Source organism: Talaromyces atroroseus, assembly GCF_001907595.1.
Source record: "Talaromyces atroroseus strain IBT 11181 chromosome Unknown scaffold_18, whole genome shotgun sequence".
Classification (NCBI taxonomy): Eukaryota; Fungi; Ascomycota; class Eurotiomycetes; order Eurotiales; family Trichocomaceae; genus Talaromyces; species Talaromyces atroroseus.
In genome coordinates, this window is record NW_017971450.1 from 38505 (window position 1) to 155144 (window position 116640).

General features: G+C 40.4%; 27 protein-coding genes across 27 annotated transcripts, besides 19 other annotated features; 12 read left to right on the forward strand and 15 right to left on the reverse strand.

Annotated features, from left to right (window-relative positions):
* Nucleotides 1-38: part of a repeat region (Identified by RepeatMasker using a combination of RepBase library and repeat library created with RepeatScout) that runs on past the window's edge.
* Nucleotides 37-334: a repeat region (Identified by RepeatMasker using a combination of RepBase library and repeat library created with RepeatScout).
* Nucleotides 335-812: 478 nt separating this feature from the next.
* On the forward strand, nt 813-1190 carry UA08_09129 (hypothetical protein; the record flags this gene model as incomplete). Its single annotated transcript, XM_020264130.1, has 2 exons — nt 813-896; nt 945-1190. The coding sequence occupies 2 exons, from the start codon at nt 813-815 to the stop codon at nt 1188-1190; spliced, it is 330 nt and encodes a 109-aa protein (XP_020115714.1).
* Nucleotides 1191-3049: 1859 nt separating this feature from the next.
* Nucleotides 3050-3352: a repeat region (Identified by RepeatMasker using a combination of RepBase library and repeat library created with RepeatScout).
* Nucleotides 3353-3515: 163 nt separating this feature from the next.
* Nucleotides 3516-4584: a repeat region (Identified by RepeatMasker using a combination of RepBase library and repeat library created with RepeatScout).
* Nucleotides 4584-5729: a repeat region (Identified by RepeatMasker using a combination of RepBase library and repeat library created with RepeatScout).
* Nucleotides 5730-5735: 6 nt separating this feature from the next.
* Nucleotides 5736-10293: a repeat region (Identified by RepeatMasker using a combination of RepBase library and repeat library created with RepeatScout).
* Nucleotides 10255-17594: a repeat region (Identified by RepeatMasker using a combination of RepBase library and repeat library created with RepeatScout).
* Nucleotides 17583-18046: a repeat region (Identified by RepeatMasker using a combination of RepBase library and repeat library created with RepeatScout).
* A 2116-nt stretch (nt 18047-20162) lies between these two features.
* Nucleotides 20163-20582: a repeat region (Identified by RepeatMasker using a combination of RepBase library and repeat library created with RepeatScout).
* Nucleotides 20583-20791: 209 nt separating this feature from the next.
* Nucleotides 20792-21072: a repeat region (Identified by RepeatMasker using a combination of RepBase library and repeat library created with RepeatScout).
* Nucleotides 21073-23697: 2625 nt separating this feature from the next.
* Nucleotides 23698-23911: a repeat region (Identified by RepeatMasker using a combination of RepBase library and repeat library created with RepeatScout).
* A 3357-nt stretch (nt 23912-27268) lies between these two features.
* UA08_09130 (hypothetical protein) lies at nt 27269-29086 on the forward strand (the record flags this gene model as incomplete). Its single annotated transcript, XM_020264141.1, has 4 exons — nt 27269-27379; nt 27607-27808; nt 28149-28945; nt 29075-29086. The coding sequence occupies 4 exons, from the start codon at nt 27269-27271 to the stop codon at nt 29084-29086; spliced, it is 1122 nt and encodes a 373-aa protein (XP_020115715.1).
* A 690-nt stretch (nt 29087-29776) lies between these two features.
* Nucleotides 29777-35793, reverse strand: UA08_09131 (hypothetical protein; the record flags this gene model as incomplete). Its single annotated transcript, XM_020264152.1, has 10 exons — nt 29777-29800; nt 29848-29862; nt 30047-30277; nt 30478-30495; nt 30604-30621; nt 31056-32713; nt 33746-34324; nt 34559-34576; nt 34608-35445; nt 35584-35793. The coding sequence occupies 10 exons, from the start codon at nt 35791-35793 to the stop codon at nt 29777-29779; spliced, it is 3609 nt and encodes a 1202-aa protein (XP_020115712.1).
* Nucleotides 32765-33722: a repeat region (Identified by RepeatMasker using a combination of RepBase library and repeat library created with RepeatScout).
* Nucleotides 35794-36435: 642 nt separating the features above from the next.
* Nucleotides 36436-39715, reverse strand: UA08_09132 (hypothetical protein; the record flags this gene model as incomplete). Its single annotated transcript, XM_020264163.1, has 7 exons — nt 36436-36946; nt 37002-37256; nt 37348-37766; nt 37858-38154; nt 38209-38306; nt 38456-39264; nt 39642-39715. 7 exons carry the CDS (start codon nt 39713-39715, stop codon nt 36436-36438), a joined length of 2463 nt encoding a protein of 820 aa, XP_020115713.1.
* A 545-nt stretch (nt 39716-40260) lies between these two features.
* Nucleotides 40261-40562: a repeat region (Identified by RepeatMasker using a combination of RepBase library and repeat library created with RepeatScout).
* Nucleotides 40563-41402: 840 nt separating this feature from the next.
* Nucleotides 41403-42720, forward strand: UA08_09133 (hypothetical protein; the record flags this gene model as incomplete). Its single annotated transcript, XM_020264168.1, has 3 exons — nt 41403-41835; nt 41894-42088; nt 42137-42720. The coding sequence occupies 3 exons, from the start codon at nt 41403-41405 to the stop codon at nt 42718-42720; spliced, it is 1212 nt and encodes a 403-aa protein (XP_020115718.1).
* Nucleotides 42721-45582: 2862 nt separating this feature from the next.
* Nucleotides 45583-46043, forward strand: UA08_09134 (hypothetical protein; the record flags this gene model as incomplete). The annotated part of the gene is made up of 4 exons (XM_020264169.1): nt 45583-45631; nt 45689-45697; nt 45766-45787; nt 45827-46043. The coding sequence occupies 4 exons, from the start codon at nt 45583-45585 to the stop codon at nt 46041-46043; spliced, it is 297 nt and encodes a 98-aa protein (XP_020115719.1).
* Nucleotides 46044-48884: 2841 nt separating this feature from the next.
* Nucleotides 48885-49814, reverse strand: UA08_09135 (hypothetical protein; the record flags this gene model as incomplete). The annotated part of the gene is made up of 3 exons (XM_020264170.1): nt 48885-49211; nt 49272-49591; nt 49646-49814. 3 exons carry the CDS (start codon nt 49812-49814, stop codon nt 48885-48887), a joined length of 816 nt encoding a protein of 271 aa, XP_020115716.1.
* A 1372-nt stretch (nt 49815-51186) lies between these two features.
* On the forward strand, nt 51187-52293 carry UA08_09136 (Chanoclavine-I aldehyde reductase; the record flags this gene model as incomplete). The annotated part of the gene is made up of 1 exon (XM_020264171.1): nt 51187-52293. One exon carries the CDS (start codon nt 51187-51189, stop codon nt 52291-52293), a length of 1107 nt encoding a protein of 368 aa, XP_020115717.1.
* Nucleotides 52294-53337: 1044 nt separating this feature from the next.
* On the reverse strand, nt 53338-55042 carry UA08_09137 (hypothetical protein; the record flags this gene model as incomplete). Its single annotated transcript, XM_020264172.1, has 7 exons — nt 53338-53586; nt 53645-53713; nt 53774-53812; nt 53863-54084; nt 54115-54433; nt 54511-54935; nt 55022-55042. The coding sequence occupies 7 exons, from the start codon at nt 55040-55042 to the stop codon at nt 53338-53340; spliced, it is 1344 nt and encodes a 447-aa protein (XP_020115720.1).
* A 1241-nt stretch (nt 55043-56283) lies between these two features.
* Nucleotides 56284-56381: a repeat region (Identified by RepeatMasker using a combination of RepBase library and repeat library created with RepeatScout).
* Nucleotides 56382-56436: 55 nt separating this feature from the next.
* Nucleotides 56437-56804: a repeat region (Identified by RepeatMasker using a combination of RepBase library and repeat library created with RepeatScout).
* A 37-nt stretch (nt 56805-56841) lies between these two features.
* Nucleotides 56842-57556, forward strand: UA08_09138 (hypothetical protein; the record flags this gene model as incomplete). The annotated part of the gene is made up of 3 exons (XM_020264120.1): nt 56842-57135; nt 57384; nt 57417-57556. The coding sequence occupies 3 exons, from the start codon at nt 56842-56844 to the stop codon at nt 57554-57556; spliced, it is 435 nt and encodes a 144-aa protein (XP_020115721.1).
* Nucleotides 57557-58190: 634 nt separating this feature from the next.
* UA08_09139 (hypothetical protein) lies at nt 58191-59499 on the reverse strand (the record flags this gene model as incomplete). The annotated part of the gene is made up of 5 exons (XM_020264121.1): nt 58191-58213; nt 58276-58294; nt 58357-58800; nt 58891-59280; nt 59338-59499. The coding sequence occupies 5 exons, from the start codon at nt 59497-59499 to the stop codon at nt 58191-58193; spliced, it is 1038 nt and encodes a 345-aa protein (XP_020115683.1).
* A 616-nt stretch (nt 59500-60115) lies between these two features.
* On the forward strand, nt 60116-60747 carry UA08_09140 (hypothetical protein; the record flags this gene model as incomplete). The annotated part of the gene is made up of 4 exons (XM_020264122.1): nt 60116-60167; nt 60233-60279; nt 60362-60425; nt 60488-60747. 4 exons carry the CDS (start codon nt 60116-60118, stop codon nt 60745-60747), a joined length of 423 nt encoding a protein of 140 aa, XP_020115682.1.
* A 2179-nt stretch (nt 60748-62926) lies between these two features.
* Nucleotides 62927-63016: a repeat region (Identified by RepeatMasker using a combination of RepBase library and repeat library created with RepeatScout).
* Nucleotides 63017-63166: 150 nt separating this feature from the next.
* On the reverse strand, nt 63167-63604 carry UA08_09141 (hypothetical protein; the record flags this gene model as incomplete). The annotated part of the gene is made up of 1 exon (XM_020264123.1): nt 63167-63604. One exon carries the CDS (start codon nt 63602-63604, stop codon nt 63167-63169), a length of 438 nt encoding a protein of 145 aa, XP_020115685.1.
* A 1581-nt stretch (nt 63605-65185) lies between these two features.
* UA08_09142 (hypothetical protein) lies at nt 65186-65461 on the forward strand (the record flags this gene model as incomplete). Its single annotated transcript, XM_020264124.1, has 2 exons — nt 65186-65351; nt 65415-65461. The coding sequence occupies 2 exons, from the start codon at nt 65186-65188 to the stop codon at nt 65459-65461; spliced, it is 213 nt and encodes a 70-aa protein (XP_020115684.1).
* A 1587-nt stretch (nt 65462-67048) lies between these two features.
* Nucleotides 67049-68592: a repeat region (Identified by RepeatMasker using a combination of RepBase library and repeat library created with RepeatScout).
* A 3643-nt stretch (nt 68593-72235) lies between these two features.
* On the forward strand, nt 72236-73060 carry UA08_09143 (hypothetical protein; the record flags this gene model as incomplete). Its single annotated transcript, XM_020264125.1, has 1 exon — nt 72236-73060. The coding sequence occupies one exon, from the start codon at nt 72236-72238 to the stop codon at nt 73058-73060; it is 825 nt and encodes a 274-aa protein (XP_020115687.1).
* A 916-nt stretch (nt 73061-73976) lies between these two features.
* On the reverse strand, nt 73977-74953 carry UA08_09144 (hypothetical protein; the record flags this gene model as incomplete). Its single annotated transcript, XM_020264126.1, has 4 exons — nt 73977-74009; nt 74093-74562; nt 74668-74713; nt 74774-74953. 4 exons carry the CDS (start codon nt 74951-74953, stop codon nt 73977-73979), a joined length of 729 nt encoding a protein of 242 aa, XP_020115686.1.
* A 36-nt stretch (nt 74954-74989) lies between these two features.
* Nucleotides 74990-75700, reverse strand: UA08_09145 (hypothetical protein; the record flags this gene model as incomplete). The annotated part of the gene is made up of 1 exon (XM_020264127.1): nt 74990-75700. One exon carries the CDS (start codon nt 75698-75700, stop codon nt 74990-74992), a length of 711 nt encoding a protein of 236 aa, XP_020115689.1.
* A 930-nt stretch (nt 75701-76630) lies between these two features.
* UA08_09146 (hypothetical protein) lies at nt 76631-77468 on the reverse strand (the record flags this gene model as incomplete). Its single annotated transcript, XM_020264128.1, has 3 exons — nt 76631-76919; nt 77001-77250; nt 77306-77468. The coding sequence occupies 3 exons, from the start codon at nt 77466-77468 to the stop codon at nt 76631-76633; spliced, it is 702 nt and encodes a 233-aa protein (XP_020115688.1).
* A 683-nt stretch (nt 77469-78151) lies between these two features.
* On the reverse strand, nt 78152-80986 carry UA08_09147 (hypothetical protein; the record flags this gene model as incomplete). The annotated part of the gene is made up of 6 exons (XM_020264129.1): nt 78152-79435; nt 79480-80129; nt 80202-80315; nt 80382-80562; nt 80682-80756; nt 80831-80986. The coding sequence occupies 6 exons, from the start codon at nt 80984-80986 to the stop codon at nt 78152-78154; spliced, it is 2460 nt and encodes an 819-aa protein (XP_020115691.1).
* Nucleotides 80987-81228: 242 nt separating this feature from the next.
* Nucleotides 81229-81530: a repeat region (Identified by RepeatMasker using a combination of RepBase library and repeat library created with RepeatScout).
* Nucleotides 81531-82012: 482 nt separating this feature from the next.
* Nucleotides 82013-83456: a repeat region (Identified by RepeatMasker using a combination of RepBase library and repeat library created with RepeatScout).
* Nucleotides 83457-87854: 4398 nt separating this feature from the next.
* On the forward strand, nt 87855-89295 carry UA08_09148 (Acyl-CoA desaturase; the record flags this gene model as incomplete). Its single annotated transcript, XM_020264131.1, has 2 exons — nt 87855-88095; nt 88163-89295. The coding sequence occupies 2 exons, from the start codon at nt 87855-87857 to the stop codon at nt 89293-89295; spliced, it is 1374 nt and encodes a 457-aa protein (XP_020115690.1).
* Nucleotides 89296-89754: 459 nt separating this feature from the next.
* UA08_09149 (hypothetical protein) lies at nt 89755-91598 on the forward strand (the record flags this gene model as incomplete). Its single annotated transcript, XM_020264132.1, has 3 exons — nt 89755-89841; nt 89890-90104; nt 90167-91598. 3 exons carry the CDS (start codon nt 89755-89757, stop codon nt 91596-91598), a joined length of 1734 nt encoding a protein of 577 aa, XP_020115697.1.
* Nucleotides 91599-92387: 789 nt separating this feature from the next.
* On the reverse strand, nt 92388-93682 carry UA08_09150 (Polygalacturonase; the record flags this gene model as incomplete). Its single annotated transcript, XM_020264133.1, has 4 exons — nt 92388-92716; nt 92805-92934; nt 92992-93414; nt 93461-93682. The coding sequence occupies 4 exons, from the start codon at nt 93680-93682 to the stop codon at nt 92388-92390; spliced, it is 1104 nt and encodes a 367-aa protein (XP_020115696.1).
* Nucleotides 93683-95610: 1928 nt separating this feature from the next.
* On the forward strand, nt 95611-96542 carry UA08_09151 (hypothetical protein; the record flags this gene model as incomplete). Its single annotated transcript, XM_020264134.1, has 3 exons — nt 95611-95920; nt 95979-96197; nt 96235-96542. 3 exons carry the CDS (start codon nt 95611-95613, stop codon nt 96540-96542), a joined length of 837 nt encoding a protein of 278 aa, XP_020115699.1.
* Nucleotides 96543-98313: 1771 nt separating this feature from the next.
* UA08_09152 (hypothetical protein) lies at nt 98314-100853 on the reverse strand (the record flags this gene model as incomplete). Its single annotated transcript, XM_020264135.1, has 5 exons — nt 98314-99200; nt 99272-99961; nt 100037-100188; nt 100239-100643; nt 100810-100853. The coding sequence occupies 5 exons, from the start codon at nt 100851-100853 to the stop codon at nt 98314-98316; spliced, it is 2178 nt and encodes a 725-aa protein (XP_020115698.1).
* Nucleotides 100854-103969: 3116 nt separating this feature from the next.
* Nucleotides 103970-104800, reverse strand: UA08_09153 (hypothetical protein; the record flags this gene model as incomplete). The annotated part of the gene is made up of 2 exons (XM_020264136.1): nt 103970-104650; nt 104708-104800. The coding sequence occupies 2 exons, from the start codon at nt 104798-104800 to the stop codon at nt 103970-103972; spliced, it is 774 nt and encodes a 257-aa protein (XP_020115693.1).
* Nucleotides 104801-107537: 2737 nt separating this feature from the next.
* Nucleotides 107538-109659, reverse strand: UA08_09154 (hypothetical protein; the record flags this gene model as incomplete). The annotated part of the gene is made up of 3 exons (XM_020264137.1): nt 107538-108907; nt 108982-109193; nt 109589-109659. The coding sequence occupies 3 exons, from the start codon at nt 109657-109659 to the stop codon at nt 107538-107540; spliced, it is 1653 nt and encodes a 550-aa protein (XP_020115692.1).
* A 2016-nt stretch (nt 109660-111675) lies between these two features.
* On the reverse strand, nt 111676-112193 carry UA08_09155 (hypothetical protein; the record flags this gene model as incomplete). Its single annotated transcript, XM_020264138.1, has 2 exons — nt 111676-111914; nt 112049-112193. 2 exons carry the CDS (start codon nt 112191-112193, stop codon nt 111676-111678), a joined length of 384 nt encoding a protein of 127 aa, XP_020115695.1.
* Nucleotides 112194-116640: the final 4447 nt, after the last annotated feature.

The following is a 116640-nucleotide window of genomic DNA, read 5'->3' on the forward strand; positions in this document are numbered from 1 at the left end:
AACCAGTGACAACTAGGGTGGATCCAGGCGCGTGACAACTATATCTATGAAAATAGAGTAAACAGAGTAATAGCTATATTAGCTATAATGAAGGAAAATTATAAAAGAATATTTATTTATTTTATATTTAGTTTTCTTCTATTATCTTAAATTAACTATATTAAGTATTAACTAAGATAATTTAAGTATATAATTTTTTATTAATCAAAATATTTAGATCTTATTCTTATTTCTTTTATCTACCAAGACCTTTTAACCTTAGAAGCCTATTAACTTCGCCCGTTAATAGCTATCCTAGCTATACTCGACGGTAACCCAACCGAAGTTTCCGACAGCGATAGACTGACTACACCTTTCCAGAAGAGAATATTATGACCCATACTCAATTAGCCCGTATCTATATCTTCATCCAGAAGCGGTGAGGATCATATATTATCAGATCCGACTTGGAGTTGGGCCAACAGGCCAGAGCGGTTCAAAAAAAAAAGGTGGGGGGGGGGTTGAATTCTTGTTGAACGGGTTAATCAAATCAGGTTAGCTTTGGACTGTTTTGAGCAGCTAAGAGCGGTCCAAAAAACTAATGACAAGAGTGGGATTCGAACCCACGCCCGTGAAGACTACCGTAGTTGATCTGTGGATCAGCCTTAAGGTAGCGCCTATGATCTGATTAGTTGTTGTATAAGCTATTATTCGCGTTTCTTTACACACCTTAGACCGCTCGGCCATCTTGCCTTGTTATAAGTTTGACTTATAAGTTTGATTCTATCTTGGTTCATCAGGGAGTAGTAACACCTGATCCTGACAGTAGCGGAATGGCCGAGATCGAAGACCCAGGAATTGCAGTTGATGATATTTTGGACAATCAATCAAAGCTTGAGGAAAAGGCAAAAATTGAGGTACGTTTATTGACAACTCTAATTATATAGTCACTAAAATTGCCATAGACAGGAGAAGATGTTGTGGCAGACACAGACTGGGAAGTTGTGAATCGATTCGAGTCGCTCGATACTGTCCGCGCCGTCCTTTTACAACAACGTACACCAGGTGGCATTGTTAGAGTGAACGGAAATCCTTCCAGACATACCTTGACAAGCAGGGTTACCGGGACAGTTCTAGTCGCTGCTAGATCGGGCGAGAAGATCACACTTGTTGGGAATCCATATGTCCTTCGATTCCGGCGACGTCAGTGAAGCGATTCACGTATTCCACCAAATCATCTGCTAGTCTGTGTGACAGTTGTACGTTTGCACTCCATCCAAGTTTCGAATCTATTTTGATATCGATGGATGGCAAAGCATCGAACCATGGATATATAAGCTGCATATGCTGGCAAACCGACTGATACCCTTGCAACAATGTGATTCCACTACGTCCGGAGTCTTGGAATGATTTCTTCAGCATCAAGTCGCGAAAGCCTCGTAACCGGCCATGTTATCATACTCAATAGTAAAACCTGGGACCGCAATTCTCGATAAATGTCTTTCAAAAGGTTTGATGTTCTCACGAGTTTGTATTGCTGTGACCTTGATAGAGTACTGGGCGGCCCATCCCGAATAAGTTTACAACACTGCCCGATCAGTTCGTGATAACCCTCTGTCAATACGCATGGGCTATCGTCGAATAACTTCTCAGAATCCGATATGGAAATGAGGAAATTATCCGAGCTAGAAGCTTTCGGCATTATGGCGTTGTACAGAAAAACACTTATGAGCAAGGCATAGAGCAGATGAGACGGCATGCGAAGGTGCGAGACTGCATGCGAATGTGTGAGACTGAATGCGAATATGTTCAATTACTGAGGGATATCATTGGTCTAAAGCATCATGCAAATCTTCAGCGTGACAGAATGGAGGGCCGAATTGCTAAATTGAAATTAATTCAGTCTGTGTCAGTATATTAGTTGGCTCAGGGCATAATTTCGTTATTACACGCATGCACTTATGTCAGTGTTGTAGCTCAAGCTTAATAACTACCAATGCTAAAAGAAGCAATCTAAAAGCCCATTATTAAGACGTCTATAAAGATGCCAGCCTTGTCCCAGTTTCACCGCAATTCAAACAGACCACTGGTTTCAGACCATGATCAGTCACAATCTTAATTCTCAGTATATAGACAGAGAAGCATACAATATAATTAACGTTAAGAAGCCTGGTGCGCCGAAGCCACCTTTAAAGTAATAAATTCAGCTTGTATTATTTTAATCTAGATTATTTAGCTTCCTTAGATTTTAATCATGATAGTACATTTCTATATATTTAAGATTCCTAAATAAATATAAACAATCGTTTCTTCTCTAGCCTTATTTAAAGATATATATATACGCGTATTTAGTTAACAGTAGAAGCTAACTAAATAGATAAATTATATAACTATACTGTTTCAATAGTTCTAAAGATTAAGCTTCATATATCCTATCTCTAGAGACTTGACTACTTTTAACCTAAATATAATCAGTAAGGGAAATAATCTCAAGTTTATCTGCATCAATAATCTATGTTTAGAGAATTCAGGCTCTCTTATAGTTAATCTTTTCTATATAAAGTCTATAGACATTGAAATACTTTGAATCAGAGACTGTGAGCCATATATCCCTAAAAATAAGGACAAAGAAATATAGATATACTTTAGCCTTGATTGGCAGAGATTTCACATACCTGTTCCATATAAATTTATAGAGTTGCAGCCTAACTTTATCAAAGTAACAACGCGTGCATAGTTAGATAAAGCTAGTTTTAGAGGGGATACATTAATAGCAGACCTTAACCAAGTTTAATAAACTTTTCTCTTGATTTGTGTAGAAAAGCAAATTAGCTTATATCTAGGCAGCAGCATAAAGTGGTATATTCACTTCGCAATTTTATAACCCCAGTCACTATCCTGGATTTAAAATGTATATAAGGCTACTAACTTAGATTCCATACGCGCGTATTATAGCTAATATTGTGTCTAGAGCTCTTAATGAATACTTTTCATCATTAATACTAGTTATATATTATAAAACCCAGTCAGATTACAAGGGTACCTATAGTGCTACTTACATACTCAAGTCATGATAGTGTTCGAAACTTCGGTTACTTTACCGTCGAGTATAGCTAGAATAGCTATTAATGGGCAAAGTTAATAGATTTCTAAGATTAAAAAATCACAATAGATAAAAAAATAAGAATAAGGTCTAAATATCTTGATTAATAGAAGATTATATATTTAAGCTAATACAATTAATTCAAGATAATAGAAGGAAACTAAATATATAATAAATAAGCATCTTCATATAATTATCCTTTATTATTTTCTTTAATCTCTTACCATAATAGCCTATTTAATCTATTATACCTAAGATATCTTTAGTATAATTCTCATCATATTATTATTTTAAAGATATAACACTAATCTTTTTCCTATAAATATTAGCGCCTACATGTTTCTATAAATCTATAATCTTCATATATATATCTTAATATTCATAGTGGGTTAGTTCTCAAATAATTGTTTATTTCTATATATTAGTGTTCTTTATTTATTAGTTATAACATTCTAATTCTTTAATAATCCTCTTTTTTAAAAACTGACATCTTAACAGCTTAATAAATAGTTTATATTCCGTAGATATGTAAATAATTATCTTAACTCCTAATTTTCTACAATATATAATTTTATAATTTTATATTAATTATATCTCCTAAATAAAATAAAACTACTAAAATTTATAGTTTTATTAATAAAATTAAAAAGTTCAGGGCTATTCTTTTATTTCTATATAAATGCTATTATCAGCTTAATTATATATATATTAAATTAGAAGATTCTTCTTATTATAATAATTATATTTATATAAATAACTATTACTATATTAAAATAATAAATTCTAAGTCTTTCTAAAAGCGCTTAATTACTACTTAAGATAAAATTAAAACAGATAAGAAAAAGACTTAAAAGAAAATTGTAGCCCTTATAACTTAATTTTCTTAATTATAAAAATAAAAGAGACTTCTTCAAAAATATATAAGAGAATTTTTTTAAATAGATATAAAAGACATTAAGAAGCTAGAATAATTAAAATAAATAGAAAAAAGGATAAAAATAAAATAAATAGAATAATAATAAAAAATTAAAAAACTTTTTATTGCTAATTTTATTTTATAAAGTAATAATCTTTTTTTTTAATATTAACTTTAATTCTTTTATCTTTCTTAATTATATCTTTATCTTTATTCCTAAATCTTCTTAGAATAATTTAAATGCCTAATAAGTTATTAGATATTTTTTTTAGATCTATATTCTTTTTATTTTATAAGATAATAAATATATCCTTTTTCTAACTTATAATACAGTATCTTTTTAATTTTATATTTTTTATTATCTATTACTTTATCTTTATTTATTGGATTATTTGTTAATTCAAATAATAAAATATAAAATATTAAGTATATTTATATTTTTACTAATAGTTAAAGTTCATAATTATTATTTATAAATTTTTCTTTAATAACAAACAATTTAAATTTAACTATATTAAATATATCATTTAATTTTATATTTTTAACATTAAAATTCTTTAATCTTAATATTTATCATAATAAATAATGTCACGCGCCTGGATCCACCCTAGTTGTCACTGGCTGTGTCGAGGTACGATACGATAATTGAACCATACAGAGGTTCTTAAGAGTTAACTTGTCAATAAGATCAGACATAGTTTAGACTTATTAATAATAAAGATTGGTTAATTATAACTAAGATAAAAGAAGCACCTTAAAGTATTATAATATTTTAAGTAAATTTTGCCTTACTAATCCTCTTAATATATAACTAAGTAACTGAGATTAAAGAGTTATAAAAGATTCTTAAATATATAAGGAAGGAGTATATTTATATAGATCTATTTTCTTATAATCCTATATATATTCTTAGTATATATCTAGTATATATCTAATAGCTATTCTTTTCTTTATATATAATCTTCCTATAATCTAATTACCACTTAGACTATATACTAATTATATAATTCTATATCCCTTAATTGTACCTTTATAATAGTATATAGTAATAATTAATTATAATATATATTATTTTATTAAAATATCTTTTTATAATAGTCACTAATCTATATTAATATTATATAAATTAATTTTATAATATTATTTTCCTCTCTTAGAACCTTGATCTCTAAAAATATAAATAAAAAGACTTATTCTTATTTTTAGTATAATCCTGCTTTTTATTTAATAAGTATCTTTAAAATATATTAATATATTTTCTAAAAATTATCTTGCTTATTATATTATTTAGTTTAAATATATTTATAAAAATAGTTTCTCTATTAATAGTCTATATAAATACTGCAAAAATAAAAATAAGATTTATATAATGAATTTAAAAAATTATAATTATATTTTATATACTTATTATAATTATAGATATAAAAAATAATTTTATAATAAAAAAGAGTGGTCTAATCTTTAAAAGACTAAAAATAGAATAATTTAAGAGCTTAAAAAAACTCTTAAAAAATAAGCTATCCTATTTATAAAGATTAATTATCTCTTTAAATAATAATAGTTTCTTAAAGAGTAAGATTTTAAAATATTAGATTATAATATGAATATAATAAATATTCTTAATAAGAAAGATCCTAATAATATTTCTTCTTTAATTCTTTTATCTAAGCAGCAATTAAATATTACTTTTAATAGTCTTTTTAGATTATTATATTCTAATTTTAATTATTTTAGTTCTGTGACGGCCTAGTACGATTTGGCTTGGCGGCACACGGTTACTGCGGAAGTACCCGCGGGCCGCCTCCCGTGGACGAATCACATGCAGGGAAGATGTGGGGCTAGATATACCTTATAGGGATTACCCTGTGTTTTGATTCACGCTGCAGATTGCTGGAGGATTTATGTGATATTAAGAAGGGTAAATAGTCTTTGCCAGCTAGTATTCTATATTATTAGAATCTTCTAGAAATCTAGATTACTAGGCACTGGTATATAATAGAGATAGCCTATAGGTATTTAGAATGAAAAGAAGTATAAGTAGGAGGAAAAGGGCTGATAATTATTCTTTTCTTTTCTTTTTTTTAATTTAGTCTCTTTGTATTTAGCAACTAAATAGATTTAATATTATATTATTATATTAGACTAAACTTTTATTTATTTATTAATACTAATCTTTACAAATCTATAAGTAGACTAATATTCTAATCTTAAATAATTTAATATACTTGATTTAGGATCATCTTTTTTTTTATTTTATTATTCTTAAATTAAAATCTAGATTCTAGACTTAGAAATTAAGATAGTTTAATTACTTAAATTAATACTAGAGAAGCTAGATAAATGTTATCTATTATATTTTCTTCTAGGAATAGAAGATAATAAAGAATAAGAATCTTAGAATATTGAATATAAGATATTTAAGAAGTACATAGACAAGAATCTAGCTATATTATTTAGTTAATTGATATAAGAATAGTATAAGAACCTATACTAAATTAATATATTAAAGAAGTAATAAGACTCTTATAAAAAGATTATTACAAATTAATATAAAGTAATAAAAGAATTAATAGAAAAATAAGATCTTTTATAATATTAATTTATTAAACTAAGACTCAAAGAACCCTCTTCTATTATTAAAAGCAGCAGCAAAAAGATTATTAAATTTTCTAATAAATTAGCTCTAACTAATGGAAAAGATCTTTTCTTTAAATCTTAGCTTATTAAAGTTAAAGATAAATTAAAGGCTAATACTAATTACTATCTAGACTTCTTAATCTATATAATATATATATAATACATGTGCTATGGAGAAATAGTAAACTATATTCTTTCTTGATTCTAAGATAATACTACTAAACTATATAAAAATATTAAAAATATTTTTAAATATCTTAAGACTATCTATTATAATATAAATTAAATTATCAATGTAAAGGCTATATTTTATTATCTAGTTATGAAGCTAAATAACTAATTTCAGACCTTCTTATTGATGTTTATATATTATATCTAAGAATTAGAGACTCTATATATATAATAAAAAGATAAGTTATATAACAAGCTAAGCCTTAAGTTAATAAAATCAATAATTAAAGAGATAAATAATAATAATATCTCTTACTCTAAATTTATAACTTAATATACTTAAATAGCCAATCATTTAGAGCAGATTTAAGAAATTAAAAAGTATATTTATTTATATAATAATAAAGGAGGTCAAACTATAGAAATATTATATAATTAATCTAGTACTAATATTAGCAGCAGCTCTAATAATAATAATAAGAAAATATAATATAACTGCTTAAGTAAGAAAAAATATACTAAACTCTTTAAAAAAGGAAGGTACTATTACTATAAGATCTAAAAATATCAAGCTAGTGATTATCCTCTTAAAAATAGCTAATCTAGAAATAATATTACTAGGCAACTCAAGATAATAGATAAAAATAAGCAAGCTATTATCTAGAAAGAAAATTCTAATTCAAAAAATAATAATATTTAGAAAAAATCTTTATCCTAAATAAAATTTATACTAATCTATATAAATTAAATATTAGATAGTTAATAAGATTTAATAAAGAAAATTTTATTATACCTATATAACTTATCTAAGAAATATACTTAATATCTATTAAAGTATTGATTAACACTAAAATAAACAGATTAATATTTATTAATATCTACTTAGCTATATTACTAACAAGATTTTTTGATCTTAAGATAATACTCTTAAAAGAGCTAGTAAGAGTGAAAAGATATAATAGGAAGAGATAAAACAGAATCTCTTATACACTTAAATTAATATTAGTTATTGATAGAAGATATTATATTAAAATACTATTTCTAATCCTTAATATCAGAATATATAATGTGATATTAAATAGGATATAGCTTATTAAGCATAATATCTTAGTAGATTACTAGAACTAATAATTAATTTAGTCTAAAGATATCTCTCTAAAAGATTAGATTATAAAGACTAATTATTATATAATTTCTAAGGCTATTTTGCAACAGTTAAGAGATATTAATCTATAATATTAAAAGAATGTAATACACTATAATTATTTTATAGAAATAGAGGACTAAATAACAGAAAAATTTAATCTAAACTATTCTTAGACCTAGAGTCTAGAAGTAAAGAACCTCATTAATCAATTAGAAGCCTTAAAATTTGACTCTCTATATATAAGAAAATCAGTTAATTAATTAGAAAAGAAAGAAGCTTAATTAGATATTCTTCTATCTTTGCTTAGAAAGGCTATTTTAATTATATAGGGCTATATATATCAGCGAAATTATTAGAAATTATTTAGAAAGATAAGAAAGGCCTTAATTAAAGCTTTAAAAAAAGAAATAGAGGATAAGTTAAAGAAAGAATTCCTAGATATAAAGTAAGAATAGGTGTATTAAGAGAAAATCTAAGAAATATTAAAAAGAATAAATATAATACTTATTAATATAATAAAATTCAATATAAGTACTAGAATAAAAGATTCAGTTTTATCAATAATAAGTCTCTATAAGATTGATAATACTATTAAAGTAAAAAAAGATCTGCTGGAATCTATAGTATTTAATATTAAAAAAATTTAAAAATAATTACTAAAGGTATATAGAGATTATATAGATATATTCTTAAAGAATCTATTAGATTAGTTATTAACTCCTAAATCTTATAACTATAAGATTGAACTAATTAAGAAGAATATATTAAGATATAGTCTTTTCTATAAGATAACCTTAGAAGAATTAAAAGTAGTATATAAATATATCTTTAATAATCTTTATAAAGAATTCATTAAATCAAGTAATACCCCCTTTATATTATTAATCTTAATAATTAATAAACCTAGAGAGGAAATATGATTCTATATTAATTATTAAAAATTGAATATTATAATTAAAAAGGACTAATATCCTTTATTTTTGATTAATAAGGTTCTTAATTGAATTAGCAAAGCATAGATTTTTATTAAACTAGATATTTAGTAAGGTTTTTATTAAATAAAGATGTATTCTAACTTAGAAGATTTAATCACCTTTTATATATAATATGGTATGTATAAATATAAAGTGATGCTTTTTAGAGTAATAAATAGACTGGCAACATTCTAATATATAATTAATAATATTTTTATGGATGTACTTGATAGGTTTATAATAACTTTTATAAATAACTTATTAATTTATAGTAAAAATAAACTTGAGTATTAAATATATATTAAAAAAATACTTTAATGCCTCCAGAAAATAAGATTATAAGTGGTACTCTATAAATATAAATTCTATATTAAGTAAACTAAGTTTCTTAGATTTATTATTATACTAAATAGTATTAAAGTTAATCCTAAAAAGATTAAAGCTATTTAAAGATAAAAATCTTTAATAAATATAAAGAGAGTGTAGTTATTTCTAAGATTTTATAATTTCTATTATATCTTTATTAAATATTATAATAAGATATTATAATTACTCAATTGATTAACTCAGAAAGAAATATTTTTTATATAAAGTAATATTTATAAAGCAGTATTCTAGAAATTTAAAAAAAAACTAATATTAATTCTAGTTTTTAAGTATTACTAATATAATTTAAAAATATAATTGGAAACTAATATTTTAGGGGAAGTTATTATAGCAATATTATCCTAATAATATATTGATAGTAAGTAGTATCTAGTAGTTTATTTTTTTAAAATAATAAACTTTATATAAGCTAAATATAATATTTATAATTAAGAAATGCTAGTAATAGTATAAGCCTTAGAGATATAATAAGCTAAGTTTTAAGGATTAATTAGAAATAAATTTATCTAAATTCTTACTGATTACTAAGTCTTAGAATATTTTATAATAACAAAGAAGCTTAATAGCAGATAAGTATAGTAATTAGAAACCCTTTTTAAGTACAGTTTTTATATTAAATATCAATCTAAATCCTTAAATAAGAGAGCTAATGCTCTAATTTAATATATAAAGAATAACCAATAATTCAAGAAAAAAGACCCTCTACTATTATCCTCTAGCTAACTTAACCTTTAGATTATGAAAGAACTCTAAGAATAGAATTATATATAAGAAGTAGAATCTAAGTTAAAAATCTTAATTATTATAGATAATATATTATATATTATTATTAGAATCTTAAAGAGTAATTAGGAGAGTTAAAAGGCTATAAAATATTATAAGGCAGTTAAGGATTCTAGATTTAATTAAGATTTAACTAATAATTAATTAATATTTAAAAAGAGACTTTATATACTAGATAAAAGAGATTTTAAAGTATTGTCAGAGAATCAGAACGTCACAGCCAATGGATCAGGTTAGTCACTACGGGACTAATGCACACCAGAACAAAGGATTACCCGTGAAGCCTTAAGGTTAGGGCATCAGAGAAATCAGAGGATTTCTATAATAGCTATGATCTATAGATTAGAGAAATTAAGGGATTTTTATAAAGGCTATAATGAAGAAAAGCTATATAAGGATATTTATTTACTATATATTTAGTTTTCTTCTATTATCTTAAATTAACTATGATAATTTAAATATATAATCTTCTATTAATTAGAATATTTATAGTCTTATTCTTATTTCTTTTATCTACTAAGATCTTTTAACCTTAAAAGCCTATTAACTTTGCTTATTAATAGTTATTCTAATTATACTTAATAATAATTAATTAAAATTTCTAATAATTTAAGACTCTTAGTTAAAAGAGAAGTCTTAAAGATAAATAATAATAATACCTTAAATCCTAGTTTTAGTAACTCTAAATCCTAACTTATAAACTACTAATATTAGCAATAAGAATATTATAACTATTAATAATAGGGATATAATAATATTATTATAATATATTAAAGAACTAAAACAAGTAGTGATTAATAATAAAGAAAGAATAAATTATGTATTTTAAGAAGTTAAGATTAAAATAATAACTTTATTTAAAAAAAAATATAGAATTCTTAAGATATACCTTGCTTAGATATGACTTTATTTTATATATAATAGTAAATAAATTATGAGTAAGTCTAATAAAATATTAATAGTATTAAGCTTTCTTAATAAAGAAGCTATAAAATAATTTGCTTTATATATTACTAATTAATATTATATAAATAGCAATAAAGAATAAAAAAACCCTAAGATAATTATAATGTTTTCTAATTATTAGTACTATAAAGAAAAACTTAACTAATTATAGAGAATTATTAATAAAAAAATTAAAGCTATTAATAAGATATAATATATTAAATAATAGATCTTAGTTAGAGAATATATTTTAAAATTCTTATAGATATTAGAAGGATTATTATAGAATAATTAAAGATTCAGAGACTAGTTTTATAAAGGACTGAAAAATAATATTAAAGACTAAATCTTAATAATAATATTATGACCTAAAATATTTCAAGTAATAATAAAAGCAGTATCTTAGATTGATTTAATTATCTATATCTGATAAATAGAAAAAGGAGAGTTTAGAAAAAATAAGGTAAACTCTTACTAGAAATAAATTAAAGATAAAGATAGAGATATAATAATATAATTGAATGTAATCTTATTTAAAGAAGAAAAAGATAAACTAAAAAAAAATAAAGCTTATTTTAATTATAGAAAATCAGATTATTTTATAAATTAATACTAAAAGTTAAGAAAAAATTAGAAATTAACTATTTTAGATTTAAAAAAGCAAATCATAATAATAATTCTACTGATTTTAATTAATAATAGCAAAGCTAATAGAACAGCTAATAATAAGATTAATTCTAATAAAGATTTAAAGTAATTAATTAAAGATAAAGAATAATAATTAGAATAGATAATAAACTATGAATAAATCTAAGTAGAATAGATATAATAAACCAAGAAGCAGAAGGCTCTAAAATAACTAAAAGAAATATTTAATAATTTAAGCAAGAAGAGTAAAGAATAAAAATAGAAGAAATTTAGTCTTAAAAGGAGTATTGAATAAATAAGATGAATTAGTACTAATATAAAGAAAGGACACCAATCTTATAATTTAGGGAAAGAATTAATCAGCCAGACATTTCTTATATATTATCTCAGAAATATTAAAGACTTATTAGAAAGATGCAGCAAAGACGCCAATTCAGAAGAAATTGATATAGAAGACTTTAATATAAAAGATACTTAAGCAAAATCTTTATTAGAAGAGTTGCTTTATACTTAATTAACATTATAGGATAATAAGCCAATAATAATAATTTATAAGGATCTATATTGAGAATCAGACGAAAATCCTATTGAGGAAAAACTAAAAGAAATATAGGATAATATGATTTAGTCTTAAGAGAATGACTGGTATAATTATATATTAATAAATACAACTTACTGAGAGAAGTCTCAAAAGAAATAGAAAGATTATATTAAAGAATATAAATACTATAAAGAATAGACATATTATATATATTAATAATATAGATAAATATATATATCTTTAACAAATATATATAAATATATATTATATGAGCAAGAATAACGCTTTTGTAATGGAATAATTAGATATATAAGGAATTACTCTTATTATTATTATCTAATACTAGGAGGAAATTTGTATTAGAAAATATATTAAATAATATATTATAACTTATTATGTGAAATACACCTTATAGAAAAAGAATAAAAAGGATAGTTTTTAAGAATTTTAGAAATGATTAAAGAATTAAGACTTAAATATCTATAGAAATAGATAAAATGTCAGTGTATTTATCAAGAATCTATACACCTTTATTATAATAATATTACAATTATTAAATGTAAAGTAGAAGGACTACATAAATAGTATTATTATAGTATTAAAGAATATTTTAAATATTAATAAAAATATTAAAAAAGGCATATAATTATAACTGAACTTATTATAATAACTATAGAATAAAAAGTAGTTAGTTAAATAGTGGTAATATTAGTAAAGATTAATAGAAAAAATATAAAAATTTTATTAGATTTAGGAGCAGCCTATAACTATATTAGAAAAAAATTTATGAAAAAAGTAGGATTATTTATGATCTAGACTAATAAATAGGTAATAATTATCTTTATTAGTGGAGAAATAATCAGTTAAGGCTATAAAAGATAAGTATTAAATATTATTGTGAAATTAGGATAATATGTTATAATAGTTACGCTTGATATTATACTAGTATTAAGAGAATATTATAATATTGTATTTAGAATGGCATGGTTATAAATATAAAATCTGATAATTAACTAGATAAAAGGAATAGTGATTGTTAATAAGATAAAGCTGAACACATAAATAATTAATAAGAATATTAAAGAAATTGCATAGTTATGTAAGAAATTAAGAAAAATTCTTAGTATGCTATTAAAAGCTAAAAGGTTAGCATAGAGAGTAAAAGAATAAAAATGAAAGGTGATATTTACTGAAGATATTAAATATATTAATAAAGAAAATAAAATATAAAATATAGAAAAGCTATAAAATAGTTAGAGAGACTTGAGTAATAAAAATAAAATATAAATTAAGGATAATAAAATGAGAGAGATTAGGATGATCTAACAAATATGAATAATCAAGAAAATAAGAATTATAGAAAAGATATAGAAGATAAAATTAAAACTGAAAGAATTATATGAAAAGGAACTTATAGAAGTACTAATAAAATTATCTAAAAAATATTATAAGTTTATTGAACTATTTATGAAGAAAGAATAATAATTACTAATATATAATAAAGAATTTAAAGTACAAATTGAATTAAAAGAAGAATTTATGCCACTTTTAATTAAGTAATACCACAAATTAAGAGATAAACTAGAACTTGAAAATGAGTTTATTAATAAGTTTTATAAAGTAATATATATATAATTAGGACATAGAAAAGTATTAGTATAATTGATGTTTATTAATAAGAAAGATATGATTAAATGAATAATTATTGATTATAGAGCATTGAATAATGGAATAGTAGATGATATAAATAAGACGTTTTATTAGGAATAAAAGAGAGATCTCTTATAGGGAGTAAAGATTATAATAGTTTTTGATATTTAATGGGGTTATTATAATCTATGAATGGCTGAAGATGATATTTAGAAAATAGTATTTCTTATAGATAAAGGACTGTTTGAATGGGTAGTTGTATTAATAGGTTTGAAGAATCTACTAATATAATTTATATGATATATGATATATGTTTTATGGAAATATTTAAATAAGTTTGTTGTAGTTTATTTTGATGATATTATTATATACTTATAAAACCTGGAAGAATATAAAGAATATATACGACTAGTTATGATAGTACTTATGAATAAAGGATTAACGCTTAAGATTAAGAAGTGTGAGTTTGATATTATAACTATTAATTACTTAGGAATGATTTATATACTAGAAGGATTGAAGATTTAATTAAAAAAGAAAAATATAATACTCAACTGGCTTATCTTAATAAATGTTAATAAAATATAATAATTTCTAGATGTAATAGAATATGTTAGAAGATACTTGAAGAATTATATAGAAATAATATAATTAATTATAGAATTATTAAAAAAAGATTAAAAATTCAATTAGACAGAACAATAATAGTAAGTATTTGAGAAAATTAAGAAATTAGTTAGAAAAGTATTAATTCTTATATTTTATAATCTAGAGAAACTAAATATGATTTAATTAGATATATTAGGATATATACTAGAGATTATTTTAGAATAATTAGAAGATAATAGAAAATTAAGACCTATTATCTTTTATTTTAGATAATTTATTATTATAGAAAGGAATTATGATATTTATAATAGAGAATTACTTGTAGTAGTTAAAGTATTTAAATAATAAAGATACTACTTATAAGAAGTTAAAGAAGAAATAATTATAAAAAGTAATTACTATAATCTAAAGTACTTTATAATAATAAAAGAACTTACTAGTAGATAAATTAGATGATTAGAGTATTTATTAAGGTTTAAGTTTTAAATTAAATATATTAAAAGAAAAGAAAATATTATTACTAATATATTAAGCAGAAGAGTAGATTATATAATTAGAATATAATAGTTACAAATAAATATACTAATAGAAGATAAAAATGGAATTCATTATAATAATAAGGTAATATTAGTAATAATAATTATAATAGAAAGCAAAGGTTTTCATAAAAAGATAATAAAAACTACTAGGAATAATAAAATACTACAGATAGTACTATATAATGATAAAGTAGTAATTAAGAATGGATTAATTATTTAGAAAGAATTAATATTAGTATTATTTTTAATAATTATAGAAGTTATTTAAATATATTATAATTTGCTAATTAAAGAATATTATAGAATTGATTAAATAGTGGAAAAGATATAATAGATATACTACTTTCTAAGAATAAGAAAATTAATTAAAGATTATATTAAGAAATATAATAGTTATAATTATAATAAACTAATTAACTATTGACTATATAGAAAAATATAGATTCTAAAAATATTAATAATAGTATAGCAGAAGATTATAATGGATTTTATACAAGGCTTATCAGAGTTGAGAGATCTTATTTTAGGAATTATATATACTAAAGCTATTATTATTATAGATAAGCTTATAAAATATATTATCTTAAAATCAATGCCAAAGAATTTAATAGTATAATAATACATAATATTAATATTATAAGAAGTATTTATAATATTTAGATTATTAAGTGAAATAATATCTAATAGAGATAAGTTATTTATATTTAAATTTTAATAGATAATTATAAAAAATTATAAAATAGAATATAATTTATTAATCATATATTATTAATAAACTGATAGCCAGACTAAATAAATAATTTAAATAGTTAAATAATATCTAAAATATTACTTAGATTAAAATTAAGATAATTGAATAGAATTATTATTAATTATTTAATTTATAATAAACAACATAATAAATATATTAATAGGATAAGTATTACATTTTATTAATCTAAAAAGAATTCCAAGGATAAGTTAGAAAAATATCAAATAAGAAAAAGTATTAAATAAAGTAAATATTCAAGTAATATATATATAATTGATGCATAGCAATTTATTAAAAGATATTGAATAAGTAGAAATAAGAATAAAGAAATATTATAATAAAAAGCATAAGGATATATTAGCACTTAAAAAGAAGGAGAGAGTTTACTTTCTATAATAAATACTAAGATTAAAGAATTTTAATGTTAAAAGTATAAAACTAAGTAATAAATTTGATATAATTAAATTTAGATTATTTACTATTAAAGAAAAACTTATAAATAATAATTATAAACTCTAGCTATTAGCAAGAATATAAATATATTTAATATTTTATATCTTATTATTAGAACTAATAATTAATCTAATAAATAAAGATAAAGCAGTAAATAATAAAGAATATAAAGTTAAAAGAATATTATAATATAAGTTAAAAAAAGGATATATCTATTATCTTATAAGATAAAAGGGATATAGATCTAAAGAAGATATATAGGAATCTATTAGGCACTTAAATTACCCTAAGAAGATTTAAGAATAAAGATAAAAGTATAATTAAAAAAGATAAAAGGATTAAAGTTAGTATTAAGAATAAGATTATTATTTTATAAAATAAAAATAATAATTAGAAGCTTATTAGCTTTTTATTATTCTTTTACTTATTTTATTTTTATCTCTTCTTCTACTTTCTCTAATCTTTTTAATTCTTTAATATCCTTTATATCCTTTTAGAGGAATTCACCAGCCTATTTTTTTAATAATTTTTACTATTTCTATAAATAAAGAATTTTAGCTAAGGCTTACTCTTTTTTCTTTTAAAAATACTTTTAAGCTTTAGAAAGATATTTCTATATTATTTTAAATATAAGTATATTAATATAATAATAATTATTTATATAAATATACTTATTATAATATTTAAAGAACTTTACTTTAATATAAATTTTTCTTAAATTACTATACTAGTTATATAAGAAATAATAAATAACACTAAATTATTTAATATATAAAAAAAAAGAGTTCTTTAAGATTGTTTTCTTTAAAGATATAGTTAATATAAAACTATAAGATTATATATTTAAAATATTTAGAGAGTTAAGATTAGTTATTTATACTTTAGAGGATATAAATTATTTATTAAGCTATTAAGATGCTAGCCTTTAGAAAAGAGGATTATTAAAGAATTAAAATATTATAGTTAATAGATTAAGTTAGTTATTATAGAACTAATATATACTAGAATAAAAGATTACCTATAAAGCCTTAGAATTAAAGTATTAGAGAAATTAAAGAATTTTTATAATAGCTATAATCTATAGATTAGAGAAATTAAAAGATTTCTATAAAGATTATAATAGAAAAAAGCTATATAAAAATACTTATTTATTATATATTTAGTTTTCTTCTATTGTCTTGAATTAATTATAATAACTTAAATATATAATCTTCTATTAATTAAGATATTTATAATCTTATTTTTATTTCTTTCATCTATCAAGATCTTTCAACCTTAGAAGCCTATTAACTTCGCCCATTAATAGTTATCCTAGCTATACTCGACGGTAATTAACTGAAGTTTCCGACAAGTATAATTATTAGATAAGATATATTAATAATCTGCTATTACTTACTCTGGAAAGAATAAGATAAAAAAGTTATTAAGAGAATAATATTATTAAAAGATATAGAATTAGAATATTAAGTAATATATTAATAATTATCTTATATATAAAAGAACAAATATATATAGAGATTTATTACTAGGATTGCTGAAATTACTATTTATATTTATTTAACTATAACAGCATATATTAATAGACTTTATATCTTATTTAAAAGATAAGTATAGTTTTAATATAGTCTTTATAATGGTGAACTGATTAAGTAAAAGACTAAGATTAATTTTCTATATTAAGAATATTATAGCTAGGAAAATAGCTAGATTATAGATTAGATATATATTTTTTAAGATTGGCTTGTTAGATTTAATAATATTAAATTAAGAGAAATAATTTGTATTAAAATTCTAAATAGAGATATACTATGTTAGATTTTCAGTTTGTACCCGGGCAGCGGCACTACGCTCAAACAGGACCGGTTTTCGGCTTGCGTGGTACAATGCCTTCCGCCACGCACTCAATAGATCTATCACCACGCACTTGATAGGCAACCATTGTACCCACTGCTCCAGCCAAAGTCACCATTTCGGTCTGCCCCTGAGAATTTCAGTAATGAAGAGAAAGAAAAGTTATATGCGCGGTTGGGTCATTTACTGGGTAGTGTTGTGATTTTATTCGCGCCGCTTTCCGTTCATGCTTTACATATGCTATTAGACATCTCTGTCAACCAGATCAAAAGAACGGTTATTGATCTCCATTCAATACTTCACGTTCCACTAGAAGAAAACCATGAACTTCGATTACATCATCCCTCGTTCCGAGACTACCTGGTCAGCCCTGCCAGGTGCAGCCTAGGAAGTCTCCAAGTCAGCGAGAAAGGTGCGCATTGGAAGTTGTTACTCGATTGCTTGCGTCTCATGTCAGCAACTTTAAAGGAGAATATATGGAGAAAAGATCTCGTACAAGATATCAAAAAAAGGAAAAGGCGTACGTGTTATGGTCTGGGCTGCAATTTAGGGGAATAAGCGCTCTGATTTGATACGATTGGAGCGAGATTTTGACTCTAAGAAGAATGGATACTCTTCGAAGTCATATCTCAAGGTTATAGAGGAGATATTGCCTACAATTTACGAACCTGGCCTTCATTTCATGCAGGATAACGCGCCCATTCATACATCGTCGCTTGTGTCCACTTCAAAGCCGCGCTGACCAGACTTGCGCACGCAGAACACCCAGAGACTCCACCTAATCCAATTCTTTTGATCCCATTTCTCCGCGATCCGGATTATATCGACCGAGCGACAATCCTGAATCAGCTTCACGACCGGCGTGTTGTTCCACAGTAACTTGTGCCTGATGCACACCTGGCTTCATACTGATCTGACACTTTGAAATAAACTTCCTACAAATTCATCTTATATTGCCGTCATGAGTCGGCTCGAAGCGCCTGTGTAATATTTGGGCAAGTGGTTAGTCATAAGTTGCTAAAACATATTATGCAGATAGACTATATACTGACTTTTTGAGGTGAGGTGAAATATTGGATGCCGTCTTGTGCATTTCGGCTCTTTCTTGCTCTTTTTTCCACATTAGAATTGGACCCTAAATGACGATGGGGGGATCTGACCTTTAGCTCTGGCAAGCTGTTGAAGCAGCGACTGCTATAATTTCTCCTGATGGTTCTGAAACTCGAGCAAGGGACCGTATTGGCTGATGTTGGGGGTAAGATTCGACATTCTGTCTGTTCTGCTAGACTTCTTTGCCGTTCAAAACTTATAATGGAGAATCTCTTGTGAAGAGGTAAGAAAGAAATATATTTACAGAAAGATATAAGCCACTAAATATACTTACCCACCAAAAGAGTCCAACCATCTCACATGGTTACAGAAATTTCGTTTGCAATGGCAAAGCAAACGAAATACTGTAAAAAGGCAAGCTACATGTAGAACAAGGAACAAACAGGGCGCGATTCGATTGTGTACTACCAAACAGTTTGGGAGTTATCGAACCAAAAAAATAACCATTTTTGGACTCTGCTGATTGGCAGGCTCTGTAGTCGAAGCCCATAACCCATAAGAAAGTCTATGTTGTACAAGGTGACAATGTTAAATTGGTTCTCATGATGGAAAATGCCTTCTCGAGCCTGGCTCCAACCCGAAGAAATCTCGCTGTTGTCGATCGGAGTTATGTTTGCTTTGGTACCGGCGCACAAAACCAAAAACGGCTAGAACAATCTATCCACAACCAAACTGGTCTCCGGCCAGCCGCGAGGTTTGACCAAAGAAGATTTTAGCTTCCGGCGCTAGGCTCCCTCAATAACTCTGCGCTTCTCTTGCCGCATCAACACAAGTGAGGATGTGATTTGCTCTCAGTAAAGTCAGCCTTGCCGCAGAACGCGTGTGGTACCCCGCTCAGCCTGATCTTTGCTGGATAGACTTACGGGACGGTCCACTGTCAGGTTTCTTTAGTTTTCAAGAAGACAGATTTCGCTATTCCTTTATGGTTCCTATGCTAAGCGACGATGGTTCCGCTCACACACGGCGACTACACGATCGCGTGGATCTGTGCCTTGCCGTTAGAGATGGCAGCGGCAGAGGTCATGCTAGACGAGATCCACCAGAACCTGCCGAAACCGACCGCGGATCCAAACGCCTACATACTCGGCAAGTTACATGGCCATCACATTGTGATTGCTTGTTTACCCAAGGGCATGTACGGAACCATCTCCGCTGCGACTATCGTTTCTCATTTGGTGTCGACATTTCCAAAGGTTGAATATGCACTGATGGTGGGAATTGGAGGTGGTGTCCCAAGCAGCAGCAACGATATTCGATTAGGTGATATAGTCGTCAGTGAGCCCGTTGGAAAATATAGTGGGGTCATTCAATATGATCACGGCAAGACAGTTCAAGGCGGCCGATTCGAGCAAACCGGCATGCTGAACTCCCCGCCACTGATTCTTCTAACCCATATGGCGTATCTTCAAGCAAATCAGATGACTACAAACCGAAATCTCATTTCAAATATTGTGTCAGATGTATTGGAACAAAACCCGGACATGAAAAAGGAATTCATGTCCCCAGGTCACCACACTGATTATCTCTTTCGATCGTCATATCACCATATCGATCAAGAAAGTGACTGTGAAAAATGTGATAAACAGGAGTTACTCGACCGAAAGCCGCGTGATGATACGACACCTCATGTTCACTACGGGTTGATCGCATCTGGAGATCAGGTGATGAAAGACCCTGAAACACGGGACGCGCTAGCTCAACGGCTGGACATTCTCTGTTTTGAGATGGAAGCGGCAGGCCTCATGAATCAGCTTCCAACTCTTGTCATCCGAGGTATTTGCGACTATTGCGACTCGCACAAAAACAAACTGTGGCAAGGATATGCAGCTCTTACTGCTGCAGCCTACGCCAAGTTACTCCTGTCTGTGATTCCGGAAACTCAGTCGACCAGAAGTCAGGCTTTACAACAGGGTCTCTCGATGGTTCCATTTGACTGGAGCCCACGGATTGAAGAGCAAAATAGAGAAAGCGCTAACTTAGAACAACTGCGCTTGGTTCCCCAAGGATTACGGGGAATTAGACAGACAAGCATCACACCTCAATCTAACCCAGAAACCTGTAGCAAGATCAGGAAAGCTATTGATGGCGGCACTAAGTCTATAAGAAAAGAGACCAACCATTCACCTCGAAGAATCTCAGAGTTCAGGAATTGTGACGAATGCTGCCTCTGCGACTGCCACAAGAAACATCAAATTAAATGCGGCCCTTCTGCAAGGGCCATCATAGGCACATTTATCCTTCAGTATAAAGGAAATCTCTTTTTCAGGCGAAGTTGCAATTATAGTACCTGCAAAAATAATAATCCGAGAACTCTTCAGGCTATCTATCGCTTCCCGACATGGCTCAAAGATTTTACGTTGATTCTTTCTGGAGTCCCATCTTGTGGGCTTTTTGTCCCACGGCAGCTGAGTTGGGGGAGTACTGAAACAATTCTCAAAAATGCGTATGAAGGCAACGTTGAGGGTCTAAAGGTGCTATTAAGCAATATGGCCTTTGCTTTGCATGATATAGATCAGAAACATGGAAGGAGTGCATTGCACGTGAGTTAAATACTGTGGTAGTTTCGACCCCAGAATACTAATTGAATAAAAGTATGCAGTGATGTACAACCATATCGAGGCTTGCGAGTTTCTTCGAAATGCTTCTGCTAATGCCAATTCTATGGATTATATTGGAATGCAAGTATCCAATTTGCCCGACATTCTGAGCTATTCATTAATCATGAAACACTCAGGACCCCGACAATGAAAGCCTGGGAGCATATTTTGACGAAGCGCGGCAGCCCTACAGAACTTGAAAAACTTAGGATGCTGTTTCCAGATATCGACTTTCACGATGATATGGGATTTTCGCACATTCATCTCCTAGTAGTGGGTGAGGTATCTGGTGATCTTGTCGAAACCTTACAAACTAAAGGATACCAGAGACAAATCAATAATCCGGATTTTTTTGGGAGGACGCCGTTGCATTGGGCAGCCACCCGCGGGGACTCTGAAGGAATCCGGATCCTTCTTAGATTTAGAGCCGAGGTTACAGTAATCGACGAATCAGGGTCAACGCCACTAATGTCTGCAGCATCTTCTGGCTGTCCGATATCTCTGAAATTATTGCTAGACGGTGGGAGCAATATTCTCTGGAAAAATTTCTACGGTTCGGACGCTCTTTACAATGCTTGCAGACACCAGAGTAGACTACCTTCAGTCGTTCTACTACTTCAGTCCGGCGCACCTTTGAACTCTCAAAATAATAACGGGCATACGGCTTTAATTGGGGCTGCAATCAGGAATCATGACCGTATTGGACGATACCTGCTACGTCGAGGTGCAAGTATTGATGCTAGAGGTGCACACGGTGAATCTGCACTATTTGAGGCTATCTTCCATAATAGTCATCAATTCCTCAGATTACTCTTACAGAACTCTGCTAACTATCTCTTGGTCAATAATGCTGGATCGAGTATTCTCCATTCTGCGGCATTAGAGGGCGACAGTGAAACGCTGCATATCTTGCTGGGCGCTGGTTTAAAGGGGTTGGATCCTTTTCTCCGCAACAAGGAAAACTTGACAGCGGCGGAAATGATTCAAAGGCGATCAATTATTCCTGAAGGTTTCGAGGATCAATTTTCCCGGTTAGTTTCGCTAATCGATAGAGATAATTCAACAGAAAATTCGGCGTCCACGTTATGACGGACGGAAGTGGAAGACCCTGGGAGATATGTTTATATTAGTTGACTTTTTAGTGCTTTTGCCGTGCTAAAACCTGGGGAGTCTGCTCTGTTTCTATCGGTCTTTTTTAGTCTACCTCGCTTGGAAAGTGCTTGCTGAATGTTGGCTTACGCTAATGCCCTAGGATCTAAGTTAGAGTTGTTAGATATCCTTATCAAGCCAGAAGAAAATCCTTTGCGCAATTGTTCTTTGATTTCCACACGCCCTGAGGCAGTAGTGGGGCTGGGATCCGAGGCTAGGGTCGCAGCTGAAGCGGGGCAAGCCGAAGACAAACTTCGGTCCTATAAGTACTTCGACGCTGCTAAGCAGCTCTTATTCTTCGCGCTAATAATGGCACTACGGTGAAGGTTAAGAAACGTTGGCTTTAGCGTAGACGACCATTTCATTCTGCTGGAGTTCGATGATCCAATTAAAACCATAAATGCAAATTGATGTGGCGGTTGTGGCTTTAGCTGTTCTGCATTTGTGTTGAACACTCAGCCAGGCTTGAGCCTATAAGGCTGAATCAGTTACATCTCCTCATTCCATCCCCTCTTTCCTTCTCATGGACTCTCGAACTTCATTCTAATTTTTCTTTCAACGGTATCTAAATCTCCTGTCACTTACGGCATGCCGAGTGCTCGATTTCATTCTGAGCGACTTGAGCTAACCGAACTTCGCCGTGAACTACCTGCGACCGAACCTAACCCATTACACCCGAATCCGAATTCACCCTCCTCTCTCACGTCTCACCTACCTCTGTAGGACTCTACGAGCAAATATGTCTAACCCTAAGGACTATACCGTCGGCTGGATCTGCGCCATAACTACAGAGTTCGTTGCTGTGCAAGCTTTTCTCGACGAGAGGCACGACGGACCAGAATATGTGTCCCCCAATGACAACAACGATTACGCCTTGGGTAAAATTGGGAAATACAACACAGTCATCGCTGTCTTACCTGAAGGGGAGTATGGCACATTTTCTGCAGCAAGAGTAGCAAGCCGCATGCTTCTTAGAAGGAAACAATTGTCTCTCACCTGCAATAGGACCAAGAGAGCTAAAACCTATTGCTTTTAGGAGCAATCTGAAGAGAACCACCAGGAGGAGGCGGGTGATTGTAATAAAGCTCATTGTGACTAGACTCAAAATGATTTGCCTACCAATGACTAAGTCGTATACAAAAGCTCTGTGATTTCGAGCTACAGAGAAGGGCTCGCTTTTAGTGATTAATGCCCGCGCAAAAAGGGATAACGGTTAGAGATATGTAATGGAACTTGTTAATCTCTCACCAGCCCAGTCATTCGCAACCATCTCGAGCAGGAATCTCGAATTATCAGAGGAGCACTAAAACAAGGCGTTGGAATGAGCATTCCTATCTAGAACATGCAGAACGTTCCAAAGTTCAAGCATGATGATCTAATAGCCCAGGATTTGAGCATCCCAGGATGCCGAAACCCCAAGCCAGCCTGGGCAACCATACCGAGCGGGAAATTGACCAATGACACGGTGACATAGATTGGTGGAAAATCAATAGACTTGCTGCCCGGAACATGAGAATTATTGTGCCATAGCTCAGAAATTTCAGCATTAGTCGTTATTTCAGAGGGTACTTGAATTTGAAGTAGTTTTTTGCAGATCGTCGCCACAGCCTCGATCCAACATTGTAGATTTCTGAAGTTTCCCTAAGGTTATTCCTGGCCTCCCATCCTGACCTCCAATAGAGAGAGCGTCTGTCCAAGAAGAGGAGGCCAACTCAGTAATTGATTACGTTAAATTAGGGGAGGTCTGCATACTATCTTCAACATCTCCTACATCATGTTCAAAGAAATGTTATAGACTGTATTGTGTAGAAAGGACGCATCACTGAACCATTGGAGTAAAAGCTTTTCTAATACAGGAATCTAACCATTCAGCCTAAACCGTTCACATGTTTGGCATCGTCACAATCGATATGCAGATTTTGATAGGTCGCCATATCCTTACTGCTCGTCTCCGCATCGCTATTCGATGGACTGGATTTCGAGCATCTATCGAAACCTATTGTTCACACAAATAAAAGCAAACCAACAATAGATGACAGATACCAGGAACCCTAACTAAGTTTTAGGAATAAATGCTATATAGCCATTAATTCTATTAATCTACAATTTTCATAAAAGATCCTTACCTTGAGGAGCATTCAAAGATCAACAATGCTCAGCATACTAACAAAGTTCTTTACTATAATCCATAACATAATAGTCATATCTATACTGCTATCAAGACTAAACAAGTAACTTACAACCTAGAAAACTACTTATATATCACATAAAATATCTTTCATATTTCCTCTCTAAATCATACTTTTTCCTATATCTCCTACCAAGCTATCAACAGAATAGTCCTTATTCTTCACATTTCTTATTAATTTACTAATTTTAATTTCACCCCCATCACTAAGATAGATTCCACCACAATATAAATAGCCATAACTAATATAAAAAGCCTTATAGATATAGACCAGTCTATATATTAACTACACAACATTAATCATTATTTCAAGATAAATTAAATTTAAAATACTTTTTTACAGATAATTGTCACTACAACTTAATCCAATATTATAAATTTCTAGAATTTCTTTAAGAATATTCCTAACCTTTCATAATAAAAAAATAACTTATCTTCATAAACCAAAATATCTAAAAAATTTAATAAATTTAAATAATTAGTTTAGAGCACAAGATTAAAGTTTTTATCTACAATATCAAGATCCATCTTTTAAAAGAAAGTCAGTCAATATAGAATATCACCTACCTCTATTCTAGAAAAACCCTCTCTATATACTTCCAAAAAAAAAATAATAAGAATAATATTAATTCACATATATAAAAGTTTTTTAAAACTATTAATCAACAACTAGATTAACCTCCTTTCATAAACAAGCTCATTATTATTATTATTTTTATTATTAAAATCCCAAGCAAAGATAAATGGAGAAGTAAATAGAAGAATGGTCATTTTATACACAGAAATCAATGGCCCACAAAGTAAAGTCATTTTAACTAACTTACTCACTATAGACTAGGAAGTAATGGAGTATAGATGTAGGGCGATAGGCGGCTTATATACTTGAGGTTAAGACCTTCAACAATAGTGGCTCCTGATTGAGAACAACAACAATACTCTCCTTATCCTCTTCATGAGGCGAGATGAAACGATCACATATCCTCAAAGACATCAGTGAGAATTAGCAATCAAGAGAACACGAAAACGAACCGAGAATTACCGGTAAGTAAATTCAAGTGTATAGTTTCAGTTTATTTGACACCAACTTGAACCGTCGCCAACTCGGTTTTGACCCCAAGTCGGATCGACACCATCTCAATATGCTCCCAACTTAATTTGGCTGATTTCAAACGGTCGACGGGAGTTCACGCTGAAAACCAACTATGGATTGAACTCGACTAGTAAGGTCATCACAAGGCACTGTTAGACAAGCATTAGATGATGTTTAAAAGCTGTATGGAGCGTTTTGCCTCTGCTTGATTGGCACGCTCTAGATCGGCATGTTCCCCTTCCGCCGTGAGCTGATGAAGTAATGTGTCTACATTTGATGAAGCTATACTTATTTAGATGTCAACACATATCCGGAACCGGAGCTGGCGACCAAATGGATCACCCATGCAACTTGTCACCTTCCGAGCCACAGCTGATAAAATCGCAGAAGATTACCTCAGATGCGAAGGCGTGAAGCTTTACAGTCGATCAACTCGCAGCAGAAAAATACACGACTCAAACGCATACAAGCAGGGTGTAAGAAGATTGATATACATAGGAGAAGCATAGAGTAAAGGCCTTACCAGCGTTGACACAAACCTGAATTGACACCAACTCGTTTTGACGCCGACTTTAGTTAGGCTGTTACGCATTGAAGATGATAAGGTAATGATAAAGTAGCATATCGAGAAATACTATTTTCATACTGATGGCGTAAAGATCAAACAATAAGATTAGATGCGGTAAATAGGTAAAGTCACTTTGAGCAAGGTATACTCAGGATGGACTGGGAAGTAATGAAGTGGGGATACACGGAGATAGACGGCTTATGTTGTTGAGGTCAAGACCTTCAACAACAGTGGCTCGTGATTGAGAACGAGAACAATTCTCACCTTATCCTGTTCATGAGGTGAGATGAAAAATCCCATATCCTTAAAGACATTAATGAGAATTAACATGTGACAAGATTATTTTACCGCTATCCCGAATACGGTGAGCGCAGCGCATATATCCACTCGTATGCCCTCATTGGATAGCTGGCTTTCCTCGATATAAGGATTTGCCAAGAGGACTCCTTACTAAACTAGCGCGCACAGGACTGCGCTGCATTATGTATGGCACACCTATGCCGGATACTTTCATTCTACTAGACACACTTGAATACAATACAATACGCGTTCCCACTCAATTTGTCAACATGAAAACGAACCGACCATTACCGGTAAGTAAATTTCAGCGCTAGATTCAGCCTAATTGACACCAACTTGAACCATTACCAACTCGGTTTGGCAGCAACTCGGATCGACGTCAACATAGAGTGTAGAAAGGTTTTGCCTGTGAGTAAACTGGGACCTTGGTTGGAATTTCTACTAGCACGAGTTGTATCTACAGACAGCGGGTGGGAAATGGATGTTGACATGAAATAGGATGTTACTGACAGAGCACAAGACGGTGCATACAGCACCAACGGGATTCTTTACCGAACAGATCGTTACCAGCAATTGGCTGAGCGATCTTGAATGTCAGCAGAGAAGTCCTTGTTACTCACGCTTCTCAATGATTACCAATTTTGATTTCTTCCTCGTTACTGGGATGGATTCCACCACAATGCAAGTGGCCATGACTGACATTGAGAGCATTCATACTAACCGTAAGTTATCACCACCTTCGCTCGTTCTTATCGAGCGGACCCTAGATTTATATATACTTAGTTGTTTTTCATCGAAGTAGCGTTCCTTTTCTCACGCTGATCTAGCTGGGAAATCGTTCGACTATCTATTCGTGTTGCAACTGCTCGCCCTGCTTGACCATGACTCTTATTGAGATTTCTATACCGTCATCCGTAGGCAGACGATCTCCATATTCATTTCCCCATATGCAGTATTGTCTCTAATATCTGCTTTATCACATATAGGAATCGTCAAAGGACCTATCAACGGACTCAAGTTCTTATAATCATGCGAGAAGTCCTCACGTAAGGCTACCATAAGATCACTTCTACAATGCGCCGATCCTCGAAGTTGACAGACAGATCAAGAGACTTCTCGGTCAGGCCGATCCTGAGGATAACGACGTCGACATCCCCGACAAAACGGACTGGGAGCTTCCCACCCCGACATACGTCTTCCCAGAGCGGGAACGGCTGGTTGAGAATTTTTATGGCCCAGACGCGGAGAACTACGAAGAGGATAAGTTTCTTGCAAGACGTATCCAGGTAACTAAAGATATGGTTGCGCTCAGTACCCTCTGTGAACCGAGCCGTCGGGGCAATCGAGTCAACTGGAAATTCGACGACGACGAGTCTGCGGAGCCAGAAAAGCCTTGCTTTCTCGAAGAGGAAACTCTTGACTGCCCAACGGATGTTTGCATCATCTGTTACGGTCTATCCCGCCGTTCCGCATCTAATCCACCTCCGCACAGATTTCCCCCTAAGCGGCAAGATTCTCTTCGGCGACATCTCATCGATTGTCACCTCGCAAAGGCGTACGATGGGATCAGCTGCACCTGGAAGATGTGCCATGATGCGCCGAAGTTCACCAAAATCACTGATTTCTTGGCCCATGCTATATATGTGCACGCATACGATGTTAATATTCAGCTGAAACATCTTCCACCATGGCAGCTTGCTAGTGGCCGTGAAGATTCATCTTTTGATGATTCAGATTCCTCTTCTGGATCCGATCTCCATTCCGGCATAGACACCCCCGCTTCCTCTATCACCTCTGAAATGCCACATATCCACTCTCGATTGATCGAATCTGGCTCCGTTCATTCCACACAGTGGTCAGTACGTCGGTCAAAGAAATTGAAAGAATCCCTTTAGATATTGCTCTCTCTGATATCCTGTCACAAGATTAACGATTTCTAGCATGCCTTTCCATTAAAGCAGTTTTACTTGCTCTTATACACTCTGTAGCCTATTACTTGATTTTAAAAATGGTTGCACCTCATCATCTATATATAATTTATATCTCCGGATGGATCTAGTCTCTGCTCGAATTGTTAGATCCCCCATGATAAGTACACTCTCATCATCAACTTGTTTATATATAGAAAATGATATTATACTTTCTTTATTACACCCATTCTTGTGCGCAAAGGCTAACTAGCAAAGGAATTCTCCAGGTTACATTTCTAGATCCGACGTACTTCTGTCCCGTTTATCAGAGTAGTTTACCTCATGAATGAAACTTTATTAAATCAACTGCAGAAAAGTAACTCGACCTGAAGCATGTCCCATAACAAGCTTGCTGTCATACACTGCGGAAGAAGTTGCTCGATACTCAACAGGCAACCAAATGGCATTGGAATCATTGCGAGTCAGCCATTCATTCTTCACTAGTATATTTTTATAAAGATTGCTTGGTGTTTGGGATAGACTGCGAACATGAAGAGACTCGATGTTGAAGCGTCCTTGATCGATCTCCAGATACTTGCCATCAGGAGAGAACGTCACTGCCTGAACTGATTCAGAATGACCTTCAAAGATCTGCTACAGAGTGCCCATGACCGGATCCCACAATTTAACAGTCTTGTCACTGGAGCCTAAAACCACTAACTTTCTATTAAAAAAGAATACCACTATTTAAATTAATCCAGAATAGCCCTTAAAGATCTATCATAGAGCGCCCATAACTAGATCCTATAACTTGATAGTCATATTACTAGAGTCTAAAGCTACTAACTTACTATTAAAAAAGAATACTATTATACAAACTACATTAGAATAATCCTTAAGGTTCTACTGCAAAGCACCCATAACTAGATCTTACAATTTAACGGCTCTGTCACAGAAGGCTAAGGTGAGAAGCTTGCCATCAGGAGAGAACGTAACTGTCTGAACCAATTCAGAATGACCCTCAAGGGTCTGCCGCAGAGCGCCACTGACCGGATCCCACAATTTGACAGTCATGTCGCTAGAGCCCGAAGACACAAACTTACCGTCACGAGAGAATGCCACTGCGCAAACTGCATCAGAATAGGCCTTGAGGGTCAGCTGCAAAGCGCCAGTGGCCAGATCCCACAACTTGACAGTCTTGTCGCTAGAGCCTGATGCCACCAACTTTCTGTCAGGAGAGAACTCCACTGCTTGAACCAATTCAGAATGGCCCTTGAGGGTCTAATGCAGAGTGCCTGTAACTGGATCCTACAACTTGATAGTCTTGTCGCTGGAGCCTGATACTATTAACTTTCTATTAGAAAAAAACTCTACTATTTAAATCAATTTAGAATAGCCTTTAAAAGTCCACCATAGAGTGCTTATAACTAGATCCTATAACTTGATAGTCTTATTACTAGAGTCTAAGACTACTAACTTACTATTAGAAGAAAATACCACTATTTAAACCAATCTAGAATAGCCCTTAAGAATCTGCTATAGAGCACCTATAACCAGATCCCATAATTTAACAGTTCTATCACAGGAGGATAAGGCAAGAAGCTTACCATAAAAAAAGAACTCCACTATATAAACTACATCAGAATGGCTTTTAAGGGTCTACAGCAGAGCACCCATGATCGTATTCCACAATTTGACAGTTCTATCACGGGAGGCTAAGGCGAGAAGCTTGCCGTCGGGAGAGAATGCCACTGCGTGAACCCAACTAGCATGACCCTCGAGGGTCTGCTGCACTGCACTCCAGGTTGATTCCACTTCTGGTAATTTTTGAACCCAACTAGGAATTTTATCGATATATTTATTCCTGATTATACTCGCTTTTGGTGCAAAAATAAGTGCCGATGCGTAGAGCTGGAGAGGCGCCTGATTAATGACTGAGATATTCTTTCGAATAAAATGTATTGCGTCATCCAAGAATCTGCATATCTCTGTGTCTTTATCACACTGGATAATTGTTAGAACAAGGGATCCTAATAAAAACTCAACTTGAAACACATACAACAGTCTGTAATGTCTGAACTAGGTTAATACTTTCTGCAATTCTTCCTAAAAGGCTCAATGACTCCAGCCAATGTAAAAAGTGTTCCTGTAGAAATATATGGATTGGACCATTGTCACTGACGCGCGTCTGACTCTCTTTCAAATGGTATACCCAGAAGCGGCAAGCATATTGCATGTCTAATGGTAAGTAGTTGGTTATGATTCTGCCATTAATCTCAGTTCGTAGCGTTCCGTAGCCTGCCAGATTGCATATATTTTCTTGGAGACTTCCGGGTTGTGACATTCGTTCAAGGCATTTGGCTATAACCATCTTGTGGGTTTCCGTCTGGTCCACCCAGAATGGATTCATGTGACGTTTGTTAGGATCGACTAGGAAATCACGGAATGAGAAGTGCAACATCCTTATCGGAGAGTCTGCAGAGGATGGCATACTCAGGACAGAATGGAGAGACGAGAGCTGTCCTTCGATCTCTTGGCCATCGATATTAAGCAAAGATGCTAGAGATGACCGTGAAAGGGGCTCCGCTAGGAGAACAATTGTGCCTATAATGCGTCGGAACCTCTCAACCAATGATTTCTGCACCTTCTCTGGACGGCCATGGATTAGCTGATTCAGAATTGGAGAGTAAGTGGCATCTAGCTTATATATGTCGGAGTCACGTCCCATTCCTCGATAATTAAGAACCTTTTTCAGCTGGCCTGTCGGGTCCGACCACAGGGGGTCTTCCACAAACCGGCATAGGGTAGCAGCATAAATAAAGAGCGGAACCGCCATTTCAACTAAGGCTGATAAAGCCTCAGAGCCAGGCCAGTCAGGCGGAAGTGCCCAGCCGGCTTTTGTATACTGGACTTGGATTTGCGCAAACCTGTATTTCAAGAAAGTAGTAATGTCTTGCCTGATGATAGGCCGCGGTATCTCATGAAGCTCCACATAATCGAATGCATCTACAGGCACATCCTTAAAACCAGACCGGATGGGCTGCTCTGGTCGACTAGTGACGAATATTCGCAAGCTTGTTGACCACTTATCTCTTGTTTGTGATAAAAGGCGAAGCAGAGAGTCTCCGTCCCGCGAACATTCGTCCAAGGCATCAATCACGATAATAAGATGAGAGAGTGCAGTGTGGTGATGCTGAATTTGTGACAAGGGTTGATAAATAAGCTTCTCAAATTGCTCTCCCATAGATTTGTTAGATAAGTTGGGGTCGTTATCAATGGCCGTTTCGACGTGAGCGATCAGTGACGGAATCTTGACCAAGAGTTGGGCACAAATTGTGGTAAAAAGCATAGCCACACTACTCCGATCTGCCTCGCCTCGATTAAAGAAGAAGCTAGCTCCTAGATTTCCTTCTTTGTCAAAGGCATCGGCAATTGTCCGAGAAATTGTAGATTTTCCCGTGCCAGCCATCCCCTGTAGCCAGAACATCGACTTTCCTTGTCGGTTTTCTGCCCACTTCCTGATCCGATGAAGCAAATCTATTCTTGTTTCTGGATGGCATCCCGGATCAAAGGCCCCACCGAAAGAGTCGAATGTGGAACCTTTTGCATACGATAGCTTTGCAATGACTTTTTCGCGCCGTCGGTCACTATCTGAGATCTCGATTGTAGCGATTGTCTTTTGGGCTGTCTTACGGACTTCGTTTATGTTCTTCTCGACTGTACCTCTTGTTAATAGACAGCCGTGCGAAGTTGCTAGAGACTAACCTGAAGAAAGTACATCAACGATCCTCTTCTCTGCTTCAATCTTGTTTGGCGAAATGCGAGAGAGGAGATCTTTAGCATAAGCAGCCGCAGCCATAGCAGCATATCCTTGCCACTCTTTGTTTCTGTGAGAGTCAGAATAGTCGCAAATACCCCGTACGACCAAGCATGGGAAATGATTCATCAAGCCCGCTGCTTCCATCTCAAAACATAAAATATCCTTCTTTGATGCAAGTCGGTCACGAATCATAGCATCGTTTATCAACTGGTTTCCAGAGGCAATCAGGCCATAATGAACAGCTGGATCATCCTCATGTTCTAATCGTTCGCGTCGCTTGACCAAATATGACGGATTGTTAACACAGAACTCTGCATAGGCCTTTATATGAGCGATTTCGGCTTTAAAAAGTCTATCAGAACCGGGCTGTGGTCGTGTATATCTCTGACATAGCCTAGGATTTTTCTCCAGAATCTTTTCAATAGCCTCTTCCAGCCAATGTCCCTTCCTCTCGTGCTGGGCCTGAACCCCCATCATTGCACCCCATAGGATTGTTGGAGGTTGGTTCAGAAATTGTGTATGTTAGAAGGTCTGCTGCTGTATTATTTTACTAAAGTCGTATTGAAAAACACTACTCTCACCGTCACGAGGCGCGCTGACCACAATATCGCCTAGACAGATATCATGCTTCATACTCAGTACCCCGCCACCAATACCCACCATTAAGCAGATTCTGACATTTAGAAAACTGTGAAGCATATTTGTGGCCACACTAGCAGCAGAAGCTGTTCCATACTCATCATTGAGCAACACGGCGATGACGATGTTGTGTTTTCCAAGCCTGCCCAATGTGTAATCATTAGTATCATTAGGCGAAACAAACTCAGGTGGTCCATGCTCGTCATCTAGGAATTCTTGTGCGACAACATATTCTGTACTCGAGGCGCAGATCCACCCAATAGTGTATTGGTTAAAGTATCCCGTTCCACTTTCAACCACTTCTTCAGATAAAATAATATCTATCGGGGCTCGTTCTGAATTCCCTCCCCGAGCGCGCGAAAATTTGTCGGTAATGTTATCCCAGACAATCTCGTCTGTAGGAGGGACTTCTATCTGGTCGACCACATCCTCAGTTGGATACTGATACTCCTCCGCTCTTGCGACCATTGTGGCGAAGTCATCAGCACTCGAACCCTTGGAAAGGCTTTCTGGATCCTGAGAGGCGGAACAATGAGTATTCTGCAGCATAGAGTTCATCGAGTTGTTTCGTGGGACATCCGAATCGCCACTACTCAAACCATCGTCATCAACCGCATAGTCTGCCCGAGGAATAGCAAACAAAGCGATTTGTTGAAGATGGAGGGCCACGTGTCGCTTTAAGTTTTGTGTAGGTCTAAAGCAAAGGTTGCACAGTTCACCAGCAGATTGACCATCAACTGTTGGCTGGTGGAGAGCCGTTGAAGGTTGACGAAAAGCGTTGAATAGTATGGATGAGTGGTCGAGTTGTACTTCATGAGACTCTCTCATGTGCTTCACAAATTGTGCCTGGGTCTTGTACACCTGGTGGCCTGCAGTGTTGCAGAAGTACTCGACCCTATGATGTTCCATTTCATGGCTGAACCAACTATCTCGGTTTTCAGACATGTGATCAGGGAGGCTGCAATTTGAATGGGTGCACACGTATGGATGTAAGTCACTCAAGACATGGTCCCTAGGATTTATAATTAGCCCGGCCTAAAGTAAGAATAAGCAGGAAAACTCGTTTTGATATCTTTAGAAATAGGGCCTGCGACTTCACTTACTTCCAGGCACGGTTCGATCTAATAGAGATCGTGAGACAGCAATATTTACACTCGAATTGAGCAATTCCACCTTCGAGGCTCTTTGGCCCTGGTGGGACGTCAATGCGGATATCCTTGGTGGCTTCACTAGCCGCGATAGAACTCGCACGGTCTGAAGGGACAACGGAAGGTGCCAGCAAATTTTCCACGTTTATTGGCGGCATGTCCTTCATCTCGAATGTAGTAGCCTTGCTCTTTAACGTAATATCTCTACTTCTAGCTTCCGACATGGGCATTGTGGCTGCTTCTTGAGCGAGAGATACATTCTCATCATGCATCATTGCAGGTCCCATATCTTTTCCGGCAGAATCTATCACTCCGAGTTTCGAAATGGCTATATTTGTCTGAAGATTGCTTCGGTGTCTTGCTCTATACAGAAGCAGTTGCCGACGTCGGGTAATCATCTTTCCCAAACGGATTGTAACATCGTCACCGAGACGCGGGTCAGGAAACTTGTCTCTAACATATGTGATGTCGAAATTTTGGTAGCATGATACTTCTTCTGTTGACCGGTCATTTAGTCGATCAACTGGTGCAGGTTTTCGTAAAGGAAGTTTGTAAAGGCATGTCACGCCTAGTCGAATTGATCCCACTAGCTGCGACAGCTCCGTGATCTTCTGTGGAGCGGGTTCTGAAGAAAATTCCAATGATGCTGGTAATTTAGTCCCGTCTGTCTGTGATTTTTCGCTTGGCCAAAGATCGCTGGAGGACTCCGAGGATACCTCCCATGGCGAGTCTTCATCTACGCTCAGCTCTAATTTCGGGTTCGACAGCGTGACATTGTGACTCGTAGCACATGATGAAAGCTCTTCGAAGGGAATCTGTTCTCCCATAAGAATCCGATGCGCCTTTTGGACTTGGCCTTTTATAATAGTTAAGAGTTTTGTGACCTAACCGTATGCACGTGTAAGTGACCGTCTACCATTTCCGTTAAGAATAGGGTATGAGCTCTTCCATTGAGATCAAAGCATGAAATGGGTTAGTACCTGATCTTTGTAGGAAGATGCTTCTCTTAGTCTGTAGTCCAAGGAAAGCTTTTCCGTTTTGCCCGAATGTGCAGCGCCAACATTTCCAGCCCATAAGCAGTACTTATCGAACTCGTCTAACAGCTCATGATATCGTTCTGATTTCTGTGCGGCGTTACACAGCTCCTCGAAGGCGAGATAGCACTCGTTATGGATTTTAGCGATGGACATGGCGTATCTTTGGCGAGGAGAACCGTGGTGTGATCACGGTTCCGTTTGATGGATGGAGGTGGGGATTCTTCACAGTGCAGAGCCCCACTATGACTTCCGTTTAAAGTGGATTGTCTAACCATAGTTCCTAATGCCAAGACTGAGCTTGCCCGTTTTCGAGAGGATCTCATAGGAAGACCATGATAAACGTGGAACTACTGTAATTAAAACGACCAAGATGAAGGCAGATATCTATATATTTGGATAGATCAGGAGTCTCATGGAAACACTTTATAGTATACACGTGATCACGCTACAGCAAGTGGGGTCCACGTGGGCCGCGAACGTACCAGTCCCTACGTCGTAGATGGGAGATGTCAGCGTCACTATGAAACTTCATATGGTCAAGCTTCAAATAGTGGAATGAAAAGCCATTTAGGTTTTATAAACATAAGAATTGAGGATCTGCTTCTAAATGCGTGATCGATTTCTATCCTCGATTTGTATCCATGATACTGTCAGATATTCCACAACCTAAATACCACTGCCGACACAAGATGTCGCACTGCATATCGTGGCCATAATGTATTTACCAGCCCTTTTGAACTACCAAGGCAGAGATAAAACTCATTGATATGTGATAAGAATAAAACTCACGAAGCATTAACACCTGATTCTCGGCAATTCGTCGTAGTCATTCTTGAGAGGCAGCACCACTTCTTGGAAAAACCGACGGCGGAACCCCTGATTCGCGAGGGAAAACTCAAAGCCCTCAGCGTCAGGGTGGATGCATTTAAATACCGCTCGCGCGAACTGCGGCAACTCATCATGCTCGATCTTTTTTGTTAGACGCCACACAATACGGTGTGGTGTCAAGGCATCGTTGAGATCTTCCTCTGTTTTCTGGGCGGACAGCGGTGCTCCGTACGTAAGTTCAAGGAGAGCGACGCCGAGGGCGAACAGAGTCCGATTTCTCACACAGTCCAAGGCGCTTGGACGGCGGCCTGGCAGGTGTTGCTGTAGGCTGCACTCGTCAAACATTCTCAGAACATAGAGGTAATCGACGCCTTGGCTCGAGTCGATGTAAATATCATATAGAGTCCAGTTGTCACGTAACCAAGGGGTATCGTAAAGCTGTAGCACTCCGGATGCCAGCGTCAGGGCGAGCGTTCGTCTTTTCGTTTCTATCATTAGAGCTTAGTCAATTACTGACGTGGAAGGTGGCTTACCTTTGTCTCGTCGTTATGTTGTGGCTTGACAAAATATCCCCTAGGGGCGTTAAGTTCCGCGCGTAGTTAGTAGGGTCATGGATATGGTAGTGCCAACCCTCGCTGTGAAGGAGGCCAAGGCACTTAATTTGATGATTTTCTTCAAGCATGGTGCAGATATTTTCGATTTTACGCTCCGAGGCACACTTATTCGGTGCCTGAAGAGGATCAATAGTGATTGATGTCGGAGAAAATCGAACTTCCTTTTTAAAGATGCTGCGGTTTACAAATCAGTGATTAGTATAGGCATAGGGTTGATTTTGCGGACAATCCCAACAAAACGTCATAGAAACCATAATCAACTTACTTCACCCTTGGTGCTTGGGAAAAGATCACTTTGACATCTCGCCATCCGCGTGGATAATGTTGCGTGAGGCTTACTCGTTTGTCCATAGCAAATGAAACATTAACTTTAGGTGCTTCTTGTTCTTCTCGGTCTTCGGTAGGTATATTCAATCTCAACTTTGCGTGATGGGTATGATACGCGCAATCCCGGGGCCAAATAGACGATATGGCGTTGAAAAGCCGATATGTATGGGTCTGGATATCTAGCCAGTAATTCAAATCCCGTGGAAAGGATTGATGACCTTGAATTACAATTGGATCGACTTCTTCTGGCATGAAAGTGCAGATTCGTTGCACTCCTTGGTGGATCTGATCGATGACCTCGGTATATTTATGTAAATTAAACTCGCTGCCAACGCGTGACCATGTGTTGAAAGATTCCTGGTAATGTCTGTCATCACTTATACAACCCATAAAAGGATATCCAAAAGACTCTGACGCGAAAAAATGCTCTCGCCCATAACGAACGTACCTCAAAGTCTGCCCGCAACTTCAGCTTTCTCTGCAGTAGCTCAATCCTCTTTTTAGTCTGTTTGATCGTCACAATAAATTTCGCAGAATCTTCTCCTAGCTGCTGATGCAATTGTGCTTGTAATTGAGGGTCGCTCCACCCTTTGTGAAAGTCTATCAATCTGTGAACTTGTGTGTCTGGAAGATTTCGGACCAGTCGTCTACAACATTTTTCGAACATATCCAAACTAGTCATCAGAAGCATTTGGCTGTCGATAAAGACATTTTCGTAGACTTTCATACTATCTATGGTCGAAACCTGAAAAGAGAACATTGTCAGAGTCATCAATCGCAGCACAGGTGATATTCTTACGCCATCTCCGTAATACTCTACAGCTTTTATAAGCTGTGGGATGTACACCAGAAGGATTCCTATGGATGAGTAGCTGCTTTCAGGCGCAGCGTAACAATCTACAGCTATCATTAGTTATAGGTCGAACTCAAGATACAGAGAAAGGGAACACCATCACTTGTATCATTGCCATTGTTGGCCAATTCAAGCCGTTCACCTAGAGCCTGACTTAGCAAACCGTAATAAATACTAGCTCAGGGGCTCGTACTTCCTGCATGTCCTAGCATATCGACCTCTGCTTCCCGTCTTCGTGACTGATACTTCCGGAGGATGGAGTTGACAAACCCTTTCAATTCACCGCTAACTTGGATGTAGCTAGGATCTTCTGCGCCATAAAACTTGCACATCATGCGATGATCAGCCTCTATCGTCTCTGCGTTTTCTTCAGGGTCATCAAGAGAAGAAGACTCTTTAGATACTACAAGCTCGTTAAGTATGCTGACATTGACTCCGGCCATGGGTTTAGACTCTTGAAACGTCTTGACAGAGAACTTGTACTTCCTCCACAACACGATGAAGGACTCTCGACCAAGTTCTAGCTCAGGACTATCAGCGCCCAATGCCCGAAGAATTGCTGCGTTGGAATCTACCCGAAGGAGCGTACTCGCGGCCTGTCGGAAGGCCTGTCCAATGTCAGCAGCTTTAGAACTTCCACGGTGAGGCGTTCCGAGGAAGACAACGGCCGATGTCGAGCGAACGATATCTACTACGATGTCTTGGGTTGACTCGTTCGATCTGCGAAGGACTTCCTTAACCAGGATCCCTCCAAGGGAATGTGCAACAAAGATAATGGGCCGGCCTTCTGGGCGATCGCGTTTCAAATTGGCCAGTAAGTTCTTTGCATGGGCGAAGACATTGTTCTTATTAGCGCTTTCGTATCCCTTCGTGACATGCGAGTCATATCCCCATGTCAGGATTCGTGCGCGGTCGCAGTCGTGTCGCAATAGATCTTGAGGCCAAAACACGCCTTCGGTTCCATTCCAGTTAGTAAACCTGATAACGACGAACAAACTGTATCTATCCACTTAGGCATTAAAAGTATATAAAAGAATGCCAACACGTAGAGCTCCGAGTAGGTGTCATGGCACCTTTTTGGCAAAATGAGAAATCAAAACTGAGGAATGTACCTATTTCCGCCACGTCATCGTCCCTTCCATCTGTAGCTTCACTCCCATCTACCGCTAGCAATTTCTTGTCCTTCCCTGAGAGAAACTTCGTTATCTTCGACAATTTGAACCCTGTGCTCGGCGAGCGATTTCTCAAAGGCGAGATAGGTTTGGGTTTGACATATGACCAGGTATCACGGGGATGTCCTTGTAGCCCGTGGACAAAGATGATGCTTCAAAAAGACGATCAACGCTACTGGGTAGTTTCAACGGAGGCGTTTTACTTACTCAGCGATCGGCGCTTCGTTCGGCGGATCATATATAACGCTTAACCCGGTTTCTAGCACTTTGCCAGTAGCCATTATGAAGGACCAAAAGAGTGCTTTAAATGAAACTCGAACTCCAAAATGATTTCAAAGTTGAAGGGTAGCCACCAGGCCGTCTGTTGATTACCCCGCTGTCGTTCATGTTAGTTCGTGCGGTTATCCGATTGGGCAGTACTTTGCGCCAGGATCTTGACCAATTATATAAAAAGCACGTGTAAACATGAGGGTGCAATTCTTCAAAAAGGAAGATAATTCCCCTAGTTGATAAAGTGCGAGACGGTCACCGTTTATACAGTATGATTGGGATTATTATCCTCATAAATTTGATTTATTTTATACCGATTGATTACGTGGGCTGTATCCACCCGGATTATCTGACAGTTCGAATAACAAACTGAGATATCGAGTAGGACAGTGTATTTTATTGTATTCAAGTGTGTCTAAAAGAATGAAAATAACTGGCATAGGTGTGCCATACATAACTGTGAAATCGAGTGGGAACGCGTATTGTATTGTATTCAAGTGTGTCTAAAAGAATGAAAGTAACTGGCATAGGTGTGCCATACATAATGCAGCGCAGATGTCACGGACCTGGATCCACCTTAGTTAAACAGCGTTGTGTCGAGATACGCTAGGCTTGGTTGAACCACACAAAGGTTCCTTGGGCAGTTGGTCGATAAAGTAGCTTGAGTGAACGAAGTAACAATAGTCGAACTGATATGTGGAAGTCTTAAACGTAACTAAGATAGAAGAGATCCCCCGTACAGCCTGGTGCCCGTACGAGTTAGAATGCCTTGCTGACTCTCACTGTAGTATTCCAGTAACTTATGTCAAAGAGCTATGAAGAACTAAATACATGGTAGTAAATGAGTGCCCTTATATATCCAGTCCTCCCAGTTCCATATATTGTATATCATATACTTCCTACTTGTTTTCTCGTATATCATAGCAAGTTGACAAGTTTACTATACCGCTATCCCGAATACGGTGAGCGCAGCGCATATATCCACTCGTATGCCCTCATTGGATAGCTGGATTTCCTCGATAAAGGATTTGCCAAGAGGACTCCATACTAAATTAGCGCGCACAGGACTGCGCTGCATTATGTATGGCACACCTATGCCGGATACTTTCATTCTACTAGACACACTTGAATACAATACAATACGCGTTCCCACTCAATTTCTCAACAGCCTTTTACTATGGCACCGCCCCTTCCACGATCAACAGTCAACTCCTATGCGATATGCCTAGAAGTTGGTTGAGCCTGTATCTCAGATTGCGCGTGCTGCTGATTGTAGCCGAAATGCAGTCTACTACAGTACATTCAATCAGACCTTAAACTATTTGTAAACGCGAAAGCTCGGCCAAACCACCCCTGGCAACAGAGAGCAGCTATGCTGAAAGCGTTGTGTGACCATCCCCTGGAGATTTGCGGCAACTGACTGCAAAATATTATGATTGGAAGCAAGCGTCATCTCAGATAGCAATGTGATACATCATATGTGACTCGCATGCTATGTTCATGATATGCAGCCAGTCAACTTGCTAGGGGAATCTTCAAACCAACCAACCCGGTCCTTGTTTAGCTTTCTTTGTTCCAACCAAAATCGCTAACGGGCGTATCCATTTACCGCCTTTTCTCCTTTCCCATCGTTGTCACATTCATCATTGCTGAAGGTTAATCTATATCAAAAACAGCGTTGTGGCTAACCTCAGAGAAATGTCAAATTTGCCTGTACCTGTTTTCGACTTGCGTGCACGAGACGCCTTCGCATTCGCACAAGGTCTTAGGCCGAATGGACAGGATTCCTTACCTTCTCCGCATACTACCGATCATCCCGGGAGACGATCAAAGCGGCGAAGGACTGGATATCGCGATAAGCCACTAAATGTTGAGGTTGTTGAAGCCTATGGAGATTCTGACAATAAGTCTCCCCTACAAATTGCGGACACGAAGAAAGTCACCAAGTTTTACACCATGGCTTTCAAACAATTGCAACAACTCAACTGCCGCTTACTGGCTAAAACCTTTATCAAACTTATCGAGCCTCGTAAGCAGGTCGGGTACCCATACAAAGGTGGCGAAGGCACAAAGCCTGATTGGTGGCCTCACGATGTTAGACACAGGGAGCCCGATCATCTTCGAAAACCAGGTAAGATCTGTTGATTACCCAGTCCCAATTAACTGATTCACTGACCAACGAAATATAGAACGTGTGGAGCTTCTCGTTCATCTTGTCCAAAACCTGCTTCGTAAGGGAGTAACAGTAGAGTTACTTGAAGAAGCTGTCAGCGACATCAGGAGACATCTTATACCTGAAGATAACCATAAGGCAAAAACTGCAATATTAGATGAAATAATCCACATTAAAAAGATTGAGAAGCAGTACTTGAGGATGGAAATTGGTATGTATAGAGAACTTCATCAAGCAACAGAATGCTGATTATGCCCAGACGGAACCATCCAAGTTTATGTTACCAACTACGACAAATATGAGGATGAATCAGAACCCAAAGTGATGACTCCTCCTCAGAGCGTCAGTTCCTCGCCACGGAAAGAGAATCTTGAAGTTCAGAGCCCTTTAGAGATGGATAGTGTACCCCAGCAAGTACCGCCGCAAGAAACTGTCCCAAGCTTCCAAATGCGTGCCAATCTCAACTTTACGAACCCGATGCAGACCACGCCGCCTGAATTCGGCCATCCTCCCTTCGCCTATGCACCAACACCAGCCCTGCCATTGACTTCCACACACGACCATTTCATAGTGACCGGTCCAACAAGCCATCTATACGCTGTTAGCCTAGCTCATCCGCAAGCGAGTCCTCCCGCTGGTTTTACGGGTACATATCCCGCATGTCAGGGTTCTCCAGTCGACCACAGTCATGGAGCTGGTAGCCTAATGTCACCTCAAGTAGATTATTCATCTCAACCTTTCACTGTCCCCGACCTTTCAGATCGTCGAGGTCATGAAAAGGCGAACATATATAGCCAGCCTCTCCAAGCTTACTCTTTAGGTCCCCCACACACTATATACTAGCGCAAGAGCGATAATATCAAACCAGACATATAAATAATCAGATATTCCACATCTTACTAAAAACTCAGCAATACCCACAGATATTTCTTTTTTCCTAAACACTCTAAATTCCATCCCTACTTACATCATATTATAAATATTTCAAGCTGCATCTTTAGCAATTCAGTTTTAGAATCTTTAAATAATAATTCAATCCTTATCAATTAATGCTCCTTTCTAGTTTATTATCAATATTCTCTTTCGCACTTTCAAAAGATTTTGCGGCAGGACCTTTAAATAAAACATAGACACTTTCTCTCCTATTTCTCTACATTAACCATAAATATTACTATTAATATCTTTCCACAGTGCAATATCTATTTATAAGATTAGCAGTAGCTAGCAATCACATGTGTGCCACATAGACAGTCAATATTCATAAAGAAATCCCTGGACTCAGCAGATAGGAGTGGCCCAAACTAGGATACTACATCACTAGATTTATAAAAATAACTTGTTTACACAGCGCTCGAGCTTCACTAGTCATCCACCATAGTAGAAATAAATAGACCATGCATGCTGCATATCACACAAGCTAAGAGATTCCAATTTTGGGAATGGTATAATAGATTCCCACCAAAGAAATTAAGACAGTTAGTAATTTGATAAAACCATTAGGAGAGACTAAATTAGTTAAAGCCAGACCTCCAGTTCACACTTTAGAATAAACGTCCACATCATAGTCACAGCGTATCCCTGACTGCGACATATAAAAGCGCCAGCCCATACACGCACAATATGCAACATGAATATGACCAATCCTTAAAATTGTCCTCACAATCTGTACAATCATAATTTCTCATCTCCAGACTAATATAGGTACATAATCATCATGCATTCTATACATAGCTCTAACAAGCCAAGCAGGATCATTTGTTCAAGCAGCCAATCCAACAAACATCTTCAACACAGGCCCGTTCAATTATTGGAGTTCACTCCCTCTTGAATCCCACCGAGGGTGATAACTCGCAGGTTGACAAACGACTTACCCAAGATAGCAACAACAAGAGCACCCACACGACCGTGGAGCTGCTTCGAACTCCTCCTACAGTACCTCCGGCCCCTCCACAACGCAGCTCTTCTTCACCCCTTCCCATCTCGAAGTTGATCAGTGCCAAACCATATCGTGGAGGATCGTTCGATTCACCAACTCACCCTCCTCGTCGTATTATTACACCCGTCTTGCCTGCTCTGCGTCACGCTGGTGTCGGTGGAAATAATCATGTTAGTACTGGGTCCGTCGCAAGCAACAGTGGTACTAGTGCAGAAAAAGTCACAGTATCTCAATCACCATCTGTGCACCAGTCATTTGCAGACATCTACAATACTCCAAGACACGGACTAGTATCATCATGTTCGACGGCAACATCCACTGAGCACTCAATCTACTTACCAAAATTGGTCATCTCAACCCCCGGCCAGAACCCGCCGCCTCAACAACATTCTCACCATTCAACCGACTTACTCAGTCAAGCAGGCAATTATGCCCAGTACGATGGCAGTACTAAGATACCAGTCACCATTGACTTGAGATCTGGACCAAGAAGCCTAGCCATAAAACAGAAAACAAACAGTAATACTTCAAGAAGTTTTCGCAACCAAAAGAAGAACGAGGCTGCTCTTAAACAGCGGGTCAACCAGCTCAATGAATAACTCCAATTCTTAACTAAAGAAAGAGACTTTTATCATAATGAGAGAGACTTCTTCAGAGATACATTGAGTGAACACATTGGCGCCACGCAGATGCCGCCTCGTTCTCCTAGCCCTTCTCGTCGCTATGATCAGTCAACAGCTAGTCCTAGTGATCAGCTATTGCCTGAGAGAACTCACACCAAAACGCTATTGACATGGAAGGAGAGATGACATACCAGTGCTGGCGCTTCCTCGTCATTGCCGGCCGGGTGGCCGCCGTCAGATCCAGGGATGTTAGGGGACACAGTTGGTAAGCTAGCCAGTCAAAATCTATCAGACATAATCTGATTCAGGTATAGAATACAGGAAGAAGATCGAAAAATTACGCATCTATTTGGATCGTCGTGGCAATATCTGACGATGGCCCCTAAAGACCAGACGGAGTTCGTGTGTTTGGAAAGAAAAAGCTACTGGCTGGTGGAGTTGGCGTGGAGGCTAGACAAAAACGTACAGAAAAGGAATCGCTTGGGATAAGGGAACCCCTTTTGTCTATATCGAAAAATAGGCTGCGTGAGAATAGTTGGGAGACATGTAGATTACCTTTCCGTCGATGTCCTTTGCCAGTTTGATGTAATTTTAGTAACTTCGTTCTCTTCCTTCAAATCTCCATTGTCTTGAGCCGCAAGAAATCCTCATTTCTCTCGGCCATTCTAACAAGTATTCTCTTCTTCATGGAGCAACTTTTTGGCCATTTGTTTGTGCGGCAGAACTCCGACCCAGCATACTGCAACGTAGACAAGATTCACCGCAACATATTCAAAGTCCACTCTCCGTCTTAGTAAAGCTGTTCCAGTTATGCAGCTCTCTTGGCCTTTGCGTGTAGCATTCCTGCCCGATTCAAAATGTAATCAGGTGGCCAACGTCAGCGACTGTCAATTGCGCAAAACATCTTAAAGAAACCGAAGATTCTTCTTTTGGACGAAGCCACTAGCGGGGTTGATATCGAAACAAAAATCATAGTTACGCATGACCGGGATGCTGTTCGTCATGTCGACAAGATACAGGTAACGGCTCACCAGTTACGGGTCGCTAAAAATTTATGTTTCGGTGCAGTTTAGGCCATCGGTTTCATTTTCCAGATCTGTTAACAACCAATACCTAATCTTCAATTATCACTAACAAAAATTGACCATGACGCTGTCAACAAGTAAACCAGTTTGCGTAGAAGGATTTTCTGTTGGTAAGCGGTAGTGCGCATCTAAAATCCAACCGTTTGCGGGCTATCAAAATCTCGCAGGGTCGAATGGTATGTTGTAGAGTAGGTGGTTTCGGGATTAAGAACAACGAGAACACTTTGGATTACGGTTTGCAAAGGTGCTGCAGTGACGGTTGACAGGTGAGTTAGCGACGAGGTCGACTTGGATGTAGTGCTTAGCAGTGCTGGTACAGAACTGGAAGACCTGACCCTGACGTTTGCAGATGAGGACCCTTTCGGCCATGCACTGTGTACTGGCAGTGCTGGTCCAGAACTAGAAGACCTGACTATGGCCTTTACAGATGAGGACGATGTAGGCAATGCGGTGTGTGCTGGCAGTGAAATCATCTGGCAGGTGAAGCTCGAGGCCATGGTCGATTTGACAGAAGAAAGTTGAGAAACAGCAGGCAACCCGCTGTTAATCCACAATCGTTGACACGTAAAAGGAGGGACATCATGGCAATCCATGGTACCATTGAAACCAGTATATGATTGTAAGAATTAGGTGCAGTATGGGTTTCTCATTTCAAGTGGATCGGACTCTGAGAGTCTATCGCTGCTATTGAGAGCAACAGACAGGTCAAGTTGCTCTTTGCCAGTCAGTCCCCGCCCAATGAGGCGAAAGCTGTGAGCGACAAAGGGACTGGAAACATTTCGCGAAACGTAGTAAGGTAGTGCATCATCCCAATTAACTACCATACAGTTGCCCATACAGTGTGGTTGGTCCCAAGCGTAGAACGATATTGGGCCATATACCTAACCTATTCATTAGCAACATTTTATCTGTTGATGGTATGTACGAACCTGATCATAGGCATTGATGGTCTCTGCAAGAAATGAGACTTTCAAAAGCATGAGCACATTAAAAACATGTATAACATTCATGGTGGATAGTAATTCCGCGCTCATAAAACAGTTGTACATTGGAGGTGAGGGAAGAAAAAAAGATTATAGAGAGTGGCAAACAAATCAATCCAGTCAGGTGGAAGTGTGTAATATGCCAGCAACGAATCTTTTAATCCGGAAGGGAAAACGGCTAGGTTAGTTTGGCAGTGGAATGTACATATATTCTGAATGGAGAGTGGCTGGAACCATTATCTGTGAGTCTCTGAAAATATGATAAGCCGTGATAGAACATGGAAAATGCAAGAATGATGCACAGGCACATCTTGGATTTGAGCATCCTAGGATGCTAGAACGGCTCGATATCTGGTATGGACTAGCTTGGCAATCCATACCTTAGCCTGGGAGAGTGATGTACCGCCAATACATTGTGGCATCATCAGTTCCCTGTGGCAGCAGTGAAACTAGCTAAAAGCCGAAAAAGAAGGGTTGGAATAAGTACAACATTGAACTAAACTAAGGTGATGCCTACTGTTATGCCAAACATCAGAACTAAAAAAATAAATCCAACCAAAATAAGATTACTAGCACTACCATCCTACACAAATATCAAGAAAGCATCCTCAATCATATAACAAATATCAGACTATACAATAAAAATAACTACCATAAAAATCAGAAATAACACAACCACGCAGACAAATCCTATGGAAATTATCAAAGCCCACCACCACATGTCATTCAGAAATTCCCAGAAGATAAGTAAGAGAAAGAACAAGAGAAGTAAAATAATTCCCACAATAAATAACCACCAAACTATCTCAAGGATTGCAGATACCACCTTATTCTCAATCTATTAAAACTGCCATATGAAAAAGCTCAGAATTCCCAACAATATACCAAGCACAACAGACAAAATATTAAAAAGTAGACCACGACAGTCCCAGCTTAAGTTATTTTCCCACCCAAAACAGACTTTGCCAAGTCCAAGAGACATATTCTATAGTATCACCATACTCAGGCTTAACTGTACAGCTATCACAGCATCCATTGCAACAGCCTATAGTGCAGAGCTAACAACAGTCAGTACAGCTTGAATAACAGACATGGCACCCTCCACCACGGTGGCAATGATCAGGGGAATGTCTCCAGACAAAGCCTCCAGGATAGAGAGTAACTCCAGCTCTCGCTCATAGTGAAGCTGGGTAGCGAGGAGTCTTGTGAAATTGAACTTCGTTCATTAGCATTTTATAACAGCCAATGTCTTTGGTTCACAAGCAGAGGAAAACACTTCTAACTGCAAAGGAACAAGCATAATGGTGTTTTTGTCTACAACCATCATTAGAAGTAGTATAAGAGAAATTCAATAAATAAAAGCCTACAGCTTAAAGATTAAAATATTAAAAACTAATTGCAAAATTACTTCTAATTTCTATTTTAACCCACATTAAACTAATTCTTTTAAATATAAAATTACATTAAACTTTCCTATTAAAACCTCCAAATCACCCTTCTCAGCAGACTCAGATATCTTTAAAAGAACTTTAATCATTATAAAAAAATAGCCAGACTTAATACTTTTCCAGTCTATATATATTATTAGAAAATATATCTATAAAAAGAAATCAATAACCTTACTAAAAACAAACAGAACTTAAACTATAACCCCAACAATATACTTATTAAAAGCTATAATAAAAATAATAACTCTACTATCTATACTACTCCCCTAAAACACAATTTTAATCAGATCTACTTATAGTAGCAAAGACATATAATCAAATATATTAGAATAGTCTATAGCTTATCTAGTTAAATTAATTATATTATATAGAAGATCATCACTCAAACTCTAGCTACAGTAATTATATATAAATATTATATAACCTACATCATAAAAATACTCAGTAAAATCAGAAAGAAATTACTCCTTAAGGCCAAAAAACTATATAGAATAATTTCTTAATCATAACTATCTCAGAGGATAGAATAATAAGAGAAATATCCTATAGATTATAATAATACACAGCATCTTTCCATCTCCTATAGGAGCATAGAACAAACCTCATAATATAATCCTATCGACAGTACGAAACTCGACACTTTTTGGGAGGGGAGCCATCTTGAGAAATGGATAACAATGGTGTAAGTCTTCCACGAAGCTTCGAGGAATGGCGGTGTTCACGGATATGGCAGAGGCAGAGAATTTGCAACTGTTTCCTTGCGACCCACAAGCAGTTTCAGCAACTACCCACACAAATGTCTGTAAGGTAGTTATCTCTCTACTCCGACTGTCTGAATAGCGCCGATGTCAGAATCTTGAACCTTACTATCATCCATTCATTTAGACAACTCATTCTCCGTCACCTATAGGCTGTAAAACAACATACACCGACTACTTTGGTGCGTAAACACTCAGCATGTCTGTCCCTTTCCCAATATCATATGACCGAACTGGCTCTATAAAAAGTACCCTCTTGAACGCGCCGCTGAGCTGGCCCGCGTTTGCAATCTCAGGGGCTGTACCAGTACTGACAATACCATCGCCGCCTTGCACTAGCAGATTCCAATGTACCCCCTGCAAGCCCCATGGGGGACCAGGAAGCGCTGGATCCTTGTACAACGGGAACTCAAGACAAACCAGGTACCCATCCGACCGCAGCAACTCAGCCATGCGCTCGGACCATTGTCGGCGCATATCGGGGTGCAGAGCGCAGAGGAACTGCAAGGGATCAGGTTTCGTTATCTCAAAATATATGAAAAAGTGCAAACCGCTACTGACCGTATAATCATAAATTATATCAAAGTAAGCTTCCCCGCCTTCCAGCGCTCTGGGCTCCCAGTCCGAATCGAAAAAATCACCTTCGATGAAAGTGGCTCTGCCTGGGCTTGTTGAGCAACCACTCTTCTGCTCTCCGAAATTTTGCGCCTGCGGGCTTTGCAGTTCCTTTGAGGCGTAACTCTGGGCTGCTGCCACTCCGGTCGCAGATATCTCAACACCATACGCGTCGAAACCATGAAGAGCCAACATAACTACATCGTAACCATGCCCACTGCCCTTCATGGAATGAATATTAGTAACCCTAGGAATGTCAAATGGATCTAAGACAACGTCTTATAATCATAGATGCCCTACCGGAACCAACGCTTTCTTACGCCGACCATCAGGCGCCAGAGGCCGGAATAGATCCCCTCGTTGTTCAATGAGGTCGATTGACGCTGGCGAAGGCTTTCCACGATCCCACATGTCGTTGTGTTGCATGTCCCAGAGGGTAATCCACGCCGAGCCGTGATCCTGCAATACCCTATAACCTATCAACTTCATGTCTCTGGGGATAAAATGCCGGAACAGCGCAACGCCCAATAAAGAGTTGCAACCCACCGTTCTGAAAAGTGATTAACAATCCAAGGATGTCCCCCCGGTCCTTTTTTATTACCTGGACGTGTCATTTTTGAAAGACTCGTCACTAAATTTTAAGGTAGGCGGATGAACGCGTTTGTTCTGAACTCCCAGTGATGCGCTTTTATATATCGTAGTATCAGAGATCCTTGCGCTGATAAATCAAATCAGTCGTCATAGAGCGAGCCGTTACGATGGTGATGCCACGTGAAATGCGATAGTAAAAATGAAACATAAGCTGGTAGCTCGATCAAGTCAAGCAGTCAACCCGACTCGAATTATTGGGCCAGCAAACAGTTGGCACTCGGCCTTTGAAATCCCCGCGTCATATAAAATTATTACTATTATTGGTAGCCGAACATCCGAAATGCCCCGTTCTTCTTGATGGGATTATTTCAGGTGGTTCCAGTGCTAATAGTAATAAGTATTCGTTATAGAGTGTAACCGACCCTTGCTTGGTTATTCACGGCATTTGACCATGCTCAAACACCGAGAGCTGGCTCTTGTCAACAAATATCAGAGTTTCGCTGTACTAGTACTGCATAGGCCAACTCCCCTAAACCTACCGCTGAGCTTCCTAGCATGCCCTATAAATATCTATCTGCGAAGATGTGACTGGTCTTAATAAATCCCTAATGGGTGTACATTTGTCTATTAATTGGGCATCAGAGCAACAGCGCCGGAAATCCATTGTCTTCACGCTGCGAGCCTGAACTCAAATTCGACTTGTTTGGGTGGCAAGCACATCAATCACCGCAACTCTAATTATTCAGCATTTGTTGTGCGGAGAGTGGAGGCAATGATCTTCGTATTGTGCTTTATGTTAAAAGAGTTCTAGGCCGAATATATACGAAAATTGGGAGTTAACGATTTGCTTGTTTACTGCACTGTTAATGATTGGTGTATTTGCTCATCCCCAACGTCTTCGGTATCGTTCACCCAAACTGAGACAATATCAATATCTGCCCCAAAGTTCCATAACAGAATAACCGGACATCTGATTCAGCAAATGCGGGAGATTCTCTTGGAAGAATCTATAAAATGCCCGGAACACAGCCGGACTGAATAGTCTGCACCGCGAGATAAGTGAGGGTATCTTCGGTGAATGTCGGTGAATGATCAATTAGCTTCGGTGTGGAGGTCCAATGTTCTGTATAGATTGATCTTGGCATCCCTTAGGTGCCTTCCACAATCGGAAATTTAAGAAAACAGGAAAAGCACCAGACCCAAGAACCTCCTGAAATTTCTCAAGATCGAGTTAATCCACCTAGTCCCATACTTCACCTGAATGATCACGATGACTGCGTCCCAACTCTTCTCCCCTGTCAAGGTCGGGCGTATGCATCTTTCCCACCGCATCGCGATGGCACCTATGACCCGCTTCCGTGCTGACGATTCTCACGTTCCTCTTCCAATCGTCAAGGACTACTATGAGCAACGATCTGCCGTTCCTGGCACTTTGATTATCACCGAAGCTACCTTCGTTAGTCCGCAAGCTGGAGGCTTCCCCAACGTTCCGGGAATCTACAACGATGTGCAGATTGACGCGTGGCGACAGGTGGTGGACGCGGTACATGCCAACGGCTCTTATGTCTACCTTCAGCTATGGTCATTGGGACGTGCTGCTGACGCTGAGGTCCTTAAGGCTCAAGGTTATGACTTGGTTTCTAGCAGCGCATCCCCACTGAACAGCAACTCCCCTACACCTAGGGAGTTAACTGAGGCTGAGATCCAGCAATATATTAGCGACTACGCTCAAGCCGCTAAGAATGCTGTCGCAGCGGGCTTTGACGGTGTAGAGATTCATGGAACGAATGGTTTCCTAGTCGATCAATTTATACAAGATACCTGTAACAAGCGCGAGGACGCATGGGGAGGAGGTATTGAGAACCGTGCAAGATTTGCGCTTGAGGTGACGCGCGCTGTTGTTGACGTTATCGGAGCTGACAGAACTGCTCTGCGTTTGGGTCCCTGGAGCACATTCCTGGGCATGCGCATGGGCGATCCGATCCCTCAGTTCGCCTATCTGGTCAAGAAACTGGCTGAGCTAAAACTTGCGTACGTGCATCTAGTCGAATCTCGGGTTTCTGGTGATGCGGACGCCCAATCGGCGGAAGAGTTGCTTTTCCTGTTTCACGAATATGGCGATGCCAGCCCTATTGTGGTGGCTGGGGGCTACACGGCAAATTCAGCCAAACAAGCTGTTGACCAGAAGTATAAGAACCACGAAGTTATCCTTGCGTTTGGCAGGCCATTCACCTCAAACCCTGATTTACCCTTCAGGATTATGGCTGGTATTGACCTGCGCCCTTATGATAGAGATGGCTTTTACTCGCGCCAGGAACGCCGTGGTTATATTGACTACGACTTCAGCGAAGAGTTCAAGGCGGCTTATGATTCCTGAACTGGCGAACCCGCTTTGGGCTTCTTTTTTGGCATTTTACCGGCTCGTGTCACATAAGAATTTGCCTCTCAAGTACGTGTATCGTACCGGTTAGGGGACTCTGGCGGTGCAGCAGTATGGTTTAAGAGTATGAAATACTACAGCAATAGAATATAGTCAGCCTAGATAGCAGAGTCCGCAGTGCTATGCGCTGACCCTTACAAAATTGAAGTAGTCCTTTTATTATTCTAGCTTACTTGTTATTGCAAAAGTACTTGTGAATTGCAAGCATCTGCTCGAAGACTAACTATCCGCTTCCAATTCTTATCACAATTGCAGTCCACCAATGACCGCTACAACCATCAACATAGTGCGCCACATTTTAGGAATAACATTTGGTTTCAGTAAGGAAAAGCAGCAAGGAGTGCACCCTCAATTTCACTGCTCATGCCGTCAACCCCTTCGAACACTGCATTCTGGAGAAGAGACATTCTGAGTGATTCTACAGCATGCCTGATTTCCTCTAGGAGCCTTTCAGAATCCTGAACTTCCGTGCCCGGTGTAGGATTGTTTAGCAGGTGGTAACAAGTCGACAGTCGGTTGGACGCTTTCGACGCTCGTATTTTATAGAGCACCATCAACAAAGCATAGCAACTTTGCATTGCGCAGCAGGCGAAATAAGGAAGCATCTGAGGACAACTGTGAAGGGATGCCGCTGAATATTTGTTGCTTCTAGCGATTCTCACATATTCGGCAGATGGATCTGAATCAGCGGGATCTGGAAGGGACGTAGGAAGACGATTGAACGATCTAGCCACGGCGAGAGCCGACGTCAGGCATATTGATGAGGACTGTTGTTCAGTGAACGGGAAAATGCCCTCCAATTCTTTAATTCGGCTAATGGAGCGGCTGAGAGTCGAATCAGGCCCTTCTATCGACGTAAGGCCGCAATATTTTTGCAGAAAGACCGGGGCATCGAGGAACGCCTTGAGACGATGCAATCTTATCCGCGCACTAACGATAAAGTCAGTTCTCTCCATTCTACGTAACGAGGAGACCAGGGTATTACGTGTGAATCAAGATGCGAGCGATGATCCACAAACCTTCCACCGCAGATGCTTCTGCATCGTGCCGGTCCATCATTGGGAGCGGGTGATCTGATTCAACCATTAATGACTGTAAGTACATGTTGAGTTCGTGGAAGTTTTCTTCGGACAGTGAAGCCGGTAGTACTCTGGAACCCGCTTCGAAGCCTTTCAACATGTTGGTTGAACTGAAGAGCGCCCGTTGCGCTTTTAGAATCAACGGCCAAGGCTGCAGAAGTTAATCACGCTCCTCACAGCTACGCAAGGGAGAAGGTAGGGTGACAAACCTCTAAGGGTACAAGGAATTCGGGATATGGTGTGGTTATTCTTGGATCATCCACCGAAATAATAGGTGGCTGGCATTGTGTCCAGTTAGGTATAAGTATTTCACTAGATCTGACATAAGAGCAGCTCACGGAGACGTTCAAAACTGAGGAGAAATAGGCCATATACATCTGGAATTCTGGTTAGAGGTAGCCAAAAGCCTTGAATATGAGATTATTACCGTCATCCACCATGCACGCCTTTGTGCCTCAGGTATCTCAATAGTTTCCTTGCCAAGATCATGTAGCGACATGTCCATTGCTGTCGTAACCGCCTGATTTGTCCGGAGGCGCATCTTGGAGATGTTACCGCGCTGGCAGTACTCATATGTGCTCAAAGTGACAAGAGCCTGAATTGCCTCAAGCTCCAATTGTGCGTTTGGATGAAATGGGCGGCGCGTGCACTGTGAAAGATTAGTTCCCGACCTACTCACTCCCGAAGTCAATCCAAGAAGTTCAACTTCTCTATTGACACTTTCAAGAGCAGAGCTCGCATAGATTTCGGAATACGCCCGTCTCAGAGCTGTCTTGGATGCAGAATATACATCCTGGGCAGGTGGGATAAGCACCAATATAGAGCTCAATGCCAGACTGAGTGGCGACACCGGCCAGTACGGCACAACCGTCCTGCTGGGAGAAGTGAAGTTCTCCTCCTGCATACGTACAATTACCGGACAATCCTCATATTGTGGGACCACCGGTGGGGGCAAAAGTGGGAGGTATGGATGAATGAAAGCGTAATACGCGTTGAGACTGTTCAAAAGGATCAAAGAAAGCGGAAAAAATGGTCAGCCATACCTGTTTGTCTTTGACCTGACTGCATTACATACATATCTGCTTCGTTTTCATATGCTCGCATTGTTAAAGCTGTCGGGTTCCCAGGAGCAGCTGTCTCATGATTTGGCTGTCCCTCATCTGGGTATAGTTGATTCCAGCAACGACAAACACCATCAGTCACTGAAAGGATACCCGATAAGTTGACAAAGTTCTGGATTCCACTGGACGGACTGACGAGCCCTGAGACGTTCAAGGGGTCTGCTTGACTCCCAGGGGCTGTCACTGGTTTTCGGTCAGAGGCGGATATGGACATACGGGTATCCATCTTACCTGAGTAGCCAACGGAATTGGTTGGTGCCTGTGGAAGCCGGGAGGCATCAATGTCCGTATTCCTCTTCGAATTGTCGTATTTGGCACCCTTTCGCGGACCACCTCGCCGACTGGCCTGGTAATGGCACTCTTTGCTCCTCTTGCAGCACTGCACGTTTATAAGTATTACATATATGATAGGTTAGGATATTCAATTTTCGGTCTATTGTTTGTATTCCCAATCTTGACTCACACTGCTGCACGGTTCACATCCATCACAACGCGTCTTGGAAGAACGACTAGCAACTCTTAGTACTAGAACCTCCAGAGGAGAGAGGGTGAAAACCAGGCTAAACAGGCCGCCCTCACTGGCGGTCTTCGGGCTCGTCGAGACGTAAAAGAAGTCAGTGGCTGCATTTTAATAAACCTGCCTACCGGAAAGACAAGATTCGAGGAAGTTTAGTTTAGTAGGCCAAGTTGCCTCATACTTTTCCCCGCCGCTCCACGTGACATTTGCAGTGGGTTTACTGCCTGCATCTTTCAATTGAATCAGAGCAACAGGCACGGCACGTCCCCACTTGTGGCAAAAACAGAACTGATCATGGAGGACCTCTACAAACTCCATTAAGCTTCAAATCACTCGCGGTCAACTCTCTGGATGGAGTGGATTCAGTTGCGCTTGTGGATTTTCCTGCGGGCTAACTCAGGTTCCCTCGTCTCACCGGCCCAACCAGGTCAGGCAGGGGCAAAAAGGTGGGAACCCAAAAGAGACCTCTACTTAACCTACGTTCCCGTCGCTTCGCCTCCCAACCGCAGCCTCCCCCCACCTGGCGGTTGGGAGTCGGCCCGGGCTCAAGGGCCAAAATCTTCAAAATCTCAACCCATCATTTACAAACGTCAAAAACACTGCCAAAATGACCCCTAGCCTATACAAAACGGAGGAGGCTTTGATCGCAGAGATCCTCAGCGCGTGGCAACACAAAAAAAACCGAATTTTAGCGAATTATCGCGTAAATATGGGGTGTCTCGCAAAAAGCTCTCCCGTCGGTGGAATGGCCTACCCTCTCGCTCAACACGCCCCCCAACCAACCGCGTATTATCTTTAGATCAAGAAAAAGCTCTTTTTCTATGGCTTGAGTATCTAGATAATATAGGTGCGTCACCTACAAGCGATCAAATTGAGGCAAGTGCGAATTATTTGCTTGCTAAAGATTTCACTGGCTCCGAAGAGCCTCCCCGCGTTGGGAAAATGTGGACGTACGACTTTCAAGACCGCTTACCAGAAAAGTACGTACGAATTGTACAAAAGCCTCAAGAAAAGGATCGTACTGCTTCGGAGCACTACGGTGAGGTTGAGCGCTGGTTTATTAATCTCAAAATCGCTATACAAGACTATAAAATTCGCCCTCAAAAATCTATGGAACTTTGACGAGACCGGATTCATTGTCGGACGTGGAAAAGACGAAGCAGTCATTACAGCATACCCAAAAACATCAAGAGTCTCTAGCCTGTCTTCTCGGGAATCAATTACTGTCATTGAGTGTATAAACGCTGAAGGAAAGATTATACCACCATTATTGATTCCAAAAGGCAAAGTCCATATGGAGGAATGGTATAGCCATCTCAAAGATGACGACTGGCTAGTTGCACCTGCAGAGAATGGATTTATAACGGATGAGATTGCATTTGAATGGCTTCAACATTTTCATCATTTTACAAAGCCGTCAGAATTAGGGCCTCCGTGGCGCTTACTTCTCATGGATAATCATACAACTCATCTTACTATGCAGTTTGTTGAATATTGTGAAATCTTTCACATCCGGCCATTCCGATTTCCTGCGCATTCTACGCATTTTTTACAACCTCTTGATGGAGTCCCATTTCAGCAATATAAGCATGTTCATGGGAGGGTTGTGAACAAAGTTGCGCGCCTAGCGGGCTTTGATTTCGATAGAAACGACTTTTTTGAAGAATTGCATGATATTCGGCTCAAAACCTTAACCCTAAGTACAATTCGGAATGGCTGGAGAGAACGAGGGATTTGGCCAATTAATCCAAGCCTTATACTCGATAAAATGCCTTCACCAGAAGAAGCTTTTGAGGCTATGGTTGCTGAGGGAGATACGCTAAAAATTCATGGTGAAGCAGATGACACTATTCCCAGCTCTCCAGCCACAAAATCAATCTCGCCAACGTCAACCGCTACTGCACTACGTCGCTACATCAATAAGATTGAGAAATCAATTGACGGTATAAAGAATATATTAGACGAAGCAAGTTCAGGCCTCTCACGGCGTATAAAAGTGGTTAATCAAGGCAGCCTTACTTTAGCCGAATTAGGCGATCTACACCGTGAGAGCTTTGCGAAGGTTCGTGCAACCGTAGAGCGCAAGAATAAAAAAATTACAAAACGGCAGGTTAAAACCAGTGGTGCACTCTACGTAAAAGATGCGAATCGCCTCATAAAACGCCGTCATGATGGTGATTTATTGAGGATTCATAAGAGGCACGTCCTCGGCGCGGAGGAGCCAGCGGAAGAGCGGGCCTCAACGGAGTCTCAAGACCTCGGTTTTTTTATTGATACTCGGGGAAGTTGGTAAACATTGCTTGTATTTAGTGTATGTCTAGTTTTTATATGACATTTATATAGCGTTGGTGGACTGTCAAATCTTTTTACACGATGCTTCATCTTTTTTGGCCCTTGAGCCCGGGCCGACTCCCAACCGCCAGGTGGGGGGAGGCGAAGCGATGGGTAGTATTCCACACGTGGACGCTTCTCCACTGTCATAGGATAGAAGAACAACTAGGAGGTCACCCCGCCATCTATATGCCTTATGGAATAATCATCCAAAAAGACCACAGTGCATTCTTCCTCACCCATGTTTTAGTTTATCGTTTTACCTGTCCCGCAGGTTGTATCCTTAACTAAATGCATTAGCGTCATTTCGCCTTGCGGGTGAGTTGATCGAATCCACTATTTTTGAAAAAAGAGTCGCTAATATTGTGGGCTGCTGAAGGTCGTCTTTGAGGAGAGTGAACATATAGGGAATTTGCGGGTTATATACTTCAGGAGTATGTGGTGCGCCAAGTTGAGACCCTGATGGGAAATGCTGCCGGAGCTGGAAAAAACTGCAAACTTCGTGCAAAGTGTTTGTTACCTGAATTCGTGTCAAATGACAAGGTTTATATACTGCAGGAAGGACGATGGCGGGTGCATTGGACATGAAATTCCACATAGCTGTATAATTTTCAACATGAAACTCCAACATCTTTGATCGGAGGGGCTATGAGGGGTGGAAATAAAGGATTGTGGATAGCTGAGATAGTCATTCCAAATTCTGTTATCTGGATTCAAGTTGAGGCAAATTTAGGCCAATTTAATCGGCAAGCAATATACGAAATCCCACGCTTCCCCTCGCTTATATCATCCGTAATAACCTAGAATGGCTATATCCGTCGGTAGGTAACTGTCCAATATTTTGCCTAGTTGATATTAACAACAACCTTACCGAAATGCCTTTGAGCTGCCTATTTCACATATAATCAGCATACAATCCCACATGCGGACAAAAGGACTTTGGAAGGCTTACCAAGTACTCAAAAGCTTGTTTACCCTGTTCGAGATCAAAGATTTTTTGGTCAAGCACAGGATGAATCTCGTTCGCCTCAAAAGCACGAACCATGTCTTTGAGCATGGCACGGCTACCGACGTAGATACCTCTGACTGTACAGATGTTGACCAACGCGAGCATAAGTCCGGGCTGAGGCTTATCACTTGAGCCTAGGAAGCCAATCAGATTAATAATACCATCCATCTTAATACACTTAAGGCTTTGCTCAAGTGTGTCTGTGCCTCCGATGTCCAAAATGTAGTCAACTCCAGATTGGCCTGGGGTGAGTTGACGAGCCAATTCACCCCAATCTGGAACATTCCGGTAGTTGATGACGTGGTCAGCGCCTAGCTCCTTCAATTTCTTCGACTTTTCCTCTGAAGAAGTTGTGGCGATAACAGTTGCACCTGCGGCTTTAGCTAACTGCAAGCCAGGTTATTTTTGTCAGTCTTCGTTTTCTAGGTCGCTCGGATCAAGAATAAATCCGGTCGAGCAGATGGACCATGAGCATACCTGCAGCCCAAAGACACTGACACCCCCCGTCCCCTGGACTAACACATACTGTCCTGGTTTAAGGGGTCTGAGGCCGTATAAAGCATTCCAGCTTGTGAGTGCCGCCCCTGGAAGGGTGCTACTCTCCAGAGCACTCAAATTTTTGGGTGCTTGCACCAATCCTGACTCGTCATATACTCCATACTGGCGAAAGACGCCGTCAATAGTCCCGCCTACTCCGGTTGACGCAGCATAGGGATCGATGTCGCCGTACTGATGTCCTTGGTTGAAGACGGTTATCACATTATCGCCTTTTTTAAATTCTTTCACTTGGGAGCCAACTTCGACGACCACCCCGGCTCCGTCTGAAACGGGGACGATAGGATATCTATGGGCAAAGGGAAATGTTCCCTTCCGGCGGTCTTAGTCAGCATGGGTTTGGAACCATGCCAGGCACGATGGTCTTACCTTGGCTATAGCGCAGTCCCGGTAATTGAGAGCTGCTGCTTGGACTTTTACCATCACTTCGTGGTTGCCAACCTTAGGAAGAGGCGCTTCCACCAAGCTCATGCCACTGAAGTCCTTGTCTGGATGGGCTATAGTCCACTGTTTCATTGTAACTGCGGCCATCGTGGCTAGTCAGATCTGCCTTCCGAACACAAGAATTGAGAGATACCTGAGAGCTGTAATATAAGATGCGTCATTATCTTCTCTGTTTCTTAAACACAACGAGCTGTAAGTTTATATAAACCTACGGCCGTCCTCCTTGACCGATGTCCATCAGTCCCCACGGTATGTGGTCATGATGTCAGCGAAGGCAATTGAATCGGCATTTGATCGGGTATCAAACACCGACCTGATCAAACACCGGCACAAACTGAAATGGTCGGAGGATAACTGCCTATTGCCTCAAATCACAGTTACAGTCCCATTGAAATTATGGGAAGGACCTTTTTTTCCATGGGAGCCAGGGTGCATGGGTGCATGGCGGAACGCTGCCGGAGCTTGTTGCCTCTTGGCTGTGCGGGGCGATACAATATTTTTCAGAATCCATGACGGTGTTTGTCGTAACCACTTCTTTCGCCGAGACTCGGTGAATAATAGTTGTTGCCCTTTCAACACATCAAAATTTAATTTATACTCTAGGGTATATAAACGTCAGCTTACCCTATAAGTATAAATAACTTGCAAGTCTTTATAGATGATTCAAACACTCATTGATTGATATACAATCAACACCGCCAAAATGGTTCTCACTGGAAGCTGTATGTGCGGCAAAATCAAGTACCAGGCTGTTGGTAAGTGTAACAACGTCTTTGACTCTACTTCGAAGCTATTAATCTCTTTTTTTTTTTTTTCGCAGCTGAGCCCATCGTGAAGGCAGTTTGCCATTGCTTGAATTGCCAGAAGGTAAATACATTACTGATAATTATATCTAACTCTTTTCAATGTCCCCGATCTCAAAAGTGGTAGAGTATTGACAGCGTTACAGTTCAGCGGTGGAGCCTCCACTACCAATTTTATCATTCCGCGATCTTCATTTGAGATCCTATCGGGTAAGTTGCCTTTCCCCCCTCGCGCATAATATTATGTGGGACAAATCCTGACTCTTTTACAGGCACTCCCAAATCTGGCCAGTATATGGCGGACTCTGGATATATGTATCACACCTTTTTCTGTGGAGATTGTGGATCGTCCCTCTATGGTCAGCCTGATTCGGCGCCAGAAATAATGTCTATTAAGTCTGGAACGTTGGATGGAGGGGCGGCCAGACTTGAGGGCGATAAAATCGATGCTGAGGCCTTCATCAAGAGGCGTGTTGCTTACCTAAAGCCAATCGAAGGGGCAAACCAAGTCGAAGGCATGATACAAGCGTGATATCAGCTTCCTACGAGTTACATTAAACTTTGCAGGAACAATTTTCCGAAGATACTTTATCCTGTTCCATATCGCAATAATGTTATCTCGCGAGGAACGTGATCATTCAATCACATAATTCCAGAATAATGTAGGGCTCTTAGTAGCTCCATGAAATAAGCTGCCATCGTCCAACATGGAACCTCTCTTTCTCTCTCTCCGATACTCTCATCCTAACCATACTACTCCAATTGAGCCTTCATGAGAGATGTTTTAGCCGAAAAATGGATGAATGCCTTAGAGATGAACATCCCCACATCGTACACGCGAGACGTTGTCTTGTGGATATGGATCTCTTGGTATTTTCATCTCCCTACCCAATTCAAACAAGCTACTTCGACTGCAATGACCTGCAGTATTGGACCGATTGTTGATCTGGGATTTCCAATTCCTCAACATATCCTAAGTAAGAGACAGACAGAAGCTCCTTGATGATCTTCATGGATATTATGACACCGGTGAGTGCGAAATGCACAATGCAAATGATGACATCATGAACATACTCGAAGGGGATGACTGAGTTTGACTTGCTACGTTTCTGGCCTGACCCTGTATCCAGATCCTGGGGCATCCCGGGTATCTACGCTTTCTGAACAATGTCCCTTGTTTGAAGGTGAAATGAAAGTGTTTTACCAAGATATGATAAATACCATGAATCCTGACTTATTCTGACGAAAGGGTGCTATATAGCTGTTAGCCTTATAAAATTAAGATTTGTGGTCCAACATCTGTACTTACTTTGAGAAAGCTGTGGAGGTCTGTGTTGGTTGGCATCTTGATGAAGGCTTCAGCTATTTTCTAGGATATACTCTTCTTGTCTGGGCTATTCTAGAGGTTAAGTAGACTATGTGTAATATAGTAAATGGCTTTTATGTTGTGTGAAACATCCTTAGTCTTCTATGCCTGTATCATGCTTTTTCTGATATCTCCTGTTGGGGTATCAGTGGAATGATCAAAATGATTCGATTTGCCGGAATGATTTACTAATTTTAATCTCTTTATCTCTGTTATTGTATATATTGTCATAGTGTAGATTGCCATGACTGATGTTGAGATTGTTATGAATATAGATTAGTCTATGTATTACTTATATATTTGTTAGTTGTCACATTACATATCCAATCGCGCCATGGGACCTTTTTGCAAATGGTCGCCACTGCAATGTGATCAATCATTTCAAATTGCTTCAGTCTTGTTAAGGATATCCCTGGTCTCTCGTAGCTCAGGTGAACCTGATTCCCCTCGAGCGAAAAATCCAGAAGATTCAGGAGGTTGGGATGGTTGGTTTGCTGTACAAAACCACCTTCTTCATGACCCCTTTCTACCGATTTGACAAATACAGGTCGAATAGAGACATCTTTGATTTCCATTCCAAAATACCCATGTTCGGATGGTTTCACGGGGAATGCGGCAAGAATGGTACCAATCGCAGGTCGTGAAAACTCTTCTGAACCGCTCGCCCTCTTGGTAATGGTTTCTATCTCATCACAGTCTTGGACAAGATTTTTTGGACCCCCAGACGTCCTCTCTGGAGAGATAGTAGTTGTTCGGGCACGTTTGTTCATTTAGAGCAAGACCATGAGCGTCCGCAGTCTAGAAAGATCGATCTCGGAGCAACCTGGGGTGTTTATATAGTTTCAACTCAGGTCTTGTTGGAGATCCCCAAGATTGGGTGTGACTCACAGCCTCCCGATCTAGAATATTCTCTAGATAATCTTTACTTGCCAGTTCGGCTTGGGTGGCAAAACTCCGCCCATCTGATGACTACCTAAACAGTGAGGGTCACCAAGCTCTCCTTCTCCAACGAGACCTTTTATTCTTGTCGGATTCGGGTTGGTTGTATCCATCTGGTGTGGTGGCCCGAGAAATACTTGGTAGAGATTCTGCTTGAACATTTTCAATGTCAGTAGATATGTAGACTTCCTTGGTAGTCAATCTTCAATGATAGAGATCACATATATTAGAAACAGATGTCTATTTCTATTTCACTTAATTCACCCATGAAGATGTTTCTATGACTTTCGGCATAACCGCGGAAGGAGTCACCTAATGCGATACGGAGGAGAGTCTGGTGATATGATCAGGAAGTCAGGTGTGCATTCTCCCCAGTCCGGGGAATTGATATATCTAGTTATAGAATTGACGAATTATAGACTTAATCATTCTATTATAATGTTTCCTTTCAACAGCTAGTCCCTGCTACTATCATGCAAGCCGGTTTTGTAACAGTTGGCACTAGTATAAAGCTGTTCCAATAGAACCCCCCAACCCTCTTTTATCGCAAACATGACGCGGATACTGCATGAAGACCAAGATCCAAAGTATCGACTAGCGAGACAAGACGCAAACGAGAATTCAGACGCGGGGGTTATCAACAATGTCAATGGTCCAGTGATTCCATCTGGGTATCATGGTGCTCTTTCCGTGAGCCCACTAGCAGGTTCGTCAGGTGAGCGATATTCATGATCAGCATGGCTAGGAACATCAAGGCCGCATCAAAGATGTACATAAAAACCTCGTAGCTGATGAGGTACCCACTGTTGCCTTGCGCGTACTCGATCAAACGAAAAATCGACCGCACCAAGATAAGAATACTTGCAATATACAAGCCGAAAAGCACTGTTTCCCACGTCCCTTGTGTTTTGCCATTTCCACGACTTGAGGTCCCCATCACTCGCATGGTAGGGTTTCTTCGAATGCGATAGTGGAAGGTTACACAGGTAACCATGAAGAAGCTGAAGAATAACAACTGCACAGCAAGGCCGGCAATGGTAATGTGCTCTCCTAGATTGTAGCTGCTAATTGTGCCACTAGCCATGATACCACCGCCTGGAGCGTGATCAATTAATACTAATTCCTTTTTCCTTTGTTTAGAGAGGGAGAGAAGACTTGCCTGCTGCTTGAGCTAGAAATCCAACGATGTCCCCAATCACAAAAATTTTCGTCATCTATTTGACTGGGACTATAGAGAGCTCTTCTGCTCGTAGGAAAATAATAAGTCGACCCAATACTATGTAGATCGATACGGCGTATAGAGGTGGAGTGAGGAGAATCAAGATGGTTATTACACTGTATATAGGAACCGATTCTTTGTGATTATGAGCAAGAAGATGGCAGATATAGCTAATTATTTGAACTGTTGCGATCAGTTGTTACTCAACACTGTATCGCATGAAATGTGACCTTAAAGGACCCAATGGTAGTCCGAGTTCATAGATACTTACAAATGCCTCCGATCACAAACGCAATAAAATACCACGCCCTTCCTCGTATCAGCTGGTATACATGGCAAATCGTGGTCAGAACGAACAAGACCACGAATACCGCCGCCGGTGGTGTTGAAGGGGTATATCTGTAAAGCTTAAAGTCTAGCTTATTGGAATCCATGGTCAAAGGGACCAAAACGTAGATATTCGAGTGCTGCAGAGGTGACTGAATTGTTTTCCTTTTTTCTTTCCTCTCTTTGGAAGCGTGAAACTGAGGCTTTCAAAGATGTCAAAAGAATCAAACGGCATTTTCTCAAAGGACAAGGCACTTTCGAACGGCAGTTGCCTTCTTCTTGCTTCTTAAGTAATGTTGCTAAATCTCACCCGTCCTTTGAAAGCGAAAACGAAAACGAGAACGAGGACGACTACTGGGAACTGAGAGAGCGCCCTGGGACGCGCGTCAAAAGATCTATTACTCCGTACGTAGAGCCTGAAACCTAAGGACTTGGGTCGATTGGGGGCGAATCGGAGAATGTCCACCCGCAAGAGGACAGTACCATTGGATTGGATGGGATGGTCACTACGAAAAACGGATATATAAAGAGACGAAAGAGAGGAGCTTCTGATTGGTTGTAAATCGATACGAACGCGAAAACGAGAACGAATATAAAGCCAAGAAACTGCTCCACGGCGGCTGAAGCTCGGAATGCCCCAATTATTGAAAGCGGCATAAGAAGAGATAACTATATCTTCGCCGGAGAGAGGGCCCTTGTAGATCCCCACTGTTTTTCATTGCTAGTCACTGTCTCCTGAAAGATCTCACGTAATAGCCCCTGTCGACTTTGGTTTATCATTTAACATACGGGCGGCTCACGGTCTGTCTCAGAAGAACTATTGTCTTGTCTTATTTTAGTGTTTAACTTGAAACCGAAAGTAACAGCTTGAATGTTTGATCTTGATCTGAGGTGGTCTTCCGTGTACCGAAATAGATACCGGCCAACAACAACTGGCTCCAGAGTCCATAGCCAGCATCTTAACGCGGGAGCGAACACGAAAACGATATCGATGATGGAGAGGTATATATACCCATACATACACAAACACTATCTCACACACACTCAAAGTACTAGCATTAGGCACAGAATCCTCTCTTAACTTTCTCTGGCGATAATTGATTCTGTTCGCAATTCACAATGTCAGACGAAGACGCCGTCAAATTCAAATTGTACAGGTACGATCCATCAGCAGGCGCAGCAGCGGTCTTCTGTGCTGTATTTCTCATGACCTCTATGATCCATGCATACCAACTTGCGCGAACTCGGACGTGGTTTTTTATACCATTCGTGCTAGGTGGTTTTTGTAAGTTGGTCTAAAATCATAGCGACTGATGCAAAATTTCATCTAATGATCATACGCGTTCAGTTGAGTTTTTCGGGTATATGGGAGTAAGTAGCATCTGGAAACTGTGAAAAGTCTTTGCTCCCGAATTGATCAGTTGTCTTTTAGTGAATAGAATCAGCAAACCAAACTCCGAACTGGATAATGGGCCCATATATTCAACAAACACTTCTGCTGTTGATTGCCCCTACTTTGTTTGTAGCGAGTGTGTATATGGAACTTGGACGAATCATAATCTTGACAGACGGTGAAGAGCATTTGTTGGTCCTGTGTAAATGGTTAACTAAGATCTTCCTCATTGGGGATATCACCTCTTTCTTTATGCAAGGTGCTGGTGAGTGAGTGTTTGTCTTTATTAAGACATTCACAATGAAATAAAAAAGCTAATCATGGGAAGGTGGTGGGATAATGGCAAGTGGAAACATACAGTCTCTCTATATAGGAGAGAAAATCATTATTGGAGGCTTGGTAGTGCAGTTACTCTTCTTTGCTCTCTTTATCTTCACCACCCTCAAGTTTCATTTCGGCCTGAAGAACAATCTAAATTGAAAAGTGCTCACCTAATGACTTCCTTGGGAGAGACATATCCTGGCTCTTTATATAGGAAGCTTGCTCATCCTAGTTCGCTCGATCTTTTGTCTTATTGAGTATGCTCAAGGAAATGCCGGCTACCTGGTGTCATATGAAGTGTATATGTATGTTTTTGATGGTTCGCTGATGATGCTCACTATGATGGTTTTCTTGTGGATACATCTGAGTGAAATTAACGCTTTGCTCAACCCCACAGCTGCTAGAAAGGCAGTTAAGCGTGTATTTTCTGTCTATGCCCTTCACCAATTCACTCCAAACTGATTCTCGTTTGCGAGACTGATACACCGGGAAAAGATCAGTGGACCTTGGCAAAGGGTTCCTCGCAAGAACATACAAATGTACATTAGAACGGTATAGATAAGCACCTGTATCTCGCAAGTGGTTGGCTTGGTAAATAACGCTAGTGAGGTTTAAATATTAATTAAAAGTACGCTAGCGCAATAGGAAAATATAAATGCTAATACGATGTAGTAACTTAGATTAAATTTCTTTTCGTGGCGTGCTTTAAACCGCCTCATCGATATTAGATTGTACGTTGCAGTCCAGCCACGGTTATAATGAGAAATCAATAATATTATTACCGTCCCTTAGCACCTTGTGCACGGTCCACCGTCGTGCACGATTATGAGTATTTACAATATCTACGATTTGAAGCTTTACAACAGCACACAACAAGAAAATATATTAAACATTATGGTGTAGTAGTAAATCGAATATAAGGAATTTAGTAAGCAAATTTTTAGTTAGCGAAAGCGTACGGGGAGGCGGATTGGGCGGCCTCGGCGGTTTGTGTGAATAGCTTCCTCAACAACTTCCTCATGAGGCGTAGGAGGGTTCTTCGTAGGTGATTGCTGTGACATTTGGTGCCTTTGCTTCTTGCGAGGCTTTGGAGTAGCTAGAACGTCTTTTTGAAGCTGTAAATCAGCTGCCTTGGCCAGTTTTTGCTCTGCTCTAAAGCGCTCTTTTTCTATAGCTTCTTGTTGCCGTTGTTCTTGCTGTTGTTGACGGATTTGAGCCTTTTCGACTCTTTCTTTCTCCTTAGCTGCCTTTGCGAGCCTTTGTTGAAGCTTTTTATCATCTTTACGGGCTTGCTCCTGCGCAGCTTCCTCATCTTTTTGATGTAATAGATCCCGAGCACTCTGAATCTTTTGAGGGCTCCAAAAAATAGCGCCTCCATCATTTTCCGAAGGCATATCCAATAATAATGGTTTTTTCTTGTTGGTGCGCTTTTGAACATTTATAAGAGTCCTTTCAAGGCCCTTACAACGTTCTTCAAGAAGAATAAGATGCGTGGAAAACGCGTACATGGTATTCTTGAGCTTTTTTGCCTTTTTGTCGTAAGAATCATTGATAAGCTCCTCCATTGCTGCTCTCATTGGGCGCCAGTCTTTTGCTTCAAAAATTGAAGCTGTAGACTTGCTGGATTGGGGCCTGCTATTCGGTTTCTTGATAAATTTGCGTATAACAATATCAGGATCAAAAGGGCTCAATCCAGTGCTTCGGAAGCCAGATTTGATATTGCGCTCAGTAAAAGCCTTGCCCCAAGCCTTCTAAAAGAGGCCAAAAAAGTCACGTTTCCGGAGACGGGTGAAGCCTTCGCTCTCATACATAAATTGATCAAGAGCTACACCGTAGTGGTAAGAAAGAGGCCCAAATAAAGCAACGTCAAGAGGCTGTAAAGTATGCGTTGCATGAGCCGGAAATTGGGCCAGTAAGATTCGATTTTGATCACAATAGTCAAGAAATTTCATATTGATATGGGATCCATGGCCATCGAGGATAAGAAGCCTCCATCCCCGGCTTGCTTTGTGCTTGGTCTCTCGGTCAAATATAGATTTTAACCACTCCAAACCAAGCTCATTATTAGTCCAACCTGTTTCTGAAGATGCAAAAAAGCAGGCATGTTCTTTGGGATCAAAATCTTCAACCCATGAGCTTTGAATAAGGCCTGTTTTTGCCATATAAATAAGACCCGGGGATAGCGCTGTCCCATTAGCACAAATGCAACCAATTGTTGTAATCCACTCTCGATTGCCATCTTGGAGGTGTTGCCTTTGCTTTCCTTGCTCATACGCGCTCCGAGAGAAGATTCTCTTGCGTTTTTTTGATACTCCAATCATGAAGCCTTTTTCGTCCATATTGTATATCTGATCCGGCTGAAGGTTATATTTCTCGATTTTAGCACGTAGATTGGCAAAATATTTCTCGTATCTTGATGCTGAATCAGCCCGTTGCCGGTCAATATCAAGACCAGTTGAATATCGATATATGAGCTCATCTGAATGCTTCTGGAGCCAGCGGCCAGGCCAACTTTTACCAGGCTCAACACCAGTAATATCCTTTGCTAGATTTGCAAGAGTTTGCCGCGTAGGAGGCAGGCCTCGCTCGGTGAGCTGATTAACCCATTTTATAAGCGTATTTGATTGCTCGTTGTTGAGAAATTGTTGATTGTTGTATCCAGCTTGTTTTGAACGTGTAACACCGTTGAAACGCCTCGATAGCGTTGAGCGATTAATACCATATTTTTCTGCAATTTTTGTAATATTGATGTCTTCTTCTTGTTTTAAGGAGCGTAATTCTTCAAGTGCGAGATCAATTGGAGCCATATTGAGGTAGTTGACGCGCTTTCAAATATTGTCAATTTTCGCGTTTTTGAAGTATACCGTGCACGACGGTGGACCGTGCACAAGGTGCTAAGGGACGGTAGGGGACCGGCATAAAACTGGGCATTCACATCCGAATCCTTGTAATAATCCAACCATACATACTACATTTTCCCAAGCATTCCCTTGCCCCACAAACGGAACGCGCTCAACTGGGTCCGTACCTTGGCATCGAAAAGTCAATCTCGTTATCGTTTTCGTTATCATTTTCGTTATCGTTTTTGTTTTCCTTTTCCTCCGCATATATCATGCACCTAAAAAATTTGCTCGCTAGTACTACCACACTGAAAGCCTTAACAAAGGCATTAGAGCTTAAAAGGACATTTGAAAGGAGAGAAAAAAACTTGATCCTAAAATATCCTATGAGTAGTTAGATATACATAAAGTATTAGCTATATCACCATATTAATCATATAAAAAATCCTATAATAGCTATATATAATATAAGCAAAGAAAAATCAAGATTTATTTATCTTATTAACTTCCTTACCTTAATTATCTATAAAAAATATAACTTATTTATATATTCTTAATTTTATATATAGTATAATAAAAACTAGTCTTACTTAAATTATATAAAATATAAAATAGCTTATGTTTATAATTATAAAAATAAAAGCTTTTCTGAAATTAATATATCTTAAAATAACTAAATATAACTATATTATTATTTTAAAGATTATTATTTATAATATAGTATTTTTACTATTAATTAAATAAATTAATTTAACTCTTTAAATAAAAAAATTACTAATATTATATCTATTCTTAGAGAATAAAATTAACAAAACTCTAAATTAATATATTATTTTACTCTTTATATATCTATAATTATCTCTAAGTATAAGAATATCTAGAATATTTAATAAATTAAAATTCTAAAAATAACTTACTTATATAGATTTTTAATATATAATATTCTTTTCTTATTTACTCTTTATCTCTTTTATTTTAAATTAAAGAATTATAATAATTATATAATAAACTTAAAAATATATTTAATATTTAGACTATATATATTTATATAAGTCTTTTAATCTTTAATTATTAAGAATTACTTTATACTATTTAACTTCTATAATATTATTATAATCTACACATATAATTATCCTATAAAGAATACTAAAATTAATACTATTAATCTTCTAAATAATATAATAAAGATATTTAGAATATCCTATAAAATCCTAATAATCATACTATATTTAAAGTCTATAAGACATAATAACCTTAAACCTCTTTTCTAGCAAGATTATAACTTGCCCCTCTCTTTAAAAAGATAAGTTATCTCCCTCATACTACCTATTATTCCTCTTCTTCTTTATACTACTAAGGAGTAATTACTATAAGAAACTAGAAATCTTCTATAATCTATACTTCCTCTTACTAGTTTTATAATATTTTCTCTATTATTTATAGTAAACTAGATTAAAAAGAGATATAACTGATAAAAATCTTATAAAGCTAGGAAAAATAACTTATTTAATGGCATTAATAGATAACTTCATAAGCTTAATTAGTATATTAAATTAGAGCCTTTTAATCCTAAAAAAAAAAATTATTAGTTAGCAAACTCTTACAATATTATCTTCCTTCTTTAAAATATTTAAATTAACTAAGTCACTACTAGAATACAAAATAATATTCTTCTAGCCTCTATCTATCTATAAAAAATTTATATTTTTTATACAGCAGAAGAGCATAATTACTTATATATTAATTACTTATTATTATACTCAACTCTACACTTTATAATATTATTAATTTATTGAACAAAAAGCATAATTTTTATTAACTGAAATAGCAAGTATTTTGCCTTCAAAATTACTATACTAGATTGATTGGCCAAAAAGTATACTTTGCAAGGACTACGTTTAAGCAGGCAAAGATAACGCTCTAGATTTGCAGCAGTATATATCACTCTTATTTATCTTGTTACATTTCTCTCCTGCCCTTGATGGAGAAATAAAGCAGATACAGTATGGTCGCAACGTCTGCAAAATTGATTTCAATCTTAGTGCGTGTAGAGTTGTCGCATTAGCTTCTCCACGCAAATCCTTACCACAATCAACCCAGACTGCACCCACAACAGCCTCAAAATCGGTTGCTAAGCTATGTATAGACTGGCCCTGATGAGAATTCAAGCAAACCGTATCTTTCAGATGTGATTTGATCACTCGGTTCGCTATTACTTCATTGCTTGCTGCATGCTGCAGTAATGAGCTTCCATCTACTAGTGAATTTTAGTGGCAATTCTTGACCGACAAAGAAAGAGGTACGTACAGCAGCTTTGCCCAGTCTGATACCACGAATCTATTAGTATGAGTGCCACGACTTTGTCCCCCAAGAGAGCTAAGCGCTTATTTTGTGTCTGATGCAGCGCCTCTCTCAGCAGGTCGCGGTCATTGAATGTGTAGTCAATGATTCGCTCAACACTGTCACAATCCATCTCTCTGATAGATATAGATATCTAATAGTTGTTTTTTGGCTGATTTACTGTATCTTAAATTTCTACAGTGATTTAATTTACTTATATCTGTTGACTTCGCAGTACTGAAGATTTCTTAACTTCCAATTACCTCACACCTGTTGCGGTGGCTTTTCAATTACAAAGGTAACGGAGTTTGTATGGGTCATCCGAAAACGGAACACATACCACGATATACACAGACACAAAATAGCCATACCCAGAGCCACAAGCATACTGATACTGGTGGTAGGCCGCCTTCTGCCGATGTAATAACAGAAAAGGGTAGATGAAATCATTGGCCCTTTGAATTCTACCTCATCGTGGTTGACCATATGTAGGAGCCATATTTGTGTTAGTTCATGTCAGTTTATCAGGATTCCTTCCTCGGAATTGTCAGTCATACCTAGCGTTGTGGGATTCATGCAGGGCTTAGTACCGATCGGAATGGACTGGTCTGGGAATCTATGCAAATATCTCCCTCAATTGAGGACAGATGCTACAAATATTTTGCTTATTTATTACAAAGTATCTGGGCTTAATGCGGCTTAGTTCTCTATATACTGATCCTGACTGTCATAAATTATCAATCTACATGTATCTATCTTGCTACTGTACAGACGGTATCACAGAAGCGTTCGAGTGAAGTTTACACGAGGCTAAAATTGTAGTGAGGGGTGACTATGCCGCATGGAACTTAAGAACTATGGCCTTGTTTGGAGAGATAAGGCAGCCACTCAGGTTGTAAGTTCTTGTGACTATGGTGGGTGCCATTTTTTGATATCAATATAGTAGAATTTATGAGAAAGACTAGTGTTCTAGCGTATCAAAAAAAATAGATCCGATCCTCTCGTCTAGGAATGTTTTCGATAGGATACGTGTCATGGACAGGGGTCAGACGTCACGCCCCTCTCCGGAATTTTATAGTGAAGCTATACCAGGTCGTGGACGGAAGGTCAAATATTTGTTTGATGTGCGGTTCAATCCACCCACGAGGATAGCATCCATATCCTGTTTTAGATTATTACCAAAAAGAATCTCATAAAGAGATCGTATACCTGAAACAATCGGTTACAAGACTATCCTATGTTCTTCTAAGAGCACTCATCTACCGAAGTCTCAAGATGGCCGACTCTGAGATGTTGGCCCATCGTCAATCTGCCGGTTTGGATATCACTTTGTCCATCACAAGAGTTTCCACTACGTTGGTCACAACAATTTCTCTAGGCTCTTTGGCGACGACGGAAAGCCAGTTGCAACCGTCTCTACTTTCGGTGTCTACCGCACCAGCGACAGATCATAGCTCCCATGCTCAAATAATTGGAGTAGTAGTTGGTATCATCGTTGCGGTGTCAATCCTTGTCGTGTTCTTTTGTTGCTGTAGGCCATACCTTCGAGGGAGCCCAGGGGAAAATGGTATAGATGGCTCCGTCGGGCAACCAGGACCCCCTGGAAGAGATGGTACTGATGGTGCACGAGGACCACCAGGGCCAGTGGGACCAAGAGGGCAAGCCGGGATTGACGGTACACGAGGTTTACCTGGACAAGATGGGAAACCTGGAAGAGATGGACGGGACGGATGGGATGGTATGAATGGCACACAAGGACCTCCGGGGCCAATAGGGCCGCGAGGACAAAACGGTGTTGACGGTGCACCAGGAATACCCGGAAGAGATGGTCGAGAAGGAAAAGATGGGAAAGACGGCGCCGATGGCGCACAAGGACCACCAGGAGTGATGGGACCGGTGAGGAGGGCGCTCGCGGACCGCCAGGACACGATGGGCGTGATGGAAGGGATGGTGCCAATGGCCTACCAGGGCCGCCGGGGCAGAACGGACGAGATGGACGAGATCTTCACAATAATCGTAATAATGTATTTAGATTCGCTGGGAGAATTCAAGGTTCAGCGGTATGAAGTTTTTTGTTCCAGCGTTCAGCTTTCTCAATGATCACATAAGGGCGGATCGGATGAGTCCCACGTTGTCAATTTGTTGGTGTATAGGAGATTGGTCATTCAATCGGTAAAATAATATTTTTAAAACAATACCTGAGTCAATGCCTAGAATCATTCAGGGAGTACGCCTTGCAGATATTACCTGCTGCCGTTGTGGCCATGTATTTTGATGAGACAGCAATCAAAAGTGTGCCTTGCTAGCTTGGAGGGAAACCCGATTGCTGCCACAAAAACCATGTACGCACCAAGAGAGCCATGCTCAGAACAAATCAATGCTACCAATGGCCATGTTTCCTGCTATGTTGGCTGCCATATCCGATCATATTGCAAGAAATTTTGCGAGGGAACACATGTTCCTTGCACATTTAATCTCAGTGATAGTTCACTCTTCCCTAAATGGCGTGTTTTAGGATGAAAAAGGCGCAGGCAGCCAGCAGGATTCAGCGCGGGCTCGCCCTCCTCTGCGACGCAATCAAACGAAAGCTCTTATCATGTGATAGGAATGTCGAAGAGACATAGAGGTAGAACATCTCCAAGATCTGAGTCATTGGACTGGCCCACAATGTCTCTGACCAGGCATAACCTGGGCGCGAGCTAGCCCCTACATCATCACCCATGGCCAAAAGCATACTGGCATGACCTGGCAGTGAGTCTTCATTGGTTCTCTTCCGCCGATCTATATCACCGTGCCATTAGTTAATTTGCCAGTGGGTCGTGGCTGCGCAGGAGGACTTGGGTTTCGGCATCCCAGGATGCTGAAATCCTGAGTTGTTCGGCTATAAAGGGGCCCATCCACACTTCTGCTTTCTCTTCTCATTTCTCTCCCACCATTGCCCTCTTTTAAAGCATTCACTATGGATTCCGCTGTCTCCAGCCCACGACCAGCAATTCCCCCAAGCCAAAGGAGAAGTTCACTTCTTGAGCTTTCCGAAATGCTCCAGGAGCTGGCCGAGATGCAGGTCAGAAACAGAGGACATAGAGAGTATGCCCGAGGTATGATTTAGACTAGCATCATAGGAAAACTCACGATAAAGAGCCATCGCTTGCGACCGCTGGAAACTGGTAGAACGTCCACTTCTTCCATTTTGCGATCCTTGCTTTTCTCAACCATTTGCTCTCGGGTATCTAGGTCTTTAAACATATTCCCAGAATTGAATGCGGAGGCGTTTCCATCTGATCGACCCTCAACATCGCGGCTGCCGAAATGGCCAACGTACTCAGCCTCATCTCCGTGAATAGACGCATTGGTCGGAAAGTTTTCTTCAAAGCTGTGGACTCGGGCTTTATGGTTACTGTATTCAGTAGAGTGAAGCATTTCATCTCCGTTATTGACAGAATCACCAGGATATGTCGAAAGTACTCTTGCAATCTCGGCCCAGCATCGTTCGCTAAGGAACACACCTGTGCTGCCGACACGTGCTTCATTTTCAGACCATTTTCGCTCCTCTAGGACAAGCTCCGCCTTCTCATGATCACTTCCAACCACAGCGCTCTCAACTTCAGTAAGTCCTAAAAATTCAGCGAAGGGGAGAAAAACACTGAAGTCCGCATTATACAGCCGCTAGCTAATCTCAGCGATCCCGAAAGTCTGTAGCTACGTACGCACGCATTTGCTATCAAACTGATTGGCAATCCGTCGATCATTAGGCTTGAGACAGAAGACAAAATACGGATTCAGGTTTGGTGCATTTAGAGACTATTTAATCACCTCCAACGAAGCTAGGAATTGGCCAGCAGCGCCTTGAGCTGGGCTAATATTATCTATCTTATTGTGCGAGGTGCTACCGGCCTTGGTGCCATTATTGCAGGCGCTATCGTCCTCAACCCGGACGGCCCGGTCACTGAATGGATTCAGTTTGGAAGACGGGCTGATTTTGCGCTGAGTCATACTGGGCATCCGCATGGGTTTGGAGCTCACTTGAGCCTAAATGATAGCCTTGAAGTCCTTGGGATGAGTGACCTTTTTCAAGACACCTTGTCCGAAAAGCGCTCGCACGAAGTCATTTCGTGTGGAGCTAATAAGGCTGATTAGATCTCCAGAGATGGTCTCTCCGTTCTCTTCTATCAAACCATTAATAGGATAATTGATTTCACCCGCGAAGTGTTTAACAGTGAACGTGACGTGTATGCTTGGTGTCTCGAAATTGCTTCCAGGCAGGTTAGCCTCACGGTTCCCAACCGTGATAGTCGGGCTTTTATTCTTGAATCTTTTCTTGAAGCTATGAATCATTTGCAGGTCGGTTTTCCCTCGCCTTGTCTGGTCATCGATGATAGCAAGTAAGCCATTTCCTGTCTTCAAGTGGCCCCGAGCAGCATCTGAGTTGTCGAAGTAGCTTGTTGCTGGCACGCTAATGTTTTCACTCTCTAAGCAGTCTGCTTTATCCAAAAAGAAGCTCTGGACAGCAAAGCTGTATAGCGATTCCACGGCAGCATTGTTGAGAAGTTGATCGAGGGTCGATGATTTTGCAGACTGGGTAAACCCGGGAAAATCAACAATAGATATCGTATTGCCGACACTATTCTCGGTAGCACAGACTCTTTGGTTGATGCTCTCGATAACATAGGTGACTAAAAGGGAATAAAGCGTTCTAGCAAGCTCATCTGCATGTTGCCGAGCGCCGCGGGGATCGAGCATTAGCGTCACGCGTTCGTGGTGGATGGATTTGGTTTTGTAGCGCAGGCTGACAGCTAGTTCTTCCGTACTAAGCCCCAAGAAGGCGGCAACACATTCTTAAACTTCCTGATTTTTAACCACTGTCACAGATTCCCCGTTTTCATCCGCCCCAGTTGTGGTGGTTTGACCGGTCACAAATACAAGTTGACCAATATGAAGGACAGTAGCGAGAATCTGGCAGATTCCTGCGATTTCACTGCGAGAAAACTCCAATTTCTGCAAAGCTGTCTTGAATTGTTGGAAGCCTTCGACATCATCTACACCAACCTTCAATTGAGTGGGATGACCTAGATAACGCCACCGCTTCTGGTTACCGCCTGGTACAGAATGTATGCCAGACGAGTTGAGCCCCAAATGAGCTTTTTCTGCGGCGCTTGTCCCCGCGAGTAGATAATATAATACGTGAATGCTACGCTCACCTGTAGGGACTGAGGTGATGCGGCTTCTCTCTAAGCGATGATCTAGAATTTTGCCTCCAATCAAAGAAGGATTATTCGACGACTCATCGTATTGCAATTCAAAATAAAGTCCGGACTTTTGACGCGGTGGGGGTGGTCACGGATTTGGTGGTTGTGAAGGTATCGAAAACGAAGGCGGCCAATGACAACTTGGTTGATAGAGGAGTCGCCGAAAACGAGAGAAGGGTAGATAGTAGGTGTGATTGAACCAGTTTCGCCACTATAACGATCCACCGTTAAATATAGAGCTACAGCTAGATGCGAGGACAAGAGTCCTCTTGAAGGACTTACAGGAATATAACCGCTTGGTTCTCACCACGGGCTCCTAGACGGGTAAAAGCTCGCTTAGCTAAGTCCTCTGCTTCAGCCATGGCGCTCCCTTCCTTTCCACCATTGAGACCCGCGATCGAGGAGGTGTAAGTATTCAAACATATCAAAGCCTGCGATGAAAGGCGCGCTGTTGGCAAGGACGCATAGTAGAAGAACTGTCGACTTTGCTTGTCCCTTCAAGAACACACGAGGCGATGAGCTGGCCAATGATGATCCAAAACTGGAATAATGAGAGTGTGATTCCTCGAATGGCGGTTGGGGTAATATCCGAAACATATGTCTGAGTATTAGATTGCATGGAACCCATAGCTGCACCCATTAAGACCTTTGCAGCGACCCAGACTTTCCAATTCTTGGAGAAGAGCTCCACGAAAGTTCCGGCTGTAGTTAGTCTATTAGCAGACAGGAAAAGGAAATTAGCAAGTTTCGTAGTTGTACGTTAGGAGGGCAATCATTCAGCTGTTGGAACTTACAAGACGGTGACTACAAAACAAACACGGCGACCAAAATAGTCATTGAGATAGCCTGAGCCGATGGCAGACAAGATGGCAGACGAATACTGCACAATAGTCCACACCAATTGATATGAGGCGGGGAGAGACCACGTCTGAAGGGCTTCACTGTAGACACCGAATTGCTTGACAAACTCGGTATTGGCAATGATAGACCCGATCAAAGTCAGGTCATAGCCGATAAGGATAGGGGTAGTCGAGCAGGCAAAAGCTGTTTAGCCTCAGTCAGTAGTTGGCAGGTGGTTTGGGAGATGAAGGGAATTTACCGGCCAAGATCGCACGTCTGTGCCTTACACATAGCTGCAACTGCTCCTTATAGGTGATTGCGTTGACAGTGTTGAGCCCAACTTCTTCCGAGACTGAACTTGAAGTTTTCTCTAGATAGGCCTCTTTGTCGATGTGCTTGTTCACGTTACTTGGATTCTCCATTTTTGACTGTGATGGTGAAAAGGAAATGTATATATCAGATTTGTCTAGGGTAGTCCCCGAAGGATGTATCCTCGAGAGTAGATCGGGTCTGAATGTGCAAAAAGAATACTTCCTGGACCAGTTGACTGTGGCTGCAGCTGGTGTTTTAAAAGCTAACTTCGACTATCAGAGGCATCAGTAATCCCAGCATTTCCGGAGAGTTGGTGTGGAAATTCATCCACTAGTGACCACCGGCAGATAGTTCAGGAATGCGAATTCCGTTAAAGACCTTATTGTCAAGCCCCGAGATAAGAGGGCTCTCTGCTGCTCGTTGTTGAGGGATTTCGGCACTAAGGTCCACGTAGCGGTACGGCTTACGCTGCCGAAGTCAGTTTCGGAAGCAGTCCGTAAGAATTCGTGAGAATCCGAGTGGGACGCGTAATGTATTGTATTCTGCGTGGCTATCTAGGAATAAAATATGAATGAATTATATTTATTACGCCCGGAGGGACTAACCCTATAACTAGTTATGTTAACATAGTTAACTTACCGCTGCGGTAAGGGGTCATAAGTTAGGGCTGTGGGACTTGGGCATTTTGAAATCTGACAACATCCACAACAACGCTAAATCGCCACTGAAAGGTAAATTTTGGTTTATTTTCTTTCATATTCTCGATTGAGAAGATTCCCAAATTAAAATCATACTAGCGGATCCAAGTCATCTCCTCGGGAGCCTTCACTCGCCAGACGGGATGTGCGTTGGACGCTGTCGTTCCCAGCCAAATGTCAAACTCAGAGCATGCATCAATGATCCAGACATGACTCTGGGGGTCAAACATTCCAAAGGCATGGAAGTCAAGATCTAGCACTATTTGCTCCTTCTCACCGGTTGACAAAGGTTTGCTTTTGGCAAATCCACAGATTTGTTTCTTTGGTCTTCTCAATCGGGTCGGCGAACAATGGGAGAACCACACAATGACCGTTTCCCGACCTGGTACGTCGCTACCTCCGATATTGTTGACTTCGAATGTTATTGTCAATGATGGCGAATGTTCTTCTAAGGTAGGCTTGCTGATCGACCCTGGCACAACCTCGAACTTATTGTAGGAAAGACCGTAGCCAAGAGGGAACAAGGGTTCGATGGATAGAAGATCCCACCATCGATAACCGACGAATATGTCCTCGCTGTAATAGATCTGGTTCTGTTCGCCTGGGAAGGATGAAAATGCAGGACAATCCTCGATACGTCGCGGGAAAGTGACAGGGAGTCGGCCCGAAGGATTCACGGTGCCACATACAACAGCTGCAGCAGCATTGCCTAGTTCTTGGCCTTGGTACCAAGTATACAGAACCGCTTGAACGTCTTGCATCCATGGCTCCATGTTAACCGGTGTTCCCGCCTGTACAAGAACAATGGTACGTTTGCAAACAGTGGCTACTTCACGGATCAGTTGTACCTGTTCACCAGGCAAATCGAAAGACAATATATCTTGGCCCTCGGTCTCCCACTCTTTATCGCGGCCTACAACAATGATGGCAGCGTCGCAATCCGTAGCTATTTCAGCTGCTGCAGCTGTTCGATCTAAAGTATCGTGTTCCTCAAATCCTAAACGAATACCCTGGAATTGTTCTTCCATCGGATCCATCAAATCGCGGAGTTCAAGTTTGAGCTGACGGTCATGGGAACGATAGTATATATCGATCATATACTCTCGTCCAGCATCAAAAGCCATTGATACTGTCTTCTCCTCACTACCATAAGTAAAGAACAGACTCCCTTTCTCATCGAACGCTCCAGACTGTTCTAGGACACATTTTCCATCGACAAGAAGTTTTGCCGGTCCAATAGCGGCAAGTGAGAGTGTATGGTGGCCGGATGTTAACGGCTTCAGTATGGCTCGTACGCGAAAGGAGAAGTTTGTGGCAGAATTGATCTCTGATGGGACGACGCCAAAAGACATAAAATATAGATCATCACTTAAAGCGAACTATTAGTAAGTAAATTGATCAGCAGGAATAGAATGAGATTTACTGACATGTGAGTTGTCGCCACCACAGCATCGGTGATCTCGTGGCCTCGGTACCAATCTATGGCTGCCCCTGGCTTTCCTGTGTCGGGATTCCTCGCAACCTGGCAAGTTGGGAGATACCGATTAACTTTAGCGCCAACTGCAGTAACTATCTCGGTCGCTGTATGACGAAACTCGTTCTGGACCGATTCGTAGACAGATGTCCAGTATGGAGCTTTGATGTAGGCACTTCCACCGCCGCCTGCAACTACCCGTTGAGCGTTTGGGCCGAGGACAGCAAGCTTTTGAATATTCTCATTTGGTTTGAGTGGTAGAGCGCCGTCGTTATTTTTCAGCATCACAACTCCGGAGCAGGCGGCTCGGAAGAGCAGGCTCCTTTTCTCGGGTGTGTCATCGCACACTTCAGGGTCGTCTCTAGGATTTTCAAAGCGACCTGCCTTTTTCAAAAACCGTAAGATGCGACCAGCAGACTCGTCCACCCGATATAAGCGAATCGAATCATCCCTCAAAGGTTGCTCAAGAGCTACCTTAGAGCGTTTCACAGGAGGGCCAGGCATCTCAAGGTCAAGACCATTATTGATAGACTTGACCGTGGATGTAGTGCCACCCCAATCGCTCATAAAGACACCATCCCAGCCCCATTCAGCTCGGGCTATATCAGTGAGGAGCTGCTGTGATGCATCACAATAGTGACCGTTAACTTAGTTGTAAGCGGTCATCATACACCACGGATCAGCATCACGGACGACCATCTGGAACGGTAACAAATATACTTCGCGTAAGGCACGCGCGGAAACATTGACATTTTGTTTAAACCTCCTCGTTTCCTGGTCGTTGGCTAGGGAAGTAAACATTAGTAACCAGATAATGTACGCGGCAGCAAAAGTTTTGTGGATTAACATACCAACAAAGTGTTTCGGAGTAGCTCCAATGCCGCGTGACTGGATACCTCGAACGTAGGCGATGCCGAGCTTTCCGGTGAGATAAGGGTCTTCACTGAAAGACTCGAAATTGCGCCCACCAAGTGGGTGTCGATGAATGCAGATAGTGGGAGCAAGCAAGGCCGAAGCTGACTTGGTTCTACACTGCTCTCAGTTAGCACCAGTAAATCTAGGTCCTGGTTCTGCAGATATCTCACCTCATCTCCGAGTAATTGTGCGATCTCATACAAGAGATCCTGATCTCATGTTGCTCCTAGACTTACACCCGAGGGCAGGAAAGCCGCTGGGATGCCCTCGCCGAAAATTTCTCCTCGTGCTCCTGATGGGCCATCCGACACCTGCTCAAAATGCGGTCACACGATCAATGTTCTGATTACATTTTCGGACGGCCTGGGTCTGGCTGCGGCCTTACCTTCAGGGATGGAATGCCGAGGCGTTGAATTTCTGCAGTGCGCCATTGGGACTCTCCCGCGATCAATTTCAATTTTTCATCAAGAGTCCTGACCCTTCCTTGGTGGGAACCACCAAGGATAAATATAGCCACCAACGCTGAGGCAGCAAGGGCCATCCACGACCAGATTCCTAGAGATGGCACAGCAAAGGATACAAAGAGAGGTAATAGTCTTCTGCGACAGCCTGGCTGCGATTCAAGCAATCGATGGCACTCAAAAGACCGGCCAACAGATCTTAGGAAGCATTGCGGAAAAATGGGACGAGCTCCGGAGCCAAGGTGTCCAGGTGACTATCCACTGGATCCCGGCCCACCAAGGAGTAACTGGCATAGGTGTGCCATACATAACACAGCGCAGGTGTCACGGACCTGGATCCACCTTAGTTAAACAGTGTTGTGTCGAGGTACGCTAGGCTTTGATGAACCACACAAAGGTTCCTTGATCAGTCGATGGGTATGAGTAACTTGAGTAGACGAAGTAACAATAGTCGAACTGGTGTTTGGAAGTCTTAAACGTAACTAAGATAGAAGAGATCCCCCGTACAGACTGGTGCCCGTACGAGTTAGAATGCCTTGCTGACTCTCATGTAGTATTCGAGTGACTTATGTCAAAGAGCTATGAAGAACTAAATACATGATGGTAAATGAGTGTCCTTATATATCCAGTCCTCCTGGTTCCGTATACTATACCGTCCCTCACCGCCTCATGAGTCATGACTAGTATCACCTCATGACTGATTTTAACGGCTTACTATACAAAATATATTGAAGCTTTACAACACCAATTATATATATCTTAATAAATTCTTGGAGTAGCACTAAATAAACTATAAGAAATCGAATAAGAATAAAAACTAGTCTCGAAAACGCGCTGGGGGTCGTATCGCGCGGCCCCTGCGGTTTGTAGTCACAACCACTTTATCATCCTCCGGATGGGCCTCAGGCTGCGCTTTTGGCTTTGCTTGCCTTGAAATTTGCTTTTTAGGGCTTCTTGAAGCCTTTGGAGTTGATATAACGTCATTTTGAAGCTGCAAATCAGCTAGCTTAGCTAGTTCTTGCTCATCCTTAAAGCGTTGCTTTTCCGCTGCCTCCTGCTCGCGCTGTATACATTTTTCTTGCCGGAGTTGAGCATTTGTAGCCTTTTTAGCCTCTTTAGCTTGCTTTGCATGTTGTTGTTGAAGCTTTTTATCAGCTTTACGAGCTTGCTCCTGCGCGGCTTGCTCTTCTTTTTGAGATATAATATCTCGCGCTTGTTGAACCTTTGACGGGCTCATAAAAAGTGCTCCACCATCATTTTCTGAAGGTAAACCTAGTAATAAAGGCTTCTTTTTGTTTGGGCGCTTTCTCGCATTAATAAGAGCTTTTTCAAGGCCAACAATCTTATCTTTTAATAAGATATTCTCCGTAGAAAGATAAGCCACTGATTTCTGAAGCTGTATAGTTTTTTCATCAAAAATATCTCTAACGACAGCTCTGAAAAACTTGTCAAGCCGTTTCCAATCTTCACCTGGGATAATTGAAGCGCCGGATTCACTTGAGGATGGCCGGCTGGTGATTTTCTTGTTGAATTTTTTGATAACAATCTCTGGATCAAAGGGATATAGACCAGTCGTTCTAAATGCTGAATTGATATTCTTGCTTGTAAAAGTCAAGTCCCAACTCGCCCAAAAAAGCCGGAAAAAGTCACGTTTTGTAAGCCGGGTAAAGCCGTAAGATTCTTTTATAAAATCATCCAATTGCTTCGTATAGTGCGTAGAAAGAGGCGAGAAAATAGCGACATCTAGAGGCTGCAAAGTATGCGTTGAATGAGCCGGAAAGATTGCTAATAGAATCCGATTTTTATCGCAGTATTCAATAAACTTCATTGTAACATGGGATCCATGCCCATCAAGGATAAGAAGGCGCCATCCCCGGCTTGCTTGAGATTTTGTCTCTTTATCAAAAACATCCACTAACCAACGGTATCCGAGCTCATTATTGGTCCATCCTGAATCCGAAGCTGCAAAGAAACATCTCTGTGTTCGCGGATCAAAATCTTGAAGCCAAGAATCTTGTAAATAGCCTGATTTTGCCATATAGATCAAAGCAGGTGATATAGCCGTTCCATTTGCACAAATACAACCAATTGTTGTAATCCATTCTCGATTTCCATCCTGAATGTGCTGCTTATATCCTCCTTGCTCATATTTGCGCCGAGTAAAGATTCTCTTCCTTTTTGTAGTAACCCCAAGCATAAAGCCCTTCTCATCCATATTATAGATTTGCTCCGGGCCAAGGTTATATTGCTCAATTTTACGGCCAAGAAGCGCAAAATATAAAGCATATTTGTGTGCCGAATCCGCCTTTTTTCTATCCATATCAATGCCGCTAGAATAGAGAGAAATGATCTTATCCGAATGAGCCTTTTTCCACCGTGAGGCCCAGTTTTTACCAGGCTCTTTACCAGATATCTCTCTTGCAAAGTTCTCCAGCATGGCGTTCGTAGGTGGCAGGCCTCGCTCAGTAAGTTGATTTATCCATTGTATAAGCGCTTTTGATTGTATGTTGTTGAGTAATCGTTGGTTGTTGTAGTGGTCTTCTTTTGAGCCGGTAACACCCCGAAAACGTTTAGAAAGAGCCGATTGGCTAACGCCATAATTTCTTGCTACTAAACTGATATTGGGCTTTTCTCTAGCTTCTGCAGAGCGCAGCGCTGCAAGTGCGAGCTCCATTGAAGCCATATTGGTTGATTTATCGCGGTTTGAAATTGACGCGATTTTTCGTGTTTTGGAGACAAATTAGTCATGAGGTGATACTAGTCATGAGGCGGTGAGGGACGGTATATCGTATACTTCTACCTGTTTTCCCATATATCATAGGAAGTATACGATATATCCTCAGTTTGATCTCGTCACACTTGGTGCATGAGTAGGCAAGCATTGTTGAAATTACCGATACGTACCTTGACTCGGCGCCTCTTACAGGTGAAGCATTATTTGCACGGCTTAGTGTGGCGTGCTCGCACTCTTCTGCGCGCACTCCTGTCGGAAAACTCCATGGTTCACAGCATTATCTTTTGTGGACAAGACTGTCTCATAATATTTTGTAGCTTGAATACACTGGGAGCCAGTTTATGCTTTCATGTCGTAATCTGGTGGTTTTTAAGGGGTTCAGGTTTGTTTCGTTGTGCAGTTGCTTTGAGTTTTGCCGCCAAGGCATTCCCATTTTTTGAATATTTTACATCATCATTAACTATCTCCAAGTACGCACTTCAGGATTCGATTATACAAGAAAATATCAAAGTTCGTCCGTTGAACGGGATATCTTCTATTTAAAATGAATACAAGCGCCGAACTCCAAGCTAAATACTGACAGACTGTCCATAGGAACACGGCCAAAACAACAGGGTACGTGCACTCTGATTATTCTCACACAAATGGCACATAGGACAAGATAAAACTACGTAGGAATCAGACAGGGCGATCATATCTTCTGATATTTTCTCCCGGCCGTGCTGTGATACGAATTAGCCGGGGAAGACGAGAAACAGCACAATACCTGTCACCGCCATGAGGAGCCCGTCTACTCATGATTAAGCCCGCATTGCCCTGGACAAACTCGACGCCTCGGAAGATAGACCGAACTAAAATAAGCACACACGCGATATAGAGGGCCCGCATGAGCAATTTCCAGGAGAACCGAGTAGTCCGCGATCTGAGCCCTCCGGGTACGGGAGCGTTGGGGTGCTGGACGCCGCGCCAATAGAAGACCGAGGTAACCACGACGAAGAATCCGAACCAGAGTAGCTTGAAATGCCAGCCCGACAAGCACAACGTGCTCGCCGTTCTGCATGGCATCTAGCATTCCAACAGCCATATAGCCACCGCCGGTTCAACACGCCCGAGGAGAGTAGCTGTTGTTATCAAGAGCGAAGGAGCGATGGGGCCGGGCTGGTTACCTCCGCATTGCAAAAGAAACGAAATAATATCTCCAATGAAAAAGAACTTTGGCCAGCATCTGTACGTGAACCAGCGAAGCCGACACCTTATTGAGTGTCACAATCACTCGTCCGAGGCTCATGTAGATTGAGGCGGCGAATAGCGGAGGAGCCACAAGGATCAACATCGTCCGGACGATGTAAAGGCAGAGAGTAGTGGTATCAAGGTGGGAGAAGATACGCGCGACGTATCCTGCTGCGTTAACTGTGTCGAATCTCAATGCTAGCCAGATTCTCATGAAGTCAGTCGCTTAGGTCCTACGCAGGGAGAAGTCATTGCGTTTGATTGCAGCGCACGCCTGTTCAAGAACAGGCAAGGAACTGAGATTGAGGGTTCGGCGCTTGTGATAATTGAAAGAAATCGGCAATAGAAAATATGATCTTTAGGGGAGACTACCCACTGGAGCCATACAGACGTGTGTCGACGTTATCGAGGACACTGGGCAGCTGACTGTCTTTTCGCCTTTAATAGATCGTCCTCCACATAATAATGTCAAAGAAAGAAAAAGCAGGATGGTGGGCCAGGAAATACTGTAGCAGTGATATAGGGTCTAAATCCATCGGTAACTAGTTACTGTTCTTCAGTCGTGACCTTCGAAATACGTAAGTTATTTGAAAAAATCGATTTCTTTAGAAGCAGAAGGTGGGCGGACCGGGGTATTTCGTAGGAGTAAAGGCGGTCTGAGGCTTGTGGGTTTTCTTCCGTGGAACCCGAGGTAAACATAACCCAATATTAACCAGGCCGAGAAGAGACTATATATAAGGTTGACTGAAGCCCTGGGTTCGCATGGAAGACTTATACCATTGTTATCCATTTCTCAAGATGGCTGCCCTCCCAAAAAGCGTCAAGTTTCATACTGTCAATGGGATTACATTACAAGGTTTGTTCTATGCTCCTATAGGAGATAGAAAGATACTATACATTATTATAACCCATAGGGTATTTCTTTTATTATTCTATCCCCTAAAATAGTTATAACTAAGAAATCATTCTATATAGTTTTCTGATTTTAAGAAATAATTTCTCCCTAATTTTATTAAATATTTCTATAATATAAGTTACACAGTGCTTATATATAACTACTACAGCTAGAATTTAAGCAACAGTCTTTTATATAATATAACCAATCTAACCAGACAAGCTATAGACTATTCTAATATATTTAATTATATATCTTTACTATTATAAGTAAATCTAATTAAAATTATATTTTAAAAAAATAATATAAACAATAAAATTATTATTCTTACTACAGCTTTTAACAAGCATATCACTAAAATTATAATCCAAATTCCATTTGTCTCTAGTAAGACTATTAACCCTTTTTTATAAACATATTTTCTAGTAATATATACAAATTAGAAAAGCATTAAATCTAGCCACCCTCCCATAATAACCAAAGTTCTTCTAGAGACACCTAAGTCTACTAAGAGGAGTAACTTAAAGACTTTAATAAAAAAGCCTGACATAGCTCTATACTTAAAAAAATTAGCTCAATATAGGCTAAAATAAAAATTAAAAATAACTTTACAATTAATTTTCAACATTTTAATCTTCAAACTATAAGCTTTTATCCATCAAATTTCCCTCACATCACTTCTAATAGTGATTACAGACAAAGACACCACCATGCCTATTCCCTCACAGTTAGAAGCATTTTCCTCTGCTCGCGAACCAAAGACATTGGCTGTTATAAAAGATTCAGAGCATTTTGACTTGTACTTTGACAACAAATTTGAAGAGAATATTTCCGTGCAGCTGGATTTCCTTCGAAATATTATGTGATCAATTATAGGATAAGTAACAAATCTTCAGAGGGATGACTATACTCTCTGTTTACAGTATGATTGAGACGGCTTCTGTTACGAGTCATATTACATACTATGTAGTCATTCACACATTTTCCTCTTTAGCAGTAGTCGTAGTAGTGTTTATACGCTGACCCCTGGCCTAGGAGATATGCCAGTGAAAACTATTATAGATACAGTATATAAATGTGATTCCATTGTGATGTCCCAAAGCTTCCTGGGTACGAATTTGGAGCCTCGCCTGGTTTGCAATCATTGGTCGATACACAGGCAAAGAGGAAGAAGGGTTCATGAAGGTAGTCATCAAACAAACAGTTGAATCGTGACCCAATAGCACACAGCCAGATACGGGGTCGGCAAAAGCCATAGCTTAAGTTTCTTCGGAAAGGGTACAGCTGTTGGTACAGCTCCTAACTCGTACTCGAAAAATCTGTTACAGGCAGAAACAAAAGGTGGGCGGACGGGGGTATTTCGTAGGGAGAGGTAAAGGCGGTCTGAGACTCACAGGCCGCAAAGGAGCTACGTTATTGTAAAATAACTTTTTGGCACCAGTTCCCCACTCTTCTTTCGTTGAGACATCCATTTGGTCTCCAAATCCATAATTTCAAGAGGGGAGCCAGTCATTGTTTCCCGATTCAAAGATTCGAAACACTATTTATGCTTTAGTCCGGTTCAGTACTTCAGCCCTCCCGACTAAGTGTACATAGCGAGGACTAATACTGGAATAGTGTGCTATACGACCACTCCCTTCTCTAGCAATGATTCGATAGCTTGCAAGCTGCTTTGGACTTATCGGCGCGGAGTTTGGTGCTCGACATGAGCAATTGTCGGATACCTAGGCGAGAGCAAGGCCACCATAGCTGGATCACCCAACAATCTTTTCCGTTGGGATGAACTGTTATAAAACATGAGCATTGTTGAATGCAACATGGTCAGGTTCTTAGGGGTCTGCCTTCCCTACCCTGATTGATCCATCATACTACCTTCCTGTTCCTTTTCTCTCATACTCCCCATTCTAAGCCGTCATATTCTCGGAGAGAGTAACCTGTGAAGCTGAACAGATACCTGTCCTCCTAAATATTCTTTTTCCCCTACTATTACGACTCTTCACTTATCCATTGCGATCTCCCTTGACAGTCAGTAGACAACATCCCTACTAACCTTGACGTCGGGATATTGGAAGACTTAAGAATCGAAACTATGCCTATGACAGCAGACGCTTTGCAGCAGCTTCGCGCTGGTGCGACCAAAAAAGTCCACATCACCGACATGCCGTTCACGCGGAGTAACTGGCACAAGCATATCAACTGGCTAAATGTCATCTTCATTATCGGTATTCACCTCTATGGCTGCATCCAGGCAATCTGGGTGCCATTACAGGTCAGGACCGCCGTTTGGGCGGTCATCTACTACTTCTTCACAGGTCTGGGCATTACCGCCGGTGCGTCTGATCCCACCTTTATCTTGTGCATTGTCACCGAGATGCTAACATCAGATCCCCTTGGTAGGATACCATCGTTTGTGGGCTCACCGTTCCTATTCCGCTCGCCTACCTCTGCGAATTTGGCTTGCCGCCATGGGCGGAGGTTCCGTCCAAGGTTCGATCCGCTGGTGGGCTCGTGACCACCGCGCCCATCACCGTTACACCGATACCGACAAGGACCCTTATTCGGTCCGTAAGGGTCTGCTCTACTCTCACATCGGCTGGATGGTAATGAGGCAGAACCCCAAACGCATTGGCCGCACTGACGTTTCCGACCTGAACGAGGACCCAGTCGTAGTATGGCAACATCGGAACTACCTTAAGGTTGTCTTCTTCATGGGGTTAGGGTTACCTATGCTCGTGGCTGGATTCTGCTGGGGTGACTGGTGGGGCGGCTTTATCTATGCTGGTATCCTACGCATCTTTTTCGTGCAACAGGCGACTTTTTGCGTAAACTCCATAGCCCACTGGCTCGGTGATCAGCCATTTGATGATCGTAATTCACCTCGTGATCATGTCATCACCGCCCTGGCTACACTTGGAGAGGGGTATCACAATTTCCACCACGAGTTCCCCTCAGATTACCGCAATGCTATTGAGTGGTACCAGTATGATCCTACTAAGTGGTCTATCTGGAGCTGGAAGCAGCTAGGCCTGGCCTACAACCTGAAGCAGTTCCGTGCCAGTGAGATTGAGAAAGGACGCGTACAGCAGCTCCAGAAGAAAATTGACCAGAAGCGTGCTAAGCTAGACTGGGGTACTCCGCTCGACCAGCTGCCTATAATGGAATGGGACGACTACATTGAACTAGTGCAGAATGGCCGTGGTCTGATTGTCATCGCCGGTGTGGTACACGACGTGACTGACTTCGTTAAGGACCATCCCGGTGGCAAGGCTATGATCAACTCCGGTCTCGGTAAGGATGCTACCGCCATGTTCAACGGCGGAGTCTATTATCATTCTAACGCGGCACAAAACCTTCTCTCGACCATGCGTGTGGGCATAATCCGCGGTGGTAGCGAGGTAGAGATCTGGAGGCGGGCCCAGAAAGAAAGCACTGCGCAGTATGTCCGCGATGGGATGGGACAGCGCATAATCCGTGCTGGCGAACAGGTGACGAAGCTTCCTATGCCCATTCCTACGGCGGATGTTGCATAACACTGGCTCCTCTTCATAATACCATCATTTGTGGTGAGGCATGTAGTCCCTTTTGTCCATTCTAGAACTCTTGACATAACCAGAAAGATATATTAGCACCATGTCTATAAAAACCCTGCGTTGGAAGCTGTCATATCTACAGACACTGAGACTTAATATATACATACAATCTTGCTAGCTAATTCTTCCTACCCCGTCCCTATAAGCTACAATACAAAGTCTAGCATAGTAGATACTTCACTACTTGGAATGGGCCGGAGTAAACCCGACGATTCGACAATTGTTAGGCCACTGCGCATTCAAACCGGATGCTGCCAGTTCCGGGTCCATGGACAAGGGTCTATGAACGGGATAGCGAACTAGCCGACCGAGCAAAAGCAATCAAACTAAAATTAAAAATTAAAAAGTGGATTACTCTTTGTCTCAGATTTATAATACTGTAATAATTTAAGCTATGTCATGTCCGGGTACACCAGGCTCCGAGGAGCTCAGCTTCCTACTTCTAGTTCCTACTCCCTTGAGATCTTTGTTCTCCCTCCTTCCAAGGTCTGATTCATATGCTCTATAGTCTAAATAGCCTATACACATCTACAGATGGCCCACTCTACCTACGGCCATAGCCATGAAATCCCTGAGCGCAACAAAGTACTGTCTGTCAGGGAGATCGAAGGAATGATCGCCAATGGACAGTCAATCATTATCCTCGACCAGAAAGTCCTGAAGCTCGACGCGTGGATCGAACATCATCCCGGCGGCCATAAGCCGATCCAACATATGGTTGGCAAGAATGCCACCGATGAAGTCGCCGCGTCAGTCCGGAAGCCCCCACTCACTCATCGTTAGAGTAGGTATGCTGACTTGGATTACGCAGATTGCATTCAGAAGAAACCCGTAAACAGATGGCCAGATACCAAATTGGGAGAGTTGAGGGACCCTGGGAGGATTTCACCCCCCCTATCCAAGGAGGCGAATTTCAATATTATGCTGAATTAGATCGTAGGTTACAGACCAAAGTAACCGCCAGTTCGGCGTCACCATGCACCACTGCGGAGGGGAAGGGCGAACGCCAGATCAATGTGTATCCCTCGTTACAATCAAAACAAGGATTAAGCAACCAGGATAAGCTCGCCTTCCTCGATACTCTGTCAAAGGAGGAGATATTGCTTACCTCCAAGAAGTATCCGGCGCTGGACAAGGAGACCCAGCATGGAATCACCCAAAAATATCACCGTCTCCATAAGCAAATCCAGGCTGAGGGGTTGTACAACTGCAACTATAGCGCCTATGCCTGGGAATTAATGCGTTGCACTTTACTCTTTGGCCTTATGTTGTACTTCCTTCATGTCAGGTGGTACTGCACCAGTGCCATCTTGCTCGGGTGGTTCTGGTCACTACTAGTTTTCGCTGCTCATGATGCCGGTCATATGGCTATAACACATAACTATACAATGGATAGCATTATTGGCATGATTATCGCTGCGCCAATTGGAGGTCTCTCTCTTGGATGGTGGAAACGTACACATAATGTGCACCATATCGTCACCAATGCTCCGGAACATGACCCTGATAACCAGCACTTGCCATTCTTTGCCGTGAACCACCGATTCCTTGGTAGTTTGTTTTCAACCTATCATGAGCGCTTCATGCCTTATGATGCCATGAGTCGATTCTTGGTTCCCTACCAAGCCTTTCTCTACTATCCCATTCTGATGTTTGGCCGTTTCAATCTATACGTCCAGTCCTGGATCTTCCTCGTCCAGGGCCAAGGGCCCCGGAAGGGCGCTGCGTGGTGGCACCGGTGGTTTGAGATCGCGGGAATCCTGGTTTTCTGGTACTGGTTCGGGTACCTTGTCGTCTACAAATCCATCCCCAGGAGCTGGGACCGATTTCTCTTTGTTATGGTTAGCCACATGATTACCATGCCACTGCATGTGCAGTTCACCTTGTCTCACTTCGCCATGTCCACTGCCGATCTTGGCCCCACCGAAAGTTTTCCTCAAAAGATGTTACGTACTACCATGGACATTGATTGTCCCGAATGGCTCGACTTCTTCCATGGCGGCCTTCAATTTCAAGCCATTCACCATTTGTTCCCGAGAATCCCGCGCCACAATCTACGGAAGACCCAGAGACTAGTGTTGCAGTTCTGCAAGGAGGCGGGCATTCCTTATGCACTGTATGGGTTTGTAAGCGGTAATAAGAAGGTTGTGGGAAGCTTGGCCGAGGTCAGTCGACAGGCGGCTATCCTGGCCGATTGCCAGCGAACTATTGCGCAAAGGGGGGATCTCATGTACGGCCGCTAACTCATTTATGCCGCCCAACCCACAACGATCTATTGAATAACCCGGTGGCCGTTGAGAACGTATATAGATATACATATATATAAGTGATAGTCAACCCACTTATATTAGATGTATCAATGAACAATTTACTATCACTTTAACGTGACCTTAAACTAGGCGAGGATCGATAAATAATAACTTGGGAAATAAATGATCAAACTTTCAGCCGTTTCCGGCTCGAGTCGCCCAGTTCAAATGGATAATTGTCCAGATACACAACTTCGTAACTTGAAAATATCATTAGATTATTCTCTCGAGGGATAACTAAAAGAAGCGGCGGGTTAAAATTAGTACTCACCTATTGCAGGTGTGATCTTAGACGAGAATTTATTGTTTGTGAAGAGATAAGGAGCTGACTAGTAACAAGAGCCCGGTTTAATTTAAATGCGGATAACTACGACAAATCTATTGTCGCCTAACTTATGTTAACTACATCATGGGTTATGAAATAGGCGACTCATGATAAGGTACATTCTTGAGACCTACCTAGGGTACACATAAGTGCCGCATACACTTTTGCCGTTTCAACCGTGTGGTACGAATAGGTCCTTCAAATGACTTGCAATACAGAGCATACTGAATTACTGCGCAAAATGTTTAAAAATGTCAAATAGTCTGAAATCAATCTACAGTCAATGCAGAGTGACAGAGGGAAAGAATGTAAATACGAAAAGAATTGACCAGTACACAAGTGGAATACTTTGTGATCAGAAAGGAAAGTGCTTCATAGAAGCTGTTTGTAAGCACGTTTTAGCAGCTAGCGCCGGTAGGAATGTTTTCACATTTGCTGGATTTCTTGCCACCGGTAAGGCTCACACCCTCCCAGGTCCAGTTGGAGCAGCTTCCTTTTCCGCAAAGAATATAGACGTCAGTAGCGTCATTGGCGACACTGCCTGTCACACCATCGATGGTCAAATCAGTAATAGGGACACCAGTGGTAGGTTTGCCTGTCGGGCTGCCATTCTCATAGTCCTGTTCGATAACGATGCCGTAATTGGAGATATTCTCAAGTGTGATATCCCTGTAGGTTACACCAGACACGGATCCAGTAGCACCAGAGACAGTCTTGATACGGACGCCTGATTGCCATAGTTCATTAGTTTCGGAAGAAAGCATTAGAATATATATCTAGTGGAAGGTAGACAGGAATATCAGAAGCCAGCATACCATTTTGAGAGTTCTTAATGGTGGAATTTTCAATGTGGACGGTGTTGACAGTGTTATCGGAGCGACCTCCAACAGAACCAATGGAGAGACCATGACCACCTGAGCAAGTCCCACCAGTGAAGATGATGTTCTGCAATAAATTAGTGCCTGGCTGTGAGTTATTGGCAAGTTTGGAGGGGAAACTCACAGTACCAGAGTTGACTGCTAAGCAGTCATCTTGGTTCTGGACGGTGGCGTTGGTAATTGTAACACCATCGGAGTCGCCAATATCAAAGGCATCAGTGTTGTGGGCACCTGTGGTATCACCAGCCAAATTATCGATCGTAATAGATTCCAGGTTCAGCGTCTCAGCGCCGTCAATGCTAAAGACTTGAACAGGTGAATTCGTGATCTTCAGACTGCTGATAGTCGATGACTTGAGATCGTGAGCTGCAAAGAACTTAGGCTTCTTCTTGCCTCCGTTGGAGCCTTTACCGTCCCACCAACGCGAACCGTCACCATTGAGCACGGCACCTGAGGCACCTTCAACGGTAATGTTTGTGCCAGAGACAGAAACCAGAGGCCCTAACCATTCGGTATAACCAAAAGTGGTAGTACCCTCAAAGATGACCTTTACAAATTAGACGTTTTCTCCACTCATAGAACAAATAACTCACATTGGTTCCTTCATTGAGGCCAGTCAAGTCGAGCGTCGTTCCTGCCGGCACAGCGACGTTTGATAAAACAATGGTCGAACATTGAGTCTTAGTTTTGAGGACTGAAGCAGCACCAGTAGGGCCAGAGAAGGCGCACGAGGCCCGAGATTCCATGCTAGTAGGGGCTGCCAGCACCACCGATGAGCAAACTGCCAATCCGGCAAGACCGATGAATGAGCGCATAGCGATAAGGTCGCGGACCCGACAAGTTAATTCAAAAAAGAGAATGAGTGAAAGGAAGAAAGTTCTAAAGAGTGGAATGGGCTGCGGAATATCCCTGAGTACGAGGGAAGCGAGCCAACTACGTGGGTACTTTGACTGCCTTTATATTAGAATCTTGAGATACCGTCAGCCTGGCCATGCGTCTCGAATCCTAGCATACGTGCATGACAGTCCTAGTCTGAGTATACGGTATCCTGCAATTAAAGATACATCCCCTCGCCACACATCCACGTAGAGCCCACACGTGAAACGGTTGGGAGGCTAAGTAGATGGCGGAGAGTGCTCTCGTTTCCATTAAGTGGGAGAGAGAAGCGCTTAGTCTGCGTCGAAAGCGCCAGAATATATTGCGATCTTGATGGTAATATGGTTTTGTTTCACATAGAAATGCTGTAGATGAGCAGGGAACCAGAGTAAATTAAGGGGCTTTCTGCCAGAAATTTAACAATCCATCGGTAGTTACATGGTAAATATCGGAGACATCTAGGTCCGTTATGCTAATATACTATGTACGCCCACTGGGGAAAAGACGCCCATATAAGGCATTGGAGCTCGTAAGACACAGCAGCAGATGGAAAATGGAATTCGCCCGTCGAATCTACCGTTCCCGTACTATAGTAGTATTTATAGTAAAATTGCAATAATAATTAGAATTTGATTCTACGTAGTATCTAGGCTACATATATTAGGGAGTTCTAATGGCTCTCGGCATGAGCTTGGCAGCAACTCCCGGGGTGGGGCGCTGGTGCTCCACTACTGAGTATACTCCGTACTGTAGCTCAAACCTGTCGTCGGTGTCGATCAAGTGACCCACCTGCAGAACCCACTATTAGGTTCTTCCAATCGGAGTGCGCTTCGTATCCCACGCGTCTTCGTATTCGTACAGCACCCCGCTGGCGGGCGGGTATAACATACGCAGCATCGATTTGGTATGCCCCATTGAACTCCGAGGATAGCCACCGGGCGGTAGGCAAGCTGGAAATAATACAAAAGAAGGCAGCTAGGATCATCACGGGGGCATTCAAGACCGTCTCAGGAGCAGCACTCGACATTGAGGCATTTCTCCTTCCAATCTGAATTCATTTAAACAAGATTACAGCAGAAACATATCTCTGGATACACTCTACACCATCCTACAAGACTCTAGAGTAAAATTAAAGGGAGGGGATCTAGAATAGCTACCTTAAAAGCTAGTACAACCTTCTAAGCAGATAGGGCCCATTAGAACGACACAAGCACTAGTGCAAAATAATATAAGGACCTGAAAGAGTTAAGAATTTAGAATAGAGATATCCCTTCTTGACCCTTCCTTAGTAGGAACTACTAAAAATAAATATAGCTACTAATGCTAAGGCAGCAAGAGCTATTTACAACTAAATTCTTTAGTAAAACTTAGGTCTTACTATTTATATAAACAGAAGTGCTATTAATAGGAAAGTTAGGGCATTAGTAGTCTAATAGGCCTCTTAATTATAAGGCAGACATTTATAGGAAGAATACTAGAGGTAAATATATTTCTAGCAGAACTGGTTGGAATACATATGGCCCTAGAGATGGCACAGCAAAGGATAGAAAGAGAGGTAATAATCTTCTGCGACAGCCAGGCTGCGATTCAAGCCATTGATGGTTCTCAAAAACGGCCATTCTTGAGCTGCAGTATAAGCATCTCCGTCTCAGCTTACAACGCAACCCTCATGGAGGCCCACCGGTACTATCGATCGATATCGAGCTAGAATATATCAAGGAGCTTCTTGGAATCAAAGCGCTGTATACTACACCCCAATCTCCATAGAATTCATTTAGCTGTTTCTCTGACGTTGGGTGCAGCAATACTTTCTCTTTTCCGGAAATCATCTAGGTGTTTCAGTGTCTTCAGTCACCATGCCTTTATCATGGGGCTATTGCTCCATGCCAACGCCTTTCAGGCTAACATCAAGTCGATGGATGATATGCGCCGACGGTTTGTTATGCACGGCTGTCAACAGCTAGAGTTACCATTGAATGGAGAAATGGACGACTATTACTTGTTTTGCAAGGTGGATGAGCGTGATGGCGAGGCACGTATTTTACTTGACCTGCCTATGACGGATGGTGTCTTCTACGGAGCCATCAAATCTATCTCATTCATCATGGGACTCTTGAATGCCTTCTTCTTTTTTCATCAATTTCGTTATGGTGCCGGCAAACTGCTGGACAAAACTGGTAACGCATTCCTTTTGGTAATCTGAGCTCCTTGTGCTTTCTGACATGCAACGGCTAGGATGGGTCAGCGAGTCAGCGCGTAACTCGATCATGAATCACGCAAATACTTCCACCTTTGTCAAGCATTACCGCCCACGAAATCATACTCAGATGCAACAAGTGGTATTTGGTATGAATGAGGATGAGCCTTGGGATCGGGCCTTGAACAGCATGAACTGGAACAAGGACAAACGTCGCCCACGATTTCTTGACGACACCGAGAAATCTTTCGTGGAGAGTGAGGCCAGAGTTGCAAGATACTATTCGTGAGCTAGATTATTTGCAAGATAACTATGAGCGGAATCCCATCCCTGAGCTTGCTTCACAGGTCGCTCAAGCGCAAAATTTGGTGCTTAATACTCGGCAGAGGCTTAGATACAAGCGCTTGGGTCAGGTACGGCAAGAGTTTGGGCCGAAACAAGCCGTCATCGACATTAATGGGCAACTCGATGGTACCATCTTACCAGAAGATGATGTAGTTGAAGAATTCCTGCCCGACGGTGATATGCCTGTTCTGCAGGCGACGCTCGTGGAGAAATTAACAATTGTGCCAACTGTGTGGACTCTTGAAGGTGAATGGTAGCGACGTAGTGAAGCCGTGGATGCCATCATTCCGTACTGTGGTTTTCGGGAAGGGGGGCCCCCTTCGAGGCCGGCGGAGGCGAAAGCGAAGTATCAGTGATGATCATGCACAAGGAAAAGCGTTAAAGAAGTCTAAAGAAGAGAAGAACGACAAGTTATCAATTGCAAAGACCAAGCACGAACAAGACCAAGACCACATCAGGACCGCTAAGAAACCTCTCCTCTGCTTTCAATGCGGGAAAAAATTCACTCAGCATCAGAGTCTTCTCAGACATTTCCGACCCAAGCATCTGAACGACCAGGTGTGCAACTTTTGCGGATGGGATGGAATATCTGGAACGAATGCATTGGCAGAATCATGCTGCTGCCGTCCGTTCATCGTTTGACCACCTAATTGAAATGTTTCCATCGTTACATACGGTATATAAAATAGTGTCCTGGTTGGTTTCCAACTGCCGTTTTGTTATCATGCATGTTGGCAGCTTAGATAACTCTAATGATTGACCACGGTCAGTGTGTGCTCTTTATGCTTCTACGTGGTGGATTATAGTCTCTAGAGACTTTGTGGTCTGTGTAACTTATCAAATCAAGTTGAGGCGGTCCTCTGTTCATTATCCCAATACTAGTGACATGTAGTACAGTCAAGCAAGAACTTTGTCAAATACCCGCATCCATGAACAGCGAGGATTATTGATCATTGCTCAATTTGTAGATACCAAGCTTGATAGGTAATTCTCCGGTAAAGTATCTTCAAATCAAAGCTAGGCTTCCACTATGTTCAGATAAAACTCTACACAAGACCAAACCGGCGCGCTGCAATGAGATTAAGGACAAGGCTATGTAACAGGGAGCCCTTTCAGTCAACGTCCTCCGCACAGTCTTTGCATAGAGCATGCCCGAATTTTGGCATCCATTAATCATCCTTCAAATTTGTCTTCAAGTCTGCGAAGAGGTTCTCGACAGTAGCTTTGGTCTCATTCGCATCAGGAATGATGGTACATCTGCCTCTGCCCACATCTTATGGGAGTCCTTGTTTGCTAACTCCTTCAGAATCTTATTTTCGGCATTCTTGTTTGTCTGCCACTTATATAGTCAATATTCTTTTCAGTCCTTCGTCAACTTTTCCTCATTATCAAAGCGTGATCCAATTTTCGTATCATTCGAACCCGACTGGGAAGGAGCAGCCCCGGTTCCAGCGGTTCCCTCTCCACACGCAAGCTTAGATATCTCAGAGGGCCGTCCAAGTACCCAATTCTAGGGGCTTTCAAGAGATTCCAGTCTTACGCGGCTCATTTTCTATTTCAGTCCGTGAAGTTCTGATAAATCAGCCACATCAGCGGTCCTCTACGTACGTAAGGATTCTGCTTAAGTTCGAGAATGTATTGGCTGATTTATTTATTCACCATATAAACGAACCGTGGAATTCTAAGAATTGCCAGGCATTGTTAACGAGTATTTAAGCAAATCATAGAGAGTATTGAATGGCCACAGTCCTTATCTGCTCCGTATGTGATATACGCGCCTTAGATTTCCAAGGTCCACGTCAGGGTCTTTGCTCACACTTTTGAAACATTCTTATCTTACTCGTTACAGTATAGTTGTACAACGAAATCACCCGTTTATGACTCCCTGCCTCTAATCTCGAGTGCTAATTATCAGGTTACCAGTCTCGGAATCAGTTCTCCTTCCATCCGCTGGGACCAGCTCTTTTGATGATTGATTGGGATTTGAAACACGTGTATATGTCGAAAACGGGAACGGCTTGATCTCCCTCAAGGAGGCAGATTCCAAATGAAATCTACATCTAACCAGCATGGATTATAAGGATCCAAGGAATCATCGTCATCCCAACCCGTGAATGGAGCCATTGACGGATCAAATGGGAGCGAAAACCAGTCATCTATACTACTATTCCAAGTATTAATATTTGTTGTCACTGCATTAGTAGCGTCTAGATGATCAAGATTAGCAGTCTCCTTCCACTGATTACTGGAATAGTAATGCTGGTCATTTAGTGGAGCCTCTTCATTAGACGGACGAGGAGTGTTGTACGAAGGCGGCGACTCTAGTTGATTTTCTGGGAGTTGTGGATTGGACTGCCACAGTTCACGACTGGGTCGATACTGTTCCTCTCTGCAGTGCTTTGCTGATCCCTTGCCATGTAAATGCGGCGTTCCAAAAGACTCGAAACTTCTGCGCAGACGATCAACTTGGATCTTCAGCAGCTCTCCATACTGTGCAGCTAGATGTATATCATCCAGGTTGCTGTTTTGTAGTGCCAAGATTGCCATTTCAAGGACGTGAAGCGATTCAGTTAACTTTGTTTTCCGCACTCCTAGTGCAAGAGCCTTGAGGAGGAAGATTGAGGCGCTGATCATGCGTGAAAACATGCGGATGGGGGCGTAATGCAGACTGTTATCTGTGCCTGATTCGGTCTTGCGTATGATCTTGTCTATAATATGGCAGCAACCATCGATTACTTCTTCAACTAGATTATACTCGTAGTCTGACTGAAATGGTCGTGCAGAAAATATGGATCTGGAATTATGGACAAGTTGGGACCGAGAGTAATGCGTGATGACCCGCTGCATTCCGGTAGAGCTGGTAAGGACACGGAGATGCTGATATTCGATGAATAAAATGTCTCCGTAGTGGCAGTCTGAATAAGGGTCATGTCAGTCAGTGATCGCTTTTCCACCTCCGACACCCAGAAAATGCAAAAGAACATACTACAAAAATCAACCGTGGTATACCAGTGTGACAGCAGTTGCCGTTTCTCCTGGAGACAGTTGTGGAATTTTTCATCATCGTCGGCAGTCATCAATGGAAACAATGTATCGGTGATACTCTTTGTCAGCTGGGTCAATTCCACCCAGCAATTCATAAACGATTGCCACTGCGGATCGTGATCCGTGCCGAGAGCTTTATCAACCTCTAACAGCGTGACGGCAGATACCGGACACATAAATGAGGTGCATCCTAATCGAGAAGACATCAGATTTATGAAACAATACAAGAGCTTCGGAAGTCTTTCGCGGCGTATCTTCAAGTGCTCTGTATGTGCCTCAGCGTCCGGCTTGGCAGCTTCAGAAACACCCATATTTTTTCCCGAGGAAGAAGCTTTTCTGTCAAATATTCCTACTTCATGAGACAACGCCAGTGCGGAACTAAGAACCATCCAAGACATTTGCTCCGACCTCTTTGTCGGTTCAATTACGTCCCTTTTCCAACGTTCCAGAGCCGGGATTTCATGACTAAGTGGCGGATCACGAGTATCAGGCATTGTCAGCAACAGGTCGGAATCCCAACCGTCGCTGTCTAGAGTAAAGTGCACAGATAGCGGGTACCATTCGACAATCAGTAACAGGGCTTCAATGGTACCGACATTTCTCGTCTTCGCTTTGGTTGCTTTCTCTTGGCCTAGCATCAAGCGCAGTAATAGGTGCTGACAGTGTTGCCACAATCTGTGATGGATGAACAATCCACGTGTTTTACCTCCTGGCCCTGGCAGAACATGGTATTGAGATGAAATAGCAAGTATAGTGCAGCACAGTATGGGCTCCCGTGTAACGAGCCAGTATTGATTCGCGTGAGAAGCGTAATAGTTCGTCAGAATAGGTGATCGATTTGACATGTTTATGAAAAAGCTTACTAGTGCATTAGCATTAACTAACGCGGCAACTGGAATGAGACTTACAGATCAACCAAAGTCATTGCCTCATGAGCTGTAAACCAGCCCATTTTCACAAATCGACAAGCGTTCCAGATACGCGAGATCTCATAGTCTATAGAGCCAATGCTGCTTAGCTGTGGCGTAGACTGCTGCAAGGAACCTGGTGACGCTTCCGCGCCAGGAACGGACGCGAGACCATTCAGGACTGGCTCCGAAGTTGAAGGAAAGTTGGAGACCGGCTCCGTACACGTAGCCACTTCGGAAAGAATATTCAGTGCATCATTTCCACTCGACACCGTTGTCCGCAAGACCGAATTTTGAAAATTGCCTATCTCTTCATTATGGCCCACTGGTTGTGAGCCGCTTGCGCTATGTTCATCAAGTTCATTCGTTCCCTGTCGTAGCGATACACGTTTCGGAGATTGCGGACTATACGACATTCAGCCTCCCATATTCTACCGTCTTGCAGACAGAGCAATAATATGTTATACTTCGAATTCTCTAAAATTGAGTGTTTTTGTCTCATCTGCCCAGTTTCAGGACCTGGAATACTCTCTGTTAGAATGACCTCTTCGCTTGAAGGTGGTAGACATACCTTTTCGTTGTCGAGACCAAGGTACTTTTGCAGAGAATGTACATCGCAAGCCTTGTTTACTACATCTTGCACACGGCGCTTGACCATTGTCATCTTTCATTTGGCATTTGACTTTTCTCTCCCGACAAGGAAGACAGGCTCGATAGGCACGTTGGAACTCATATTCTAGGAGCTTTCCGCTACGTGGAGGTCTCTTCTTCTGATCGCTTGCCATCATAACAGGAGCGTCTTTTTCTGGCCTTAAGTACCCTCCTAGGATATTGTAGAGATGGAATCTGCTTGTTCACCCCGCGATAGAGAGCGGGTATGGTCAAAGCGTGATGAAAACGGGCTCGGCTATTGCACAATATCCGCAGTGGGTCCGGCCCCCATTTTGTATCCAATGCTTCCGTCTTATAAGGATTTGCCAAGATTCCCCCTTTACTAAACTAGCGCGCACAGTGTACGCTGTGTCATATATGGCGCACCTAACGTTATGTCAGATATTTTCACTCTTTTAGACACACTTAAAATACAATACAATACACGTTCCCACTCAATTTCTCACATTCCCTTGCTCAACTGGGTCCGTACCTTGGCATCGAAAAGTCAATCTCGTTTTCGTTTTCGTTTTCGTTTTCCTCCGCATATATCATGCACCTAAAAAATTTGCTCACTAGTGCCACCACACTAAAAGCCTTAATAAAGGCATTAGGGCTTAAAAGAACACTTAAAAGGAAGAAAAAAAAAACTTAATCCTAAAATATCCTATAAGAAGCCAGATATACATAGAGTGTTAGTTATACTATTATATTAATCATATAAAAAATCCTACAATGGCTATATACTATAAACAAAGAAAAGTCAAGATTTATTTATCCCACCAACTTCCTTATCTTAGTTATCTATAAGAAATATAACTTATTTATATATTTTTAATTCTAAATATAATATAATAAAAGCTAGCCCTACTTAAATTATATAAAGCATAGAATAACTTATATCTATAACCATAAAAATAAAAATCTTTTTAAAACTAATATATTTTAAAATAATTAAACACAGTTATATCATTATTTTAAAAATTATTATTTATAATATAATACTTTTATTATTAATTAAATAAACTAATTCAGCTTTTTAGATAAGAAAATTACTAATATTATATTTATTCTTAAAAAATAAAGTTAATAAAACTCTAAATTAATACACTATTTTATCTTTTATATATCTATAACTATTTCTAAGTATAAGAATATCCAGGATATTTAATAAATTAAAATTCTAAAGATAACTTACTTATATAGATTCTTAATATATAATATTTTTTTTTTATTTACTCTTCACCTCTCTTATCTTAAACCAGAAAATTATAATAATTATATAATAAACTTAAAAATATACTTAATATTTAGACTATATATATTTATATAAATTCTTTAATCTTTAATTACTAAAAATTACTCTATACTATTTAGCTTTTATAGTATTATTATAATCTATATATATAATTATTTTATAAAAAGTACTAAAATTAATACTATTAATCTCTTAAACAACATAATAAAAATATTTAAAATATCCTATAAAACTCTAATAATCATACTATACTTAAAGTCTATAAGACTTAATAACCTTAGACCTCTTTTCTAACAAGAGTATAACTTATCCCTCTCTTCCAAAAGATGAGTTATCTCTCTTATACTACACATTATTCCTTTTCTTCTTTATACTACCAGGGAGTAATTACTATGAGAAACCAGAAGACTCCTATAGCTTCTTCTTACTGGTTTTATAATAGTTTCTCTATTATTTACAGCAAGCTAAATTAAAAGAAGATATAACTGACAAAAATCTTATAAAACTAGAAAAAATAACTTATTTAATAATATTAATAAGTAATTTCATAAACTTAGTTAATATATTAAGTCAGAGCCTCTTAACCTCAAAGAAAAAATTATCAGCCAATAAACTTTTACAGCATTATCTTCCTTTTTCAAAATATTTAAATCAATTAAGTCACCGCTAGAATACAAAATAGTATTCTTCTAGCCTATATCTATCTATAAAAGGTTTATATCTCTTATACAACAAAAAAATATAATTACTTACATACTCATTACTTATTATTATACTCAACTCCATACTCTATAACACTATTAATTTATTAGACAAAAAGCACATTTTTTATTATCTAAAATAGCAAGTATTTTGCCTTCAAAATTGCTATACTAGATTGATTGGCCAAAAAGTATACTTTGCAAGGACTACGTTTGAGCAGGGACTACATTTAAGCATGTTATTATCAGAAGAGATGAGAAGCAAAATTGAATAAGAAAGTAGAATATGATGGCTCGGCGGACTGCTGCGGTCGAGAATTTGATTGCATAGAAGCCTAATTCTGATTTCCTCAAATTTTCCTCAAATAGGTTGTCTTAATAATACTGGTAGAACTAATGTGTAAGGCAAGCTCATCTTGACTCACGCCTGATGGGGGATTACATTTGCTGTACGTATACCATGTATATGTGTGCCGTAGGGTTGTCGCATTTTATTGTGTGAGCCCTTCATGGCCCCCTTTTAAACCACGACATTTGCCATTGTATAGGCCACAATTTGGCCATGGACCAAATGAAGTTCGTTGAAACATGCCACACGAAATGCATCATTCTATTTGCGAATACATCACTCCCGGAATATGACACACCTGTCGTGATGAAACAAGAACGAGGCACACGGGCTGGGATCTGGAAATAGCCATGTAAACTAGCGTAATTTTGGCCAAGGCTGATATTTCAAAGTATGTGGACTCGATGCAAGCCTGTGTCCGAGAATCCGAAGGTGCTCAGATTGAACTATTGCTATTTAGAAATATTTCTCTTCATAATCTTTTCTAGCTACTTTTTCAGTCATAAATTACCCACCCGTGTTGGTATCGTGCATAGTACAGTAATCCTTTAACGTTCGAAATGTTTAATTCTCCAATTGTGAGATCCTTATCCTAGAATGTCATGTATTTAGAAGCTAGAGAATCTTGACATCAGACAATACAACTGAATCAAAGGAAAAAAATCTGGTACACCACATAGGTCATATCTATCGCGTTATACACTAGGACAAAACGGACGAATTTTTCCCGAGTTATCGGAGAAAAGAAGAGAAGGGCTGGTTGGGAAATAATCTAATTCCCTAACGAATCCTCCTCAAAAGGACTACGCGATCCCACCATCCAATCCTCCATAGCTAACCATTGACTCCAAAGCGACTCCGCGACTCGAAGCTCTTCTTCCTGTGGGTCACGCAACGGCCTCAGATAGGGAACTGTTTCATACGGTAGTACATCGTACTGCGCCTTTGTTTGGAGCCATCCGCTACTCTTCGCGGCGAAAAGGTAATTTATTCGTTCCTGTGAGTGGATTGTGCCGACGCCTTGGATCCAGTTGGCGCCAAAGAGATCTTGCATGATGTTTGGTGTATCTGTGGCCGTGACGACAAGGCGGCGGATGTAGCGGGTGAGAGAGAATGGTAACTGCTGATTGGTTGACTCGGACGAGTTAAGAATCTTATCGGCCGTACGCTGATATGGAAGAAGAATGTTGATATGTGCTGCAAATGATTGAATCAAGGGTCGATGCTGTGCCACGTTCACGAAGTGTTCTATACAACTTTGGTAAATTGGAAACCATTCGGAGAAATTGACTTTGCCATCGTCGGCAAAAAGAGTTGTGCTCGTCCTTCGGCTTGCGGTAGTAGTTGTGGTTATAGAAGTCGCAGGCTGCATCTCTACCGGACGACCGTTCTCTTTTCGCCTAATGATATCCTCGTTGGCATGTAAGACGCAACCAGTCGAGGAGGGATATACCTATGCGACCGATGGCGATTGGTCCTAGAGACAAGAAGACGGCGTCTGTTGACCAACGATCTCAACCCCCGCCAGAGTCGTATTCTTAATCCGGGATGAGTATCGTCGTTCATCGAGGGAGTCGAATTTTGATCTCCATAAGCGCATCATTCTGAGCTGAGGAATGGCAGAGAAGAAAAGGGGAGAGGAGGGGGGATGGGTAGGGAAATTAAACCCAAAAAGAAAGTACAAGTGGCTCACGGTTTCTAAAGTGGCTACTGAAAGCTATTGAGGAATGATGTGACATGTTCCATGCCCGTCCATTTAGTCGGAAGACAAACTCGAGTACCGAAGACGGCCGTACCGGGATGGATCGACAGCTAACAGGGGCGTAGTGTTGAAAAAGCACGGTGCAGAGCGACATCCTATTAGCTGGAGCTATACGGACTGACGACATCACCATATTAGGCTGCATGCAGGATCACATGCAGGATCACATGCAGGGATGCTGTAAGCATAACCACGATTTCGTTTGACATGGTTGGCAGTGCGGGGGATTAGGCCAAATAAAACTACAGTTATGAACCTAGGGCTGGGATGATCCAGCTAGATTTAACCTTGAGGACTAACTAAATTAATGGAGTTGACTACATAGATTCTACTGGTATATCCCCATTATGGATTTGTACTGTTAGATCGATACTCGGCACAGATTGAGCACGACCTAACCCTAATGACCCAGATTCTGCCACCGCTAAGTCATTTTGAATCGCGGTCGTTGTTGGGTGACCACCCGGGATTGCGTCCTCTGCGGATTGGAATTCGGTTAGTTGACCTTGGAGAGTCACCGTGGCCATGTGAGCTGGAGACCGAGACAGTCGTTGCAGATGTGTGTGATGTCTCGGGTGATTGTCGGTAAAGGGTATGTCATCTGCAGTAGCATCACGGAGTCTCTTGGTCTGTACCAGCATACCAGCATGCAGTATTCATACATCAATAACGAGGATAGAAGTTCCCCACGGCATCAATAATTGTTAAATATGCTTACCGGTGTTGAAAAAGTTGCTTAGAATCATGCAGCATTCACAATCATCAAGACCTGGCTTGTCCTAATCAGGCACGAGGGTACGTCATGCATAGCACTGCGACAGGACTGATCACGTTCTTATTGCTTAGTCAGTGCACTAGTGTATTGATATTGCTGGTAGGGAATCAGCGCGTGTCACACTCAGCCAGGTTTCTCATGCCGGCAGTCCCGAAGTAGAAAATCCTCAAGGAGAGCAGCCGGATTCTGGTCTCTGCAAGGCGTTCTTGACGTGAAAGTGCACACTGATTGATCCCGCCTAGAAGAGTATTATACGGCCACGACACCTGGCAAGGGTATCCAGTAGGCAAAACAAAAACCATGAATTCGACTTGCTATCTCGCTATCCCGGAGCGGACTTTCGGCATCCTACGATGCTCAAATACTTAGTGGTTCGACCATATAAAGGCCTCCGTCCGCACTTTTGTTCTGCTTTCTTTCACTTCTGCCCCTATCATTAAAAGAATCCCAGACACCAGAGGTATAGTACCCAGTATCACCATGCGAGAAGCGTGCTAATAACAGAGTAATAGTTCGTGAAGTATCCATCGACTCTATCAAGAACTGCTGCAAGTCTGTGATGTTTCAGAAAACATGGAAACCCATCAATCGTCAACTCAACGGTCTATCTCCGAGTCGTGTCGCCGCTCATCCTTGAAACGCAAACAGGAACTGAATCCAAATCATTCAGACCAGCAAGCTGCAAAAAAGCTGCGATGCATTAATTCAGACACACCACGCCCCTCGGTAGAGATAGAAAGTTATCTAGAACGAGATATAATTTTCGATGAGGATCACTTAGACTGTGAGCTGCGTTCAACTCCTGTATTCATCGATGAAGGCGTACTCGTTGGTTTTTGGTACGCGGATCCGAGTGGAAGTGGGAGACGACCAGTATATTGCTTAGTTGAAAAAGATCTCGAATTCGCATATCAAGAAGCAGACTCATTCATACTCACGCGATACGACGATTTTGATCCCCTGGATGATTTTGGTGACTGGCTGGGCGATGATACCGAAGACGAGGACGCCATGAGCCCAGAAGAGGTGAAAATGTGGGTAGTAGTGATGTGGGAGAGCAGACTCTATGCCGGATTCCAAGATACGACGCTTGAATGTCAGAGGCCCATTCTCGGCGAGCCTTAAGAGCCACTCGATGTCTCGCCAAAATCGGTGTATGTGTCTTCTGGCCAGATTGGCTGACACAGCAGATCGACTAGCAAAGGAGCACCGGGCCTGGAGAGATCGCACCCATTCCAACCTCTCAGCTCGCGAGACAAACAGTTCGAAACTGTGCACTTGGGTCAGAGGAAAATCCAGGCTCATAAGTTGATTGTTCAATCGCGTTGTGCTCTTGAATTGCCGCCTCCGGAGATTCAGCAATGCGGGTGTACGGAGGGGTCCACCACGGAGGCACAATGTGTGGCTGTCGTTTCTCCAGTTGGTCGAGTTGGATCTCGTACTTCCTGTCCAAAATCTCGGAGAGTTGATTGAGCGGGCTGTGGATGTTGGGGTTCTGGGGTTGGTCCATCCCTGTGTAAAGGAGGATTCGACAATTCTGGAAATTCGATTAATTCTGGATATTCGACAATTCTGGATATTCGACAATTCTAGATATTCGATTAAACCTGGAGTTAGACGAATCTCTGAGCCAAGCCACATCAGCGAAATCATCGCCAAAATCCAGCTTCGGTCTGTCAACATCTAGTATCCGCTGCGTTCTCATTTCAAACTGTACCAGGCGACGCCACTCCAAATACGCATAGCCCACGAAGCTGCCTCTATACTTGAGTTCCGCAAGACAAACATTTATTAGCCAACGGTTTAGACCTTGGTAAAACCACGCTTCGCATGGACTGGCGACCGGTGTAAAAGATATTGTTCTTTTCGAGGAGCTTCCCGGACAAGCTCTTCGAAAGGCATGATACGTTTTGTGGCCTGTACCGAAACTATCCAGGAGAGAGAAGGCCTGGATTCGCCTGATAGGCGGATCAAATTCCAACAAAGTTGTACATTTGAATCGCCGCCGGGCTGCGACACTTTCATGTGGTTCAACGTCCCGGTGACCTGAGAATAATCTAGCCAGAGGGTTTCGATTGGACCAGGAATGCCGTAGATAGGATCGTACTTTGCCGTGAACCGAATCATTCCAGCAAAAATCCCCAGAATATCCCCTTTATCAATTGGAATCATCGGACGCACCGAAGGAAGGCCATCGCTAGCCCTAGTGAGCGACATAAAGATGGCCTTGTTCACCTCGCCCCCGGTTAAAGGATCCAAGAGGATTCCTGTTATGTCGAGAAAGATTGTTTTGTGCTCATCAGTGACTTGGTAGGAGGCAGCTTCCTCAGCAGACCACCATTTATTAGGCACTTGATTCCAGATATCTTCCGAAAAATCCAAGCCTTCTGTTTTTGGTGGATGGACAGAACTCGACTCAGCAAATCTCGCTACACGGGCCTCAATTTGATCGAGATGCGGGCCAAAGAGATTGTCCCACGATTTGATGGTCTCCACCAATGAGATTTCGGTCTCTCTTTTGGAAGCTTTCTGGCAATAATTGTCAAATTCTTTAGTGCGGTAATACAGAGTCTTACAGATGCCCGCTTGTCGTAGCTCATACAGACTTTTCCACAGAGTACGGCAAAGCCGCTGGTTCTCAGGGCTAACTCCAAAGCCGACTTCGTCCATGAACTGTTGAGTAGCCACTTTCTCCGCCGGGGTAAAACCATCAAGGGGCCCTTTGGAGGTGGGTAGCGTTGCCGGATCGATCAGTCTCGCTCCTTTCCGAATGATGTCCCAGTAAACTGTCTCCTTGTATCGATGTTGGAGAGTCCGACCCATATGGAATGCATTGTCCCTCTTCACTATCCGGACCGCCTCGTGATAATCCTGGCTAGCAGTTTCGTCAACATACCGGATGATATCCTCGTTCTTTGTTGTTAGGTAACTCGATTTAGTGTGCCGGCCGTACTTATTCATTAGACTGTTCCGTTTGACGCAATTCCACATGATACCCGTCATAATTATCATTGCGGTATTGCCATCTACTACTGTTGGCACAAAAGAAGACAAGCTTGGAGTCGGAAAGCCCGGTCGGCTTTGATCGCTGTCCTCTTCTGAGTCCGACGATTGATCCATCACTGTGACATTCGAAATCTTGTCTGATTTGCCAAGTGGCACGTCCTTACTAACTGATGTAGATTATCAGTCCCTTGTTCTGCTTTTATCCATGACTATCTGGGTCGATGATGGTTAATCTGAGTACCTTTTCTTCTTTTTGGTCGTTTCGACGGACTGCTCGAGCCCCGGTATTCGGTACGCTGCCCGTTGTTCTTTGATGAAATTCGGTCGGAGACTCTATTTGGTCGCGGTGAGGGGGGCGGTGTGCAGGAGGTTGCGTCCAGATTCATCGCCGGGGTTTGGGCATTGTCGCTCGCAGCACGTCGTTGGCATTGATGAGCTGCAATGGCGGTTAGTCTCGATATGATTCAGCACGAGCTTTGAATTCACCATATTGTGAGATGCGTATCACTTCATGTTGTATCGGCTCATCGCTGATGTCACTAAGGCCACAGAGGGCTAACCCTTCTCGGATCTTTGCTGATATTATAGCTTGAATTTGATCCATGGTACGGAAGTCAAAGAAAAGTTGAGGGGTGATGAGATCAAGGAAATAGCAGAACGCTCAGAATCCAAGGTAGCCCCAAAGTACTTTACAGTGACCAGACATGGAAACGTGTGATTATTGATGATAAATGTATCGATTGCTGCACTCTTCTTGAACCAACGTGGCTCATAGTGACCGCGATAGAATATGCCATCATTCCGTGGGGATACCATAGACCCTGAGCGCCACGTGATATTACTCTCACCTGTAGGCAGCAATATCCATCTGAAACAATTCAGTCACCCCTCTGGTGAAATATATGCCCATCAAAGACATGGTGGTGATGACGTCATAAGACAACAGATTCCGACTTCTTAAACTTTTCTCGGAGTTGAGAGTGATAGATGAAAATCCTGCTCTATTTTTATGAACTCTATAATCAGAACCCATTTCACCAAGCCATATAGTGCAGATTTAGAAAATATGGGTGCATCACAGACTGGCTGAGATTAAAAAGTTGATGCTTTGTCTTGCAGCTGAGACGAGATCAAAAACCCACTTGGTATACAAAGTGGAGATCCAATGCACGAGCCGTTCTAGAACGTTCGTTCTCTCGTAGTTCCTGGTGAGTCATACGGTTAGTCATTTGACAAAGTGGATTTAGAAACTTAGGAACAAACCTGAGGGCCACGTGATGACTGACCCATATTAGTTTGGGGGAAACTTACGCCCGAGCTTGCTCAGGTTATGGTGAAATGACGTCATTCAAGAGCAAAAATAATCGAGGGCAATGGTCAGACAGGCCATATGCCAGACAACTGTCTGATAGCCCTCAAACACTCCACTGGGATGAGCATCTACTAGCAAAAAGGTATACTGGGCTGGATAAATTAGCATTACAAAGCTTCTTGTAACCAATGATGTACATACGACAGCCGTTTAGTTCTTTACCTCCCACCATGAGACCGCAGGTCACTCAGAGAAGATGTCGTGCAGCGGGACATTGATCTCTGCAATCGTCAATATTAGAGACAAACCTTGGCGCCACCCGGCAAAGCTCCGAAGCGATCAGTATGCAACACAAAAGTTTAGGAGCCAATTACATAAGAGGAAAGAGTAGAAAATGACTATAAGTATTTCCAGAACCTGAACAGTGACTTGCGCTTGGCTGCTTTGTTGCAGACGTTGTTCTACTGGACGCACCAACTTGAAAAAGAGCCTGAATCCACTCTTCGCCCCATAGACTAGATGCGAGATTTTCCTAAGCCTAGCGTTTCCTGGTCACATTGTAGGCCGTCAGAACCACGTAGAGTAGCTTGCCTTAATCCTGAACGGGCATAATGTAGACCCTATACACTGTGTGCCCAACACCATCGTTAATTTCAATATCGTCTATTATCCGCACTTCGCTTGCATTGATGGCGTCCGTTACTACCCGATGAAGGCTAACAGTGTTGGCGGCAGGCACCTGCCTTGTGGGCAGGAAGGTCATAGACACTTCAACCCACTAGTTCTGCACGACTATAACCGCTGATAACCAAATGGCTATTGGAAACTTGCACCACTTGGAGTTTCGCATCAAGCACGATGGTTGGCAGCGGAGACAAGAAGAAAATGCGGCCAAGATCTGAGGCAGAATCCGAAGCAGCCTGTTCGAAGGAATGAAGATGTCGGATACGATGGTCATTGTCAGATCGTTCATCAGACTTCAGATTGTGTTCATTAATGTGAACAGTAGTCATGTTGATGAGAAATACGGCCTCAGAACCGGTCTGTTTTGTTGAGGAAAGAGCAAACACGTTACTCGAAGTTTCACCGTCATCTCCAATTGACAGAGGAGAGATAAACTCAAAGCTCCTGTTAAAATCTCTTCTCAACCCCCACCTCGAGCTGTCCAAACTCGACCCCCGTGCACACGCTCAACTTCATTGGACGAGCTCCCAACAGCCCCACACAAGACAAAAATCTGTGTGAACATTGTGATTGGAGTATGGACGGGCCTAGGATTAAGCTTGTCGATTTATCGAAAACCTCCCATACGGGCGGCTAGCCTATGTCGGATTATTTACGATATTGCAACAATCCTCTGGGGGCAGCAACACTATGTCGGTCTCTTTACGATATCGTAACAATCCCTTGTAGGAAGATTTCTGTGTCGGGCTAATTCTGACGTCGTAGTGATCGCTGTATATTTACGGAGGACAAATATTCCTATGCCGAGCTTAAGTTACAGAGTAGATTTTTGAGAGGAATATTAATATCCTTCTGGTTAGGCCCGCTTGGCGTAGATGTGACTGATTGGGCTCAGATTTTTTTTTAGCAGAGCTGTGATAAAATCTTTGCGCTCGCATCTCAATAAGTCAAACGAATTTCCACGGCTGCCATCAGCAGAAAACTAATGCTTGTAGTAGAACACTGCAATCCAAATGCCTCGGTGACTTCAGCCAACATATCCTGTCCTTCAGGTACTTGTTGAACAATATCATCATCCACTATAGTCTCGACTCCGCTCCAATTGACACGTACTATGCGAACAATGCAATCTGGATCAAGCTCACGTTTCTCTGCGATCTTGACGATAAGATCGCGAACTGTCCTTTTGTTCAGATGAAGAGCTCAGTAGTAAGAGCCTTTTTCTTCATCAAGAAATCGAATGTAAAAGCATGCAACTACTGGTCTTATTAGCTATTGCTATATTCACTTAAAACGTTTTTCAGACACTCACCTGGCTTAGGAAGGCGTTCCGGCGGCGGATGGGATAATGAATCGAGGTCCAGAGCCTCAATGTAGCTAGTAGTACCTTTGTTCGTTATGATTTGTCGCGAGGCGAAGACAGCATCACGCCATCTAGTGATCTCGTCCTGCCGCATAAAGATATGATCCGACAACTGTCGTTTCGAAGGCCGTTGTCGAAAGTCGGAACAAGGAAGAGAAAGCTGGCGAGACTCAATAATTGTGATTGCCCCAGCTTCCCTTCTAGCGACTGCCAGCTTCAGTTTGACCTAGGTACATAATAATGACAGGATGGTTGCATGCCTACATTGAAACGCTAAAAATTTGCATCTAGATCTATGAACGCGGACAGACAACAAATGCAGAGATTCTTAGAAATGGTTCGAAGCAATGCCACAATGGAAGGAATCCGAGTTTTTCATCACAGAAGATTTTACCGTCGAACGAGATTCAAACATATAATGGATTTCGCCTAGGAGACTGCACAACGTAGTGGGTCTACGGAGAAGAGCTCTCGGAATGTGATAGCAGCTAACCCACAAAATGCCAATTTTTTACTACGCCGATCTTAAGTCGAGCTGAGCGGGGAAGACATCAACATGGAAATCGTCAGCGGACTTACGGCATGTGTTGAGTCGAACGCTGTGCAAAAGTATAGCCGAACCGTGAACCGGAATCTACGGGAAAGCAAAAAGCTCCGCATTGCCGAGTGAAAAACGTCAAAGGAGGGCTGCCTTGAAGTAGGGCGTATGTGCTAGACGGGGAGAACAAATGCGTGCAAATCTGATTGGAAGAGTTTTTCTCCAAATTTAAAAGGCGGTGTGAAGCCTGATACTGTATCTTACAACAGCTAAGCGCTCATGCACGCGACATACAACTTGATGAGAACAGCACTATCGCTTCGATCTTTTCAACTGTTCTTCAAAACGCAATTTGTTATGACCGTGAATATGGATTATTGGGCCCAGCTCTAATAATTCAGCAGCTAATCATTGCAATCGAACGCGTCTGTGTCAACCGGGATATTATTCTTCGGATTTTCGAAAATGCTTGGACATACCTTTATGAAAGAGAACTTGAAGAGCTACTTATTCCAATTGCAATAGGATTGGCGTGGTCTTTAGAGTTGGATGATCGCGGGCAAGATTCCTCAACGTTTTGACACAAATCTATGAGCAACGCCCACTGTTTCTCTTATCTTTGTTCAGACCGTCTCTGAAACACTATCGCCGTACGGAGAAGCAGTCAGAGTCTCCTTATACTTTTGCACCACTTGAATACCTCCTATACAAACTCAGCAAAGAAAATATGCATCTCTCAGCAGTAAAGACAGAACAACAACTTCTGACATGTATCTGGCATCGAGGAGAAATGCTTCAAGAACTTCCAGCTGCTCTTATCACCCGTTATGGGATAAAGTTTTTCATGACCGAGGATCGGTTACAAGATGGGATCCACATCGAGGAAAACTCGGTGTCAGTAAGAATCAGCAGTTGGCCAAAGGATCTGTTGAGGTCACTCCAGAAAAAAGAAGGCGAATCAAGCGAGCAGAAGAAAAAAGAACTATAGGAGCGTCTAGCCATTTTGTAACTCCAAACCTTTTGACCGGCTCAAAAGCGGTTTACAGTACGTTCCTTGAAGTCGGAGAATCGTAGACGAAGCGGAAGGCACTCTTCAACAAGTCCTGCCTTTATGTCAGACGGCGGTGAAATCTCTTATTGAGTTCTATCCGAATCTAAGATAGGTCAATCCCTTGTTGCCATTGTCATGTTGCGGCATTCATGTTCTGAGGACTCGCTGTGCAAACATTATTTGTTCCTACTAGTTATCTAAATAACATCCTGGATTATCTAATTGAACGCAAAGTGTAGAATACTCGCACGATCTTACTATGTACATCGCTCCCGCATTCACGCAATGAGTGTGGGAAAACCGGTTGGGAAAAAAAAAACCACGACTGGAGCGAAAGCCCTCGCCTCTTACCCCCTCTTCCTGGCCTACCGTAATTGAAACTTTCATTACATAGTTTCCTGTCTAGCAATCTCCAATGCGTTCTGGAATCTCTCGCATTTGCCTCGGTCGAAAGATTACAGATAACTTATGAAGCATGTAATATCAGTACGTGCTGGTGCTAATATCAGCTGTTATTATTATCAAGTATTGTTCTAGCTGGAAGACGTCTTCCGTTCAGCATACGAGGAAGATTGCTCTGAAATCTTATCTCTGTTTTCTGAAAGAGTGGTCTTATCACGTGAGCTCGTAGTTGTTGGGAAGCGTTGTAGAGTGACCATAAGTCATCGGAAGATATAAGCTGATAAGGCATCATGAGTATATAAACTAAACTTCTAGTATAGAATATAGTTATAATCATACATCATCAAATATTAGTTATAATAATTCAGCAGGAAGATCTAGCAACATCTTTCTTACTTAAACTCTACACCTAAGACTTAATAGAGATAGTAATAATAAAATAATTAACATAGTTAAATAAATTAATATATTATTAATTATATATTTAGTACTCTTATTATTTAGATTTTATTCTAGATCTCTTAAGACTAATCTTAAGCCTATTAATAAAGCTTTTAATAGAGATATTTCTATTTTAAGATTCAGTTAGCTTATATAGTAAACTTAAGTTAATATATAAAATATCTAATATATAATTACTTTCTGGCATGTACAAGTCTTAGTATAAATAAAAAAGATTATCTAGTAATATTAACCATTAAGTATATAATACTATATACTTATAAGAAGATCATCTATATTATATTATTATATTATAAATCTAAAAAACAATCCATTATTCCTCTGAAGAAATACAAATTTATCTCATTATTCTCTCTAACAACACAAGCTAGCCTTCAACTAGCTTTATTAAACTAAGATATTATATCTAAGAACTAGTATATAACTAAAATATACTAGGACTTAAATCAGTAGAAGAATTTCTAATCTTTATAGAACTAATCTCTGGATTTACTCTAATAAAATAAAAAAAATACTTTAAAAAAAATAGCCCTATATTTAATTTATTATAATCTAAGCAATTATTCTTTCTTTAACTGGAATAATAGTTATCTAGAAACTATAAGTATAAAAAATATTCTTGATGAAATAATAATAAAGAATATTTAATAGTAGGAATTAGAAAAAAAAAGTGCAATGAAATAAACTAAGAAAGACCCACCCTACACATTAGGAAGGTTTTCAAGATATGAGCAGTGATCCAGAACGGAACAGTGTAAGAAATCCCGTTTGGCGCCGTATTTCATAACAGTCTTGGTGAGGTTTTACACAAAGCCTTCAAACATGTGCAAGCTAAGTGTGGATCGCGTATCAATTCCAAACTCCGAGCGGGATCATCTTGCCAAACCCAAACAATAACTCGTAGTGACCTCAAACAAGACATCCACCCCCAAATTGGAACACCCAGACACCAAATAGAACAACCATACTGACACCAAGTCGTGCTGGCACCAAAATTCCCATTTAGTGGAAGTTTGAGCTCTCATTTAGTGTAGTAGTTGGTAACAATCTGTTTGGTGCTATAAGAAATTCCGTTTGATGCTATATGCGCCGTCTTGTGCGGTAAGAAATCCTGTTTGGTGTCGTACAACCCGTTTTGTGGTGTAAGAAATCCCGTTTGGTGTCATACAAACCGTCTTGTGCGGTAAGAAATCCCATTTAGTATCATACGACCCGTTTTGTGGTATAAGAAATCCCGTTTGGTGTCGTACAAACCGTTTTGTGGTATAAGAAATCCCGTTTGGTGTCGTATGAACCGTCTTGTGGTGTAAGAAATCCCGTTTGGTGTCGTACAAACCGTCTTGTGGTGTAAGAAATCCCGTTTGGTGTCATATGAACTGTCTTATGCGGTAAAAAATCCCGTTTCATGTTATACACGCCTATCAGTGTAACATCCATCAACAATCTTCTATTCACAGCAACGATCACATCTCATGCCAGTGTACGGACTCCCTGGGTGTTAGTAGATGATTCTATTCTATAACTGTTCTCAAAAATCAGAAGACGTAGCAATTGACTGTGATCAGACTAACATCAAGGCCAAGAGGAACATAGCCCTAGATACTCCATATATCTTAGGGCTCGCACGTCACGTGGATATATCACGTAATCTAGCATGTGGGAATCCGTGCGGAAGAAATCAGCAGGGCCCCTTTTCCGCTTTGAGAGTAGTGTACATAGCTTAGCCCTGGAGCGTTGGTGTCAGTTCAAGTACGGAACGAAATGATCTACTTACAGGGATTGGGAAATCGATGGTTAATCAGGCCCTTCATCACGTCCTCGTACTACCGTGAGTCCTTCGCGACCGGAGCGAGCACCAACACCAACTCATCTCACCGATGCGAAACCAACATATCCAGAACTGGAGCTGGCAACCAAATGCCGTTCATGGATGGTAGAAATAGTTGAATAAAACGTGCGACATGAATCACATGATTATTTTGTTTCTAGGGGAGCTAAGAAATCGTTGGATTATACCTTTTGGATATGGGTATTCACTCATGGCCAGGTGCAACTGGATTTGTTTCGTCAGGGCGTGAGACTTGAGAA